General features: G+C 41.9%; 2 protein-coding genes and 1 pseudogene across 10 annotated transcripts; 2 read left to right on the top strand and 1 right to left on the bottom strand.

Annotated features, from left to right (window-relative positions):
• The first annotated feature begins 90209 nt into the window (after window positions 1–90209).
• Window positions 90210–99359, top strand: LOC114181812 (elongation factor P (EF-P) family protein). Of its 7 annotated transcripts, XM_085672604.1 has the most exons (13): window positions 90212–90934; window positions 91105–91410; window positions 91544–91822; window positions 91908–91938; window positions 92048–92061; window positions 92156–92206; window positions 93978–94047; window positions 94610–94679; window positions 94798–94865; window positions 95831–95936; window positions 97639–97678; window positions 98673–98740; window positions 99052–99359. In XM_085672604.1, the coding sequence occupies exons 3-13, from the start codon at window positions 91619–91621 to the stop codon at window positions 99062–99064; spliced, it is 735 nt and encodes a 244-aa protein (XP_085528730.1). In that variant the 5' UTR covers window positions 90212–90934; window positions 91105–91410; window positions 91544–91618; the 3' UTR covers window positions 99065–99359. The 7 variants fall into 7 exon arrangements, with proteins under 7 accessions (XP_027924183.1, XP_085528733.1, XP_027924185.1 ...); XM_028068382.2 differs by having other exon boundaries at window positions 90210–91410; XM_085672607.1 differs by lacking the exon at window positions 91105–91410 and having other exon boundaries at window positions 90211–90642.
• A 1466-nt stretch (window positions 99360–100825) lies between these two features.
• On the bottom strand, window positions 100826–140882 carry LOC114181358 (uncharacterized). Of its 3 annotated transcripts, XM_028067783.2 has the most exons (25): window positions 140714–140882; window positions 139840–139963; window positions 139681–139743; window positions 138689–138790; window positions 138439–138604; window positions 137133–137231; window positions 130821–130970; window positions 124587–124626; window positions 124324–124381; window positions 123744–123826; window positions 122554–122652; window positions 122322–122437; window positions 122114–122232; window positions 117773–117843; window positions 117280–117385; window positions 113198–113337; window positions 112920–113078; window positions 112739–112842; window positions 112393–112568; window positions 103487–103676; window positions 102827–102926; window positions 102194–102362; window positions 101846–101928; window positions 101683–101759; window positions 100826–101295 (listed from the first exon to the last, which is right to left on the bottom strand). In XM_028067783.2, the coding sequence occupies exons 1-25, from the start codon at window positions 140747–140749 to the stop codon at window positions 101124–101126; spliced, it is 2802 nt and encodes a 933-aa protein (XP_027923584.2). In that variant the 5' UTR covers window positions 140750–140882; the 3' UTR covers window positions 100826–101123. The 3 variants fall into 3 exon arrangements, with proteins under 3 accessions (XP_027923584.2, XP_027923585.2, XP_085528835.1); XM_028067784.2 differs by lacking the exon at window positions 140714–140882 and having other exon boundaries at window positions 138459–138604; window positions 139840–139950; XM_085672709.1 differs by lacking the exons at window positions 100826–101295; window positions 101683–101759; window positions 101846–101928 and adding an exon at window positions 102684–102726.
• LOC146887370 (uncharacterized) lies at window positions 105127–106463 on the top strand (annotated as a pseudogene).
• Window positions 140883–144179: the final 3297 nt, after the last annotated feature.

Raw genomic sequence — 144179 nt, 5'->3', positions numbered from 1 at the left:
ACCCGAAACTCGAAACTCCAAACCCGAAACCCAAAACCCGAAACAAGAGACTCGTAACCCAAAACCCGAAACACAAACCCAGAAACGCGAAACATTTAACCCGAAACCCTAAATCGAAAAGCCGTAACCCGAAACCCGTAACCCAAAACCCTAAACCTGAAACCCCAAACTGGAAACCCGAAACTCGAAACTCGAAACCCAAAACCTAAAACCCGAAACAAGAGACTCGTAACCCGAAACCCGAAACCTTAAATACAAATCCAGAAACGCGAACCATTTAACCCGAAACCCTAAACCGGAAAGCCGTAACCTGAAACCCGTAACCCAAAACCCTAAACCCGAAACCCCAAACATCAAACCTGAAACCCGAAACTCGAAACCCTAAACTGGAAACCTGTAACCCGAAACCCGAAACCCGTAACCGGAAACCCGTAACCCGAAACCCGTAACCCGAAATTTGAAACCATAAACCAGAAATCTGAAACCCGAAACCTGTAACCCGAAACCCGTCACCCGTAACCCAAAACCCGTAACCCGTAACTTGAAACCCGTAACCCAAAATCCGAAACCCCAAACCCTACACCCGAAACCCCAAACTGGAAACCCGATACTCCAAACTCCAAACCCGAAACCCAAAACCCGAAACAAGAGACTCGTAACCCAAAACCCGAAACACAAATCCAGAAACGCGAAACATTTAACCCGAAACCCTAAATCGAAAAGCCGTAACCCGAAACCCGTAACACAAAACCCTAAACCCGAAACCCCAAACATCAAACCTGAAACCCGAAACTCGAAACCCTAAATTGGAAACCTGTAACCCGAAACCCGAAACCCGTAACCGGAAACCCGTAACCCGAAACCCATAACCCGAAATTTGAAACCCTAAACCAGAAATCTGAAACCCGAAACCTGTAACCCGAAACCCGTCACCCGTAACCCGAAACCCGTAACCCGTAACTTGAAACCCGTAACCCAAAATCCGAAACCCCAAACCCTAAACCCGAAACCCCAAACTGGAAACCCGAAACTCGAAACTCCAAACCCGAAACCCAAAACCCGAAACAAGAGACTCGTAACCCAAAACCCGAAACACAAATCCAGAAACGCGAAACATTTAACCCGAAACCCTAAATCGAAAAGCCGTAACCCGAAACCCGTAACCCAAAACCCTAAACCTGAAACCCCAAACTGGAAACCCGAAACTCGAAACTCGAAACCCAAAACCTAAAACCCAAAACAAGAGACTCGTAACCCGAAACCCGAAACCTTAAACACAAATCCAGAAACGCGAACCATTTAACCCGAAACCCTAAACCGGAAAGCCGTAACCTGAAACCCGTAACCCAAAACCGTAAACCCGAAACCCCAATCATCAAACCTGAAACCCGAAACTCGAAACCCTAAACTGGAAACCTGTTACCCGAAACCCGAAACTCGTAACCCGAAACCCGTAACCCGAAATTTGAAACCCTAAACCAGAAATCTGTAACCCGAAACCTGTAACCCGAAACCCGTCACCTGTAACCGAAAACACGTAACCCGTAACTTGAAACCCGTAACCCAAAATCTGAAACCCCAAACCCTAAACCCGAAACCCCAAACTGGAAACTCGAAACTCGAAACTCCAGACCCGAAACCCAAAACCCGAAACAAGAGACTCGTAACCCAAAACCCGAAACACAAATCCAGAAACGCGAAACATTTAACCCGAAACCCTAAATCGAAAAGCCGTAACCCGAAACCCATAACCCTAAACCCTAAACCCTAAACCCGAAACCCCAAACATCAAACCTGAAACCCGAAACTCGAAACCCCAAACTGGAAACCTGTAACCCGAAACCCGAAACCCGTAACCGGAAACCCGTAACCCGAAAATTTTTATTTCGAAACCCTAAACCAGAAACCTGTAACTCGAAACACGAAATCCGAAACCCGTTATCCGTAATCCGTAACACGAAACTTGTAACCCAGAACCTGTAACCTGAAATCTGAAACCCCAAACCCTATACCCTAAACTCCAAACTCGAAACCCCAAACTCGTAACCCGAAACCCGAAACCCAAAACCAGAAACCGGAGACTCGTAACCCGAAACCCGAAACCCGAAACACGAAACAAAGAAACTGAAAACCCGAAACATTTAACCTGAAACCCTAAACCGGAAACCCATAACCCAAAACCCGTTGCCCGAAACCAGAAACCCCAAACACGAAACTCGAAACTCGAAACCCCAAAATCGATACCCCAAACATCGAACCCCAAATATGATACCCGAAATTCCATACCCTAAACCCGATACCCGTAACCTGAAACCCGAAACTCCAAACCCCAAACCCAAAACACGAATCCCAAAACCGAAAACTTGTATTTTGAAATCCCACACCGGATACCCGTAACCCGAAATCCAAAACTCCAAATCCTAAACCCAAAACCCCAAACTGGAAACCCGAAACCCTAAACCCGAAGCCCGAAACCCCAAACATCAAACCCGAAACGTGAAACTCGAAATCCTAAATCGGAAACCTGTAACCCGAAACCTGACACCCGTCACCCGAAACCCAAAACCCACAATCCGAAACTTCAAACCCATAACCCGAAACTTCAAACCCCAAAACCGAAATTCAAAACCCTAAACCGGAAATCTGTAACCTGAAACCCGTAACCCGAAACCCGTAACCCGTAACCCGAAACCCGTAATCCGTAACCTGAAACCCGTAACCCGAAACCCTTAACCCAAAATCCAAAACCCGAAACCCTGAACCTGAAACCCCAAACTGGAAACCCGAAACTCGAAACTCCAAACCCGAAACCCAAAACCCGAAACATTAAACACAAATCCAGAAACACGAACCATTTAAAACGAAACCCTAAACCGGAAAGACGTAACCCGAAACCCGTAACCCAAAACCCTAAACCTGAAACCCCAAACTGGAAACCCGAAACTCGAAACTCCAAACCCAAAACCTAAAACCCGAAACAAGAGACTCGTAACCCGAAACCCGAAACCTTAAACACAAATCCAGAAACGCGAACCATTTAACCCAAAACCCTAAACCGGAAAGCCGTAACCTGAAACCCGTAACCCAAAACCCTAAACCCGAAACCCCAAACATCAAACCTAAAACCCGAAACTCGAAACCCTAAACTGGAAACCTGTAACCCGAAACCCGAAACCCGTAACCCGAAACCCGTAACCCAAAATTTGAAACCCTAAACCATAAATCTGAAACCCTAAACCTGTAACCCGTAACCCGAAACACGTCACACGTAACCCAAAACCCGTAACCCGTAACCCGAAATAAGAGACTCGTAACCCAAAACCCGAAACACAAATCCAGAAACGCGAAACATTTAACCCGAAACCCTAAATCGAAAAGCCGTAACCCGGAACCCGTAACCCAAAACCCTAAACCCGAAACCCCAAACATCAAACCTGAAACCCGAAACTCGAAACCCTAAACTGGAAACCTGTAACCCGAAACCCGAAACCCGAAACCCGTAACCGGAAACCCGTAACCCGAAACTCGTAACCCGAAATTTGAAACATTAAACCAGAAATCTGAAACCCGAAACCTGTAACCCGAAACTCGTCACCCGTAACCCGAAACCCGTAACCCGTAACTTGAAACCCGTAACCCAAAATCCGAAACCCCAAACCCTAAACCCGAAACCCCAAACTGGAAACCCGAAACTCGAAACTCCAAACCCGAAACCCAAAACCCGAAACAAGAGACTCGTAACCCAAAACCCGAAACACAAACCCAGAAACGCGAAACATTTAACCCGAAACCCTAAATCGAAAAGCCGTAACCCGAAACCCGTAACCCAAAACCCTAAACCTGAAACCCCAAACTGGAAACCCGAAACTCGAAACTCGAAACCCAAAACCTAAAACCCGAAACAAGAGACTCGTAACCCGAAACCCGAAACCTTAAACACAAATCCAGAAACGCGAACCATTTAACCCGAAACCCTAAACTGGAAAGCCGTAACCTGAAACCCGTAACCCAAAACCCTAAACCCGAAACCCCAAACATCAAACCTGAAACCCGAAACTCGAAACCCTAAACTGGAAACCTGTAACCCGAAACCCGAAACCCGTAACCGGAAACCCGTAACCCGAAACCCGTAACCCGAAATTTGAAACCCTAAACCAGAAATCTGAAACCCGAAACCTGTAACCCGAAACCCGTCACCCGTAACCCAAAACCCGTAACCCGTAACTTGAAACCCGTAACCCAAATTCCGAAACCCCAAACCCTAAACCCGAAACCCCAAACTGGAAACCCGAAACTCGAAACTCCAAACCCGAAACCCAAAACCCGAAACAAGAGACTCGTAACCCAAAACCCGAAACACAAATCCAGAAACGCGAAACATTTAACCCGAAACCCTAAATCGAAAAGCCGTAACCCGAAACCCGTAACCCAAAACCCTAAACCCGAAACCCCAAACATCAAACCTGAAACCCGAAACTCGAAACCCTAAACTGGAAACCTGTAACCCGAAACCCGAAACCCGTAACCGGAAACCCGTAACCCGAAACCCGTAACCCGAAATTTGAAACCCTAAACCAGAAATCTGAAACCCGAAACCTGTAACCCGAAACCCGTCACCCGTAACCCAAAACCCGTAACCCGTAACTTGAAACCCGTAACCCAAAATCCGAAACCCCAAACCCTAAACCCGAAACCCCAAACTGGAAACCCGAAACTCCAAACTCCAAACCCGAAACCCAAAACCCGAAACAAGAGACTCGTAACCCAAAACCCGAAACACAAATCCAGAAACGCGAAACATTTAACCCGAAACCCTAAATCGAAAAGCCGTAACCCGAAACCCGTAACCCAAAACCCTAAACCTAAAACCCCAAACTCGAAACCCAAAACCTAAAACCCGAAACAAGAGACTCGTAACCCGAAACCCGAAACCTTAAACATAAATCCAGAAACGCGAACCATTTAACCCGAAACCCTAAACCGGAAAGCCGTAACCTGAAACCCGTAACCCAAAACCGTAAACCCGAAACCCCAATCATCAAACCTGAAACCCGAAACTCGAAACCCTAAACTGGAAACCTGTTACCCGAAACCCGAAACCCGTAACCGGAACTCCGTAACCCGAAACCCGTAACCCGAAATTTGAAACCCTAATCCAGAAATCTGAAACCCGAAACCTGTAACCCGAAACCCGTCACCCGTAACCCAAAACCCGTAACCCGTAACTTGAAACCCGTAACCCAAAACTTCAAACCCCAAAACCGAAATTCAAAACCCTAAACCGGAAATCTGTAACCTGAAACCCGTAAACCGAAACCCGTAACCCGTAACCCGAAACCCGTAATTCGTAACCTGAAACCCGTAACCCGAAACCCTTAACCCAAAATCCAAAACCCGAAACCCTGAACCTGAAACCCCAAACTGGAAACCCGAAACTCGAAACTCCAAACCCGAAACCCAAAACCCGAAACATTAAACACAAATCCAGAAACGCGAACCATTTAAACCGAAACCCTAAACCGGAAAGACGTAACCCGAAACCCGTAACCCAAAACCCTAAACCTGAAACCCCAAACTGGAAACCCGAAACTCGAAACTCCAAACCCAAAACCTAAAACCCGAAACAAGAGACTCGTAACCCGAAACCCGAAACCTTAAACACAAATCCAGAAACGCGAACCATTTAACCCAAAACCCTAAACCGGAAAGCCGTAACCTGAAACCCGTAACCCAAAACCCTAAACCCGAAACCCCAAACATCAAACCTAAAACCCGAAACTCGAAACCCTAAACTGGAAACCTGTAACCCGAAACCCGAAACCCGTAACCCGAAACCCGTAACCCAAAATTTGAAACCCTAAACCATAAATCTGAAACCCTAAACCTGTAACCCGTAACCCGAAACACGTCACACGTAACCCAAAACCCGTAACCCGTAACCCGAAATAAGAGACTCGTAACCCAAAACCCGAAACACAAATCCAGAAACGCGAAACATTTAACCCGAAACCCTAAATCGAAAAGCCGTAACCCGAAACCCGTAACCCAAAACCCTAAACCCGAAACCCCAAACATCAAACCTGAAACCCGAAACTCGAAACCCTAAACTGGAAACCTGTAACCCGAAACCCGAAACCCGAAACCCATAACCGGAAACCCGTAACCCGAAACTCGTAACCCGAAATTTGAAACACTAAACCAGAAATCTGAAACCCGAAACCTGTAACCCGAAACTCGTCACCCGTAACCCGAAACCCGTAACCCGTAACTTGAAACCCGTAACCCAAAATCCGAAACCCCAAACCCTAAACCCGAAACCCCAAACTGGAAACCCGAAACTCGAAACTCGAAACTCCAAACCCGAAACCCAAAACCCGAAACAAGAGACTCGTAACCCAAAACCCGAAACACAAACCCAGAAACGCGAAACATTTAACCCGAAACCCTAAATCGAAAAGCCGTAACCCGAAACCCGTAACCCAAAACCCTAAACCTGAAACCCCAAACTGGAAACCCGAAACTCGAAACTCGAAACCCAAAACCTAAAACCCGAAACAAGAGACTCGTAACCCGAAACCCGAAACCTTAAACACAAATCCAGAAACGCGAACCATTTAACCCGAAACCCTAAACTGGAAAGCCGTAACCTGAAACCCGTAACCCAAAACCCTAAACCCGAAACCCCAAACATCAAACCTGAAACCCGAAACTCGAAACCCTAAACTGGAAACCTGTAACCCGAAACCCGAAACCCGTAACCGGAAACCCGTAACCCGAAACCCGTAACCCGAAATTTGAAACCCTAAACCAGAAATCTGAAACCCGAAACCTGTAACCCGAAACCCGTCACCCGTAACCCAAAACCCGTAACCCGTAACTTGAAACCCGTAACCCAAATTCCGAAACCCCAAACCCTAAACCCGAAACCCCAAACTGGAAACCCGAAACTCGAAACTCCAAACCCGAAACCCAAAACCCGAAACAAGAGACTCGTAACCCAAAACCCGAAACACAAATCCAGAAACGCGAAACATTTAACCCGAAACCCTAAATCGAAAAGCCGTAACCCGAAACCCGTAACCCAAAACCCTAAACCCGAAACCCCAAACATCAAACCTGAAACCCGAAACTCGAAACCCTAAACTGGAAACCTGTAACCCGAAACCCGAAACCCGTAACCGGAAACCCGTAACCCGAAACCCGTAACCCGAAATTTGAAACCCTAAACCAGAAATCTGAAACCCGAAACCTGTAACCCGAAACCCGTCACCCGTAACCCAAAACCCGTAACCCGTAACTTGAAACCCGTAACCCAAAATCCGAAACCCCAAACCCTAAACCCGAAACCCCAAACTGGAAACCCGAAACTCCAAACTCCAAACCCGAAACCCAAAACCCGAAACAAGAGACTCGTAACCCAAAACCCGAAACACAAATCCAGAAACGCGAAACATTTAACCCGAAACCCTAAATCGAAAAGCCGTAACCCGAAACCCGTAACCCAAAACCCTAAACCTAAAACCCCAAACTCGAAACCCAAAACCTAAAACCCGAAACAAGAGACTCGTAACCCGAAACCCGAAACCTTAAACACAAATCAAGAAACGCGAACCATTTAACCCGAAACCCTAAACCGGAAAGCCGTAACCTGAAACCCGTAACCCAAAACCGTAAACCCGAAACCCCAATCATCAAACCTGAAACCCGAAACTCGAAACCCTAAACTGGAAACCTGTTACCCGAAACCCGAAACCCGTAACCGGAACTCCGTAACCCGAAACCCGTAACCCGAAATTTGAAACCCTAATCCAGAAATCTGAAACCCGAAACCTGTAACCCGAAACCCGTCACCCGTAACCCAAAACCCGTAACCCAAAACCCGTAACCCGTAACTTGAAACCCGTAACCCAAAATCCGAAACCCCAAACCGTCAACCCGAAACCCCAAACTGGAAACCCGAAACTCGAAACTCCAGACCCGAAACCCAAAACCCGAAACAAGAGACTCGTAACCCAAAACCCGAAACACAAATCCAGAAACGCGAAACATTTAACCCGAAACCCTAAATCGAAAAGCCGTAACCCGAAACCCGTAACCCAAAACCCTAAACCTGAAACCCCAAACTGGAAACCCGAAACTCGAAACTCCAAACCCAAAACCTAAAACCCGAAACAAGAGACTCGTAACCCGAAACCCGAAACCTGAAACACAAATCCAGAAACGCGAACCATTTAACCCGAAACCCTAAACCGGAAAGCCGTAACCTGAAACCCGTAACCCAAAACCGTAAACCCGAAACCCCAATCATCAAACCTGAAACCCGTAACCCAAAACCGTAAACCCGAAACCCCAATCATCAAACCTGAAACCCGAAACTCGAAACCCAAAACTGGAAACCTGTTACCCGAAACCCGAAACCCGTAACCGGAAACCCGTAACCCGAAATCCGTAACCCGAAATTTGAAACCCTAAACCAGAAATCTGTAACCCGAAACCTGTAACCCGAAACCCGTCACCCGTAACCCAAAACCCGTAACCAGTAACTTGAACCCGTAACCCAAAATCCGAAACCCCAAACCCTAAACCCGAAACCCCAAACTGGAAACCCGAAACTCGAAACTCCAGACCCGAAACCCAAAACCCGAAACAAGAGACTCGTAACCCAAAACCCGAAACACGAATCCAGAAACGCGAAACATTTAACCCGAAACCCTAAATCGAAAAGCCGTAACCCGAAACCCATAACCCTAAACCCTAAACCCTAAACCCGAAACCCCAAACATCAAACCTGAAACCCGAAACTCGAAACCCTAAACTGGAAACCTGTAACCCGAAACCCGAAACCCGTAACCGGAAACCCGTAACCCGAAACCGAAAATTTGTATTTCGAAACCCTAAACCAGAAACCTGTAACTCGAAACACGAAATCCGAAACCCGTTATCCGTAATCCGTAACACGAAACTTGTAACCCAGAACCCGTAACCTGAAATCTGAAACCCCAAACCCTATACCCTAAACTCCAAACTCGAAACCCCAAACTCGTAACCCGAAACCCGAAACCCAAAACCCGAAACCGGAGACTCGTAACCCGAAACTCGAAACCCGAAACACGAAACAAAGAAACTGAAAACCCGAAACATTTAACCTGAAACCCTAAACCGGAAACCCATAACCCAAAACCCGTTGCCCGAAACCAGAAACCCCAAACACGAAACTCGAAACTCGAAACCCCAAAATCGATACCCCAAACATCGAACCCCAAATATGATACCCGAAATTCCATACCCTAAACCCGATACCCGTAACCTGAAACCCGAAACTCCAAACCCCAAACCCAAAACACGAATCCCAAAACCGAAAACTTGTATTTTGAAACCCCACACCGGATACCCGTAACCCGAAATCCAAAACTCCAAATCCTAAACCCAAAACCCCAAACTGGAAACCCGAAACCCTAAACCCGAAGCCCGAAACCCCAAACATCAAACCCGAAACGTGAAACTCGAAATCTTAAATCGGAAACCTGTAACCCGAAACCCGAAACTCGAAACCCTAAACTGGAAACCTGTTACCCGAAACCCGAAACCCGTAACCGGAACTCCGTAACCCGAAACCCGTAACCCGAAATTTGAAACCCTAATCCAGAAATCTGAAACCCCAAACTGGAAACCCGAAACCCGAAACCTTAAACACAAATCCAGAAACGCGAACCATTTAACCCAAAACCCTAAACCGGAAAGCCGTAACCTGAAACCCGTAACCCAAAACCCTAAACCCGAAACCCCAAACATCAAACCTAAAACCCGAAACTCGAAACCCTAAACTGGAAACCTGTAACCCGAAACCCGTAACCCGTAACCCGAAATTTGAAACCCTAAACCAGAAATCTGAAACCCGAAACCTGTAACCCGAAACCCGTCACCCGTAACCATAAACCCGTAACCCGTAACTTGAAACCCGTAACCCAAAATCCGAAACCCCAAACCCTAAACCCAAAACCCCAAACTGGAAACCCGAAACTCGAAACTCCAAACCCGAAACCCAAAACCCGAAACAAGAGACTCGTAACCCAAAACCCGAAACACAAATCCAGAAACGCGAAACATTTAACCCGAAACCCTAAATCGAAAAGCCGTAACCCGAAACCCGTAACCCTAAACCCTAAACCCGAAACCCCAAACATCAAACCTGAAACCCGAAACTCGAAACCCTAAACTCGAAACCTGTAACCCGAAACCCGAAACCCGAAACTTCAAACCCTAAACCCGAAACCGAAAATTTGTATTTCGAAACCCTAAACCAGAAACCTGTAACTCGAAACACGAAATCCGAAACCCGTTATCCGTAATCCGTAACACGAAACTTGTAACCCAGAACCCGTAACCTGAAATCTGAAACCCCAAACCCTATACCCTAAACTCCAAACTCGAAACCCCAAACTCGTAACCCGAAACCCGAAACCCAAAACCCGAAACCGGAGACTCGTAACCCGAAACCCGAAACCCGAAACACGAAACAAAGAAACTGAAAACCCGAAACATTTAACCTGAAACCCTAAACCGGAAACCCATAACCCAAAACCCGTTGCCCGAAACTAGAAACCCCAAACACGAAACTCAAAACTCGAAACCCCAAACACGAAACTCGAAACTCGAAACCCCAAAATCGATACCCCAAACATCGAACCCCAAATATGATACCCGAAATTCCATACCCTAAACCCGATACCCGTAACCTGAAACCCGAAACTCCAAACCCCAAACCCAAAACACGAATCCCAAAACCGAAAACTTGTATTTTGAAACCCCACACCGGATACCCGTAACCCGAAATCCAAAACTCCAAATCCTAAACCCAAAACCCCAAACTGGAAACCCGAAACCCTAAACCCGAAGCCCGAAACCCCAAACATCAAACCCGAAACGTGAAACTCGAAATCCTAAATCGGAAACCTGTAACCCGAAACCTGACACCCGTCACCCGAAACCCAAAACCCACAATCCGAAACTTCAAACCCATAACCCGAAACTTCAAACCCCAAAACCGAAATTCAAAACCCTAAACCGGAAATCTGTAACCTGAAACCCGTAACCCGAAACCCGTAACCCGTAACCCGAAACCCGTAATCCGTAACCTGAAACCCGTAATCCGTAACCTGAAACCCGTAACCCGAAACCCTTAACAAAAAATCCAAAACCCGAAACCCTGAACCTGAAACCCCAAACTGGAAACCCGAAACTCGAAACTCCAAACCCGAAACCCAAAACCCGAAACATTAAACACAAATCCAGAAACGCGAACCATTTAAACCGAAACCCTAAACCGGAAAGACGTAACCCAAAACCCTAAACCTGAAACCCCAAACTGGAAACCCGAAACTCGAAACTCCAAACCCAAAACCTAAAACCCGAAACAAGAGACTCGTAACCCGAAACCCGAAACCTTAAACACAAATCCAGAAACGCGAACCATTTAACCCGAAACCCTAAACCGGAAAGCCGTAACCTGAAACCCGTAACCCAAAACCCTAAACCCGAAACCCCAAACATCAAACCTAAAACCCGAAACTCGAAACCCTAAACTGGAAACCTGTAACCCGAAACCTGAAACCCGTAACCCGAAACCCGTAACCCGAAATTTGCAACCCTAAACCATAAATCTGAAACCCTAAACCTGTAACCCGTAACCCGAAACCCGTCACCCGTAACCCAAAACCCGTAACCCGTAACCCAAAATCCGAAACCCCAAACCCTAAACCCGAAACCCCAAACTGGAAACCCGAAACTCGAAACTCCAAACCCGAAACCCAAAACCCGAAACAAGAGACTCGTAACCCAAAACCCGAAACACAAATCCAGAAACGCGAAACATTTAACCCGAAACCCTAAATCGAAAAGCCGTAACCCGAAACCCGTAACCCAAAACCCTAAACCTGAAACCCCAAACTGGAAACCCGAAACCCGAAACCTTAAACACAAATCCAGAAACGCGAACCATTTAACCCGAAACCCTAAACCGGAAAGCCGTAACCTGAAACCCGTAACCCAAAACCCTAAACCCGAAACCCCAAACATCAAACCTAAAACCCGAAACTCGAAACCCTAAATTGGAAACCTCTATCCCGAAACCCGAAACCCGTAACCCGAAACCCGTAACCCGAAATTTGAAACCCTAAACCATAAATCTGAAACCCTAAACCTGTAACCCGTAACCCAAAACCCGTCACCCGTAACCCAAAACCCGTAACCCGTAACTTCAAACCCATAACCCAAAATCCGAAACCCCAAACCCTAAACCCGAAACCCCAAACTGGAAACCCGAAACTCGAAACTCCAAACCCGAAACCCAAAACCCGAAACAAGAGACTCGTAACCCAAAACCCGAAACACAAATCCAGAAACGCGAAACATTTAACCCGAAACCCTAAATCGAAAAGCCGTAACCCGAAACCCGTAATCCAAAACCCTAAACCCGAAACCCCAAACATCAAACCTGAAACCCGAAACTCGAAACCCTAAACTGGAAACCTGTAACCCGAAACCCGAAACCCGTAACCCGAAACCCGTAACCCGAAACCCGTAACCCGAAATTTGAAACCCTAAACCAGAAATCTGAAACCCGAAACCTGTAACCCGAAGCCCGTCACCCGTAACCCGAAACCCGTAACCCGTAACTTGAAACCCGTAACCCAAAATCCGAAACCCCAAACCCTAAACCCGAAACCCCAAACTGGAAACCCGAAACTCGAAACTCCAAACCCGAAACCCAAAACCCGAAACAAGAGACTCGTAACCCAAAACCCGAAACACAAATCCAGAAACGCGAAACATTTAACCCGAAACCCTAAATCGAAAAGCCGTAACCCGAAACCCGTAATCCAAAACCCTAAACCCGAAACCCCAAACATCAAACCTGAAACCCGAAACTCGAAACCCTAAACTGGAAACCTGTAACCCGAAACCCGAAACCCGTAACCCGAAACCCGTAACCCGAAATTTGAAACCCTAAACCAGAAATCTGAAACCCGAAACCTGTAACCCGAAGCCCGTCACCCGTAACCCGAAACCCGTAACCCGTAACTTGAAACCCGTAACCCAAAATCCGAAACCCCAAACCCTAAACCCGAAACCCCAAACTGGAAACCCGAAACTCGAAACTCCAAACCCGAAAACCAAAACCCGAAACAAGAGACTCGTAACCCAAAACCCGAAACACAAATCTAGAAACGCGAAACATTTAACCCGAAACCCTAAATCGAAAAGCCGTAACCCGAAACCCGTAACCCAAAACCCTAAACCTAAAACCCCAAACTGGAAACCCGAAACTCGAAACTCGAAACCCAAAACCTAAAACCCGAAACAAGAGACTCGTAACCCGAAACCCGAAACCTTAAACACAAATCCAGAAACGCGAACCATTTAACCCGAAACCCTAAACCGGAAAGCCGTAACCTGAAACCCGTAACCCAAAACCCTAAACCCGAAACCCCAAACATCAAACCTGAAACCCGAAACTCGAAACCCTAAACTGGAAACCTGTAACCCGAAACCCGAAACCCGTAACCGGAAACCCGTAACCCGAAACCCGTAACCCGAAATTTGAAACCCTAAACCAGAAATCTGAAACCCGAAACCTGTAACCCGAAACCCGTCACCCGTAACCCAAAACCCGTAACCCGTAACTTGAAACCCGTAACCCAAAATCTGAAACCCCAAACCCTACACCCAAAACCCCAAACTGGAAACCCGAAACTCGAAACTCCAAACCCGAAACCCAAAACCCGAAACAAGAGACTCGTAACCCAAAACCCGAAACACAAATCCAGAAACGCGAAACATTTAACCCGAAACCCTAAATCGAAAAGCCGTAACCCGAAACCCGTAACCCTAAACCCTAAACCCGAAACCCCAAACATCAAACCTGAAACCCGAAACTCGAAACCCTAAACTCGAAACCTGTAACCCGAAACCCGAAACCCGAAACTTCAAACCCTAAACCCGAAACCGAAAATTTGTATTTCGAAACCCTAAACCAGAAACCTGTAACTCGAAACACGAAATCCGAAACCCGTTATCCGTAATCCGTAACACGAAACTTGTAACCCAGAACCCGTAACCTGAAATCTGAAACCCCAAACCCTATACCCTAAACTCCAAACTCGAAACCCCAAACTCGTAACCCGAAACCCGAAACCCAAAACCCGAAACCGGAGACTCGTAACCCGAAACCCGAAACCCGAAACACGAAACAAAGAAACTGAAAACCCGAAACATTTAACCTGAAACCCTAAACCGGAAACCCATAACCCAAAACCCGTTGCCCGAAACTAGAAACCCCAAACACGAAACTCAAAACTCGAAACCCCAAAATCGATACCCCAAACATCGAACCCCAAATATGATACCCGAAATTCCATACCCTAAACCCGATACCCGTAACCTGAAACCCGAAACTCCAAACCCCAAACCCAAAACACGAATCCCAAAACCGAAAACTTGTATTTTGAAACCCCACACCGGATACCCGTAACCCGAAATCCAAAACTCCAAATCCTAAACCCAAAACCCCAAACTGGAAACCCGAAACCCTAAACCCGAAGCCCGAAACCCCAAACATCAAACCCGAAACGTGAAACTCGAAATCCTAAATCGGAAACCTGTAACCCGAAACCTGACACCCGTCACCCGAAACCCAAAACCCATAACCCGAAACCCACAATCCGAAACTTCAAACCCATAACCCGAAACTTCAAACCCCAAAACCGAAATTCAATACCCTAAACCGGAAATCTGTAACCTGAAACCCGTAACCCGAAACCCGTAACCCGTAACCCGAAACCCGTAATCCGTAACCTGAAACCCGTAACCCGAAACCCTTAACCCAAAATCCAAAACCCGAAACCCTGAACCTGAAACCCCAAACTGGAAACCCGAAACTCGAAACTCCAAACCCGAAACCCAAAACCCGAAACATTAAACACAAATCCAGAAACGCGAACCATTTAAACCGAAACCCTAAACCGGAAAGACGTAACCCAAAACCCTAAACCTGAAACCCCAAACTGGAAACCCGAAACTCGAAACTCCAAACCCAAAACCTAAAACCCGAAACAAGAGACTCGTAACCCGAAACCCGAAACCTTAAACACAAATCCAGAAACGCGAACCATTTAACCCGAAACCCTAAACCGGAAAGCCGTAACCTGAAACCCGTAACCCAAAACCCTAAACCCGAAACCCCAAACATCAAACCTAAAACCCGAAACTCGAAACCCTAAACTGGAAACCCTGTAACCCGAAACCTGAAACCCGTAACCCGAAACCCGTAACCCGAAATTTGCAACCCTAAACCATAAATCTGAAACCCTAAACCTGTAACCCGTAACCCGAAACCCGTCACCCGTAACCCAAAACCCGTAACCCGTAACTTGAAACCCGTAACCCAAAATCCGAAACCCCAAACCCTAAACCCGAAACCCCAAACTAGAAACCCGAAACTCGAAACTCCAAACCCGAAACCCAAAACCCGAAACAAGAGACTCGTAACCCAAAACCCGAAACACAAATCCAGAAACGCGAAACATTTAACCCGAAACCCTAAATCGAAAAGCCGTAACCCGAAACCCGTAACCCAAAACCCTAAACCCGAAACCCCAAACATCAAACCTGAAACCCGAAACTCGAAACCCTAAACTGGAAACCTGTAACCCGAAACCCGAAACCCGTAACCGGAAACCCGTAACCCGAAACCCGTAACCCGAAATTTGAAACCCTAAACCAGAAATCTGAAACCCGAAACCTGTAACCCGAAACCCGTCACCCGTAACCCGAAACCCGTAACCCGTAACTTGAAAGCCGTAACCCAAAATCCGAAACCCCAAACCCTAAACCTGAAACCCCAAACTGGAAACCCGAAACCCGAAACCTTAAACACAAATCCAGAAACGCGAACCATTTAACCCGAAACCCTAAACCGGAAAGCCGTAACCTGAAACCCGTAACCCAAAACCCTAAACCCGAAACCCCAAACATCAAACCTAAAACCCGAAACTCGAAACCCTAAACTGGAAACCTCTATCCCGAAACCCGAAACCCGTAACCCGAAACCCGTAACCCGAAATTTGAAACCCTAAACCATAAATCTGAAACCCTAAACCTGTAACCCGTAACCCGAAACCCGTCACCCGTAACCCAAAACCCGTAACCCGTAACTTGAAACCCGTAACCCAAAATCTGAAACCCCAAACCCTAAACCCAAAACCCCAAACTGGAAACCCGAAACTCGAAACTCCAAACCCGAAACCCAAAACCCGAAACAAGAGACTCGTAACCCAAAACCCGAAACACAAATCCAGAAACGCGAAATATTTAACCCGAAACCCTAAATCGAAAAGCCGTAACCCGAAACCCGTAACCCTAAACCCTAAACCCGAAACCCCAAACATCAAACCTGAAACCCGAAACTCGAAACCCTAAACTCGAAACCTGTAACCCGAAACCCGAAACCCGAAACTTCAAACCCTAAACCCGAAACCGAAAATTTGTATTTCGAAACCCTAAACCAGAAACCTGTAACTCGAAACACGAAATCCGAAACCCGTTATCCGTAATCCGTAACACGAAACTTGTAACCCAGAACCCGTAACCTGAAATCTGAAACCCCAAACCCTATACCCTAAACTCCAAACTCGAAACCCCAAACTCGTAACCCGAAACCCGAAACCCAAAACCCGAAACCGGAGACTCGTAACCCGAAACCCGAAACCCGAAACACGAAACAAAGAAACTGAAAACCCGAAACATTTAACCTGAAACCCTAAACCGGAAACCCATAACCCAAAACCCGTTGCCCGAAACCAGAAACCCCAAACACGAAACTCGAAACTCGAAACCCCAAAATCGATACCCCAAACATCGAACCCCAAATATGATACCCGAAATTCCATACCCTAAACCCGATACCCGTAACCTGAAACCCGAAACTCCAAACCCCAAACCCAAAACACGAATCCCAAAACCGAAAACTTGTATTTTGAAACCCCACACCGGATACCCGTAACCCGAAATCCAAAACTCCAAATCCTAAACCCAAAACCCCAAACTGGAAACCCGAAACCCTAAACCCGAAGCCCGAAACCCCAAACATCAAACCCGAAACGTGAAACTCGAAATCCTAAATCGGAAACCTGTAACCCGAAACCTGACACCCGTCACCCGAAACCCAAAACCCATAACCCGAAACCCACAATCCGAAACTTCAAACCCATAACCCGAAACTTCAAACCCCAAAACCGAAATTCAATACCCTAAACCGGAAATCTGTAACCTGAAACCCGTAACCCGAAACCCGTAACCCGTAACCCGAAACCCGTAATCCGTAACCTGAAACCCGTAACCCGAAACCCTTAACCCAAAATCCAAAACCCGAAACCCTGAACCTGAAACCCCAAACTGGAAACCCGAAACTCGAAACTCCAAACCCGAAACCCAAAACCCGAAACATTAAACACAAATCCAGAAACGCGAACCATTTAAACCGAAACCCTAAACCGGAAAGACGTAACCCAAAACCCTAAACCTGAAACCCCAAACTGGAAACCCGAAACTCGAAACTCCAAACCCAAAACCTAAAACCCGAAACAAGAGACTCGTAACCCGAAACCCGAAACCTTAAACACAAATCCAGAAACGCGAACCATTTAACCCGAAACCCTAAACCGGAAAGCCGTAACCTGAAACCCGTAACCCAAAACCCTAAACCCGAAACCCCAAACATCAAACCTAAAACCCGAAACTCGAAACCCTAAACTGGAAACCTGTAACCCGAAACCTGAAACCCGTAACCCGAAACCCGTAACCCGAAATTTGCAACCCTAAACCATAAATCTGAAACCCTAAACCTGTAACCCGTAACCCGAAACCCGTCACCCGTAACCCAAAACCCGTAACCCGTAACTTGAAACCCGTAACCCAAAATCCGAAACCCCAAACCCTAAACCCGAAACCCCAAACTGGAAACCCGAAACTCGAAACTCCAAACCCGAAACCCAAAACCCGAAACAAGAGACTCGTAACCCAAAACCCGAAACACAAATCCAGAAACGCGAAACATTTAACCCGAAACCCTAAATCGAAAAGCCGTAACCCGAAACCCGTAACCCAAAACCCTAAACCCGAAACCCCAAACATCAAACCTGAAACCCGAAACTCGAAACCCTAAACTGGAAACCTGTAACCCGAAACCCGAAACCCGTAACCGGAAACCCGTAACCCGAAACCCGTAACCCGAAATTTGAAACCCTAAACCAGAAATATGAAACCCGAAACCTGTAACCCGAAACCCGTCACCCGTAACCCGAAACCCGTAACCCGTAACTTGAAAGCCGTAACCCAAAATCCGAAACCCCAAACCCTAAACCCGAAACCCCAAACTGGAAACCCGAAACTCGAAACTCGAAACCCAAAACCTAAAACCCGAAACAAGAGACTCGTAACCCGAAACCCGAAACCCGAAACCTTAAACACAAATCCAGAAACGCGAACCATTTAACCTGAAACCCTAAACCGGAAAGCTGTAACCTGAAACCCGTAACCCAAAACCCTAAACCCGAAACCCCAAACATCAAACCTGAAACCCGAAACTCGAAACCCTAAACTGGAAACCTGTAACCCGAAACCCGAAACCCGTAACCGGAAACCCGTAACCGGAAACCCGTAACCCGAAATTTGAAACCCTAAACCAGAAATCTGAAACCCGAAACCTGTAACCCGAAACCCGTCACCCGTAACCCGAAACCCTTAACCCGTAACTTGAAACCCGTAACCCAAAATCCGAAACCCCAAACCCTAAATCCGAAACCCCAAACTGGAAACCCGAAACTCGAAACTCCAAACCCGAAACCCAAAACCCGAAACAAGAGACTCGTAACCCAAAACCCGAAACACAAATCCAGAAACGCGAAACATTTAACCCGAAACCCTAAATCGAAAAGCCGTAACCCGAAACCCGTAACCCAAAACCCTAAACCTGAAACCCCAAACTGGAAACCCGAAACTCGAAACTCGAAACCCCAAACCTAAAACCCGAAACAGGAGACTCGTAACCCGAAACCCGAAACCTTAAACACAAATCCAGAAACGCGAACCATTTAACCCGAAACCCTAAACCGGAAAGCCGTAACCTGAAACCCGTACCCCAAAACCCTAAACCCGAAACCCCAAACATCAAACCTGAAACCCGAAACTCGAAACCCTAAACTGGAAACCTGTAACCCGAAACCCGTAACCGGAAACCCGTAACCCGAAACCCGTAACCCGAAATTTGAAACCCTAAACCAGAAATCTGAAACCCGAAACCTGTAACCCGAAACCCGTCACCCGTAACCCAAAACCCGTAACCCGTAACTTGAAACCTGTAATCCAAAATCCGAAACCCCAAACCCTAAACCCGAAACCCCAAACTGGAAACCCGAAACTCGAAACTCCAAACCCAAAACCTTAAACCCGAAACACAAATCCAGAAACGCGAAACAATTAACCCGAAACCCTAAATCGAAAAGTCGTAACCCGAAACCCGTAACCCAAAACCCTAAACCCGAAACCCCAAACATCAAACCTGAAACCCGAAACTCGAAACCCTAAACTCGAAACCTGTAACCCGAAACCCGAAACCCGTAACCCGAAACCCGTAACCCGAAATTCGAAACCCTAAACCGGAAATCTGTAACCCGAAACCTGTAACCCGTAACCCGAAACCCGTCACCCGTAACCCAAAACCCGTAACCCGTAACTTGAAACCCGTAACCCCAAATCCGAAACCCCAAACCCTAAACCCGAAACCCCAAACTGGAAACCCGAAACTCGAAACTCCAAACCCGAAACCCAAAACCCGAAACAAGAGACTCGTAACCCAAAACCCGAAACACAAATCCAGAAACGCGAAACATTTAACCCGAAACCCTAAATCGAAAAGCCGTAACCCGAAACCCGTAACCCAAAACCCTAAACCTGAAACCCCAAACTGGACACCCGAAACTCGAAACTCGAAACCCAAAACCTAAAACCCGAAACAGGAGACTCGTAACCCGAAACCCGAAACCTTAAACACAAATCCAGAAACGCGAACCATTTAACCCGAAACCCTAAACCGGAAAGTCGTAACCTGAAACCCGTACCCCAAAACCCTAAACCCGAAACCCCAAACATCAAACCTGAAACCCGAAACTCGAAACCCTAAACTGGAAACCTGTAACCCGAAACCCGTAACCGGAAACCCGTAACCCGAAACCCGTAACCCGAAATTTGAAACCCTAAACCAGAAATCTGAAACCCGAAACCTGTAACCCGAAACCCGTCACCCGTAACCCAAAACCCGTAACCCGTAACTTGAAACCTGTAATCCAAAATCCGAAACCCCAAACCCTAAACCCGAAACCCCAAACTGGAAACCCGAAACTCGAAACTCCAAACCCGAAACCCAAAACCCGAAACAAGAGACTCGTAACCCAAAACTCGAAACACAAATCCAGAAACGCGAAACAATTAACCCGAAACCCTAAATCGAAAAGTCGTAACCCGAAACCCGTAACCCAAAACCCTAAACCCGAAACCCCAAACATCAAACCTGAAACCCGAAACTCGAAACCCTAAACTCGAAACCTGTAACCCGAAACCCGAAACCCGTAACCGGAAACCCGTAACCCGAAACCCGTAACCCGAAATTCGAAACCCTAAACCGGAAATCTGTAACCCGAAACCTGTAACCCGTAACCCGAAACCCGTCACCCGTAACCCAAAACCCGTAACCCGTAACTTGAAACCCGTAACCCCAAATCCGAAACCCCAAACCCTAAACCCGAAACCCCAAACTGGAAACCCGAAACTCGAAACTCCAAACCCGAAATCCAAAACCCGAAACAAGAGACTCGTAACACAAAACCCGAAACACAAATCCAGAAACGCGAAACATTTAACCCGAAACCCTAAATCGAAAAGCCGTAACCCGAAACCCGTAACCCAAAACCCTAAACCCGAAACCCTAAACATCAAACCTGAAACCCGAAACTCGAAACCCTAAACTCGAAACCTGTAACCCGAAACCCGAAACCCGAAACTTCAAACCCTAAACCCGAAACCGAAAATTTGTATTTTGAAACCCTAAACCAGAAACCTGTAACTCGAAACACGAAATCCGAAACCCGTTATCCGTAATTCGTAACACGAAACTTGTAACCCAGAACCCGTAACCTGAAATCTGAAACCCCAAACCCTATACCCTAAACTCCAAACTCGAAACCCCAAACTCGTAACCCGAAACCCGAAACCCAAAACCCGAAACCGGAGACTCGTAACCCGAAACCCGAAACCCGAAACACGAAACAAAGAAACTGAAAACCCGAAACATTTAACCTGAAACCCTAAACCGGAAACCCATAACCCAAAACCCGTTGCCCGAAACCAGAAACCCCAAACACGAAACTCGAAACTCGAAACCCCAAAATCGATACCCCAAACATCGAACCCCAAATATGATACCCGAAATTCCATACCCTAAACCCGATACCCATAACCTGAAACCCGAAATCCAAAACTCCAAATCCTAAACCCAAAACCCCAAACTGGAAACCCGAAACCCTAAACCCGAAGCCCGAAACCCCAAACATCAAACCCGAAACGTGAAACTCGAAATCCTAAATTGGAAACCTGTAACCCGAAACCTGATACCCGTCACCCGAAACCCAAAACCCATAACCCGAAACCCACAATCCGAAACTTCAAACCCATAACCCGAAACTTCAAACCCCAAAACCGAAATTCAAAATCCTAAACCGGAAATCTATAACCTGAAACCCGTAACCCGAAACCCGTAACCCGTAACCCGAAACCCGTAATCCGTAACCTGAAACCCGTAACCCGAAACCCTTAACCCAAAATCCAAAACCCGAAACCCTGAACCTGAAACCCCAAACTGGAAACCCGAAACTCGAAACTCCAAACCCGAAACCCAAAACCCGAAACATTAAACACAAATCCAGAAACGCGAACCATTTAAACCGAAACCCTAAACCGGAAAGACGTAACCCGAAACCCGTAACCCAAAACCCTAAACCTGAAACCCCAAACTGGAAACCCGAAACTCGAAACTCCAAACCCAAAACCTAAAACCCGAAACAAGAGACTCGTAACCCGAAACCCGAAACCTTAAACACAAATCCAGAAACGCGAACCATTTAACCCGAAACCCTAAACCGGAAAGCCGTAACCTGAAACCCGTAACCCAAAACCCTAAACCCGAAACCCCAAACATCAAGCCTGAAACCCGAAACTCGAAACCCTAAACTGGAAACCTGTAACCCGAAACCCGAAACCCGTAACCGGAAACCCGTAACCCGAAACCCGTAACCCGAAATTTGAAACCCTAAACCAGAAATCTGAAACCCGAAACCTGTAACCCGAAACCCGTCACCCGTAACCCAAAACCCGTAACCCGTAACTTGAAACCCGTAACCCAAAATCTGAACCCCAAACCCTAAACCCGAAACCCCAAGCTGGAAACCCGAAACTCGAAACTCCAAACCCAAAACCTTAAACCCGAAACACAAATCCAGAAACGCGAAACAATTAACCCGAAACCCTAAATCGAAAAGTCGTAACCCGAAACCCGTAACCCAAAACCCTAAACCCGAAACCCCAAACATCAAACCTGAAACCCGAAACTCGAAACCCTAAACTCGAAACCTGTAACCCGAAACCCGAAACCCGTAACCCGAAACCCGTAACCCGAAATTCGAAACCCTAAACCGGAAATCTGTAACCCGAAACCTGTAACCCGTAACCCGAAACCCGTCACCCGTAACCCAAAACCCGTAACCCGTAACTTGAAACCCGTAACCCCAAATCCGAAACCCCAAACCCTAAACCCGAAACCCCAAACTGGAAACCCGAAACTCGAAACTCCAAACCCGAAACCCAAAACCCGAAACAAGAGACTCGTAACCCAAAACCCGAAACACAAATCCAGAAACGCGAAACATTTAACCCGAAACCCTAAATCGAAAAGCCGTAACCCGAAACCCGTAACCCAAAACCCTAAACCTGAAACCCCAAACTGGACACCCGAAACTCGAAACTCGAAACCCAAAACCTAAAACCCGAAACAGGAGACTCGTAACCCGAAACCCGAAACCTTAAACACAAATCCAGAAACGCGAACCATTTAACCCGAAACCCTAAACCGGAAAGTCGTAACCTGAAACCCGTACCCCAAAACCCTAAACTCGAAACCCCAAACATCAAACCTGAAACCCGAAACTCGAAACCCTAAACTGGAAACCTGTAACCCGAAACCCGTAACCGGAAACCCGTAACCCGAAACCCGTAACCCGAAATTTGAAACCCTAAACCAGAAATCTGAAACCCGAAACCTGTAACCCGAAACCCGTCACCCGTAACCCAAAACCCGTAACCCGTAACTTGAAACCTGTAATCCAAAATCCGAAACCCCAAACCCTAAACCCGAAACCCCAAACTGGAAACCCGAAACTCGAAACTCCAAACCCGAAACCCAAAACCCGAAACAAGAGACTCGTAACCCAAAACTCGAAACACAAATCCAGAAACGCGAAACAATTAACCCGAAACCCTAAATCGAAAAGTCGTAACCCGAAACCCGTAACCCAAAACCCTAAACCCGAAACCCCAAACATCAAACCTGAAACCCGAAACTCGAAACCCTAAACTCGAAACCTGTAACCCGAAACCCGAAACCCGTAACCGGAAACCCGTAACCCGAAACCCGTAACCCGAAATTCGAAACCCTAAACCGGAAATCTGTAACCCGAAACCTGTAACCCGTAACCCGAAACCCGTCACCCGTAACCCAAAACCCGTAACCCGTAACTTGAAACCCGTAACCCCAAATCCGAAACCCCAAACCCTAAACCCGAAACCCCAAACTGGAAACCCGAAACTCGAAACTCCAAACCCGAAATCCAAAACCCGAAACAAGAGACTCGTAACACAAAACCCGAAACACAAATCCAGAAACGCGAAACATTTAACCCGAAACCCTAAATCGAAAAGCCGTAACCCGAAACCCGTAACCCAAAACCCTAAACCCGAAACCCTAAACATCAAACCTGAAACCCGAAACTCGAAACCCTAAACTCGAAACCTGTAACCCGAAACCCGAAACCCGAAACTTCAAACCCTAAACCCGAAACCGAAAATTTGTATTTTGAAACCCTAAACCAGAAACCTGTAACTCGAAACACGAAATCCGAAACCCGTTATCCGTAATCCGTAACACGAAACTTGTAACCCAGAACCCGTAACCTGAAATCTGAAACCCCAAACCCTATACCCTAAACTCCAAACTCGAAACCCCAAACTCGTAACCCGAAACCCGAAACCCAAAACCCGAAACCGGAGACTCGTAACCCGAAACCCGAAACCCGAAACACGAAACAAAGAAACTGAAAACCCGAAACATTTAACCTGAAACCCTAAACCGGAAACCCATAACCCAAAACCCGTTGCCCGAAACCAGAAACCCCAAACACGAAACTCGAAACTCGAAACCCCAAAATCGATACCCCAAACATCGAACCCCAAATATGATACCCGAAATTCCATACCCTAAACCCGATACCCATAACCTGAAACCCGAAATCCAAAACTCCAAATCCTAAACCCAAAACCCCAAACTGGAAACCCGAAACCCTAAACCCGAAGCCCGAAACCCCAAACATCAAACCCGAAACGTGAAACTCGAAATCCTAAATTGGAAACCTGTAACCCGAAACCTGATACCCGTCACCCGAAACCCAAAACCCATAACCCGAAACCCACAATCCGAAACTTCAAACCCATAACCCGAAACTTCAAACCCCAAAACCGAAATTCAAAATCCTAAACCGGAAATCTATAACCTGAAACCCGTAACCCGAAACCCGTAACCCGTAACCCGAAACCCGTAATCCGTAACCTGAAACCCGTAACCCGAAACCCTTAACCCAAAATCCAAAACCCGAAACCCTGAACCTGAAACCCCAAACTGGAAACCCGAAACTCGAAACTCCAAACCCGAAACCCAAAACCCGAAACATTAAACACAAATCCAGAAACGCGAACCATTTAAACCGAAACCCTAAACCGGAAAGACGTAACCCGAAACCCGTAACCCAAAACCCTAAACCTGAAACCCCAAACTGGAAACCCGAAACTCGAAACTCCAAACCCAAAACCTAAAACCCGAAACAAGAGACTCGTAACCCGAAACCCGAAACCTTAAACACAAATCCAGAAACGCGAACCATTTAACCCGAAACCCTAAACCGGAAAGCCGTAACCTGAAACCCGTAACCCAAAACCCTAAACCCGAAACCCCAAACATCAAACCTAAAACCCGAAACTCGAAACCCTAAACTGGAAACCTGTAACCCGAAACCCGAAACGCGTAACCCGATACCCGTAACCCGAAATTTGAAACCCTAAACCATAAATCTGAAACCCTAAACCTGTAACCCGTAACCCGAAACCCGTCACCCATAACCCAAAACCCGTAACCCGTAACTTGAAACCTGTAACCCAAAATCCGAAACCCCAAACCCTAAACCCGAAACCCCAAACTGGAAACCCGAAACTCGAAACTCCAAACCCGAAACCCAAAACCCGAAACAAGAGACTCGTAACCCAAAACCCGAAACACAAATCCAGAAACGCGAATTCAGCAGCAGATTCAACTACTTCAAGTGCAGATTTTTTCTCACAAGATGAGATTACAAGGATTACTGATGATCCGGTTAACTATCCGAATGCACCTGATGATGCTCAAGTTGAGTTGAAGCCACACACTCCACACATCAAGTTTGTTGATGTGAATGATGCAAATAAGTTTTCAGTGGTTATCTTTGTTGACATGGCTGCAGAAAAAGAAGAAAGGTTGCTACAACAGGTAAAAAGCTTAGATTCAAATTCTTTTGAAATCATTGTTGATAGAAAAGTTAATTTGCATGCATGTTTGTTTTTTGTTTCTATTTTTAATTTTAAAAATATTAAAAAATTTTCAAAAATATGTGTTTTTGTTTTCTTTAATAAAATTGTACAAGCTGACTTGTACTTTATAAAATTAAAGAAAATAAATTTTGACATATGGCCAGATTGAGCCAATAGTCACAAATTTTTTCGTTTCCTCCCCAAAATAAGTCCATCAAGGACATTTTTTTTGAAATAAGTGTGGGGGAGACAAACTGTAGGTAGGATTTTTTTGTTTTGTTTTGTTTTTGTTTTCATTTAAAAAGAAAAAAAATTGTGATTTCTTTTTGAGAAAATTGTGAAAGTATTAACTTTTTACTAAGTGAAACTTTTAAACAATATGTCTCATAAGAAATCCACCAAAAATATTTCCCTGCTTTCAATAAAACATATTGACATTGGATTTTGGGATTTGATTCAATAATTTGGATGATCATAATTCTAGAAAAATAAAAGTCATGTTGGTATGAGTGGACTGTTTCTATGATTTGCTAATTAAGTTGATTTGAGAATTTCTTGATTAAATCTTTTGTGAAAGAATTTGACCTTGTGAGTCTTGAGCCTTAATGCAAAGGATGGACCACCATGTGCCATTCCTATATTTTTTCTTGAGTGACTTGCTCATGTTTGTTTATACTCAAATGTTTAGCTTGACTCTTTTGTTTTGCATCTTAGGTGAATATGCATGATTTGATATGACTGAGGCATTTTTTGTTTTAGCTACTTGGCCAAATAAGCCCACCTTGATATTAATCCATTCGTAGCCCCTTTGAGCTTTAAACCTCTTTTTCTTGTTTTAAGCCTATTGCATAACCTTGAAAAGAAAAAGACCATATTCTACCTTAGGAAGAAAGAAGGAGCTAATGGATTATGTTCAGGAATGGTTGAGGAATAAAGTGTGTGGGTGAGTACCTCACCCACAAATTAATAAAATTGGCAAAAGGAAAAATTGTTGATGAAAAAGTGTTGAAATAATTGCTTTCTAAAAGAAAGAGAGAGCAACAAAGCAATAAACGAAAAGGAGTTGTTTTTGAAATTATGCTCCATTATCTTTCTATATTTTAATTTCAAAATCCCAAAAATCTTAATTTTTTTCCTACCTTTGCCTTAGCCCCATTATAACCTGTGAAAAGTCCTCATGATCTTTGAATGCATATTTTCTGAAAGTTTGTGAATATTAGAGTCTTGTTAAGTATTATGAGAGTTTACTTACATGAGTATTTTGAGTGAAAACACAAGCCAAAACACTTGAGAGAATTTTGGTGAGAAAATACACATTTAACTTGAGTGCTTTCTTTCATAATTGATTGTCTTGTGAATTCAAAAGATTAACTCATGTGTGAAAAATAGAACCTTTCTATTTGTATATACATGATAATTTGATCTCTAGAGTATTGATTTGTCTCCAGTGATGTTCATTCCTTTGATCCAATGTTGATGTGAAATAAAATACCTCAGATTAAGTTTTGAAATTGTTTGATTTTGCCCAGGAGTGCAAAAGGATAAGTGTGGGTATGATGAGTACGTATTTTTGCCCTCATTTAATGTTTAATTCTGGGTATTTAATTGAATTTGTGTGCCTAAAGAGTGATTTAATTGATAATTTTGATAATTAGGTTGTTTGAGCTTGTGTGATAAAAATGTCTTAAAAAGTGATTTTTAGCTGCATAAATTATTTTTGGATATTTTAACGTTTGTTGATGCAGCTGAAGTTAAGTTTTAAGCTCATTTAGAGGTGTGGAAATAAATTGATTAAAGCTTCATGACACCTTAAAGATAAATCAAAGAATAAGAAATTATCAAAAGCACAAAAATTCAGGCCAAGCATTACATGAAGACGGCAAGAAAAGCTTGAAAAAGTGAAGAAGTTTGGCTAAACCAAGAAGAGAGGAAAGAAAAATTGGACCTTGCGGTTTTCTTTATCTTTATGATAGAAGATAATTTGGGAAAATATATCTTTAGATATTTTATTTGATATTTTTAAATAATTATCTTATTTAATTATATCATAAAATATTAAAAGATAATAACTACCAAATATTTTTAAATATGACAAGATCTTCTTGAATCTTTTTAGTTCCACAACAAACAAATATATCTTGAAGATATTGGATTATTTAGAAGATAATTTAAGGAGATTGCAAAGGGTTGATTTGGAAAATTAATACAAATATTAATTGGTGATAATTTATCATATATCTTTAAGTAATTAATTAATTTAATTATATTAGATATTGATATTATCAACCAATTATATTTGTCAAATAGTCTATATCTCTCCAAGTATTTTTAAATATTTATATTTATCTTTATTTCAAAAGATATTTGAGAGATTTTAGCAACAGAAAAGCCCAGTCCAATTCCTATATAAAGAGACCAAGGGAGAAGTAGAAAATAAGCTCGGGACTTCAGAATTTAGGAACCCTTAGGGGGACCTAATTTCTTTCTCTCTTTTCTTCTCTCTATTCTTCTTTTTATTTTGTATTCCATGGATTGCTAAACTTTGTGGGTTGATTCCATTGTAATTTCATTATGGATTCTGAGGTTAGAATGAATTAATTTCTTTGTTCTTTTTATTATTGTTGAAGTTTTAATTCATCTATGTCTTTTATCTTTGAATCACATAAAAAGTAATGATTTTAAATCTATATGCATGTTGATCATATGAGTTCAAGGGTTTTTAAATTTAATTGAGACTTTACTTTGATTTTATTTAGAAACTTTCATATGATTAAATGAGTTTTTACCAATAATTGAGACTTTACTTTGGTTAAAGGTATTTACTCTAATTACAATTAATTGAGACTTTACTTTGATTAATTAAGCTTTTTATTTGGTGAGGAGATAAAAGACTAGACATGATTAGGCATAGTAAATTTGATTGAGATTGTACTTTGGTTGAATTTACTATGGATAATCTAAAAGTTCTCACTTTTAATTGAGACTGTACATTGGTTAAAAGTGAGAACGCCAACAAATTAATTGAGACATTACATTGATTAATTTGTAAAACTATAACAATAATTAATTGAGCAATAATCTTTAGATAACCGATGATGAATCTATTTTGAAAAAGCAATGGAATCAATCTATTTTCTTTTCTATTGTTTTTATTTCTTTTTATCTTTTAAATTTTATTTCTATCTTTGTTTATCTGAATCCCCTATATTTTTTATTTTGTTTGACTAACCGCTTTGTATAGTTTTATAAGAACTAATTTGTTAAAAATCAATTCTGTGTTCGTTGGGAGACGACTTTGGGTTACTTTACCCTTACTATTTTGTTGACTACTTTCTTAACAATACTGAAGTTGTTATAGATAAGTAGTATTAATTTGAACGCGTCAACGACAGCGTTATCAGATACCCCAAACATCGAACCCCAAATATGATACCCGAAATTCCATACCCTAAACCCGATACCCAAAACCCGTAACCTAAAACCCGATACCCGTAACCTGAAACCCGAAACTCCAAACCCCAAACCCAAAACACGAATCCCAAAACCGAAAACTTGTATTTTGAAACCCCATACCGGATACCCGTAACCCGAAATCCAAAACTCCAAATCCTAAACCCAAAACCCCAAACTGGAAACCCGAAACCCTAAACCCGAAGCCCGAAACCCCAAACATCAAACCCGAAACGTGAAACTTGAAATCCTAAATCGGAAACCTGTAACCCGAAACCTGACACCCGTCACCCGAAACCCAAAACCCATAACCCGAAACCCACAATCCGAAACTTCAAACCCATAACCCGAAACTTCAAACCCCAAAACCGAAATTCAAAACCCTAAACCGGAAATCTGTAACCTGAAACCCGTAACCCGAAACCCGTAACCCGTAACCCGAAACCCGTAATCCGTAACCTGAAACCCGTAACCCGAAACCCTTAACCCAAAATCCAAAACCCCAAACCCTGAACCTGAAACCCCAAACTGGAAACCCGAAACTCGAAACTCCAAACCCGAAACCCAAAACCCGAAACATTAAACACAAATCCAGAAACGCGAAACATTTAACCCGAAACCCTAAATCGAAAAGCCGTAACCCGAAACCCGTAACCCGAAACCCTAAACCCGAAACCCCAAACATCAAACCTGAAACCCGAAACTCGAAACCCTAAACTCGAAACCTTTAACCCGAAACCCAAAACCCGTAACCGGAAACCCGTAACCGGAAACCCGTAACCCGAAATTTGAAACCCTAAACCAGAAATCTGAAACCCGAAACCTGTAACCCGAAACCCGTCACCCGTAACCCGTAACCCGTAACTTGAAACCCGTAACCCAAAATCCGAAACCCCAAACCCTAAACCCGAAACCCCAAACTGGAAACCCGAAACTCGAAACTCCAAACCCGAAACCCAAAACCCGAAACAAGAGACTCGTAACCCAAAACCCGAAACACAAATCCAGAAACGCGAAACATTTAACCCGAAACCCTAAATCGAAAAGCCGTAACCCGAAACCCGTAACCCAAAACCCTAAACCCGAAACCCCAAACATCAAACCTGAAACCCGAAACTCGAAACCCTAAGCTCGAAACCTGTAACCCGAAACCCGAAACCTGTAACCGGAAACCCGTAACCCGAAATTCGAAACCCTAAACCGGAAATCTGTAACCCGAAACCTGTAACCCGTAACCCGAAACCCGTCACCCGTAACCCGAAACTCGTAACCCGTAACTTGAAACCCGTAACCCGAAACCCGTAACCCAAAATCTGAAACCCCACACTCTAAACCCGAAACCCCAAACTGGAAACCCGAAACTCAAAACTTCAAACTCGAAACCCAAAACCCGAAACAAGAGACTCGTAACCCGAAACCCAAAACATAAATCCAGAAACGCGAAACGTTTAACCCGAAACCCTAAATCGAAAAGCCGTAACCCGAAACCCGTAACCCAAAACCCTAAACCTGAAACCCGAAACTGGAAACTCCAAACCCAAAACCTAAAATCCGAAACAAGAGACTCGTAACCCGAAACCCGAAACCTTAAACACAAATCCAGAAACGCTAACCATTTAACCCGAAACCCTAAACCGGAAAGCCGTAACCTGAAACCCGTAACCCAAAACCCTAAACCCGAAACCCCAAACATCAAACCTGAAACCCGAAACTCGAAACCCTAAACTCGAAACCTGTAACCCGAAACCCGAAACCCGTAACCGGAAACCCGTAACCCGAAACCCGTAACCCGAAATTTGAAACCCTAAACCAGAAATCTGAAACCCGAAACCTGTAACCCGAAACCCGTCACCCGTAACCCGAAACCCTTAACCCGTAACTTGAAACCCGTAACCCAAAATCGGAAACCCCAAACCCTAAACCCGAAACCCCAAACTGGAAACCCGAAACTCGAAACTCCAAACCCAAAACCCAAAACCCGAAACAAGAGACTCGTAACCCAAAACCCGAAACACAAATCCAGAAACGCGTAACATTTAACCCAAACCCAAAACCCATAAGCCGTAACTCGAAACCCATAACCCAAAACCCTAAACCCGAAACCCCAAACATCAAACATGAAACCCGAAACTCGAAACCCTAAACTCGAAACCTGTAACCCGAAACCCGAAACCCGTAACCGGAAACCCGTAACCCGAAACCCGTAACCCGAAATTCGAAACCCTAAACCGGAAATCTGTAACCCGAAACCTTTAACCCGTAACCCGAAACCCGTAACCCGTAACTTGAAACCCGTAACCCGAAACCCGTAACCCAAAATCCGAAACCCCAAACTCTAAACTCGAAACCCCAAACTGGAAACCCGAAAGTCCAAACTTCAAACTCGAAACCCAAAACCCGAAACAAGAGACTCGTAACCCGAAACCCGAAACATAAATCCAGAAACGCGAAACATTTAACCCGAAACCCTAAATTGAAAAGCCGTAACCCGAAACCCGTAACCCAAAACCCTAAACCCGAAACCCCAAACATTAAACATGAAACCCGAAACTCAAAACCCTAAACTGGAAACCTGTGACCCAAAACCCATAACCCGAAACCCGTAACCCAAAATCCGAAACCCCAAACCCTAAAACCGAAACCCCAAACTGGAAACCCGAAACTCGAAACTCCAAACCCGAAAACCAAAACCCGAAATAAGAGACTCGTAACCCAAAACCCGAAACCCGAAACACAAATCCAGAAACGCGAAACATTTAACCCGAAACCCTAAATCGGAAAGCCGTAACCCGAAACCCGTAACCCAAAACCCTAAACCCGTAACCCCAAATTTCAAACCTGGAACCCAAAACTTGAAACCCTAAACTGGAAACCTGTAACCCGAAACCCGAAACCCGAAACTTCAAACCCTAAACCCGAAACCGAAAATTTGTATTTTGAAACCCCAAACCAGAAACTTGTACCTCGAAACACGAAATCCGAAACCCGTTATCCGTAATCCGTAACACGAAACCTGTAACCCAGAACCCGTAACCTGAAATCTGAAACCCCAAACCCTAAACCCTAAACTCCAAACTCGAAGCCCCAAACTCGTAACCCGAAACCCGAAACCCAAAACCCGAAACCGGAGACTCGTAACCCGAAACCCGAAACCCGAAACACGAAACAAAGAAACTGAAAACCCGAAACATTTAACCTGAAACCCTAAACCGGAAACCCATAACCCAAAACCCGTTGCCCGAAACCAGAAACCCCAAACCCGAAACCCGAAACTCGAAACCCCAAAATCGATACCCCAAACATCGAACCCCAAATATGATACCCGAAATTCCATACCCTAAACCCGATACCCAAAACCCGTAACCTAAAACCCGATACCCGTAACCTGAAACCCGAAACTCCAAACCCCAAACCCAAAACACGAATCCCAAAACCGAAAACTTGTATTTTGAAACCCCATACCGGATACCCGTAACCCGAAATCCAAAACTCCAAATCCTAAACCCAAAACCCCAAACTGGAAACCCGAAACCCTAAACCCGAAGCCCGAAACCCCAAACATCAAACCCGAAACGTGAAACTCGAAATCCTAAATCGGAAACCTGTAACCCAAAACCTGACACCCGTCACCCGAAACCCAAAACCCGTAACCCGAAACCCACAATCCGAAACTTCAAACCCATAACCCGAAACTTCAAACCCCAAAACTGAAATTCAAAACCCTAAACCGGAAATCTGTAACCTGAAACCCGTAACCCGTAACCCGAAACCCGTAACCCGTAACCCGAAACCCGTAATCCGTAACCTGAAACCCGTAACCCGAAACCCTTAACCCAAAATCCAAAACCCCAAACCCTGAACCTAAAACCCCAAACTGGAAACCCGAAACTCGAAACTCCAAACCCGAAACCCAAAACCCGAAACATTAAACACAAATCCAGAAACGCGAACCATTTAACCCGAAACCCTAAACATGAAAGACGTAACCCGAAACCCGTAACCCAAAACCCTAAACCTGAAACCCCCAACTGGAAACCCGAAACTCGAAACTCCAAACCCAAAACCTAAAACCCGAAACAAGAGACTCGTAACCCGAAACCTTAAACACAAATACAGAAACGCGAACCATTTAACCCGAAACCCTAAACCGGAAAGCCGTAACCCGAAACCCGTAACCCAAAACCCTAAACCCGAACCCCAAACATCAAACCTAAAACCCGAAACTCGAAACCCTAAACTGGAAACCTGTAACCCGAAACCCGAAACCCGTAACCCGTAACCCGAAACCCGTAATCCGTAACCTGAAACCCGTAACCCGAAACCCTTAACCCAAAATCCAAAACCCCAAACCTTGAACCTGAAACCCCAAACTGGAAACCCGAAACTCGAAACTCCAAACCCGAAACCCAAAACCCGAAACATTAAACACAAATCCAGAAACGCGAAACATTTAACCCGAAACCCTAAATCGAAAAGCTGTAACCCGAAACCCGTAACCCAAAACCCTAAACCCGAAACCCCAAACATCAAACCTGAAACCCGAAACTCGAAACCCTAAACTCGAAACCTGTAACCCGAAACCCGAAACCCATAACCGGAAACCCGTAACCCGAAATTGGAAACCCTAAACCAGAAATCTGAAACCCGAAACCCGTCACCCGTAACCCGAAACCCGTAACCCGTAACTTGAAACCCGTAACCCAAAATCCGAAACCCCAAACCCTAAACCCGAAACTCGAAACTCCAAACCCGAAACCCAAAACCCGAAACAAGAGACTCGTAACCCAAAACCCGAAACACAAATCCAGAAACGCGAAACATTTAACCCGAAACCCTAAATCGAAAAGCCGTAACCCGAAACCCGTAACCCAAAACCCTAAACCCGAAACCCCAAACATCAAACCTGAAACCCGAAACTCGAAACCCTAAGCTCGAAACCTGTAACCCGAAACCCGAAACCCGTAACCGGAAACCCGTAACCCGAAATTCAAAACCCTAAACTGGAAATATGTAACCCGAAACCTGTAACCCGTAACCCGAAACCCGTCACCCGTAACCCGAAACCCGTAACCCGTAACTTGAAACCCATAACCCGAAACCCGTAACCCAAAATCTGAAACCCCAAACTCTAAACCCGTAACCCCAAATTGGAAACCCGAAACTCCAAACTTCAAACTCGAAACACAAAACCCGTAACAAGAGACTCGTAACCCGAAACCCGAAACATAAATCCAGAAACGCGAAACGTTTAACCCGAAACCCTAAATCGAAAAGCCGTAACCCGAAACCCGTAACCCAAAACCCTAAACCTGAAACCCCAAACTGGAAACCCGAAACTCGAAACTCCAAACCCAAAACCTAAAATCCGAAACAAGAGACTCGTAACCCGAAACCCGAAACCTTAAACACAAATCCAGAAACGCTAACCATTTAACCCGAAACTCTAAACCGGAAAGCCGTAACCTGAAACCCGTAACCCAAAACCCTAAACCCGAAACCCCAAACATCAAACCTGAAACCCGAAACTCGTAACCCGAAACCCGAAACCCGTAACCGGAAACCCGAAACCCGAAACCCGTAACCCGAAATTCGAAACCCTAAACCGGAAATCTGTAACCCAAAACCTGTAACCCGTAACCCGAAACCCGTAACCCGTAACTTGAAACCCGTAACTCGTAACTTGAAACCCGTAACCCGAAACCCGTAACCCAAAATCCGAAACCCCAAACTCTAAACCCGAAACCCCAAACTGGAAACCCGAAACTCCAAACTTCAAACTCGAAACCCAAAACCCGAAACAAGAGACTCGTAACCCGAAACCCGAAACATAAATCCAGAAACGCAAAACATTTAACCCGAAACCCTAAATCGAAAAGCCGTAACCCGAAACCCGTAACCCTAAACCCTAAACCCGAAACCCCAAACATTAAACCTGAAACCCGAAACTCAAAACCCTAAACTTGAAAACTGTGACCCAAAACCCGTAACCCGAAACCCGTAACCCAAAATCCGAAACCCCAAACCCTAAAACCGAAACCCCAAACTGGAAACCCGAAACTCGAAACTCCAAACCCGAAAACCAAAACCCGAAACAAGAGACTCGTAACCCAAAACCCGAAACCCGAAACACAAATCCAGAAACGCGAAACATTTAACCCGAAACCCTAAATCGGAAAGCCGTAACCCGAAACCCGTAACCCAAAACCCTAAACCCGTAACCCCAAATATCAAACCTGGAACCCGAAACTTGAAACCCTAAACTGGAAACCTGTAACCCGAAACCCGAAACTTCAAACCCTAAACCCGAAACCGAAAAGTTGTATTTTGAAACCCTAAACCAGAAACCTGTAACTCGAAACACGAAATCCGAAACCCGTTATCCGTAATCCGTAACACGAAACCTGTAACCCAGAACCCGTAACCTGAAATCTGAAACCCCAAACCCTAAACCCTAAACTCCAAACTCGAAACCCCAAACTCGTGACACGAAACCCGAAACCCAAAACCCGAAACCGGAGACTCGTAACCCGAAACCCGAAACCCGAAACACGAAACAAAGAAACTGAAAACCCGAAACATTTAACCTGAAACCCTAAACCGGAAACCCATAACCCAAAACCCGTTGCCCGAAACCAGAAACCCCAAACACGAAACCCGAAACTCGAAACCCCAAAATCGTACCCCAAACATCGAACCCCAAATATGATACCCGAAATTCCATACCCTAAACCCGATACCCAAAACACGTAACCTAAAACCCGATACCCGTAACCTGAAACCCGAAACTCCAAACCCCAAACCCAAACACGAATCCCAAAACCGAAAACTTGTATTTTGAAACCCCATACCGGATACCCGTAACCCGAAATCCAAAACTCTAAATCCTAAACCCAAAACCCCAAACTGGAAACTCGAAACCCTAAACCCGAAGCCCGAAACCCCAAACATCAAACCCGAAGCGTGAAACTCGAAATCCTAAATCGGAAACCTGTAACCCGAAACCTGACACCCGTCACCCGAAACCCAAAACCCGTAACCCGAAACCCACAATCCGAAACTTCAAACCCATAACCCGAAACTTCAAACCCCAAAACCGAAATTCAAAACCCTAAACTAGGAAATCTGTAACCTGAAACCCGTAACCCGAAACCCGTAACCCGTAACCCGAAACCCGTAATCCGTAACCTGAAACCCGTAACCCGAAACCCTTAACCCAAAATCCAAAACCCCAAATCCTGAACCTTAAACCCCAAACTGGAAACCCGAAACTCGAAACTCCAAACCCAAAACCCAAAACCAGAAACATTAAACACAAATCCAGAAACGCGAACCATTTAACCCGAAACCCTAAACCAGAAAGACGTAACCCGAAACCCGTAACCCAAAACCCTAAACCTGAAACCCCAAACTGGAAACCCAAAACTCGAAACTCCAAACCCAAAACCTAAAACCCGAAACAAGAGACTCGGAACCCGAAACCCGAAACCTTAAACGCAAATCCAGAAACGCGAACCATTTAACCCGAAACCCTAAACCGGAAAGCCGTAACCCGAAACCCGTAACCCAAAACCCTAAACCCGAACCCCAAACATCAAACCTAAAACCCGAAACTCGAAACCCTAAACTGGAAACCTGTAACCCAAAACCCTAAACCCGTAACCGGAAACCCGTAACCCGAAACCCGTAACCCGAAATTTGAAACCCTAAACCCTAAACCCTAAACCCTAAACCTGTAACCCGTAACCCGAAACCCGTCACCCGTAACCCGAAACCCGTAACCCGTAACTTGAAACCCGTAACCCAAAATCCGAAACCCCAAACCCTAAACCCGAAACCCCAAACTGGAAACCCGAAACTCGAAACTCCAAACCCGAAACCCAAAACCCGAAACAAGAGACTCGTAACCCAAAACCCGAAACACAAGACTCGTAACCCGAAACCCGAAACCCGAAACACGAAACAAAGAAACTGAAAACCCGAAACATTTAACCTGAAACCCTAAACCGGAAACCCATAACCCAAAACCCGTTGCCCGAAACCAAAAACCCCAAACACGAAACCGAAACTCGAAACCCCAAAATCGATACCCCAAACATCGAACCCCAAATATGATACCCGAAATTCCATACCCTAAACCCGATACCCAGAACCCGTAACCTAAAACCCGATACCCGTAACCTGAAACCCGAAACTCCAAACCCCAAACCCAAAACACGAACCCAAAACCGAAAACTTGTATTTTGAAACCCCATACCGGATACCTGTAACTCGAAACCCTAACTCGTAACCCGAAACCCGTAACACGTAACCTAAAACCCGTAACCCGAAATCCAAAACTCCAAATCCTAAACCAAAAACCCCAAACTGGAAACCCGAAACCCTAAACCCGAAGCCCGAAACCCCAAACATCAAACCCGAAACGTGAAACTCGAAATCTTAAATCGGAAACCTGTAACCCGAAACCTGACACTCGTCACCCGAAACCCAAAACCCGTAACCCGAAACCCACAATCCGAAACTTCAAACCCATAACCCGAAACTTCAAACCCCAAAACCGAAATTCAAAACCCTAAACCGGTAATCTGTAACCTGAACCCCGTAACCCGAAACCCGTAACCCGTAACCCGAAACCCGTAATCCGTAACCTGAAACCCGTAACCCGAAACCCTTAACCCAAAATCCAAAACCCCAAACCCTGAACCTGAAACCCCAAACTGGAAACCCGAAACTCGAAACTCCAAACCCGAAACCCAAAACCCGAAACAAGAGACTCGTAACCCGAAACATTAAACACAAATCCAGAAACGCGAACCATTTAACCCGAAACCCTAAACCGGAAAGACGTAACCCGAAACCCGTAACCCAAAACCCTAAACCTGAAACCCCAAACTGGAAACCCGAAACTCGAAACTCCAAATTTGAAACCTAAAACCCGAAACAAGAGACTCGTAACCCGAAACATTAAACACAAATCCAGAAACGCGAACCATTTAACACGAAACCCTAAACCGGAAAGCCGTAACCCGAAACCCGTAACCCAAAACCCTAAACCCGAAACCGCAAACATCAAACCTGAAACCTGAAACTCAAAACCCTAAACTGGAAACCTGTAACCCGAAACCCGTAACCGGAAACCTATAACCCGAAACCCGTAACCCGAAATTTGAAACCCTAAACAAGAAATCTGAAACCCGAAACCTGTAACCCGTAACCCGAAACCCGTCACCCGTAACCCGAAACCCGTAACCCGTAACTTGAAACCCGTAAGCCAAAATCCGAAACCCTAAACTCTAAACCCGAAACCCCAAACTGGAAACCCAAAACTCCAAACTTCAAACCCGAAACCCAAAACCCGAAACAAGAGACTTGTAACCCGAAACACAAATCTTGAAACGCGAAACATTTAACCCAAAACCCTAAATCGAAAAGCCGTAACCCGAAACCCGTAACCCAAAACCCTAAACCTGAAAACCAAAACATTAAACCTGAAACCCGAAACTCGAAACCCTAACCCCTAAACCCTAAACCCTAAACCCTAAACCATAACCTAAAACCCTAAACCCTAAACCCTAAACCCGAAACTCAAAACCCCAAAATCGATACCCCAAACATCGAACCCCAAATATGATACCCGAAATTCCATACCCTAAACCCGATACCCAAAACCCGTAACCTAAATCCCGATACCCATAACCTGAAACCCGAAACTCCAAACCCCAAACCCAACACACGAATCCCAAAACCGAAAACTTGTATTTTCAAACCCCATACCGGATACCTGTAACTCGAAACCCTAACTCGTAACCCGAAACCCGTAACACGTAACCTGAAACCCGTAACCCGAAATCCAAAACTCCAAATCCTAAACCCAAAACCCCCAACTGGAAACCCGAAACCCTAAACTTGAAGTCCGAAACCCCAAACATCAAACCCGAAACGTGAAACTCGAAATCCTAAATCGGAAACCTGTAACCCGAAACCTGACACCCGTCACCCGAAACCCAAAACCCGTAACCCGAAACCCACAATCCGAAACTTCAAACCCATAACCTGAAACTTCAAAGCCCAAAACCGAAATTCCAAACCCTAAACCGGAAATCTGTAACCTGAACCCCGTAACCCGAAACCCGTAACCCGTAACCCAAAACCCGTAATCCGTAACCTGAAACCCGTAACCCGAAACCCTTAACCCAAAATCCAAAACCCCAAACCCTGAACCTGAAACCCCAAACTGGAAACCCAAAACTCGAAACTCCAAACACGAAACCCAAAACCCGAAACAAGAGACTCGTAACCCGAAACATTAAACATAAATCCAGAAACGCGAACCATTTAACCCGAAACCCTAAACCGGAAAGACGTAACCTGAAACCCGTAACCCAAAACCCTAAAACTGAAACCCCAAACTGGAAACCCGAAACTCGAAACTCCAAATTTGAAACCTAAAACCCGAAATAAGAGACTCGTAACCCGAAACCCGAAACCTTAAACACAAATCCAGAAACGCGAACCATTTTACCCGAAACCCTAAACCGGAAAGCCGTAACCCAAAACCCGTAACCCAAAACCCTAAACCCGAAACCCCAAACATCAAACCTGAAACCTGAAACTCGAAACCCTAAACTGGAAACCTGTAACCCGAAACCCGAAACCCGTAACTAGAAAACCGTAACCAGAAATTTGAAACCCTAAACCAGAAATCTGAAACCCGAAACCTGTAACCTGTAACCCGAAACCCGTCACCCGTAACCCGAAACCCGTAACCCGTAACTTGAAACCCGTAACCCAAAATCCGAAACCCCAAACTCTAAACCCGAAACCCCAAACTGGAAACCCAAAACTCCAAACTTCAAACCCGAAACCCAAAACCCGAAACAAGAGACTTGTAACCCGAAACACAAATCTTGAAACGCGAAACATTTAACCCAAAACCCTAAATCGAAAAGCCGTAACCCGAAACCCGTAACCAAAAACCCTAAACCCGAAACCCCAAACATCAAACCTGAAACCCGAAACTCGAAACTCGAAACCCTAACCCCTAAACCCTAAACCCTAAACCCTAAACAGTAACCCGAAACCTGTAACCCAAAATCCTAAACCCGGAACACCAAACATTAAACCTGAAACCCGAAACTCGAAACCCTAAACTGGAAACCTGTCACCCAAAACCCGTAACCCGAAACCCGTAACCCAAAATCTGAAACCCCAAACCCTAAACCCGAAACCCCAAACTGGAAACCCGAAACTCGAAACTCCAAACCCGAAACCCAAAACCCGAAACAAGAGACTCGTAACCCAAAACCCGAAACCCGAAACACAAATCCAGAAACGCGAAACATTTAACCCGAAACCCTAAATCGGAAAGCCGTAACCCGAAACCCGTAACCCAAAACCCTAAACCTGTAACCCCAAATATCAAACCTGGAACCCGAAACTTGAAACCCTAAACTGGAAACCTGTAACCAGAAACCCGTAACCCGAAACTTCAAACCCTATACCCGAAACCGAAAATTTGTATTTCGAAACCCTAAACTAGAAACCTGTAACTCGAAACACGAAATCTGAAACCCGTTGCCCGTAATCCGTAACACGAAACGTGTAACCCAGAACCCGTAACCTGAAATCTGAAACCCCAAACCCTAAACCCTAAACTCCAAACTCGAAACCCCAAACTCGTAACCCGAAACCCGAAACCCAAAACCCGAAACCGGAGACTCGTAACCCGAAACCCGAAACCCGAAACACGAAACAAAGAAACTGAAAACCCGAAACATTTAACCTGAAACCCTAAACCGGAAACCCATAACCCAAAACCCGTTGCCCGAAACCAGAAACCCCAAACACGAAACCCGAAACTCGAAACCCCAAAATCGATACCCCAAACATCGAACCCCAAATATGATACCCGAAATTCCATACCCTAAACCCGATACCCAAAACCCGTAACCTAAAACCCGATACCCGTAACCTGAAACCCGAAACTCCAAACCCCAAACCCAAAACACGAATCCCAAAATCGAAAACTTGTATTTTGAAACCCCATACCGGATACCTGTAACTCGAAACCCTAACCCGTAACCCGAAACCCGTAACACGTAACCTGAAACCCGTAACCCAAAATCCAAAACTCCAAATCCTAAACCCAAAACCCCAAACTAGAAACCCGAAACCCTAAACCCGAAGTCCGAAACCCCAAACATCAAACCCGAAACGTGAAACTCGAAATCCTAAATCGGAAACCTGTAACTCGAAACCTGACACCCGTCACCCGAAACCCAAAACCCGTAACCCGAAACCCACAATCCGAAACTTCAAACCCATAACCCGAAACTTCAAACCCCAAAACCGAAATTCGAAACCCCAAACCGGAAATCTGTAACCTGAAACCCGTAACCTAAAACCCGTAACCCGAAACCCGTAACCCGTAACCCGAAACCCGTAATCTGTAACCTGAAACCCGTAACCCGAAACCCTTAACCCACAATCCAAAACCCCAAACCCTGAACCTGAAACCCCAAACTGGAAACCCGAAACTCGAAACTCCAAACCCAAAACCCAAAACCTGAAACAAGAGACTCGTAAGCCGAAACATTAAACACAAATCCAGAAACGCGAACCATTTAACCCGAAACCCTAAACCGGAAAGACGTAACCCGAAACCCGTAACCCAAAACCCTAAACCTGAAAGCCCAAACTGGAAACCCGAAACTCGAATCTCCAAACCCGAAACCTAAAACCCGAAACAAGAGACTCGTAACCCGAAACCCGAAACATTAAACACAAATCCAAAAACGCGAACCATTTAACCCGAAACCCTAAACCGGAAAGCCGTAACCCGAAACCCGTAACCCAAAACCCTAAACCCGAAACCCCAAACATCAAACCTGAAACCCGAAACTCGAAACCCTAAACTGGAAACCTGTAACCCGAAACCCGAAACCCGTAACCGGAAACCCGTAACCCGAAATTTGAAACCCTAAACCAGAAATTTGTAACCCGAAACTTGTAACCCGTAACTCGAAACCCGTCACCCGTAACCCGAAACCCGTAACCCGTAACTTGAAACCCGTAACCCAAAATCCGAAACCCCAAACTCTAAACCCGAAACCCCAAACTGGAAACCCAAAACTCCAAACTTCAAACCCGAAACCCAAAACCCGAAACAAGAGACTTGTAACCCGAAACACAAATCTAGAAACGCGAAACATTTAACCCCAAACCCTAAATCGAAAAGCCGTAACCCGAAACCCGTAACCCAAAACCCTAAACCCGAAACCCCAAACATTAAACCTGAAACCCGAAACTCGAAACCCTAACCCCTAAACCCTAAACCCTAAACCCTAAACCCTAAACTGTAACCCGAAACCCGTAACCCAAAATCCTAAACCCGAAACCCCAAACGTTAAACCTGAAACCCGAAACTCGAAACCCTAAACTGGAAACCTGTGACCCAAAACCCGTAACCCGAAACCCGTAACCCAAAATCCGAAACCCCAAACCCTAAACCCGAAACCCCACACTGGAAACCCGAAACTCGAAACTCCAAACCCGAAACCCAAAACCCGAAACAAGAGACTCGTAACCCAAAACCCAAAACCCGAAACACAAATCTAGAAACGGGAACCATTTAACCCGAAACCCTAAATCGGAAAGCTGTAACCCAAAATCCTAAACCCGTAACCCCAAATATCAAACCTGGAACCCGAAACTTGAAACCTTAAATTGGAAACCTGTAACCCGAAACCCGAAACTTCAAACCCTAAACCCGAAACCGAAAATGTGTATTTCGAAACCCTAAACCAGAAACCTGTAACTCGAAACACGACATCTGAAACCCGTTATCCGTAAACCGTAACACGAAACCTATAACCCAGAACCCGTAACCTGAAATCTGAAACCCCAAACCCTAAACCCTAAACTCCAAACTCGAAACCCCAAACTCGTAACCCGAAAACCAAAACCCGAAACCGGAGACTCGTAACCCGAAACCCGAAACCCGAAACACGAAACAAAGAAACCGAAAACCCGAAACATTTAACCTGAAACCCTAAACCGGAAACCCATAACCCAAAACTCGTTGCCCGAAACCAGAAACCCCAAACATGAAACCCGAAACTTGAAACCCCAAAATCGATACCCCAAACATCGAACCCCAAATATGATACCCGAAATTCCATACCCTAAACCAGATACCCAAAACCCGAAACCTGAAACCCGATACCCGTAACCTGAAACCCGAAACTCCAAATCCCAAACCCAAAACACGAATCCCAAAACTGAAAACTTGTATTTCGAAACCCCATACCGGATACCTGTAACTCGAAACCCTAACCCGTACCCCGAAACCCGTAAAACCCGAAACCGGAGACTCGTAACCCGAAACCCGAAACCTGAAACACGAAACAAAGAAACCGAAAACCCGAAACATTTAACCTGAAACCCTAAACCGGAAACCCATAACCCAAAACTCGTTGCCCGAAACCAGAAACCCCAAACATGAAACCCGAAACTTGAAACCCCAAAATCGATACCCCAAACATCGAACCCCAAATATGATACCCGAAATTCCATACCCTAAACCAGATACCCAAAACCCGAAACCTGAAACCCGATACCCGTAACCTGAAACCCGAAACTCCAAATCCCAAACCCAAAACACGAATCCCAAAACTGAAAACTTGTATTTCGAAACCCCATACCGGATACCTGTAACTCGAAACCCTAACCCGTACCCCGAAACCCGTAACACATAACTTGAAACCTGTAACCCGAAATCCAAAACTCCAAATCCTAAACCCAAAACCCCAAACTGGAAACCCGAAATCCTAAACCCGAAGTCCGAAACCCCAAACATCAAACCCGAAACGTGAAACTTGAAATCCTAAATCGGAAACCTGTAACCTGAAACCTGACACCCGACACCCGAAACCCAAAACCCGTAACCCGAAACCCACAATCCAAACCTTCAAACCCATAACCCGAAACTTCAAACCCCAAAACCGAAATTCGAAACCCTAAACCGGAAATCTGTAACCTGAAACTGGTAACCCGAAACCCGTAACCCGTAACCCGAAACCCGTAATCCGTAACCTGAAACCCGTAACCCGAAACCCTTAACCCAAAATCCAAAACCCCAAACCCTGAACCTGAAACCCCAAACTGGAAACCCGAAACTCGAAACTCCAAACCCGAAACCCAAAACCCGAAACAAGAGACTCGTAAGACGAAACATTAAACACAAATCCAGAAACGCGAACCATTTAACCCGAAACCCTAAACCGGAAAGACGTCACCCGAAACCTGTAGCCCAAAACCCTAAACCTGAAACCCCAAACTGGAAACCCGAAACTCGAAACTCCAAACCCGAAACCTAAAACCCGAAACAAGAGACTCGTAACTGGAAACCCGAAACCTTAAACACAAATCCAGAAACGCGAACCACTTAACCCGAAACCCTCAACCGGAAAGCCGTAACCCGAAACTCGTAACCCAAAACCCTAAACCCGAAACCCCAAACATCAAACCTGAAACCCTAAACTCGAAACCTGTATCCCGAAACCCGAAACCCGTAACCGGAAACCCGTAACCCGAAATTTGAAACCCTAAACCAGAAATCTATAACCCGAAACCTGTAACCCGTAACCCAAAACCCGTCACCCGTAACCCGAAACCCGTAACCCGTAACCCAAAATCCGAAACCCCAAATTCTAAACCCGAAACCCCAAACTGGAAACCCAAAACTCCAAACTTCAAACCCGAAACCCAAAACCCGAAACAAGAGACTTGTAACCCGAAACACAAATCTAGCAACGCGAAACATTTAACCCAAAACCCTAAATCGAAAAGCCGTAACCCGAAACCCGTAACCCAAAACCCGAAACCCCAAACATTAAACCTGAAACCCGAAACTCGAAACCCTAACCCCTAACCCCTAAACCCTAAACCCTAAACCCTAAACCCTAAACCCTAAACTGTAACCCGAAACCCGTAACCCAAAATCCTAAACCCGAAACCCCAAACATTAAACCTGAAACCCGAAACACGAAACCCTAAACTGGAAACCATTGACCCAAAACCCGTAACCCGAAACCCGTAACCCAAAATCCGAAACCCCAAACCCTAAACCCGAAACCCCAAACTGGAAACCCGAAACTCGAAACTCCAAACCCGAAACCCAAAACCCGAAACAAGAGACTCGTAACCCAAAACCCGAAACCCGAAACATAAATCCAGAAACGCGAAACATTTAACCCGAAACCCTAAATCGGAAAGCCGTAACCCGAAACCCGTAACCCAAAACCCTAAACCCGTAACCCCAAATATCAAACCTGGAACCCGAAACTTGAAACCCTAAACTGGAAACCTGTAACCAGAAACCCGTAACCCGAAACTTCGAACCCTAAACCCGAAACAGAAAATTTGTATTTCGAAACCCTAAACCAGAAACATGTAACTCGAAACACGAAATCTGAAACCCGTTACCCGTAATCCGTAACACGAAACCTGTAACCCAGAACCCGTAACCTGAAATCTGAAACCCCAAACCCTAAACCCTAAACTCCAAACTCGAAACCCCAAACTCGTAACCCGAAACCCAAAACCCAAAACCAGAGACTCGTAACCCGAAACCCGAAACCCGAAACACGAAACAAAGAAACCGAAAACCCGAAACATTTAACCTGAAACCCTAAACCGGAAACCCGTAACCCAAAACCCGTAACCTGAAATCCCAAATTCGAAACCCTAAACCCCAAACCCTAAACCCGATACCCGAAATTCCAAACCCTAAATCGAAAACCAAAAACATGTAACTGAAACCCGAAACCCCATACCCTAAACTGGAAAATCGTAACCCGAAACCCAAAACACAAATCCCAAAACCCGAAACTGGAAACATTTAACCTGAAACCCTAAACCGGAAAGTCGTATGCCGAACTTCATTGCCTGAAACCAGAAACCCCAAACATGAAACCCGAAACTCGAAACCCCAAAATCGATACCCCAAACATCGAACCCCAAACACGATACCCGAAATTCCATACCCTAAACCCAAAACCCGTAACCTGAAACCCGATACCCGTAACCCGAAACCCGAAACTCCAAACCCCAAACCCAAAACACGAATCCCAAAACCGAAAACTTGTATTTCAAAACCCCAAACCGGATACCTGTAACCCGAAACCTTAACCCGAAATCCGTAACACGTAAGTTGAAACCCGTAACCCTAAATCCAAAACTCCAAATCCTAAACCCAAAACCCTAAACTGGAAACCCGAAACCCTAAACCCGAAACCCGAAACCCCAAACATCAAACCCGAAACGTGAAACTCGAAATCCTAAATCGGAAACCTGTAACCCGAAACCTGACACCCGTCACCCGAAACCCAAAACCCGTAACCCGAAACCCACAACCCAAAACTTCAAACCCATAACCCGAAACTTCAAACCCCAAAACCGAAATTCGAAACCCTAAACCGGAAATCTGTAACCCGAAACCCGTAACCCGAAACCCGTAACCCGAAACCCTTAACCCAAAATCCAAAACCCCAAACCCTAAACCTGAAACCCCAAACTGGAAACCTGAAACTCGAAACTACAAACCCGAAACCCAAAACCCGAAACAAGAGACTCGTAACCCGAAACATTAAACACAAATCCAGAAACGCGAACCATTTAACCCGAAACCCTAAACCGGAAAGACGTAACCCGAAACCCGTAACCCAAAACCCTAAACCTGAAACCCCAAACATCAAACCTGAAACCCGAAACTCGAAACCCTAACTGGAAACCTGTAACCCGAAATCCGAAACCCGTAACCGGAAACCCGTAACCCGAAACCCGTAACCCGAAATTCGAAACCCTAAACCGGAAATCTGTAACCCGAAACCTGTAACCCGTAACCCGAAATACGTAACCCATAACCCGAAACCCGTAACCCGAAACTCGTAACCCGTAACCCAAAACCCGTAACCCAAAATCCGAAACCCCAAACCCTAAACCCGAAACCCCAAACTGGAAACCCGAAACTCCAAACTTCAAACCCAAAACAAGAGACTCGTAACCCGAAATCCCAAACCCGAAACATTAATCCAGAAACACGAAACATTTAACCCGAAACCCTAAATCAGAAAGTCGTAACCTGAAACCCGTAATCCAAAACCCGTAACCCGTAACCCCAAATATCAAACCTAGAACCCGAAACTCGAAACCCTAAACTGGAAACCTGTAACCCTAAACCCGTAACCCGAAACCCGTAACCCGAAACTTCAAACCCCAAACACGAAACACGAATCCTGAAACTGAAAACCTGTAACACGAAACCTATAACCTGTAACCCGAAACCCGAAACTCGAAACCCAAAACCCGAAACCCGAAACGCCAAACATCAAACCCGAAACCCCAAATTTGAAACCTAAAACCCAAAACTCGAAACTCGAAACCCTAAAGTTGTAACCCAAAACCCATAACATGAAACCCAAAACCCGAAACCCGAAACTCCAAACCCCAAACCCGAAACACAAATCCCGAAACCGGAAATTTGTATTTCAAAACCCTAAACCCGAAACCTGTAATCGGAAACCCGAAACCCGAAACCCGAAACCTGAAACCCGTAACCCGTAATCCGCAATCCGTAACCCAAAATCCAAAACCCCAAACCCTAAACCCGAAACCCCAAACTGGAAACCCGGAACTCGAAACTCCAAACCTGAAACAAGAGACTCGTAACCCAAAACCCGAAACCCGAAACATAAATCCAGAAACGCGAAACATTTAACCCGAAACCCTAAATCGGAAAGCCGTAACCCGAAACCCGTAACCCAAAACCCTAAACCCGTAACCCCAAATATCAAACCTGGAACCCGAAACTTGAAACCCTAAACTGGAAACCTGTAACCAGAAACCCGTAACCCGAAACTTCAAACCCTAAACCCGAAACAGAAAATTTGTATTTTGAAACACTAAACCAGAAACCTGTAACTCGAAACACGAAATCTGAAACCCGTTACCCGTAATCCGTAACACGAAACTTGTAACCCAGAACCCGTAACCTGAAATCTGAAACCCCAAACCCTAAACCCTAAACTCCAAACTCGAAACCCCAAACTCGTAACCCGAAACCCAAAACCCAAAACCGGAGACTCGTAACCCGAAACCCAAAACCCGAAACACGAAACAAAGAAACCGAAAACCCGAAACATTTAACCTGAAACCCTAAACCGGAAACCCGTAACCCAAAACCCGTAACCTGAAACCCCAAATTCGAAACCCTAAACCCCAAACCCTAAACCTGATACCCGAAATTCCAAACCCTAAATCGAAAACCAAAAACATGTAACTGAAACCTGAAACCCTATACCCTTAACTGGAAAACCGTAACCCGAAACCCAAAACACAAATCCCAAAACCCGAAACTGGAAACATTTAACCTGAAACCCTAAACCGGAAAGTCGTATCCCGAACTTCGTTGCCTGAAACCAGAAACCCCAAACATGAAACCCGAAACTCGAAACCCCAAAATTGATACCCCAAACATCGAACCCCAAACACGATACCCGAAATTCCATACCCTAAACCCAAAACCCGTAACCTAAAACCCGATACCCGTAACCCGAAACACGAAACTCCAAACCCCAAACCCAAAACACGAATCCCAAAACCGAAAACTTGTATTTCGAAACCCCAAACCGGATACCTGTAACCCGAAACCTTAACCCGAAATCCGTAACACGTAACCTAAAACCCGTAACCCGAAATCCAAAACTCCAAATCCTAATCCCAAAACCCTAAACTGGAAACCCAAAACCCTAAACCCGAAACTCGAAACCCCAAACATCAAACCCGAAACGTGAAACTCGAAATCCTAAATCCGAAACATTAATCCAGAAACGCGAAACATTTAACCCGAAACCCTAAATCAGAAAGTCGTAACCTGAAACCCGTAATCCAAAACCCTAAACCCGTAACCCCAAATATCAAACCTAGAACCCGAAACTCGAAACCCTAAACTGGAAACCTGTAACCCTAAACCCGTAACCCGAAACCCGTAACCCGAAACTTCAAACCCCAAACACGAAACACGAATCCTGAAACTGAAAACCTGTAACACGAAACCTATAACCTGTAACCCGAAACCCGAAACTCGAAACCCGAAACCCGAAACCCGAAACGCCAAACATCAAACCCGAAACCCCAAATTTGAAACCTAAAACCCAAAACTCGAAACTCGAAACCCTAAAGTTGTAACCCAAAACCCATAACATGAAACCCAAAACCCGAAACCCGAAACTCCAAACCCCAAACCCGAAACACAAATCCCGAAACCGGAAATTTGTATTTCAAAACCCTAAACCCGAAACCTGTAATCGGAAACCCGAAACCCGAAACCCGAAACCGGAAACCTGAAACCCGTAACCCGTAATCCGCAATCCGTAACCCAAAATCCAAAACCCCAAACCCTAAACCCGAAACCCCAAACTGGAAACCCGGAACTCGAAACTCCAAACCCGAAACCCAAAACCCGAAACAAGAGACTCGTAACCCAAAACCCGAAACCCGAAACATAAATCCAGAAACGCGAAACATTTAACCCGAAACCCTAAATCGGAAAGCCGTAACCCGAAACCCGTAACCCAAAACCCTAAACCCGTAACCCCAAATATCAAACCTGGAACCCGAAACTTGAAACCCTAAACTGGAAACCTGTAACCAGAAACCCGTAACCCGAAACTTCAAACCCTAAACCCGAAACAGAAAATTTGTATTTTGAAACACTAAACCAGAAACCTGTAACTCGAAACACGAAATCTGAAACCCGTTACCCGTAATCCGTAACACGAAACTTGTAACCCAGAACCCGTAACCTGAAATCTGAAACCCCAAACCCTAAACCCTAAACTCCAAACTCGAAACCCCAAACTCGTAACCCGAAACCCAAAACCCAAAACCGGAGACTCGTAACCCGAAACCCGAAACCCGAAACACGAAACAAAGAAACCGAAAACCCGAAACATTTAACCTGAAACCCTAAACCGGAAACCCGTAACCCAAAACCCGTAACCTGAAATCCCAAATTCGAAACCCTAAACCCCAAACCCTAAACCTGATACCCGAAATTCCAAACCCTAAATCGAAAACCAAAAACATGTAACTGAAACCTGAAACCCGTAATCCAAAACCCTAAACCCGTAACCCCAAATATCAAACCTAGAACCCGAAACTCGAAACCCTAAACTGGAAACCTGTAACCCTAAACCCGTAACCCGAAACCCGTAACCCGAAACTTCAAACCCCAAACCCGAAACACGAATCCTGAAACTGAAAACCTGTAACACGAAACCTATAACCTGTAACCCGAAACCCGAAACCCGAAACTCGAAACCCGAAACCCGAAACCCGAAACGCCAAACATCAAACCCGAAACCCCAAATTTGAAACCTAAAACCCAAAACTCGAAACTCGAAACCCTAAAGTTGTAACCCAAAACCCATAACATGAAACCCAAAACCCGAAACCCGAAACTCCAAACCCCAAACCCGAAACACAAATCCCGAAACCGGAAATTTGTATTTCAAAACCCTAAACCCGAAACCTGTAATCGGAAACCCGAAACCCGAAACCCGAAACCTGAAACCCGTAACCCGTAATCCGCAATCCGTAACCCAAAATCCAAAACCCCAAACCCTAAACCCGAAACCCCAAACTGGAAACCCGGAACTCGAAACTCCAAACCCGAAACCCAAAACCCGAAACAAGAGACTCGTAACCCAAAACCCGAAACCCGAAACATAAATCCAGAAACGCGAAACATTTAACCCGAAACCCTAAATCGGAAAGCCGTAACCCGAAACCCGTAACCCAAAACCCTAAACCCGTAACCCCAAATATCAAACCTGGAACCCGAAACTTGAAACCCTAAACTGGAAACCTGTAACCAGAAACCCGTAACCCGAAACTTCAAACCCTAAACCCGAAACAGAAAATTTGTATTTCGAAACCCTAAACCAGAAACCTGTAACTCGAAACACGAAATCCGAAACCCGTTACCCGTAATCCGTAACACGAAACCTGTAACCCAGAACACGTAACCTGAAATCTGAAACCCCAAACCCTAAACCCTAAACACCAAACTCGAAACCCCAAACTCGTAACCCGAAACCCAAAACCCAAAACCAGAGACTCGTAACCCGAAACCCGAAACCCGAAACACGAAACAACGAAACCGAAAACCCGAAACATTTAACCTAAAACCCTAAACCGGAAACCCGTAACCCAAAACCCGTAACCTGAAACCCCAAATTCGAAACCCTAAACCCCAAACCCTAAACCCGATACCCGAAATTCCAAACCCTAAATCGAAAACCAAAAACATGTAACTGAAACCCGAAACCCCATACCCTAAACTGGAAAATCGTAACCCGAAACCCAAAACACAAATCCCAAAACCCGAAACTGGAAACATTTAACCTGAAACCCTAAACCGGAAAGTCGTATGCCGAACTTCTTTGCCTGAAACCAGAAACCCCAAACATGAAACCCGAAACTCGAAACCCCAAAATCGATACCCCAAACATCGAACCCCAAACACGATACCCGAAATTCCATACCCTAAACCCAAAACCCGTAACCTGAAACCCGATACCCGTAACCCGAAACCCGAAACTCCAAACCCCAAACCCAAAACACGAATCCCAAAACCGAAAACTTGTATTTCAAAACCCCAAACCGGATACCTGTAACCCGAAACCTTAACCCGAAATCCGTAACACGTAAGTTGAAACCCGTAACCCTAAATCCAAAACTCCAAATCCTAAACCCAAAACCCTAAACTGGAAACCCGAAACCCTAAACCCGAAACTCGAAACCCCAAACATCAAACCCGAAACGTGAAACTCGAAATCCTAAATCGGAAACCTGTAACCCGAAACCTGACACCCGTCACCCGAAACCCAAAACCCGTAACCCGAAACCCACAACCCAAAACTTCAAACCCATAACCCGAAACTTCAAACCCCAAAACCGAAATTCGAAACCCTAAACCAGAAATCTGTAACCCGAAACACGTAACCCGAAACCCGTAACCCGTAACCTGAAACCCGTAACCCGAAACCCTTAACCCAAAATCCAAAACCCCAAACCCTAAACCTGAAACCCCAAACTGGAAACCTGAAACTCGAAACTACAAACCCGAAACCCAAAACCCGAAACAAGAGACTCGTAACCCGAAACATTAAACACAAATCCAGAAACGCGAACCATTTAACCCGAAACCCTAAACCGGAAAGACGTAACCCGAAACCCGTAACCCAAAACCCTAAACCTGAAACCCCAAACATCAAACCTGAAACCCGAAACTCGAAACCCTAAACTGGAAACCTGTAACCCGAAATCCGAAACCCGTAACCAGAAACCCGTAACCCGAAACCCGTAACCCGAAATTCGAAACCCTAAACCGGAAATCTGTAACCCGAAACCTGTAACCCGTAACCCGAAATACGTAACCCATAACCCGAAACCCGTAACCCGAAACTCGTAACCCGTAACCCAAAACCCGTAACCCAAAATCCGAAACCCCAAACCCTAAACCCGAAACCCCAAACTGGAAACCCGAAACTCCAAACTTCAAACCCAAAACAAGAGACTCGTAACCCGAAATCCCAAACCCGAAACATTAATCCAGAAACACGAAACATTTAACCCGAAACCCTAAATCAGAAAGTCGTAACCTGAAACCCGTAATCCAAAACCCGTAACCCGTAACCCCAAATATCAAACCTAGAACCCGAAACTCGAAACCCTAAACTGGAAACCTGTAACCCTAAACCCGTAACCCGAAACCCGTAACCCGAAACTTCAAACCCCAAACACGAAACACGAATCCTGAAACTGAAAACCTGTAACACGAAACCTATAACCTGTAACCCGAAACCCGAAACTCGAAACCCGAAACCCGAAACCCGAAACGCCAAACATCAAACCCGAAACCCCAAATTTGAAACCTAAAACCCAAAACTCGAAACTCGAAACCCTAAAGTTGTAACCCAAAACCCATAACATGAAACCCAAAACCCGAAACCCGAAACTCCAAACCCCAAACCCGAAACACAAATCCCGAAACCGGAAATTTGTATTTCAAAACCCTAAACCCGAAACCTGTAATCGGAAACCCGAAACCCGAAACCCGAAACCTGAAACCCGTAACCCGTAATCCGCAATCCGTAACCCAAAATCCAAAACCCCAAACCCTAAACCCGAAACCCCAAACTGGAAACCCGGAACTCGAAACTCCAAACCTGAAACAAGAGACTCGTAACCCAAAACCCGAAACCCGAAACATAAATCCAGAAACGCGAAACATTTAACCCGAAACCCTAAATCGGAAAGCCGTAACCCGAAACCCGTAACCCAAAACCCTAAACCCGTAACCCCAAATATCAAACCTGGAACCCGAAACTTGAAACCCTAAACTGGAAACCTGTAACCAGAAACCCGTAACCCGAAACTTCAAACCCTAAACCCGAAACAGAAAATTTGTATTTTGAAACACTAAACCAGAAACCTGTAACTCGAAACACGAAATCTGAAACCCGTTACCCGTAATCCGTAACACGAAACTTGTAACCCAGAACCCGTAACCTGAAATCTGAAACCCCAAACCCTAAACCCTAAACTCCAAACTCGAAACCCCAAACTCGTAACCCGAAACCCAAAACCCAAAACCGGAGACTCGTAACCCGAAACCCAAAACCCGAAACACGAAACAAAGAAACCGAAAACCCGAAACATTTAACCTGAAACCCTAAACCGGAAACCCGTAACCCAAAACCCGTAACCTGAAACCCCAAATTCGAAACCCTAAACCCCAAACCCTAAACCTGATACCCGAAATTCCAAACCCTAAATCGAAAACCAAAAACATGTAACTGAAACCTGAAACCCTATACCCTTAACTGGAAAACCGTAACCCGAAACCCAAAACACAAATCCCAAAACCCGAAACTGGAAACATTTAACCTGAAACCCTAAACCGGAAAGTCGTATCCCGAACTTCGTTGCCTGAAACCAGAAACCCCAAACATGAAACCCGAAACTCGAAACCCCAAAATTGATACCCCAAACATCGAACCCCAAACACGATACCCGAAATTCCATACCCTAAACCCAAAACCCGTAACCTAAAACCCGATACCCGTAACCCGAAACACGAAACTCCAAACCCCAAACCCAAAACACGAATCCCAAAACCGAAAACTTGTATTTCGAAACCCCAAACCGGATACCTGTAACCCGAAACCTTAACCCGAAATCCGTAACACGTAACCTAAAACCCGTAACCCGAAATCCAAAACTCCAAATCCTAATCCCAAAACCCTAAACTGGAAACCCAAAACCCTAAACCCGAAACTCGAAACCCCAAACATCAAACCCGAAACGTGAAACTCGAAATCCTAAATCGGAAACCTGTAACCCGAAACCTGACACCCGTCACCCGAAACCCAAAACCCGTAACCCGAAACCCACAACCCAAAACTTCAAACCCATAACCCGAAACTTCAAACCCCAAAACCGAAATTCGAAACCCTAAACCGGAAATCTGTAACCCGAAACCCGTAACCCGAAACCCGTAACCAGTACCCTGAAACCCGTAACCCGAAACCCTTAACCCAAAATCCAAAACCCCAAACCCTAAACCTGAAACCCCAAACTGGAAACCTGAAACTCGAAACTACAAACCCGAAACCCAAAACCCGAAACAAGAGACTCGTAACCCGAAACATTAAACACAAATCCAGAAACGCGAACCATTTAACCCGAAACCCTAAACCGGAAAGACGTAACCCGAAACCCGTAACCCAAAACCCTAAACCTGAAACCCCAAACATCAAACCTGAAACCCGAAACTCAAAACCCTAAACTGGAAACCTGTAACCCGAAATCCGAAACCCGTAACCGGAAACCCGTAACCTGAAACCCGTAACCCGAAATTCGAAACCCTAAACCGGAAATCTGTAACCCGAAACCTGTAACCCGTAACCCGAAATACGTAACCCATAACCCGAAACCCGTAACCCGAAACTCGTAACCCGTAACCCGAAACCCGTAACCCAAAATCCGAAACCCCAAACCCTAAACCCGAAACCCCAAACTGGAAACCCGAAACTCCAAACTTCAAACCCGAAACAAGAGACTCGTAACCCGAAATCCCAAACCCGAAACACAAATCCAGAAACGCGAAACATTTAACCCGAAACCCTAAATCAGAAAGTCGTAACCTGAAACCCGTAATCCAAAACCCTAAACCCGTAACACCAAATATCAAACCTAGAACCCGAAACTCGAAACCCTAAACTAGAAACCTGTAACCCTAAACCCGTAACCCGAAACCCGTAACCCGAAACTTCAAACCCCAAACCCGAAACACGAATCCTGAAACTGAAAACCTGTAACACGAAACCTATAACCTGTAACCCGAAACCCGAAACTCGAAACCCGAAACCCGAAACCCGAAACGCCAAACATCAAACCCGAAACCCCAAATTCGAAACCTAAAACCCAAAACTCGAAACTCGAAACCCTAAAGTTGTAACCCAAAACCCATAACATGAAACCCGAAACCCGAAACCCGAAACCCGAAACTCCAAACCCCAAACCCGAAACACAAATCCCGAAACCGGAAATTTGTATTTCAAAACCATAAACCCGAAACCTGTAATCGGAAACCCAAAACCCGAAACTCGAAACCCGAAACCCGTAACCCGTAATCCGCAATCCGTAACCCAAAATCTAAAACCCCAAACCCTAAACCCGAAACCCGTAACCCGTAACCCGAAACCCGTAACCCAAAATCCGAAACCCCAAACCGTAAACACGAAACCCCATACCCCAAACCCAAAACCTGTAACCCGAAACCCGAAACTCGAAACCCCAAACTTGAAAACCGAAACCCAAAATCGTACACTCGTAACCCGAAACCCAAAACCCCAAACACAAATCCCAAAACCCGAAACCGAAAACATTTAACCCGAAACCCTAAACCAGAAAGCCGTAACCCGAAAACCATTGTCCGAAACCCGAAACCCGAAACGCCAAACATCAAACATGAAACCCCAAATTCGAACCCCAAACCCCAACCCCAAACCCGATACTCGAAATTCCAAACCCAAAACCCGTAACCTGAAACCTGAAACCCCAAACCCGAAACTCCAAACCCCGAACCCGAAACACGAATCCCGAAACCAAAAATTTGTGTTTTGAAACCCTAAACTAGAAACCTGTAACACGAAACCCGTCACCCGAAACCCGTAACCCGTAATTCGTAACCCGAAACCTGTAACCTATAACCCGAAATATGAAACCCCAAACCTTAAACCCGAAACTCGAAACCCGAAACTCGAAACCCGAAACCCGAAACTGGAGACTCGTAACCCGGTTTAGGGTTTCGGGTTACGGGTTTCGGGTTTCAGGTTGTAGGATTTCGGTTTCGGGATTTGTGTTTAGGGTTTGGGGTTTGAAGTTTCGGGTTACGGGTTTCGAGTTACAGGTTTTGGGTTACGAGTGTCGGGTTTTGGGTTACAGGTTTCCGATTTAGGGTTTCGAGTTTCACGTTTCGGGTTTGATGTTTGGGGTTTCGGGTTTAGGGTTTCGGGTTTAGGGTTACGGATTTCGGGTTACGAGTTTCGGGTTTCGGGTTTCGGGTTATGGGTTTCGGGGTTACAAGTTTTCGGTTTCGGGATTCGTGTTTCGGGTTTCGGGTTTGGGGTTTGAAGTTTCGGGTTACGGGTTTTGGGTTACAGGTTTCGGGTTACGGGTGTCGGGTTTCGAGTTACAAGTTTTCAATTTAGGATTTCGAGTTTCACATTTCGGGTTTGATGTTTGGGGTTTCGGGTTTAGGGTTTCGGGTTTTGGGTTTCGAGTTTAGGGTTTAGGGTTTCGGGTTTCAAGTTTCGGGTGTGTGTGTATGGGTGGGTGGGTGGGTGGACGTGTGTGCGTGTGTGTGTGTGTGTGCGTGTGTGTGTGTGTGCGTGTGTGTGTGTGTGTTTGTGTGTGTGTGTGTGTAAATGTGTGTGTGTGTGTGTGAGTGAGTGTTTGCATGCGTGTGTGTGTGTGAGAGTGTGTGTGTGTGTGTGTGTGTGTGTGGTGTCGGTGTGGGTGTGGGTGTGGGTGTGGGTGTGTGTGTGTGTGTGTATGTGTTTATGTGTGTGTGTGGGTATGTGTGTGCGTGGGTGAGTGTGTGGGTGGGTGGGTGTGTGTGTGTGGTTGGATGGGTGTATGTGTGTGTGGGTGGGTGTTTGTGTGAGGGATGGGTGGGTGTGGGTATGGGTGGGTGGATAGGTAGGTCGACGTGTGTGGGTGTGCGTGCGTGCGTGTGTGCGTGCGTGTTTGGGTGTTTGTGTATGTTTGTGTGTGTGTGTGTGTGTGTGTGGTGTGTGTGTGTGTATGTGTGTGTGTGTGTATGTGTGTGTGTGTGTATGTGTGTGTCTGTGCGTGCGTGTGTGTGTGTGAGTGTGTGTGTGTGTGTGTGTGTGTATGTGTGTGTGTGGTGTGGGTGTCGGTGATTGTGGTTATGTGTGTGTGGGATGGGTGGGTGGATGGGGGTGTGCGTGTGTGGGTTTATGTGTGTGTGGGTGGGAGGATGGATGGACGTGCGTGCGTGTGTGACTGTCTGTGTGTGTGTGACTGAATATGTCTGTGTGTATGTGACTGAATATGTCTGTGTGTGTGTGTGTGTGCGTGTGTGTGTTTGTTTGTGTGTATGTGGTTGTGTGTGTGTGGGATGGGTGAGTAGGTGAAGGTGTGCGTGTGTGGGGGTGTGTGTGTGTGTATGTCGGTGGATGGGTAGATGAACGTGTGTGCGTGTGTGTGTGTGTGTGTGTGAATGTGTGTGTGTGTGTGTGCGTGTGTGCGTGTGTGTGTGTGTTGGTGCGTGTGTGAGTGTGTGCATGTGCGCGTATGTGTGTGTGTGTGTTTGTGTGCGTGTATGTGTGTGCGTGTGTGTGTGTGTGTGTGGGTGTGTGTGTGGGTGTGCGTGTGTGTGTGCTTTTGTGTGTGTGGGTGTGTGGGTGCGTGTGTGTATGTGCGTGTGCATGTGTGTGCGCGTGCGTGTGTGTGTGTGTGTGTGCGTGCGTATGTGTGTGCGTGTGTGTGTGTGCGTGCTTGTGTGCGCGCGTGTGTGTGTGCGTGTGTGCTTGTGTGTGTGTTTGTGTGTGTCGTGTGCATGTGTGTGTGGGGTGGGTGGTTGTGTGTGTGGGGGGTGGATGGGTGGGTGGGTGTGTGTGTGTGTGGATGCGTGCCTGTGTGTGTGTGTCTGTGTGTGTTTGTGTGTGTTCATGTGTGCGTGTGTGTGTGAGAGTGTGTGTGTGTGGGGCGGGTTGGGTGTGTGGGTGCGCGTGCGTGCGTGTGTGGGTGCATGTGTGTGTCTTTGTGTGTGTGTGTGGTTGTGTGTGTGTGTGTGTTTGTGTCTGTGTGTGTATGTGTGTGTGGGCTGGGTGGGTGGGAGTGCGTGCGTGCGTGTTTGTGTGTGTGTGTGGGGGGGGGGGGGGGGGGCGGGTTGGGTGTGTGGGTGCGCGTGCGTGCGTGTGTGCGTGCATGTGTGTGTGTCTTTGTGTGTGTGTGTTTGTGTGTCTGTGTGTATGTGTGTGTGGGCTGGGTGGGTGGGAGTGCGTGTGTGCGTGTTTGTGTGTCTGCGTGTGTGTGTGTGTGTGTGTGTGTATGTGGGTGGGTATGTGTGTGTGTGTGTGTGTGTGTGTGGGTGTGTGTGTGTGGGCTGGGTGGGTGGGTGTGCATGCGTTCATGTGTGTGTGCGTGTGTGTGTGTCTTTGTGTATATGTGTGTGTGTGTGCATGTGTGTGTGTGCGTGCGTGTGTGTATGTGTGGGTGCGTGTGTGCGTGTGTGCGTGTGTGTGTGTATGGGTCTGTGTGTGGGTGCATGTGTGTGTGTGTGGGTGTGTGTGTGTGCGTGTGTGCGTGTGTGTGTGTGTGTGTGGAAGGGGGGCTGGGTGGGTGGATGTGGTTGCGTGCGTGCGTACGTGTGTGCGTGCATGTGTGCGTCTGTGTTTGTCTTTGGGTATGTGTGTGGGGGGGTGTGTGTGCGTGCATGTGTGTGTGGAGGGGTGTGTGCGTGTGTGTGTGTGTGTGTGTGCGCGTGTGTGCGTGTATGCGTGTGTGTGTGTGTGGGCCCTAAGCCATAAGCCCTAAGCTATAAGCCCTAAGCCGAAAGCCATATGTCGTAAGCCCTTAGTCATAAGGCCTAAGCCGTACGCCCTAGGCCGTAAGCCCTAAATCGTAAGTCCTAAGCCGTAAGCGCTAAGTCGTAACCCCTAAGCCAAAAGCTCTAAGCCATAAGCCATAAGCTGTAAGCCTAGAGTTGTAAGTCCTAAGCCGTGAGCCCTAAGCCCTAAGCCGTCTGCCCTAAGCCCTAAGCCGTCAGCCCTACGCCGTAAGCCCTAAGTCGTAAGCCTTAAGTTGTAAGCCGTAAGCCCTAAGTCGTAAGCCTTAAGTTGTGAACTCTAAGCCCTAAGACCTAAGCCCTAAGCTGTATGCCATAAGCCCTAAGCCGTAAGCCGTAAGTCGTAAGCTCTAAGCCGTAAGTGCTAAGCCCTAATCTTTAAGTCGTAAGCCCTAAGTCGTAAGCCCTAAACCGTAAGCCCTAAGCCGTAAGCCCTAAGCATAAAGCCCAAAGTCGTAAGCCCCAAGTCGTAACCCCAAGTCGTAAGGCCCAAGCCGTAAGCCCAAAAGCCGTAAGTCTGAAGCCGTAAGTCCTAAGCCCTATGTCGAAAGCCCTAAGCCGTTAGTCGTAAGCCATAAGCTCTGAGCCCTAAGCCCTAAGCCATAGGCTCTGAGCCTTAAGCCCTAAATCGTAAGCCTTAAGTCGTAAGCCTTAAGCCTTATGCCCTAAGCCTTAAGCCCTAAGTCGTAAGCCCTAGGCCAGAGGCCCTAAGCCGTAAGGCCTAAGCCGAAAGCTCTAAGCCATAAGCCCTGAGCCGTAATGCCTAATCTATACGCCCTAAGTCGTAAGCCATAAGTCGTAGGACCTAAGTCGTAAGCCCTAAGCCGTGAGCCTTAAGCTCTAAGTCCTAAGCCGTAAGCCCTAAGCCGTAAGCCCTATGTCGTAAGCCTTGAGACGTAAGGCCTAAGCCGTACGCCCTTAGCCGTAAGCCCTAAGCCGTAAGCGCTAAGTCGTAAGCCCTAAGCCAAAAGCTCTAAGCCATAAGCCTTAAGCCGTAAGCCCTAAGCATAAAGCCCAAAGTCGTAAGCCCCAAGCCGTAACCCTAAGCCGTAAGCTCTAAGCCGTAAGCCTTAAGTCGTAAGCCTTATGCCCTAAGCCTTAAGCCATAGGCCATAAGCCCTAAGCTATAAGCCCTAAGTCGAAAGCCCTAAGTCGTAAGCCCTGAGTCATAAGCCCTAAGTCGTAAGTCGTAAGCCTTAAGCCCTAAGCCATAAGCCCTAAGTCGTCAGCTGTAAGCCGTAAGCTCTAAGCTGGTAGTCGTAAGCCCTAAGTCGTAAGGCCTAAGCCGTAAGCCCGAAGCCGCAAGCCGTAAGCCTTAAGTCGTAGGCCCTAAGCCGTAAGCCGTAAGCCGTAAGTTCTAAGCCGTAAGCCCGAAGCCGTAAGCCCTAACTCATAAGCCCTGAGCCGTGAGCCCTAAGCCGTAAGCGCTAAGTCGTAAGCCCTAAGCCAAAAGCTCTAAGCCATAAGCCATAAGCCGTAAGCCCAGAGTTGTAAGCCCTAAGCCGTGAGCCCTAAGCCTTAAGCCCTAAGCCGTATGCCCTAAGCCCTAAGCCGTAAGCCATACGCTGTAAGCCCTAAGCCGTAAGCCCTAAGCCATAAGCCTTAAGTTGTAAGCCGTAAGCCCTAAGCTGTCAGCCCTAACCTGTGAACTCTAAGCCCTAAGACCTAAGCCCTAAGCCGTAAGCCGTAAGCCGTAAGCCGTAAGCCATACGCTGTAAGCTCTAAGCCGTAAGCCCTAAGCCATAAGCCTTAAGCTGTAAGCCATAAGCCCTAAGCCGTAAGCCCTAAGCTGTGAACAATAAGCCCTAAGACCTAAGCCCTAAGTTGTATGCCATAAGGCCTAAGCCGTAAGCCGTAAGTCGTAAGTCGTAAGCTCTAAGCCGTAAGTTCTAAGCCCTAATCCTTAAGTCGTAAGCCCTAAACCGTAAGCCCTAAGCCGTAAGCCGTAAGCCGTAAGCATAAAGCCCAAAGTCGTAAGCCCCAAGCCGTAACCCCAAGTCGTAACCCCAAGACGTAAGCCCAAAAGCTGTAAGCCCCAAGCCGTAAGTCCTAAGCTCTAAGTCGAAAGCCCTAAGCCGTTAGTCCTAAGCCATAAGCTCTAAGCCCTAAGCCCTGAGCCGTAGGCCCTTAGCCTTAAGCCCTAAGCCCTAAGCCTTAAGCCCTAAGCCGTAAGCCCTAGGCCAGAGGCCCTAAGCCGTAATCTTTAAGCCGAAAGCTCTAAGCCGTAAGCCTTGAGCCGTAATGCCTAAGCCGTACGCCGTAAGTCGTAAGCCATCAGCTATAAGCCCTAAGCCGTAAGCCCTAAGCCATAAGACCTAAGTCGTATGCCCAAAGCCATAGGCCCTAAGTCGTAAACCCTAAGCCGTGAGCCCTAAACCCTAAGCCGTAAGCCCTAAGCCGTAAGCTCTAAGCCGTAAGCCTTAAGTCGTAAGCCTTATGCCCTAAGCCTTAAGCCCTAGGCCATCAGCCCTAAGCTATAAGCCCTAAGTCGAAAGCCCTAAGTCAAAAGCCCTAAGCCGTAAGCCCTAAGTCGTAAGGCCTAAGCCATACGCCCTAAGCCCTAAGCCGTAAGCCCTAAGCCGTAAGCCTTGAGTCGTAAGCCCTAAGTCGTAAGTCGTAAGCCCTAAGCCCTAAGCCCTAGGCCATAAGCCCTAAGTCGTAAGCTATAAGCCGTAAGCTCTAAGCTGTTAGTTGTAAGCCCTAAGCCGTAAGGCCTAAGCCGTAAACCATAAGCCGCAAGCTGTAAGCCTTAAGTCGTAGGCCCTAAGCCGTAAGCCGTAAGCCGTAAGTTCTAAGCCGTAAGCCCTAAGCCGTAAGCCCTAACTCATAAGCCCTGAGCCGTGAGCCCTAAGCCCTAAGCCCTAAGACCTAAGCCGTAAGCCGTAAGCTCTAAGCTGTATGCCCTAAGCCCTAAGCCCTAAGCCCTAAGCCGCAAGCCGTAAGCCTTATGCTGTATGCCCTAAGCCGTAAGCCGTAAGCCGTAAGCCGTAAGCCCTGACTCATAAGCCCTAAGCCATGAGCCCTAAGCCCTAAGCCCTAAGACCTAAGCCTTAAGTCGTCAGCCATATGCCGTATGCCCTAAGCCATAAGACGTAAGCACTAGCCCGCAACCTGTAAGCCTTATACTGTAGGCCCTAAGCCGTAAGTCGTAAGTTCTACGCCGTAAGCTGTAACCCCAAGCCGTAAGCCCAAAAGCCGTAAGTCCGAAGCCGTAAGTCCTAAGCCGTATGTCGAAAGCCCTAAGCCGTTAGTCCTAAGCCATAAGCTCTGAGCCCTAAGCCCTAAGCCATAGGCTCTGAGCCTTAAGCCCTAAATCATAAGCCTTAAGTCGTAAGCCTTAAGCCCTATGCCCTAAGCCTTAAGCCCTAAGTCGTAAGCCCTAGGCCAGAGGCCCTAAGCCGTAAGGCCTAAGCCGAAAGCTCTAAGCCATAAGCCCTAAGCCGTAATGCCTAATCCGTACGCCCTAAGCCGTAAGCCATAAGTCGTAGGCCCCAAGTCGTAAGCCCTAAGTCGTGAGCCTTAAGCTCTAAGTCCTAAGCCGTAACCCCTAAGTCGTAAGCCCTATGTCGTAAGCCTTGAGACGTAAGGCCTAAGTCGTATGCCCTTAGCCGTAAGCCCTAAGCCGTAAGCGCTAAGTCGTAAGCCCTAAGCCAAAAGCTCTAAGCCATAAGCCTTAAGCCGTAAGCCCTAAGCATAAAGCCCAAAGTCGTAAGCCCCAAGCCGTAACCCTAAGCCGTAAGCTCTAAGCCGTAAGCCTTAAGTTGTAAGCCTTATGCCCTAAGCCTTAAGCCATAGGCCATAAGCCCTAAGCTGTAAGCCCTAAGTCGTAAGCCCTGAGTCATAAGCCCTAAGTCGTAAGTCGTAAGCCCTAAGCCCTAAGCCATAAGCCATAAGCCCTAAGTCGTCAGCTGTAAGCCGTAAGCTCTAAGCTGGTAGTCGTAAGCCCTAAGCCGTAAGGCCTAAGCCGTAAGCCCGAAACCGCAAGCCGTAAGCCTTAAGTCGTAGGCCCTAAGCCGTAAGCCGTAAGCCGTAAGTTCTAAGCCGTAAGCCCTAAGCCGTAAGCCCTAACTCATAAGCCCTGAGCCGTGAGCCCTAAGCCGTAAGCGCTAAGTCATAAGCCCTAAGCCAAAAGCTCTAAGCCATAAGCCATAAGCCGTAAGCCCAGAGTTGTAAGCCCTAAGCCGTGAGCCCTAAGCCCTAAGCCGTAAGCCGTATGCCCTAAGCCCTAAGCCGTAAGCCATACGCTGTAAGCCCTAAGCCGTAAGCCCTAAGCCATAAGCCTTAAGCTGTAAGCCGTAAGCCCTAAGCCGTAAGCCCTAACCTGTGAACTCTAAGCCCTAAGACCTAAGCCCTAAGCCGTAAGCCGTAAGCCGTTAGCCATACGCCTTAAGCTCTAAGCCGTAAGCCCTAAGCCATAAGCCTTAAGCTGTAAGCCATAAGCCCTAAGCCGTAAGCCCTAAGCTGTGAACTCTAAGCCCTAAGACCTAAGCCCTAAGTTGTATGCCATAAGGCCTAAGCCGTAAGCCGTAAGCCGTAAGTCGTAAGCTCTAAGCCGTAAGTTCTAAGCCCTAATCCTTAAGTCGTAAGCCCTAAACCGTAAGCCCTAAGCCGTAAGCCGTAAGCCGTAAGCATAAAGCCCAAAGCCGTAAGCCCCAAGCCGTAACCCCAAGCCGTAACCCCAAGACGTAAGCCCAACAGCCGTAAGCCCAAAGCCGTAAGTCCTAAGCTCTAAGTCGAAAGCCCTAAGTCGTTAGTCCTAAGCCATAAGCTCTAAGCCCTAAGCCGTAGGCCCTTAGCCTTAAGCCCTAAGCCTTAAGCCCTAAGCCGTAAGCCCTAGGCCAGAGGCCCTAAGCCGTAATCTTTAAGCCGAAAGCTCTAAGCCATAAGCCTTGAGCCGTAACGCCTAAGCCGTAAGCCATCAGCTATAAGCCCTAAGCCGTAAGACCTAAGCCGTATGCCCAAAGCCGTAGGCCCTAAGTCGTAAACCCTAAGTCGTGAGCCCTAAACCCTAAGCCGTAAGCCCTAAGCCGTAAGCTCTAAGCCGTAAGCCTTAAGTCGTAAGCCTTATGCCCTAAGCCTTAAGCCCTAGGCCATCAGCCCTAAGCTGTAAGCCCTAAGTCGAAAGCCCTAAGTCGAAAGCCCTAAGCCGAAAGCCCTAAGCTGTAATCCCTAAGTCGTAAAGCCTAGGCCACACGCCCTAAGCCCTAAGCCGTAAGCCTTAAGCCGTAAGCCCTAAGTCGTAAGCCCTAAGTCGTAAGTCGTAAGCCCTAAGCCCTAAGCCCTAGGCCATAAGCCCTAAGTCGTAAGCTGTAAGCCGTAAGCTCTAAGTTGTTAGTTGTAAGCCTTAAGCCGTAAGGCCTAAGCCGTAAACCCTAAGCCGCAAGCCGTAAGCCTTAAGTCGTAGGCCCTAAGCCGTAAGCCATAAGCCGTAAGTTCTAAGCCGTACGCCCTAAGCCGTAAGCCCTAAGCCGTTAGCCCTAACTCATAACCCCTGAGCCGTGAGCCCTAAGCCCTAAGCCCTAAGACCTAGGCCGTAAGCCGTAAGCTCTAAGCTGTATGCCTTAAGCCCTAAGCCCTAAGCCGCAAGCCCTAAGCCTTATGCTGTATGCCCTAAGCCGTAAGCCGTAAGCCGTAAGCCGTAAGCCGTAAGCCGTAAGATGTAAGCCGTAAGCCGTAAGCCGTAAACCCTGACTCATAAGCCCTAAACCGTGAGCCCTAAGCCCTAAGCCCTAAGACCTAAGCCCTAAGTCGTAAGCCATAAGCCGTATGCCCTAAGCCATAAGACGTAAGCCCTAGCCCGCAACCTATAAGCCTTATACTGTAGGCCCTAAGCCGTAAGCCGTAAGCCGTAAGCCGTAAGTTCTACGCCGTAAGCTGTAACCCCAAGTCGTAAGCCCAAAAGCCGTAAGTCCGAAGCCGTAAGTCCTAAGCCCTATGTCGAAAGCCCTAAACCGTTAGTCCTAAGCCATAAGCTCTGAGCCTTAAGCCCTAAGCCATAGGCCCTGAGCCTTAAGCCCTAAACCGTAAGCCTTAAGTCGTAAGCCTTAAGCCCTATGCCTTAAGCCATAAGCCCTAAGTCGTAAGCCGTAGGCCAGAGGCCCTAAGCCGTAAGCCCTAAGCCGAAAGCTCTAAGCCATAAGCCCTGAGCCGTAAGGCCTAATCCGTACGCCCTAAGTCGTAAGCCATAAGCCGTAGGCCCTAAGTCGTAATCCCTAAGCCATGAGCCTTAAGCCCTAAGTCCTAAGCCGTAAGCCCTAAGCCGTAAGCCCTAAGCCATAAGCCCTATGTCATAAGCCCTAAGACGTAAGGCCTAAGCCGTACGCCCTGAGCCCTAAGCCCTAAGCCGTAAGCACTAAGTCGTAAGCCCTAAGCAAAAAGCTCTAAGCCATAAGCCATAAGCCGTAAGCCCAGAGTTGTAAGCCCTAAGCCGTGAGCCCTAAGCCCTAAGCCCTAAGCCGTATGCCCTAAGCCTTAAGTCGTAAGCCATACGCTGTAAGCCCTAAGCCGTAAGCCCTAAGCCATAAGCCTTAAGCTGTAAGCCGTAAGCCCTAAGCTGTGAACTCTAAGCCCTAAGACCTAAGCCCTAAGTTGTATACCATAAGCCGTAAGCCGTAAGCCGTAAGCCATAAGTCGTAAGCTCTAAGCCATAAGTTCTAAGCCCTAATCCTTAAGTCGTAAGCCCTATGTCGTAAGCCTTGAGACGTAAGGCCTAAGTCGTATGCCCTTAGCCGTAAGCCCTAAGCCGTAAGCGCTAAGTCGTAAGCCCTAAGCTAAAAGCTCTAAGTCATAAGCCTTAAGCCGTAAGCCCTAAGCATAAAGCCCAAAGTCGTAAGCCCCAAGCCGTAACCCTAAGCCGTAAGCTCTAAGCCGTAAGCCTTAAGTCGTAAGCCTTATGCCCTAAGCCTTAAGCCATAGGCCATAAGCCCTAAGCTGTAAGCCCTAAGTCGTAAGCCCTGAGTCATAAGCCCTAAGTCGTAAGTCGTAAGCCCTAAGCCCTAAGCCATAAGCCATAAGCCCTAAGTCGTCAGCTGTAAGCCGTAAGCTCTAAGCTGGTAGTCGTAAGCCCTAAGCCGTAAGGCCTAAGCCGTAAGCCCGAAGCCGCAAGCCGTAAGCCTTAAGTCGTAGGCCCTAAGCCGTAAGCCGTAAGCCGTAAGTTCTAAGCCGTAAGCCCTAAGCCGTAAGCCCTAACTCATAAGCCCTGAGCCGTGAGCCCTAAGCCGTAAGCGCTAAGTCATAAGCCCTAAGCCAAAAGCTCTAAGCCATAAGCCATAAGCCGTAAGCCCAGAGTTGTAAGCCCTAAGCCGTGAGCCCTAAGCCCTAAGCCCTAAGCCGTATGCCCTAAGCCCTAAGCCCTAAGCCCTAAGCCATACGCTGTAAGCCCTAAGCCGTAAGCCCTAAGCCATAAGCCTTAAGCTGTAAGCCGTAAGCCCTAAGCCGTAAGCCCTAACCTGTGAACTCTAAGCCCTAAGACCTAAGCCCTAAGCCTTAAGCCGTAAGCCGTTAGCCATACGCCTTAAGCTCTAAGCCGTAAGCCCTAAGCCATAAGCCTTAAGCTGTAAGCCATAAGCCCTAAGCCGCAAGCCCTAAGCTGTGAACTCTAAGCCCTAAGACCTAAGCCCTAAGCTGTATGCCATAAGGCCTAAGCCGTAAGCCGTAAGCCGTAAGTCGTAAGCTCTAAGCCGTAAGTTCTAAGCCCTAATCCTTAAGTCGTAAGCCCTAAACCGTAAGCCCTAAGCCGTAAGCCCTAAGCCGTAAGCATAAAGCCCAAAGCCGTAAGCCCCAAGCCGTAAGCCCCAAGCCGTAACCCCAAGCCGTAACCCCAAGACGTAAGCCCAACAGCCGTAAGCCCAAAGCCGTAAGTCCTAAGCTCTAAGTCGAAAGCCCTAAGTCGTTAGTCCTAAGCCATAAGCTCTAAGCCCTAAGCCGTAGGCCCTTAGCCTTAAGCCCTAAGCCTTAAGCCCTAAGCCGTAAGCCCTAGGCCAGAGGCCCTAAGCCGTAATCTTTAAGCCGAAAGCTCTAAGCCATAAGCCTTGAGCCGTAACGCCTAAGCCGTAAGCCATCAGCTATAAGCCCTAAGCCGTAAGACCTAAGCCGTATGCCCAAAGTCGTAGGCCCTAAGTCGTAAACCCTAAGTCGTGAGCCCTAAACCCTAAGCCGTAAGCCCTAAGCCGTAAGCTCTAAGCCGTAAGCCTTAAGTCGTAAGCCTTATGCCCTAAGCCTTAAGCCCTAGGCCATCAGCCCTAAGCTGTAAGCCCTAAGTCGAAAGCCCTAAGCCGAAAGCCCTAAGCTGTAATCCCTAAGTCGTAAAGCCTAAGCCACACGCCCTAAGCCCTAAGCCGTAAGCCTTAAGCCGTAAGCCCTGAGTCGTAAGCCCTAAGTCGTAAGTCGTAAGCCCTAAGCCCTAAGCCCTAGGCCATAAGCCCTAAGTCGTAAGCTGTAAGCCGTAAGCTCTAAGTTGTTAGTTGTAAGCCTTAAGCCGTAAGGCCTAAGCCGTAAACCCTAAGCCGCAAGCCGTAAGCCTTAAGTCGTAGGCCCTAAGCCGTAAGCCATAAGCCGTAAGTTCTAAGCCGTACGCCCTAAGCCGTAAGCCCTAAGCCGTAAGCCCTAACTCATAACCCCTGAGCCGTGAACCCTAAGCCCTAAGACCTAGGCCGTAAGCTGTAAGCTCTAAGCTGTATGCCTTAAGCCCTAAGCCCTAAGCCGCAAGCCCTATGCCTTATGCTGTATGCCCTAAGCCGTAAGCCGTAAGCCGTAAGCCGTAAGCCGTAAGCCGTAAGCCGTAAGCCGTAAGCCCTGACTCATAAGCCCTAAACCGTGAGCCCTAAGCCCTAAGCCCTAAGACCTAAGCCCTAAGTCGTAAGCCATAAGCCGTATGCCCTAAGCCATAAGAAGTAAGCCCTAGCCCGCAACCTATAAGCCTTATACTGTAGGCCCTAAGCCGTAAGCCGTAAGCCGTAAGCCGTAAGTTCTACACCGTAAGCTGTAACCCCAAGTCGTAAGCCCAAAAGCCGTAAGTCCGAAGCCGTAAGTCCTAAGCCCTATGTCGAAAGCCCTAAGCCGTTAGTCCTAAGCCATAAGCTCTGAGCCCTAAGCCCTAAGCCATAGGCCCTGAGCCTTAAGCCCTAAACCGTAAGCCTTAAGTCGTAAGCCTTAAGCCCTATGCCTTAAGCCATAAGCCCTAAGTCGTAAGCCGTAGGCCAGAGGCCCTAAGCCGTAAGCCCTAAGCCGAAAGCTCTAAGCCATAAGCCCTGAGCCGTAAGGCCTAATCCGTACGCCCTAAGTCGTAAGCCATAAGCCGTAGGCCCTAAGTCGTAATCCCTAAGCCATGAGCCTTAAGCCCTAAGTCCTAAGCCGTAAGCCCTAAGCCGTAAGCCCTAAGCCATAAGCCCTATGTCATAAGCCCTAAGACGTAAGGCCTAAGCCGTACGCCCTGAGCCCTAAGCCCTAAGCCGTAAGCACTAAGTCGTAAGCCCTAAGCAAAAAGCTCTAAGCCATAAGCCATAAGCCGTAAGCCCAGAGTTGTAAGCCCTAAGCCGTGAGCCCTAAGCCCTAAGCCCTAAGCCGTATGCCCTAAGCCTTAAGTCGTAAGCCATACGCTGTAAGCCCTAAGCCGTAAGCCCTAAGCCATAAGCCTTAAGCTGTAAGCCGTAAGCCCTAAGCTGTGAACTCTAAGCCCTAAGACCTAAGCCCTAAGCTGTATACCATAAGCCGTAAGCCGTAAGCCGTAAGCCATAAGTCGTAAGCTCTAAGCCGTAAGTTCTAAGCCCTAATCCTTAAGTCGTAAGCCCTATGTCGTAAGCCTTGAGACGTAAGGCCTAAGTCGTATGCCCTTAGCCGTAAGCCCTAAGCCGTAAGCGCTAAGTCGTAAGCCCTAAGCTAAAAGCTCTAAGCCATAAGCCTTAAGCCGTAAGCCCTAAGCATAAAGCCCAAAGTCGTAAGCCCCAAGCCGTAACCCTAAGCCGTAAGCTCTAAGCCGTAAGCCTTAAGTCGTAAGCCTTATGCCCTAAGCCTTAAGCCATAGGCCATAAGCCCTAAGCTGTAAGCCCTAAGTCGTAAGCCCTGAGTCATAAGCCCTAAGTCGTAAGTCGTAAGCCCTAAGCCCTAAGCCATAAGCCATAAGCCCTAAGTCGTCAGCTGTAAGCCGTAAGCTCTAAGCTGGTAGTCGTAAGCCCTAAGCCGTAAGGCCTAAGCCGTAAGCCCGAAGCCGCAAGCCGTAAGCCTTAAGTCGTAGGCCCTAAGCCGTAAGCCGTAAGCCGTAAGTTCTAAGCCGTAAGCCCTAAGCCGTAAGCCCTAACTCATAAGCCCTGAGCCGTGAGCCCTAAGCCGTAAGCGCTAAGTCATAAGCCCTAAGCCAAAAGCTCTAAGCCATAAGCCATAAGCCGTAAGCCCAGAGTTGTAAGCCCTAAGCCGTGAGCCCTAAGCCCTAAGCCCTAAGCCGTATGCCCTAAGCCCTAAGCCCTAAGCCCTAAGCCATACGCTGTAAGCCCTAAGCCGTAAGCCCTAAGCCATAAGCCTTAAGCTGTAAGCCGTAAGCCCTAAGCCGTAAGCCCTAACCTGTGAACTCTAAGCCCTAAGACCTAAGCCCTAAGCCTTAAGCCGTAAGCCGTTAGCCATACGCCTTAAGCTCTAAGCCGTAAGCCCTAAGCCATAAGCCTTAAGCTGTAAGCCATAAGCCCTAAGCCGCAAGCCCTAAGCTGTGAACTCTAAGCCCTAAGACCTAAGCCCTAAGCTGTATGCCATAAGGCCTAAGCCGTAAGCCGTAAGCCGTAAGTCGTAAGCTCTAAGCCGTAAGTTCTAAGCCCTAATCCTTAAGTCGTAAGCCCTAAACCGTAAGCCCTAAGCCGTAAGCCCTAAGCCGTAAGCATAAAGCCCAAAGCCGTAAGCCCCAAGCCGTAAGCCCCAAGCCGTAACCCCAAGCCGTAACCCCAAGACGTAAGCCCAACAGCCGTAAGCCCAAAGCCGTAAGTCCTAAGCTCTAAGTCGAAAGCCCTAAGTCGTTAGTCCTAAGCCATAAGCTCTAAGCCCTAAGCCGTAGGCCCTTAGCCTTAAGCCCTAAGCCTTAAGCCCTAAGCCGTAAGCCCTAGGCCAGAGGCCCTAAGCCGTAATCTTTAAGCCGAAAGCTCTAAGCCATAAGCCTTGAGCCGTAACGCCTAAGCCGTAAGCCATCAGCTATAAGCCCTAAGCCGTAAGACCTAAGCCGTATGCCCAAAGTCGTAGGCCCTAAGTCGTAAACCCTAAGTCGTGAGCCCTAAACCCTAAGCCGTAAGCCCTAAGCCGTAAGCTCTAAGCCGTAAGCCTTAAGTCGTAAGCCTTATGCCCTAAGCCTTAAGCCCTAGGCCATCAGCCCTAAGCTGTAAGCCCTAAGTCGAAAGCCCTAAGCCGAAAGCCCTAAGCTGTAATCCCTAAGTCGTAAAGCCTAAGCCACACGCCCTAAGCCCTAAGCCGTAAGCCTTAAGCCGTAAGCCCTGAGTCGTAAGCCCTAAGTCGTAAGTCGTAAGCCCTAAGCCCTAAGCCCTAGGCCATAAGCCCTAAGTCGTAAGCTGTAAGCCGTAAGCTCTAAGTTGTTAGTTGTAAGCCTTAAGCCGTAAGGCCTAAGCCGTAAACCCTAAGCCGCAAGCCGTAAGCCTTAAGTCGTAGGCCCTAAGCCGTAAGCCATAAGCCGTAAGTTCTAAGCCGTACGCCCTAAGCCGTAAGCCCTAAGCCGTAAGCCCTAACTCATAACCCCTGAGCCGTGAACCCTAAGCCCTAAGACCTAGGCCGTAAGCTGTAAGCTCTAAGCTGTATGCCTTAAGCCCTAAGCCCTAAGCCGCAAGCCCTATGCCTTATGCTGTATGCCCTAAGCCGTAAGCCGTAAGCCGTAAGCCGTAAGCCGTAAGCCGTAAGCCGTAAGCCGTAAGCCCTGACTCATAAGCCCTAAACCGTGAGCCCTAAGCCCTAAGCCCTAAGACCTAAGCCCTAAGTCGTAAGCCATAAGCCGTATGCCCTAAGCCATAAGAAGTAAGCCCTAGCCCGCAACCTATAAGCCTTATACTGTAGGCCCTAAGCCGTAAGCCGTAAGCCGTAAGCCGTAAGTTCTACACCGTAAGCTGTAACCCCAAGTCGTAAGCCCAAAAGCCGTAAGTCCGAAGCCGTAAGTCCTAAGCCCTATGTCGAAAGCCCTAAGCCGTTAGTCCTAAGCCATAAGCTCTGAGCCCTAAGCCCTAAGCCATAGGCCCTGAGCCTTAAGCCCTAAACCGTAAGCCTTAAGTCGTAAGCCTTAAGCCCTATGCCTTAAGCCATAAGCCCTAAGTCGTAAGCCGTAGGCCAGAGGCCCTAAGCCGTAAGCCCTAAGCCGAAAGCTCTAAGCCATAAGCCCTGAGCCGTAAGGCCTAATCCGTACGCCCTAAGTCGTAAGCCATAAGCCGTAGGCCCTAAGTCGTAATCCCTAAGCCATGAGCCTTAAGCCCTAAGTCCTAAGCCGTAAGCCCTAAGCCGTAAGCCCTAAGCCATAAGCCCTATGTCATAAGCCCTAAGACGTAAGGCCTAAGCCGTACGCCCTGAGCCCTAAGCCCTAAGCCGTAAGCACTAAGTCGTAAGCCCTAAGCAAAAAGCTCTAAGCCATAAGCCATAAGCCGTAAGCCCAGAGTTGTAAGCCCTAAGCCGTGAGCCCTAAGCCCTAAGCCCTAAGCCGTATGCCCTAAGCCTTAAGTCGTAAGCCATACGCTGTAAGCCCTAAGCCGTAAGCCCTAAGCCATAAGCCTTAAGCTGTAAGCCGTAAGCCCTAAGCTGTGAACTCTAAGCCCTAAGACCTAAGCCCTAAGCTGTATACCATAAGCCGTAAGCCGTAAGCCGTAAGCCATAAGTCGTAAGCTCTAAGCCGTAAGTTCTAAGCCCTAATCCTTAAGTCGTAAGCCCTATGTCGTAAGCCTTGAGACGTAAGGCCTAAGTCGTATGCCCTTAGCCGTAAGCCCTAAGCCGTAAGCGCTAAGTCGTAAGCCCTAAGCTAAAAGCTCTAAGCCATAAGCCTTAAGCCGTAAGCCCTAAGCATAAAGCCCAAAGTCGTAAGCCCCAAGCCGTAACCCTAAGCCGTAAGCTCTAAGCCGTAAGCCTTAAGTCGTAAGCCTTATGCCCTAAGCCTTAAGCCATAGGCCATAAGCCCTAAGCTGTAAGCCCTAAGTCGTAAGCCCTGAGTCATAAGCCCTAAGTCGTAAGTCGTAAGCCCTAAGCCCTAAGCCATAAGCCATAAGCCCTAAGTCGTCAGCTGTAAGCCGTAAGCTCTAAGCTGGTAGTCGTAAGCCCTAAGCCGTAAGGCCTAAGCCGTAAGCCCGAAGCCGCAAGCCGTAAGCCTTAAGTCGTAGGCCCTAAGCCGTAAGCCGTAAGCCGTAAGTTCTAAGCCGTAAGCCCTAAGCCGTAAGCCCTAACTCATAAGCCCTGAGCCGTGAGCCCTAAGCCGTAAGCGCTAAGTCATAAGCCCTAAGCCAAAAGCTCTAAGCCATAAGCCATAAGCCGTAAGCCCAGAGTTGTAAGCCCTAAGCCGTGAGCCCTAAGCCCTAAGCCCTAAGCCGTATGCCCTAAGCCTTAAGTCGTAAGCCATACGCTGTAAGCCCTAAGCCGTAAGCCCTAAGCCATAAGCCTTAAGCTGTAAGCCGTAAGCCCTAAGCCGTAAGCCCTAAGCTGTGAACTCTAAGCCCTAAGACCTAAGCCCTAAGCTGTATGCCATAAGGCCTAAGCCGTAAGCCGTAAGTCGTAAGCTCTAAGCCGTAAGTTCTAAGCCCTAATCCTTAAGTCGTAAGCCCTAAACCGTAAGCCCTAAGCCGTAAGCCGTAAGCCGTAAGCATAAAGCCCAAAGCCGTAAGCCCCAAGCCGTAACCCCAAGCCGTAACCCCAAGACGTAAGCCCAACAGCCGTAAGCCCAAAGCCGTAAGTCCTAAGCTCTAAGTCGAAAGCCCTAAGTCGTTAGTCCTAAGCCATAAGCTCTAAGCCCTAAGCCGTAGGCCCTTAGCCTTAAGCCCTAAGCCTTAAGCCCTAAGCCGTAAGCCCTAGGCCAGAGGCCCTAAGCCGTAATCTTTAAGCCGAAAGCTCTAAGCCATAAGCCTTGAGCCGTAACGCCTAAGCCGTAAGCCATCAGCTATAAGCCCTAAGCCGTAAGACCTAAGCCGTATGCCCAAAGCCGTAGGCCCTAAGTCGTAAACCCTAAGTCGTGAGCCCTAAACCCTAAGCCGTAAGCCCTAAGCCGTAAGCTCTAAGCCGTAAGCCTTAAGTCGTAAGCCTTATGCCCTAAGCCTTAAGCCCTAGGCCATCAGCCCTAAGCTGTAAGCCCTAAGTCGAAAGCCCTAAGCCGAAAGCCCTAAGCTGTAATCCCTAAGTCGTAAAGCCTAAGCCACACGCCCTAAGCCCTAAGCCGTAAGCCTTAAGCCGTAAGCCCTAAGTCGTAAGCCCTAAGTCGTAAGTCGTAAGCCCTAAGCCCTAAGCCCTAGGCCATAAGCCCTAAGTCGTAAGCTGTAAGCCGTAAGCTCTAAGTTGTTAGTTGTAAGCCTTAAGCCGTAAGGCCTAAGCCGTAAACCCTAAGCCGCAAGCCGTAAGCCTTAAGTCGTAGGCCCTAAGCCGTAAGCCATAAGCCGTAAGTTCTAAGCCGTACGCCCTAAGCCGTAAGCCCTAAGCCGTAAGCCCTAACTCATAACCCCTGAGCCGTGAGCCCTAAGCCCTAAGCCCTAAGACCTAGGCCGTAAGCCGTAAGCTCTAAGCTGTATGCCTTAAGCCCTAAGCCCTAAGCCGCAAGCCCTAAGCCTTATGCTGTATGCCCTAAGCCGTAAGCCGTAAGCCGTAAGCCGTAAGCCGTAAGCCGTAAGCTGTAAGCTGTAAGCCGTAAGCCGTAAGCCCTGACTCATAAGCCCTAAACCGTGAGCCCTAAGCCCTAAGCCCTAAGACCTAAGCCCTAAGTCGTAAGCCATAAGCCGTATGCCCTAAGCCATAAGACGTAAGCCCTAGCCCGCAACCTATAAGCCTTATACTGTAGGCCCTAAGCCGTAAGCCGTAAGCCGTAAGCCGTAAGTTCTACGCCGTAAGCTGTAACCCCAAGTCGTAAGCCCAAAAGCCGTAAGTCCGAAGCCGTAAGTCCTAAGCCCTATGTCGAAAGCCCTAAGCCGTTAGTCCTAAGCCATAAGCTCTGAGCCCTAAGCCCTAAGCCATAGGCCCTGAGCCTTAAGCCCTAAACCGTAAGCCTTAAGTCGTAAGCCTTAAGCCCTATGCCTTAAGCCATAAGCCCTAAGTCGTAAGCCGTAGGCCAGAGGCCCTAAGCCGTAAGCCCTAAGCCGAAAGCTCTAAGCCATAAGCCCTGAGCCGTAAGGCCTAATCCGTACGCCCTAAGTCGTAAGCCATAAGCCGTAGGCCCTAAGTCGTAATCCCTAAGCCATGAGCCTTAAGCCCTAAGTCCTAAGCCGTAAGCCCTAAGCCGTAAGCCCTAAGCCATAAGCCCTATGTCATAAGCCCTAAGACGTAAGGCCTAAGCCGTACGCCCTGAGCCCTAAGCCCTAAGCCGTAAGCACTAAGTCGTAAGCCCTAAGCAAAAAGCTCTAAGCCATAAGCCATAAGCCGTAAGCCCAGAGTTGTAAGCCCTAAGCCGTGAGCCCTAAGCCCTAAGCCCTAAGCCGTATGCCCTAAGCCTTAAGTCGTAAGCCATACGCTGTAAGCCCTAAGCCGTAAGCCCTAAGCCATAAGCCTTAAGCTGTAAGCCGTAAGCCCTAAGCTGTATGCCCTAAGCTGTGAACTCTAAGCCCTAAGACCTAAGCCCTAAGCTGTATACCATAAGCCGTAAGCCGTAAGCCGTAAGCCATAAGTCGTAAGCTCTAAGCCGTAAGTTCTAAGCCCTAATCCTTAAGTCGTAAGCCCTAAACTGTAAGCCCTAAGCCGTAAGCCGTAAGCATAAAGCCAAAAGTCGTAAGCCCCAAGCCGTAACCCCAAGCCGTAAGTCCTAAGCCATAAGCTCTAAGCCCTAAGCCCTAAGCCGTAGGCCTTGAGCCTTAAGCCCTAGGCCGTAAGCCTTAAGTCGTAAGCCTTAAGCCCTAAGCCCTAAGCCTTAATCCCTAAGCCGTAAGCCCTAGGCCAGAGGCCCTAAGCCGTAACCCCTAAGCCGAAAGCTTTAAGCCATAAGCCTTGAGTCGTAACGCCTAAGTCGTACGCCGTAAGCCGTAAGGCATCAGCTATAAGCCCTAACCCGTAAGCCCTAAGCCGTAAGCCCTAAGCCGTAAGACCTAAGCTGTATGCCCAAAGCCGTAGGCCCTAAGCCGTAAACCCTAAGCCGTGAGCCCTAAACCCTAAGCCCTAAGTGTAAGACCCGTAGAATTTAATTAATTAAATAATTAATTAATTAATAAATACGGGAGGGGTAATAATTATGGCATTAAATTATGATTGGTATGACGTGGAAAAAGTACTAGTTCATGTGGTTGAGAGTACTTGGATTGTGTGAGAGGACTTGGGTTTGAGTCCTATGCATGATACTTTTTGTGTTATTATTATTATTTCAATCTATGAAAGCATGTTCTGTTATGACATGATGCTTGAATTGTGATGGTTAGCATGAAACACGATTGGTTGAAATGGTTATGCACTTGAGTGGTAACAAAGGGGTCATGGGTTCAAACCTTGGAAATGCTAAATGGAAATTATGCTTGTTTTTATTTTGCTAATGGTGACTTTAGAGGGAAATGGGAAAGGTTAACAGAGGCCATGGGAAGCAGTACGGCCAAGGGGGGGCTGCATTCCCATTCATGATAAGAGATGGAGAGTTATTAAAAGGTAAATGAAATTAAATTCGTTTTAATATTTTAAGTAACCTAAAGTACTAGTTTAAAAGGAAAAAGTTGGAGTTTAGGCAAGGTTTTGGCAAGCTGGAATAGTAACCTAAATTAGAGCACGAAAATCTGAGAGAGTGTGAGAGGTTTTGGGTGAATTTACGTGGCTGAATAGGGAGGAAGCAAGGAAGGTGGGTGATCAAGGGGGATCCTACAAATTGTCAAGCTTAAGCGAAGGAAAACCAGGTTAGGGGAGCTTTCTACGTTAATTTTGATTGTTTGGTCTGAATTGTATGAAATACTATGTAATTTAAGCATGTGCTGTGACTGGATCATGATTTCGTTGAATTCTGGAAATTTTCCAGAAACCGCCTGGCGGGCTATACATAACCGCTAGGCGGCTCATCCATTTGTGTGCATTTCGCTGTGTTTTGAGTTGCAGCGCCTGGCGGTGAATCCCTGTGCCGCTAGGCGACTCATAGTCTGGGCCATTCTGGGTGTTTTGGGATGAACCGCCTGGCGGGATTGGTTATGATCGCCAGGCGGCGCGGGTGGAATACTCGTTTTAAGCTTTTCTTGAGTGTTTGGCGTGAATTGTTCGGAAGGAAATTAAGGGGTGAGTCTTATGAGTGGATCTGGTGTGGAAGTGTTTTGGTTTCGAGTGAAATTGACATGGAAAATTAATGGAACAGTGACCAAGCATTTAGGGTTGAACAATTGGGGTTTGATGTTGTGAGAGTGGTCAGTGATTGAAATGCTGGAATAATTTTAATAGGTGTGGGTGTAGGTTGCGAGGAACACGATATATAAGGGAGATGGCGCGAGATATGATGGAGATTAATCGGGAATGAAAAGTAAGGGAGAGTTAGACTGCGAAGGTGTGGGAATTCTGGAAATTTTACCAGAATTCTGATGCACCGCCTAGCGGCACGAGACTAGCCGCCAGGCGCCAGTACAGTGACGTGGACGCTTGTGGTTATTCTGGTCTAGGAGGGTATTTTTAGGATAATTGGTGTTTGGTCTCTTGGTAAATTGGAGTATAGAGATTTCATTACGGTAATGATAATTTCCCTCTTTCTATACAAGCGAACTTGAGAAGTGTATAAATTGGTTGAGATAGTGGTAATAGGAAGCTTGGGGAGTATGTTAGGTCACGGGATATTCTAGTACTGTTAGAGTTTTAATAGCCTGCGTGTCAGTATGGAATTGGGGAAAATAAGAATGACACCTAATTATGGGTGAGTTTCTTGGCCTGTAATTATTTTAAAGAGAGTTGTAGTAGAGCGGGAGAGTGGTACAGTTTCGTCTAAGTGAACAATAACATGCACTGAATTAGGAGTATAACGGATTAAGGATGGGTGTGAGGGCAAGATGCGAAGGGTAATTGACCAAAACCAGTACTGCATAAGTACTGATACGGTGCCTGGCGACAGAATTAGGTCCGCCAGGCGGTAGAGAGGCAACAGTGGGGTTCTGGTGCAGGAGGCGCCTGGCGGCAAGGGGGTTCCGCCAGGCGATGGCGAAGAAATTCGTGGTCTCTGGAACAGCGTCCGCCTGGCGGTGGAAACGGTTCCGCCAGGCGGTAGTTGCAGAATTTGTGATTTATGGGGCGCTTGGCGCCTGGCGGTACGTGTCCCCCGCCAGGCGGTCTGGAAGCTGTGGCGCCTAGCGGTACGTGTTCCCCGCTAGGCGATTTAGTTGCTGTAAGCCCTAGTTGTTGGACTTCGCAGGGTGTTCTACAAGGCTTCTGGTAGTGCTTTAGAGGTGAGGTTGCTGGAGTTCCTTGAGTTGTGGCTCGGAACGTATCCCTTGAGTTGTGGCTCGGGATAAGGGTTAAGCACGTGGTATTCCTTGAGTTGTGGCTCGGAATAGCATCTCTTGAGTTGTGGCTCGGGATGGCGGATGAACACGAGAAACCCTTGAGTTGTGGCTCGGGTTGGCGAGTGTTGTCAGTATGAGTGTGCTGGTTGTGGCCAGTACGGATGGGTCCAGATAGATTGCCCTCCTTAGTTGTTGGCTGACGAGTTTGGTAGTCTTAGGACGATACGGGCTTTGTTCGTATATGGGAACTCTACCTGGCGTTGCGGTGTATGATCCGTAGCATGTTTTCCCGCACGTGCTCTATCGGTTGTGGCCGATAGGTATGGCAGCAAGTCACCTTGAAGTAATCAGCAGTCGAAGTAGAACACGAATAAACGTATTGGAGATCGAATTGAGGGAATAAAAATATAGGGCAATGTGGAAAGTTAATTTAAGTGATGTTATGTGTATGTATACTGATTTATATATATATATATATATATATATATATATATATATATATATATATATATATATATATATATATATATATATATATATATATATATATATGTTTATAGCTTTGTATATATATGTGTTTTATCTGCTAAGCTCACCCTATCTGCGTGTGTGTGGCGATGATCGTGTACGCGGTACACGGGAGCAGATGTTGGTGATGCAGGTGGCTCTGGTGCAGCTTAGTCGTGGAGAGGGGATTGATTTGGGGAAACTTTTACTTGCATTACTTTGTTTTAGAACCATTTGTAAACCCGGATGGGTGACTTAATAATATTGTGGTTTTAATTATGTAATGGACGTTCTAAATTTTTATCCGCTCAATTAATAAAGCTTTAAATTTTCCCGCGTTTTGGGAAAATGAGGTATTATTAAACGTGTTGTCTTATTTATTCCATTTATTTATTATAAATTAGTAATATCCTGACGGGATGTTACACTAAGCCCTAAGCCGTAAGATCTAAGCCGTAAGCCTTAAGTCGTAAGCCTTATGCCCTAAGCCTTAAGCCATAGGCCATAAGCCCTAAGCTGTAAGCCCTAAGTCGAAAGCCCTAAGTCGTAAGCCCTGAGTCGTAAGGCCTAAGCCATACGCCCTAAGCTGTAAGCCCTAAGCCGTAAGCCCTGAGTCGTAAGCCCTGAGTCGTAAGCCCTAAGTTGTAAGTCGTAAGCCCTAAGCCTTAAGCCCTAAGCCATAAGCCCTAAGTCGTAAGCTGTAAGCCGTAAGCTCTAAGCTGTTAATCGTAAGCCCTAAGCCGTAAGCCCTAAGCCGTAAGCCCTAAGCCGTAAGCCCTAAGCCGTAAGCCTTAAGTCGTAGGCCCTAAGCCGTAAGCCGTAAGCCGTAAGTTCTAAGCCGTAAGCCCTAAGCCGTAAGCCCTAACTCATAAGCCCTGAGCCGTGAGCCCTAATCCCTAAGCCCTAAGCCGTAAGCCCTAAGCTGTATGCCCTAAGCCCTAAGTCGTAAGCCCTAAGCGCAAGCCGTAAGCCTTATGCTGTAGGCCCTAAGCCGTAAGCCGTAAGCCGTAAGCCGTAAGCCCTAACTCATAAGCCCTAAGCCGTGAGCCCTAAGCTCTAAGCCCTAAGACCTAAGCCCTAAGTCGTAAGCCATAAGCCGTATGCCCTAAGCTATAAGCCGTAAGCCCTAGCCCGCAAGCTGTAAGCCTTATGCTGTAGGCCCAAAGCCATAAGCCGTAAGCCGTAAGTTCTACGCCGTAAGCTGTAAACCCTATGTCGTAATCCCTAAGCTGTGAGCCCTAAGCCCTAAGCCCTAAGACCTAAGCCCTAAGCCATAAGCCGTATACCCTAAACCGTAAGCCCCAAGCCATAAGCCCTAAGCCCTAAGCCGTAAGCCCTAATTCGTAAACCCTAAGTCGTAAGCCCTCAGACGTTAGTCGTAAGCCATAAGCCCTAAGGCGTATACCCTAAGCCCTAAGCCCAAAACCGTAAGCCTTAAGTTGTAAGTCTTAAGCCTTAAGCCCTAAGCCGTAAGCCCTAGGTCGTAGGCCCTAAGCCGTAAGCCCTAAGCCGAAAGCCCTAAGCCGTAAGCCTGAAGCAATAAGGCCTTAGCCGTAAGCCCTAACCCGTAAGTCGTAAGCCCTAAGCCCTAAGCCGCAAGCTCTAAGCCGTAAGCCTTAAGCCGTAAGCTTTAAGCCGTAAACCCTAAGCCCTTAAGCCTTAGGCCCTAAGCCGTAAACCGTAAGCCGTAAGCCTTAAGCCCTAATCCTTAAGCCCTTACCCTTAAGCCTTAAGCTGTAAGCTCTAAGCCGTAACGCCTAAGCCGCAAGCCCTAAGCTGCAAGCCCTAAGCCATAAGCTCTTAGCCGTAGCCCTAAGCCGTAAGCCTTAAGCCGAAAGCCCTAAGCCCTAAGCCCTAAGCCGTAAGCCTTAATCCGTAACCCCAAGCCGTAACCCCAAGCCGTAAGCCCAAAAGCCGTAAGTCCGAAGCCGTAAGTCCTAAGCCCTATGTCGAAAGCCCTAAGCCGTTAGTCCTAAGCCATAAGCTCTGAGCCCTAAGCCCTAAGCCATAGGTCCTGAGCCTTAAGCCCTAAATTGTAAGCCTTAAGTCGTAAGCCTTAAGCCCTATGCCCTAAGCCTTAAGCCCTAAGTCGAAACCCCTAGGCCAGAGGCCCTAAGTCGTAAGCCCTAAGCCGAAAGCTCTAAGCCATAAGCCCTGAGCCATAAGGCCTAATCCGTACGCCCTATACCGTAAGCCATAACCCGCACGCCCTAAGTCATAAGCCCTAAGCCGTGAGCCTTAAGCCCTAAGTCCTAAGTCGTAAGGCCTAAGCCGTAAGCCCTAAGCCGTAAGCTCTAAGCCGTAAGCCCTAAGCCGTAAGCACTAAGTCGTAAGCCCTAAGCCAAAAGGTCTAAGCCATAAGCCGTAAGCCGTAAGCCGTAAGCCGTAAGTCGTAAGCTCTAAGCCTTAAGTTCTAAGCCCTAATCCTTAAGTCGTAAGCCCTAAACCGTAAGCCCTAAGTCGTAAGCCGTAAGCATAAAGCCCAAAGTCGTAAGCCCCAAGCTGTAACCCCAAGACGTAAGCCCTAAGTCCTAAGCCCTAAGTCGAAAGCCCTAAGCCGTTAGTCCTAAGCCAGAAGCTCTAAGCCCTAAGCCCTAAGCCGTAGGCCCTAAGCCTTAAGCCCTAGGTTGTAAGCCTGAAGTCGTAAGCCTTAAGCCCTAAGCCGTAAGCCCTAGGCCAGAGGCCCTAAGCCATAATCCCTAAGCCGAAAGCTCTAAGCCATAAACCTTGTGGCGTAACGCTTAAGCCGTACGCCGTAAGCCATCAGCTATAAGCCCTAAGCCGTAAACCCTAAGCCGTAAGACCTAAGCCGTATGCCCAAAACCGTAGGCCCTAAGCCGTAAACCCTAAGCCGTGAGCCCTAAGCCCTAAGCCCTAAGCCCTAAGCCCTAAGCTCTAAGCCGCAAGCCTTAAGTCGTAAGCCTTATGCCCTAGGCCTTAAGCCCTAGGCCATAAGCCCTAAGCTGTAAGCCCTAAGTCGAAAGCCTTAAGCTGTAAGCCCTAAGTCGTAAGGCCTAAGCCATACGCCCTAAGCCGTAAACCCTAAGCCGTAAGCCCTAAGCCGTAAGCCCTGAGTCGTAAGCCCTAAGTCGTAAGTCGTAAGCCCTAAGCCCTAAGCCATAAGCCCTAAGTCGTAAGTTGTAAGCCGTAAGCTCTAAGCTGTTAGTCGTAAGCCCTAAGCCGTAAGGCCTAAGCCGTAAGCCTTAAGCCGCAAGCCGTAAGCCTTAAGTCGTAGGCCCTAAGCCGTAAGCCCTAAGCCGTAAGTTCTAAGCCGTAAGCCCTAAGCCGTAAGCCCTAACTCATAAGCCCTAAGCTGTGAGCCCTAAGCCCTAAGCCCTAACACCTAAGCCCTAAGCTGTAAGCCCTAAGCCGTAAGCCGTAAGCCCTAAGCCGCAAGCCGTAAGCCTTATGTTGTAGTTCCTAAGCTGTAAGCCGTAAGCCGTAAGCCCTAACTCATAAGCCTTAAGCCGTGAGCCCTAAGCCCTAAGCCCTAAGCCTTAAGCCCTAAGTCGAAAGCCCTAGGACAGAGGCCCTAAGTCGTAAGCCCTAAGCCGAAAGCTCTAAGCCATAAGCCCTGAGCCATAAGGCCTAATCCGTACGCCCTATGCCGTAAGCCATAACCCGTACGCCCTAAGTCGTAAGCCCTAAGCCGTGAGCCTTAAGCCCTAAGTCCTAAGCTGTAAGCCCTAAGCCGTAAGCCCTATGTCATAAGTCCTGAGTCGTAAGGCCTAAGCCGTAAGCCCTAAGCCGTAAGCTCTAAGCCGTAAGCCCTAAGCCGTAAGCGCTAAGTCCTAAGCCCTAAGCCAAAAGCTCTAAGCCGTAAGCCGTAAGCCGTAAGCCGTAAGTCGTAAGCTCTAAGCCTTAAGTTCTAAGCCCTAATCCTTAAGTCGTAAGCCCTAAACCGTAAGCCCTAAGCCGTAAGCCGTAAGCATAAAGCCCAAAGTCGTAAGCCCCAAGCCGTAACCCCAAGCCGTAACCCCAAGACGTAAGCCCTAAGTCCTAAGCCCTAAGTCGAAAGCCCTAAGCCGTTAGTCCTAAGCCAAAACCTCTAAGCCCTAAGCCTTAAGCTGTAGGCCCTAAGCCTTAAGCCCTAGGTTGTAAGCCTTAAGTCGTAAGCCTTAAGCCCTAAGCCCTAAGCCTTAAGCCCTAAGCCCTAGGCCAGAGGCCCTAAGCCATAATCCCTAAGCCGAAAGCTCTAAGCCATAAGCCTTGAGCCGTAACGCTTAAGCCGTACGCCGTAAGCCGTAAGCCATCAGCTATAAGCCCTAAGCCATAAACCCTAAGCCGTAAGACCTAAGCCGTATGCCCAAAACCGTAGGCCCTAAGTCGTAAACCCTAAGCCGTGAGCCCTAAGCCCTAAGCCCTAAGCCCTAAGCCCTAAGCCCTAAGCCGCAAGCCTTAAGTCGTAAGCCTTATGCCCTAGGCCTTAAGCCCTAGGCCATAAGCCCTAAGCTGTAAGCCCTAAGTCGAAAGCCCTAAGCCGTAAGCCCTAAGTCGTAAGGCCTAAGCCATACGCCCTAAGCCGTAAGCCCTAAGCCGTAAGCCCTAAGCCGTAAGCCCTGAGTCGTAAGCCCTAAGTCGTAAGTCGTAAGCCCTAAGCCCTAAGCCCTAAGCCATAAGCCCTAAGTCGTAAGTTGTAAGCCGTAAGCTCTAAGCTGTTAGTCTTAAGCCCTAAGCCGTAAGGCCTAAGCCGTAAGGCCTAAGCCGTAAGGCCTAAGCCGCAAGCTGTAAGCCTTAAGTCGTAGGCCCTAAGCCGTAAGCCCTAAGCCGTAAGTTCTAAGCCCTAAGCCCTAAGCCGTAAGCCCTAACTCATAAGCCCTAAGCTGTGAGCCCTAAGCCCTAAGCCCTAACACCTAAGCCCTAAGCCGTAAGCCCTAAGTCGTATGCCCTAAGCCGTAAGCCGTAAGCCCTAAGCCGCAAGCCGTAAGCCTTATGTTGTAGGTCCTAAGCCGTAAGCCGTAAGCCGTAAGCCGTAAGCCGTAAGCCCTAACTCACAAGCCCTAAGCCGTGAGCCCTAAGCCCTAAGCCCTAAGACCTAAGCCTTAAGTCGTAAGCCCTAAGCCGTATGCCCTAAGCCATAAGCCGTAAGCCCTAGCTCGCAAGCTGTAAGCCTTATGCTGTAGGCTCTAAGCCGTAAGCCGTAAGTTCTACGCTGTAAGCCGTAAGCCTTAAGTCATAATCCCTAAGATGTAAGCCGTAAGCCCTAGGCCGTAGGTCCTAAGCCGAAAGCCCTAAGCCGAAAGCCCTAAGCCGTAAGCCTGGAGCAATAAGGCCTTAGCCGTAAGCGCTAAGCCATAAGCCCTAAGCTGTAAGCCTTAAGCCGCAAACTCTAAGTCGTAAGCCTTAAGTCGTAAGCTTTAAGCCGTAAGCCGTAAGCCCTTAAGCCCTAGGCCCTAAGCCGTAAGCCTTAAGCCCTAATCCTTAAGCCCTTAGCCTTAAGCCTTAAGCTGTAAGCTCTAAGCCGTAAGGCCTAAGCCGTAAGCCCTATGCCGCAAGCCCTAAGCCATAAGCTCTTAGCCGTAGCCCTAAGCCGTAAGCCTTAAGCCGAAAGCCCTAAGCTGTAAGCCCTAAGCCGTAAGCCCTAATCCGTAAGTCCTAAGCCGTAAGCCCTAACCCGTAGGCTCTAAGTTGTAAGCCCTAAGCCGTCAACCCTAAGTCGTAAGCCGTAAGTCCTAAGCCAAAAGCTCTAAGCCATAAGCCCTAAGTCGTAAGGTCTAAGATAAAAGCTCTAAGACATAAGCCGTAAGTCCTAAGTCGTCAGCCACAATCCCTAAGTCGTCAGCCACAATCCCTAAGCCGTAAGCCCTAAGCTTTAAGCCCTAAGTCGTAAGCCCTAAGCTGTAAGCCCTAAGCCGTAAGCTGTAAGCCATAAGCCGTAAGCCGTAAGCCCTAATCCGTAAGCCCTAAGCCCTAAGCCTTAAGCCGCAAACCCTAAGCCGTAAGCCTTAAGTCGTAAGCCGTAAGCCATAAGCTCTAAGCCGTAAGCCCTAAGTCGTAAGCCCTAAGCCATAAGTTGTAATTCGTAAGGCGTAAGCCCTAAGCCGTAAGGCTTAGGACAAAAGCCGTAAGACGTAAGCCCTAAGACCTAAATCGTAAGCCCTAACTCCTAAGCCCTAAGCCCTAAGCCCTAAGCCCTAAGCCGTAAGCCCTAAGTCCTTAGCCCTAAGTCCTTAGCCCTAAGCCGTAAGCCCTAAGCCCTAAGCCTTAATCCCTAAGCCTTAAGCCCTAAGCCGTAAATCCTAAGCTGTAAGTCCTAAGATGTACACCGTAAGTCGTAAGCTCTAAGCTGTAAGCCGTAAGCCCTAAGCCGTAGGGCCTAAGCCGTAAGCCCTAAGCCATAATCCCTAAGCCGCAAGCCGTAAGCCTTAAGCCGTAAGCCCTAAGCCCTAAGCCGTAATCAGTAAGCCGTAAGCCCTAAGCAGTAAGCCTTAAGCCGTAAGCCCTAAGCCTTAAGCCGTAAGCCGTAAGCCCTAAGCCGTAAGCCTTAAACCGTAAGCTGTAAGCCGTAGGCCTTAAGCCGAAAACCCTAAGTCGTAAGCCCTAAGCCATAAGGCTTAAGCCGTAAGCCCTAAGCCATAAGTTGTAAGACCCAAAAAATTAAATAATTAAATAATTAATTAATAAATGCAGGTAGTGGGAGCCTTTAAGGCATTAATTATTTATTTATATGACATGGAAAAGTACTAGCTCAATTGGTTGAGAGTACTTAGTATGTGAGAGGACTTGGGTTTAAGTCTTATGTATGTTAATTGTGTGTTATTTAATTTATTATTATTTTTAATAATAATATACTTGATCATGTTCAGTGATAATATAATCATAGAATTATATTAAATATCACAAAACATGAATTGGTTGAATGGTTGTGCATTGAATTGACATTGGCATGGTTATGGGTTCGAACCATGGTAATTCTAAATTAAACTTAAGAAAAAATAATGATTAGTAAGTGAATTAGAGGAGCTAAATTGAGGTGGTGCTAAAGAGACCATTGGTGATCAAAGGGGGAGCTCTAGCATTTGCGTTTTAAGCAAGAGGATGGCTCGAGCTTGGTGCAGTGTTGGTGGCAACGAGAGGCATCGGAGAAGATGGTGGTTGTTGTCCCGGCGAGTGTAGTCAAGACGTATGCAAGCACGAGCATAGTGGTACAGGCAGCGGGCTGAACGGAGAAGATGGAGCGCGAAGACGACGCGATGGTTCTCTGCGTTGGCCGCTGCAGGTCTCGCGAGCATTCTCGATGTAGATGGGCGACGGAAAAAGGGTTGTGTCGGCGAGTGCAAGTGCAGGTATGGTCGTTTCGAGTGGCGGCAATGTCGAGCATGGTGGTTTGTGTGGGAAGTTGGTTACTGGTGCGGACGAGTTGTCGGGAGTTCGTGTGCTAGTGAGGTCATACAAGGAGATGGTGGTTGGTGCGGGGAAGGCAGGTGGACGGAGGTGTGGTGACGGCCGGCGTAGGGGTGACGACTGCGGTGGCTGTGGCATGGAGATGGTGGGAGAGAAGGAGATTAGGGTTAGGGTTTTGGTTGTGTGAAGGAGAGAGAATGATGAGGTGGCATGTTTTGATTGGTGATTTGAGATCTTCAAAATTATTATTTTGAGACTTATTTTATGACTTAAAAATTCACTTAAAAGTATTAGCTTAAGTGATTGAGAGTACTTTGACTGTGTGAGAGGACTTGGGTTTGAGTCCTAATAAAAATTTTTTACCACCATAATATTCTTACACTCATTTGACACCTAATATTTTTTAACACCCATTTGATAATTATAATTTTTTTACACCTATTTGACAACTATAATATTTTTACTCCCCTTTGACACCTAAAATATTTTTACATCTATTTGACACCTAAAATATTTTTACCACTATTTGACGACTAAAATCTTTTTACACCCATTTGACAACTATATTTTTTTTACACTCATTTGACTCCTAATATTTTTTAACACCCATTTGACAATTATAACTTTTTTACACCCATTTGACAACTATAATATTTTTACTCCAATTTGATACCTAAAATATTTTTACACCCATTTGACACCTAAAATATTTTTACACCCATTTGACACCTATATTCTTTCTACACCTATCTGACACCTAAAATTATTTTACATCTATTTGATACCTAAAATCTTTTTACACCCATTTGACAACTATATTTTTTTTACAATCCTTTGACACCTAATATTTCTTAAACACCCATTTGACAATTATAATTTTTTAACACCCATTTGACAAATGTAATATTTTTACTCCCTTTTGACACCTAAAATATTTTTACACCCATTTGACACCTAAAATATTTTTACCACTATTTGACGACTAAAATATTTTTATTCCATTTGACACCTAAAATATTTTTACACGCATTTGGCAGATAAATTTTTTTTACAACCATTTGAGACCTAAAATATTCTTACACTCATTTGACACCTAAAAAAATTTTACTCATTTGACATCTAAATTATTTTTACACCTATCTGACACCTATAATCATTTTACACCCACTTGAAAACTATATTTTTTTATAGTCATTTGACACCTAATATTTTTTAACACCCATTTCACAATTATAATTTTTTTTAAATTCATTCGACAGTTATAATATTTTTACTTCCATTTGACACCTAAAATATTTTTAGACTCATTTGATACCTAAAATATTTTAACCCGAGTTTGACACCTTAAATATTTTTACTCTCATTTGACACCTAAAATATTTTTAAGCTCATTTGACCACCAAAATATTTTTACACACATTCGACACCTAAAATTATTTTACACCCATTTGCAACTAAAATTAATTTACACTCATTTGACACCTAAAATCTTTTTACACTCATTTGAAAACTAAAATTATTTTACACCCATCTGACATCTAAAATTTGTTTACACCAATTTGACCACTATACTTTTTTAACACTCATTTGACACCGTAAATATTTTAATGCCATTTGACACATGTACTAATTTTACACCCATTTGACACCTAAATTATTTTTACCACTCTTTGACGCCTAAAATATATTTACTCCCATTTGATACCTAAAATATTTTTACATCCATTTGATAGATAAAATTTGTTTACAACCATTTGAGACCTAAAATATTCTTACACTCATTTGACACCTAAAAAATTTTTACACTCATTTGTACCTAAATTATTTTTAAACCTATCTGACACCTATAATTATTTTACAACCATTTAACACCTAAAATCATTTTACACCCATTTAACAACTATATTTTTTTACTGTCATTTGACACCTAACATTTTTTAACAATTATAATTTTTTTACACCCGTTTGACAACTATAATATTTTTACTCTCCTTTGACACCTAATTTTTTTACACCTATTTGACACCTAAAATATTTTTACACCCATTTGACAACTATATTTTTTTACACTCATTTGACACCTAATATTTTTTAACACCCATTTGACAATTATAATTTTTTATACCCATTTGACAACTATAATATTTTTACTTCTATTTGACACCTGAAATATTTTTACACACATTTGACACCAAAAATATTTTTACCCCCATTTGACACCTATATTATTTTTACACCTATCTGACACCTAAAATTATTTTATATCTATTTGACACCTAAATCTTTTTACACCCATTTGACAACTATATTTTTTTTACAATCATTTGACACCTAATATTTTTTAACACCCATTTGACAATTATAATTTTTTTACACCCGTTTGACAACTATAATATTTTTACTCCCATTTGACACCTAAATTTTTTTACACCAATTTAACACCTTAAATCTTTTTACACCCATTTAATAACCATATTTTTTTACACTCATTTGACATGTAACATCCTGGTAGGATATTACTTAAAATAAATAATTAAACAAGGTAGAAATAAAGATTATAGGGTACTAAAAGATGAATCAGGGGTGGGACGTGATTGTGACGATTGTGTTTGGGGCAGATTAATAGAGGAAGAACCAAAAAGTAGAAGAAGTCCAGAAAATCCTAGAAGAAAGAGCAGGTTCCGAAGAAGCAGCAGCGTTCGACCAGTCTGAGTTCACACATATGATGAGAGACCTTCTCTAATTTAATAAAGTCCTTGCTAAAAAACCTCTCAGCTAAGGTTGACTTACGTTTCAAAACCTATATAGAGACCTTCTCTATAGAGTTCAATAAAGTCCCTACTAAGAAACCTCTTAACTAAGGTTGACTTACGTTTCAAGACCTTTGTAGAGACCTTCTCTACAAAGTTTAAGAAAGTCCCTGTTATGAAACCTCTTAGTTAAGGTTGACTTACATTTCAAGACCTCTGTAGAGACCTTCTCTATATAGATGAATAAAGTCTCTATTAAGTTACCTCTTAGCTAAGGTTGACTTACGTTTCAAGATCTCAACAGAGACCTTCTCTACAAAGATTAAGAAAGTCCTTGCTAAGAAACTTCTTAGCTAAGGTTGACTCATGTTCCAAGACCCCTGTAAAGACTTTCTCTACAAAGTTTAGCAAGTCCTTGCTAAAATACCTCTTAGCTAGGATGAACTCATGTTTAAAGAACTCTATAGAGATATTCTCTACATAATTTAGTAAGTCCTTCCTAAGAAACCTCTTAGTTAGGATGAACTCACGTTCAAAGAACTCTGTAGAGACCTTCTCTACAAAATTTAGTAAGTCCTTGCTAAGAAACCTCTTAGCCAAGGTGAACTTATGTTCCAAGACCTCTTTAGAGGTTAGAAAGTCCTTACTAAGAAACCTCTTAGCTAGAATGAACTCACGTTCAAAGAACTCTATGGAGATTTTCTCTATAGAATTTAGTAAGTCCTTGTTAAGACCGGTCTTGGTCGAAGGACGAGACGAGCCGACCCGAGTGGAAGGTCGTGACAAACCGATCTAAGTTGATAGCCAAGACGAACTGGTCCGAGCCAAAATTTGAGATGAGCCAACCTGAGCAAAGGTCGAGATTGGTTGGCTTGGGTTGAAGGCTGAGACAAATTGATTCGATCTGAAGGTTGAAACTAGGAATGACAAGAGGGCGAGGACGAGTTTTGCTATCCCATACACATCTCAGAAAAAAAAATTCATTCTCATCCCCGTATCCAAACCCAACGAATGTTAATTTTGTCTCATCTCCATTCCCACCAGGTAATGGATATATATTCGTACCCATGCCCGTACCTGTACCTAGGGATGACAAAAATACTTGTACTTGTGGATATCGACGGATAAAATCCATTGTAGATAGTTGGTATGCACGAATAATAGGTACTCGCAAGTAGCAGGTAGCAGGTAATTTAATATCCGTTCATTAACGGGTCGGGGTCAGGTATCATATTACCTGTACATGCGTGTATTTGCGACCTATTAAGAAAATGAAATTACATTTTTATCCTTAAGTTTTACGTTATTAAGTTACTCATGTCTTCCCTACTGGAATTTTTTTTCTTCTCGCTCTTTATTGTCGTCAAATGCTAGAGAAGTATTTCTCCTTTCTGACTGAGGAAAATCAAAACGTTGGCCTTGGCGTTCTGACTCTCAGCAAGTTTGAGTTCGAAGTTGAGGTGTTGGAGTTTGAAGTTCGAAGTCGAAGTTGATGGTGGACTTGCGATGGTTTTTTCCTTGAGGTTTAAAACATGACGTAAAGGGGCGATAAGGCTTTTGTTTCACTCGTGAGTCATAAGAAATGACGAAAAAGATGGATTGAGACAAAGGTCGGGGACATCGGCGGTGGTGCTCGAGACTGGTGTAGGCAGAGGCACATTACAATGATAGGTTGTGTTGTTTGGTTCTCGCGGCAACTCCTATGATGGTGACAGTGTTTACAACAACGTCTCTTGTTGTCATGGGGCGTGTGGCGGCGGAACCTACTACTAGATTCATGGTAACTCACAGACATGAAGGTGAAAGGGAAACCCTAATTGACTTTGTGTGGGAGAAAAGGATAAGGTTGGGTCTGGTCAAGTTTTTACTTGTCACACCCGTCATTTAATGTTTGCACCAGTTTTCATTATATGTTCAGTTGTTTAAATTTTTTCTACACCTCTATTTATATTTTTGTCTCTCGTTGTCGTGGAGAGTGTGGAAGCGAAACCTACTGCTAGATTCATGGTAACTCACAAACATAAAGGTGAAAGGGAAACCCTAATTGATTTTGTGTGGGAGAAGAAGATAAGGTTAGGTCTGGTCAAACTTTTACTTGTCACACCCGTCATTTAATGTTTGCACCAGTTTTCATTATATGTTCAGTTGTTTAAGTTTTTTTTACACCTCTATTTATTTTTTTAGTTGTAATTTAATTTGGATCTAATAAAAATTTATTTAAAAAATTACACCTCATTATAAGGGAGGGATACAGCTTTTTCATGCCATTCGGTAGCAAGTAGACACTATTCTCATGCCATTCGGTAGCAAGTAGACACTGTTCGTAATCAACCCGGTATCATTCCTCCTCGTATCCACTTTCTTAAGCTCTAGTCACCTCCACAGCCAGAGTCGCCGATTTGGGAATTTCTGCTACTGTACTAGTCCGGCGAGATCCGAAATTCCACTCCTCTGTTTGCCGCTGCCAAAGCCGTTTTCTCAAACCAATTTATCTGTGCAGAAATCACTTTGCTGCGTGCTATTCACCCTTTATTCCTTTACTGGAATGGTTATTTTCTATATATACCCTTGGTGATTTTTGTGTTGCTCTGTTCTTTACTTTTGCTATGTGTGTGTGGAACATTTGGGAATGAAAAACTGACATGTATTAATGTTTTGGTTAAATGTATTTGTGAATCCAGGTATATCTAGCTTTTAAGTAACCCAAAAAGCTTCAGGTTGTTCCGAAATAAAATTGACCCAACAACAGTTAGAGAATGCAAACTATGCGGCTGAGGCTTTCCAATTCCGACACCAGATCTCTTATCAGGCTCTCATCTTATTTGTATTCTTATTTTCGTACACCATTGGATTTTATCTCACTATCGACATCGTCTCGTGCTTCCTCCACCGCAACCAACTTGTTCACATCTCCGTGGTCTTCCTCTCAACGTCGGGGAATCAAAGTATCTGGTTCTGATGTATGCGTCTTTTAACTTTGACTATTTTATTGGGCTTTTGGTCAAGTTTTTTATAGCTGCTTCTTCACTGTCTTTTGCGGTGCAGATTAGAGTGGGAAATATCATTGGAAAACAAGGTTCCTATGCTCTTGGGTTATTGAATTTTACTGTGGTTTCAATTCAACATGTATGCTTTCTAACAGATTCATTTTGCATTCTTATTGTGTTGGTCGTGCTTGCTTCCAGGGCGCATTTACGAGGTACATACTATTACTACTCAATCAATTTATTGCCAAATAGGATCCATTCAATCTTGTTATCCCACACTTTCTTTCGTGATGCAAACCTCATCAGGTTCTTAAAGTCGATCACTCTCATGAAGGAAGAGGAAAAGCCACAATCAAGGTTTGTCCTAAGATTTCCTTTTTTTTTTGTCATACTGACCCTCCCTAAATGCACACTTGTTCCATAATTTTATAAGTGAGCATGCTTATCTTTATTTATTTTTGGACGAACTTTTACATAAGCTAAAATGCATAAGCTAATTTGTAGAAGCTCTTTCTAGCTTCTTTTAATTATTATTTTTGACTTGTACATGAGCTAATTTTAGCTTATGGAGAACTTAATTTCATTTTTTTTCTTCTTATTTTTCTCTCCTGGGAGGACATATGGTGAAACTTGTTCAAATAGATCCTTGGAATGGAATAGTGTACTATATTGAAAATGATTAAATTAGGAAAAGAGTATTGGTGTAGTGAATGCCATCATGTAATTTGTCTTTTGAAGGAATTACTATTATATATATTTCTAAAGTAACTAATTGTAAGTCGTTTGGCCATTGTGTCCAGGAAACCTGCTTTGCTCATTTTCTGCACTCTCTTTAAGATTTTTCTTGACACTCTAAATCAACTCCTTGGTGCACAAAATAGTATGCCTTAATTTTATACTGCACATCCTATTTGGTAGAGGAAATTTTTCATCAGTAATTTTGACAATTTTCTTATTTATCTTCACAAATTAGAAAAGTGGTGAACAAAGTGAATAGAAAACTAGTTGTGTGGACGGTAACAATTAGCTTATTTAGTCATAGTTAAATAACTTGTTTTATGAGTTAAAATTTCTGGCCTCTAACAAGTTATTATTATTATTATCCATAATGAAAGCATATGTGTTCGATATGTAAATGCATATAAGACAATATTTTAGTTAGTCAGCTACTTTAGTTCACAGCTATTTGGTAGCTGTCAGTAAATAAGCTAGACTGTTGTGTTCTAGACAACTGAATCTAGACTGAATGTAGATAAATTGAAAAGATAGTCAAGTGCACAGCAAAGTTTCCTTTACCTCTGTTTCTCTCCTCTTGTCTCTATCCTCTATATAGTGTTCTTCCCTTTTCTCCTCTTGTTGTCTTCCTGTTTCTTTCATCTTTCGTACCTAAATTCTATATTATGACTCATCTTGATTTATCTGTGTAAATTTACCAGCTTGAACCCACATGTTAAAATGCATGTGTATATGACACTGTTTGCTATGTACAAACTCACTTGGATTGTATTGAAAAGCCAACAATGTGGTAATGGGCAAACAGTTTTCTTTGGAAGCAAGCTTACTCCGATACACTGTTAAATGATAAACTAATATTTTTTTCATGACCTTACTATAGATGTTATACAAAATCCCAAATATTCTTATTATTTGATTTGGTTGCAAGGTGAGAAAATCAGGGAAAATAAAATAAAGTGAAAGAGAGTGATCAAGGAGTAAAAACAAAGTTTGATATGAGAATCTAAATATTCTGCTATTTTCTCTATAATTTGAGCTATACAATTTATAGAAACTGATGAGACATTGGCAGGCAGTCGTTTCAAATGATAATGCAACCATTTCTCCACTAATTTGCTACAAACAAATTTACTGAACTTCCTACAACAACTAACAGTATGCAAAAGCACGAATGACATGTACCTAGTAATAGATTTTATCGAGTAATGTTTTCTTTAGAGGGTGTACATTTTCCAGAAACTTGTTACATAAAAATTAAAAATGGAGAAGCCCTTGTTTTATATTTAGATGATATGACCTTGTTTTAATGCTCTTGTTATCAGGTAAAGTTGTATGTTGTTACTCTGGTCTCTCTCAACTACATTCCTAACAAATACTAGTTTGTTTAAAATAGGTGGAGCTTCGTGACATTGGCCAGGGAAACAAGATCACACAAAGAATGGGTACTGATGACGATATTGAAAGTATGTACTTGTATATGTAACATGTCAAATGCAAATCTCTGAGTAATATAATCATTGTGCAAAGATTGTTGATTTAGTTGTTAATATTGATACCATTATTAGTAACTTCTTGCTGTCTGGTACCATTGTTCATAACCTTTTCTTATGGCCAAGATTGCCTAATATTTATGTTGCAAAGCAATTTAATCCTACAAATCCAACTCATAAGGTAAGGTTATACTCACTTGTGTACTATAATTTGACTATATCTCTAGTTGATATAGAATCTCCAACGATAACACGGAAGCTAAGTTAAGGACTAATTACCAAAGTAACCAAATCAGAAATAAAGCTCTACATAATCAGAATAAATCTAGATTTTGTTGAGGTCCAACAGTGTGTGTTTGTTCTCTGATCCAATAACCTATCTGAAGGTTGTGTACATTTTCCATTATTGTAATTTAAATGGAAAGATGTTGAGCAATATCGGCCTTTTCCAATCAGTGTCTGCTAGGGTACTTCAAGCCTTGTGATAATGGACTTGTAATCCTTTCCAGCGCTTACAAATCATTAATTGTTTCAGGGGTCTACGTTCAGGAAAAGACTTTCATGTTTATGTGCATGGATCATGATGGAACTGTAGTTTTGATGGAGTGAGTTTTTACAGCTTTCGTTCTAATTTGCTGTTAGTATATCATTGTAAGCTTTCGAGGGCTATAAATTCTTGGTAAGCATAATTATTAATTTGTTTCTCTTTGTAATTGTGGTCAGCCCTGACTCACTGGATCAAATGGAAGTTTCAAAGGACTTGTTCAACAAGGACTGTTTGTATCTACGAGGTGGATAAAAGCTAACACTCCTCAACCCTTCATATCTGCTCTTTTTTGATCAATTAATATGGAACATTTTTAACTTGTCAATTGTGCTTAGTGCTCATATCATACTCTAAAGGATGCTAAGATAGCATCATTGTTTCAATAACCTACAAATGTGTCAACAAATAGTTTTTGATTTTATCATTTTTATGAATTATTGGGAATTACACTTTTTTGTTTTTTTTTTCTAATCAAATTCATTGTTCAATTGCTATGTAATGAATTTGATTGATGATTGTCTCTCAAGTGTTTCCCCAAAACTTGTGCTACCAATTGTCAACTTCCTCTTTAACTTAGAGTCTTAGATAATCACTTATTGATGTTCGTGTTCAATGTGAACTTTCTATAGCTTTGTAACAACTAAGTATCTTCGTTATGGTGTTTGAAATCTCAATGCCACCATGATGCATGGTTTGTTCCGGTACTTCAATCACATGCTAGATCACTATCATTAGTTTTATTCTTGTTTCATCGCTTGTTCACTGCTGTATTTATATGAAAAATGTATAGATAATCACCTACTTGCAGCAAAAGTTCCCCAATTCATCAAAAAAGCTACTAAACTAACAGTACTTTTAGAATATGCACTACCGTTCTGACCGCTCTCCTTTAAGTCTACTCTTCTCAATCAATTGTTGAATCACTCTTCTTTACTCCTTGCATACATCCTGCCCTTTCTGTTTCCCCCCACTCTCTCCTCTACCTGACTCCTTTTATCATACAGTTTTTGTCTCAGGCCTTCATTTCCAAGTCCAACACCTTAACCCTCTTGGCCTGAGTCAATGCCTTTCCCTTTTGTTCTTCTGCTATACACTTCTGTTAAATGCCTATTAGTGGCTCTGCATTTATTGACAAGTATGTTCTCTACTCTTGTAGTCAATCTAGCTCTCTATTACTAGTTAATTATCACTTTGTTGCTTGGTTAGCAGATGAAATGAAAGTTAGGGTACAATTTTATGATGACAAACCTTTATCTGCATCCGTTCCAAAACGTGTCACATGCATTGTCAAGGAAGTCATTTCAGCCACTACAAGGTATGTGTCATTATTCATTGTTGTGCTTAATGAATCTTCTTTATTCCTGTTTGCAATTTTCTCCAATTTTATATGCCAATTTTTTTTTTTCAATTTGTCTTACTATCCATACTTCTTTCTTGATCACTTTTTCCTTCTTGTTAGATATTGTTTAGATATTGTTTAGATATTGTTTGATATTGTTAAGATATTGTTAGATATTGTTAATCACAATATCAAACAATATCTTCTATTTGCTCTATTTATTTTTAGTTACTCTTTTTAGTTGTACCTTTCTCTATTATAAATAGATTACCCAATGTGTGATTTATACACAAGGGAGATTAATCTCAAACCCTGTTTTCTCTATATTCAACACTTCTCACTTGAATTTGTTGTTTAAATTTCTAATCTTTGAGGTGCTATTTGTGTGCTCTAAATTTTATTTTTAGAATTTCGAACTATATCCTAGTCACAATCTCTTGTTTGTGCCAGGCAGTCATAATACCCTAGTCCCTATCAGTTTTACCCATTTTAACTCTTAGGTTTTATTGTACTTCAATTCCCAACTGCAAATTTCTTTTGACGGACATGAAATTGTGATAAGTGAAGGGAAATACCTAAAATAGGGAACAAGAGAAGGAAAGTATTGAGGGTTGGAAAGTGGAAATTGTAATAAGGTGTACTCTAAAGTTTATAGTTTTGTAAAAGCAAAGGAAAACACAATTTGTGAATATTGAGAATGATACCTCCCTTGAAGCATCCATGGTCAGAAATCCAAAGAAATATAACATAATCGCTATCCTATCCCAAATCGAAAGCAAGTTTAAGGGCAAGAAGTTGCCTGTAAAGGTTAATTTGAAGGAAATTTTAGGAGCTTTGTAAAGTAAGAAGTTTCCCATTATTATAGAGTTTCAGTTGTGTGAGAACTTCCACTTGCTTTGGCTTGTGAAGTAATTTTTCCTAATAGTAGTCGTGCCCTTGGAGGGAGTTCTAGGCATCCAAAAGTTTGTCTTGGAATAGTCCCTAAATTGTTTGCTTTCTTGCTCCATCTGAATGACAATAAGTATAACTTTACACTTGCTGTCATACACTAGTAATATTTCTTGCAATTAGTTCCCCATTTATGGGAGGGTGCTGATTATAGTTGTTTAATTTGTTTCTGATTTTTTTGTTTACTATATCAGCCAATATTTGCATACTGCTAATATTTAGGGTTAAATATGTTTTCCCTCAAGTTTCAGTGAAATTTGAAATTAGTCTTTTTTCAAAACTTTTGACCAATTTAGTCTTTTATTTTTAAAAATGCGGAAATATTATCCTTTTAACCAAATTTTATTAAGTTTATCTGACGTTTCAAACACATTTCATGATAATATTTGAATTATTTACACCGTTTGACACATTTTTGCTTCAGTGTTAACTCAAATATTATCATAAAATGTGTTTAAAATGTCAAATAAACTTAACAAAATTTGGTGAGAAGGACTAAATGCACGTATTTCTAAAGATGAAGGACTAAATTGGTATAAAGTTTCGAAAAGAGGCTAATTCCAAAATTCACTGAAACTTGAGAGGGACTAAAAATATATTTATCCCTATGAATTATTATACATATCAATGATGAAAATCAACCTCTTAGGTGGAACATTGTAATTTAAATTCTTTGGCCTATAAATTTGAAAGTCTTGTACTAATTTCTTCTTATTTTTCTTAATTTAAGGAATAAAAAGGTCGTACTGGACAATGGCCTTGCAGTTGAAGTAAGTCACATTATTATTTATTTTCTGTATTACACTTATTTAATGGTGTAAATAATTGGTAAAATGTTTATCACCATTTGCTTCTATCTTTGAAAGTTTAATCATTATCTAATATAGTAGTTACAAGCAATATTTTTCTGGAATTTTTTTTTAAGGTCAACCTGAATTTTTGAGGAAATTTCTTTTATGTTAGTTATTGTACTTGAGTTTAGTTTGGTGTCCCTTTAACTGTAGAAAATTGAGAAATGAGTTTTGTATGATTCCTTGCCTCTCGGTTTACCTATAGTCCACCAATGTCAAAAATGTTTTTTTTTTCTGGAAATTGTGTTTCTTGATGACTTTTGGCATCCTCTCACGGCACGGGACAATTGATGTCACCTTTTAAAAAGTCCTTGGATTTGTTGCAGTCCATTCTGCCCCTAACTTGCCCTTGGGAGTAATAGAATTTGATGAAATGAGAAATAAGAAATCTGAACTTAAGGAAAGTGTTTCATTAATTGAGTGAAAAACAACAAGAAAAAGAAAAACCACATGAGTCTATATAACAGACTCTGATCAACACTAAGTCTTTACGGAGACATAGAATTGATTATATTTGTAACAAACTTGACACATACGATTTGTATACTCTTATTTGAGGGGGAGTGTTAGATATTGTTTGATATTGTTAAGATATTGTTAGATATTGTTAATCACAATATCAAACAATATCTTCTATTTACTCTATTTATTTTTAGTTACTCTTTTTAGTTGTATATTTCTTTATTATAAATAGATTATCCTATGTGTGATTTATACACAAGGGGAATTAATTTCAAACCATATTTTCTATATATTCAACACCATCAAATCAGTATGTAGCTAACGATTATACTTAATTGTGCTAAAATTTCCTTCCTTTCGAAATACCTTTCATGAAAATGGTAGAAGAGTGGAATTAAATCATTATTTAGGTAATACTAAATGTTTGTTTTGTCTGATCAACGACCTCCAGGTACCGCCTCACATTGTAGCTGGTGATGCCATAGTTGTTAATACGGAGGATGACTCCTACATAGAAAGGTTAGTTGGTGTAATCTGATTCAAAGAAAGTGATATTAAAATTAATGATACATTTTTTCATTCAAAGAGAGCCGTGTGATCAACTCTCTTGGTATTGTATTGATGTCTTGCACTTTTCATCCCTTTCCTAGTACTTCATCCTTCTGTATTTGTCAAGTAAAATCATAGTAGGGTATAATGAATGACATTCTTTAGGTACTAGATTCTTTTTTAACCGCTATTATACTTGGAACCATTACTATCATTTTTGTGTAAACTTGGATCATAATGATTTGTATTATTAATAATAAATATTATCTCTTAATTTTCAGGGCCAAATCATAGTGCGACTTCAGCCAGGATTTGAAAAGATATCCAATATTGTCATGGCTTCTGAAGCAGAATGGCCTTTTATTCAGCCTCCTAGCCCTACCTTCCCCTCTTTCACTTCATAATAGCTTCTTTTTTTTTCTGCATCTCCTAGCAACTGAGTTTGAATGTTTGTGTTTGCAGGACTATTGCTTTAGTTTGTGCATAACGAAAGCAAGACAACATAATTTTGATTGTTGAAATTTTAGATGATAAAAACTCATTTGGACGGTTTGTATTTATATTTAAGTAGCAGGAATTTCTTTCTCCAGCCCCATAAGTTTCAAATTGCTTACTTTACCCTTTATAAATTGTATTATCTGGAAACTTAATGAAATGTGCAATTCGGAAATTGGACTCTTTTCTTGATATAGCTTGATACAATCACCACTAGATATTCTTACAAGACTTCAATCATTTCTTGGACGTAAATTATATCCAAAGTGAATTGGTGTAAATAATGCTAAATTATATCCAAATTGAAATGGTGGAAGTAATGCTCAAAACATGTCTAGGAATCATTTTTTACCCACCTCAACATTCCTGAAATGTAAATCTAAACCCACAAACAAAAGTACACCATAGAAAACTAAATGTTTTGACTATTGAATAAAAATAGAGGGAAGTAAATACAGAAGTGCAAGGGGAAGCATCCTATCTAACACAGAGGATGTCATATCATACCCAGTATAACTCATTGATTTTCATTTACGATTAAGCCATTGCAAACAAAATATCAAGGAAAAGTAACAATTATCAAAATCATAAAAATTATTCTTTAGGAACGGGTGTAAATTACTATACAAATATATATTAGTGTGTTTGATGAAAAAAAAATAATTAATTATTATTTTTATAGTAATTACATAATGTGGCATTTTGTTAATTAAAAATTAAAAGTAATTATTTGAAAAATATAAAAAATGAGAAGTGGATAGAACAAAAATATTTACTAAGAACTTAATTATATATATATATATATATATATATATTTAAAAATACCTTTTGTATTACCATTTCTTTATAATTATTTATTATTCAAAATATTTGTATTTATATTTAGTTAAATATATAAAAAACTATAAATTTTTCTTTTCTAGATTTTATCTTCTTTTTCCTTCCACACTCGAACACGTAAAACAGTTTTTTATCCAAATTTAAGATTTGAATTGACTAAGGGCGGACTTCTCTATTGGCAATTTCTTTTCCCACCTTTTTTTTTCTTTTAATGCTTGTTTAGGGAAACCCGTTGACAACATATTCTACATTGTATAATTCTATAACAATTCAAAATTAAAAAAATTTCAAATTACAAAATCTAAAATGTATTTTAAATTATACCGTCCAAAATATGTTTTCAAATTACATAATTAAAAATTAATATTTTAAAATGTTTAATTTAAAATACACTCAATTTAAAATACATTTCCATATTATATAATCTAGAAATACACTCAATTATAAAGTTTAGAATACATTTTCACATTATATATTATCTAAAAATGCATTCATGATCGATTAATCCAAAATATTCTTTTAAATTTCGACATATATTCTAGACATAGTTTGAAATGTAATTTTGAATCCAAAAATATAATTTAGATCGTATAATCGAGATCATATTTCCGTACTTTACAATCTAAAAATCTAAAATATGATCACTTTAAAGTTTTCCAATACCTCACAAAGGTGCATGAATTAATCGTCACATCAATCAAATTAAAGGATGCACTAATATTGATCAAACTTAATTTCCTTTAATTGCTTTGGTTAACACTGAATTCGTTCTCTACATTAACACAAGACATGAATGTCCTTTAATTCGTTGTCTTGCATATAGGAAAAATTTGACGCATTAACAACTAAGTTTAAACTAAATGTGCTGAGGTACTATTCATTGCCAACAAAGCCTTAAAACCCGACAAAATTATATCATAAAAGTGATTGTAAATCCTTACCACCAAGCTTCAACTTCCCAACATGGAAAACCCTTGTAAAACCCTTCAATTAAAATTCAAAATGCTAGCTAGAAGCCTCAGTTAATCTTTGGTTTTGGTCGCCTTGGTCTCAATACCATATAAAGGCACCCTAGAACAATCAAGAAAGCTGGTATAGTTGTCATATCAAACACCATATGTATTTTTCTCTCTCTTGTGCAGTTAATTGGATGAAGAAGGGAAAGGGTCGCATTGACTTGACCAACAAACCTGCGTGAGAGATTGTCAGACAAAAACTAACAAATTTCAGAAAAATAAAATTTAAGAGCTTTTCAAGTCCAACTTAAAGAAAAGATAAAGTAGGTCTACATGAAAACACTAGCTACTAACCAATGAAGAGCAACAGAAAAGTAAAAATAGTTGAGCTTCACCATATTTTCATCCTTAGATAAATTTTGCAAGTATATTGGAATGAGGGAAAAGAAGAGGAACGAAAAGCAAATGTGAACAAATTCATGTAATAAAGACTAGGGCTGTCAAAACCGACAAGAAAGTCCAACCCGACCCAACAGGCCATGTTTAAAAAATTTGACAGCTGAGCCTGGCCTATATTTTAAAGCAGGCCATTAAAATGCTTATTGCAGAATAGTGCCTAACCTGTTGGATGCATCCTCCAACGTGTTTAATAGCCTCAATGCATCAATATAACGCAATTCTCCAGTGACAGTTGATACCTGAAGAATACAACATTCATAACACATTCAGGAACTTAAGAATATGATTGAAAATTGAATAGAAGCTACAAATAACTACCACTTACCCTTTTCCAAAGGCTAACAACATAATTGTACTTGTTTGCAAGCTCAAGCTCTTGGGACTGGAAGATCCTGAACGTTTTTTCAGCTTTACATTGTTAAGAATTCAAATTAACTCATTGTGTCTCAAGAAAAACAAAGGGCAGGTTTGGGTTCAGATGGTTTAATTTGATAATATATGCTTTAATATTTTTTTTTCTTACACAACGCAAATGCGATGATACATCGTGTTACTCGCTAAAGAAATTGCAGAAATAGATGATATGCGCATTTTAATAATGATCTCATTGATGCTTTTTGAAATAGTAATTTTTTTATCATTAAACGGCTGCAGTGCTACACGGTAAGGATACTAGTACGTTCCATTAGCAGAAGATGAATGGCAGAATTAACCAGTTGTATTGATTCTTCGAGGGACGTGATGACATAGCTTCGAGCAATTGAATCAGACTGGAACTGCGAAATGTGCCAACCTTGTGATGTAATGGAGAAAGGGTTGCATCCTACTGACCATAACCAGTCCTGTCATATGCAGAGATAAATCTTACATTATGGTAGTTCAAATACACTTAAAAACGAAGTTACATCTTAGTACATGGACATTGACTGTTCTAGGAACTCGGAATACAGTTCACACATGCTAATCTCTAAATGAGTATGTATATTGTTGAAAAAGGCATTAAGCATCTGCAACCAGGACAAATTGAAAAGGTGGTCTAGCTTGCTGCAGCCTCTTTTGCTACATAGATCACTTTATGTATTTTGGGAGATTTGGAGAGTTGCAAGGTGAGTACAGTAAAAATTAACTGATTTGTTGCCTTTTAAGGGATTAGGTAGGTATACCCAAAGAAGAGTAACATTGTCCCGTACAGTCAATGCACAAGAACTGAACCTCAACAAACGAAAGATATCTGGATTTAGTAGACGGAAAACACTAAATGCATCAAAGAAGTAGATTGGATTCAAATATTGGACATAAAATGTACCTCAATTGCGGTCTCATGGGCCTGACCATAGACAAGATGAAGGGGAAGCAAACCAGCAAGATGCTCAGCAGTGGCAGCAACTGCAGCTTTTATAGGCTGCCTTTATCGTCCATATAGAGGATGAAATCATTAAAACTGATGAGTAGATTTTTGTACCTATACTTACTATCTATCATATAAAAGAGATTCTCCCTTTTGGGTACACGTTTTTTTCAATTAACCATCCTTTTAAATTAAAATAATACCTTACCAACTTTACCTTCTAAATAATCATTCTTTTAAATTTAACTATTTTTCCGATTTGACCATTTTTTTAAATTTAACCAATTTAAAACAAAAATAACTATCTATAATAAAAAAAACTACCTACAAAATAAAAAAAATAAAAAAACTATTTATAATCAATATAAAAAATATTTATTTTTACTTTTATAATAATAATAATAATTTTTTGTCTTCATAAAAAAGAAAAGTGAACACGTGTAACGCAAGTGTTTCAATTAGTGATAAATAAAGGTACTATCACAATTGTTCAATATAACTTTTTATAGAAGTTCACCTCTTCCCCTACCCCTTCCCAAGTGAAATAAATAAAATACGATTGCAAGAAAGATGAATAAGCAATTTTAGAAAGTAGAAAGATAGGTTTCTGAATCTTACCTCAAGTCCAGTAGAAGTGAATGCCCATTACAATGTACATGGCTTTCCCACGAGGAGGACTCAGACTGAACGACAATAATCATGTCAGAGAGAGCTTTTGCCTGAAAATATTTGTCTAGTAAAAGTGGTTCACTGTAGATGAACCAAAAGATTGGAACCTCAAGCACAGACCTGGAATGTGCATGCCTACCTGCACATTCATAAATACTCATATTTATCAATAACAAGAATATCAAGAATAAAAGAGAACTTTATTTTAAACTTATATTTAGTGAAATGAACAAAATAAATCATAGAAACAAGAACAAGCAACCCCTACATGCTAGACATAGAAACTCCTTGTTAGTCCCTACTATTTTACACTTATACATATCCTATGTTTTTCCATTTTGACATCTAAGTTTTGATGATAACAAACAAGACAATTTTGGTGTTTCTGATATATTTATCTAGAGTGCAACAAGCTTAGTCATGATCAAGAGTAATTTTGTTTCAAGCTACAAGTCTGATTAAAGCACAAAAGACAAGTGAATGAGGCCATGTTAGATGACCTCACACAAAGAAGAAGACGGATGCTACTATAATAGAAGAAGCCTTACAAAAGTATTGGACAACACTACAAGTAGCAAGAAGCGCTAGACAATAATGTCACCTATGGATGACCATATTCCTCATGGCATGAGATATATGTCAACAAGAATGGAAGTTTAGACAGCTATGTTAGAAAAAACTTCCATCTTGAAGAATCAAAAGCATGCAAGATAGAGAAGCAAGAAGAAGATCAAGAGAAGTTGCTCAAAAGTATTCTTGGATTAATATAGCACTAAAAGAACTGCAGAGAACCAAGATTAGACGACCTTGATGGAGCACCTATCAAAAGATGTCTACTAAGCTATCAATTGTTAGATGACTCAAGTCAAATGGAATAAATGCAACCTAAAGAGTGCTTTGAACTAGACACATTTGTAGGATTTCATAAACCCTACACAGTTGACTCACAACATCTATCTCATAAAGATGAAGACCCAGGTACTAACTATAAATGCACAAAAGTCCTTTTGGTTTTGTCAGGGGAACAATGTTGTTGAGATGTAATATTTTATTTATCATGTATGGGATCCTTTCTTTAGGGTTAGGGTTAGGACTGGGCCTTGACTCTTTGTATTCTGCTTACTATCTTCTTATATAAACAGTAGTAAAACAGTAACAGTGTAGTTTTTCACTGTTTCATTTATCTGAAATCTCTTCAAGATGGTATCAAGAGCCAGAACATGAGTCTGGTTCATCTTCACTGTTTGTCACAGTGACTATCATCGTCCGCCGTCTTCCGCCACTGTCCGCCGCCGTCCGCCGCGCCGTCCGCCGTCGTCGCCGTCGCCACCGGCGTGTTTACTCCGGCGAAGTCAGGGTTAGGTGCGCCTCGAGGAGCGCAACCCATCCCCGCAAGTCACGTCCCCAGAAACCTCCGCACGCGCCGCCACGCTCCGCTTCTCTTCGGCGACCTTCAAGCGCGTGTACACCACGCGCCACCGTCGTTCGTCTCGCCGGAGCCTCCTGGTCTTATATCTGCTCTTGGTTCTCTGTTTCGGTGACCATATCTTGAACCTAGGGTTTCTTCTCAAAAGTTAGGTTTTTTTTTAATGGCTTCTACGGGTGGAATGTCTCCCTCTCTATCAGCTACTCCTATTATTACCTCTGCGAAACTGAACTGGAAAAATTACTCCTCTTGGTCAGCTTCGGTGGAGTTGTGGTTTCTTGGTCAAGGTTATCATGATCATCTTGAAAAAGAGGTCTCTAATATTTCAGAGGAAGAGAAACCTAAGTGGCAGAAATTGGATTTTCAGTTGTGTGCTGTTTTATGGCAATCAGTTGAGCAAGGGGTCTTAGACATTTTGAGACCTTACAAGACATGCTTCTCTTTTTGGAAAAGGGCACAAGATATTTTTGCTAACGACATTCAACGCCTCTTTGATGCAACTCAAAGAGTAGCCTCACTCAAACAAATCAATCATGATATGGTTTCTCATATCGGAAAGGCTAGGGCTGCAGTAGAAGAATTGAAGAGTTTTTTTGTGGCTGATTCATTAGAAGATATCAACAAAAAACTTGATAAGTTTTACATGGTCTTAATTCTGAGGAGCCTACACTCGACTTTTGATCATGTGCGTGATCAAGTTTTAGCCGGTGATCAAATCCCTTCGATGGACAACTTAGTTACTAGACTTCTTCGTGTACCTACATTGGTCAAAGATGAAAGTTCAACTGATGTTTTTGAAACATCAGCAATGGTAGCACCACGAGGAAGAGGAGGAGGTCGGAGCAACCGTGGAGGACGTGGTGGTCGAAGTGGGCGTCCTCAATGCTCATATTGTAATAGAATGGGCCATACCCAAGACAAGTGTTATTCCTTACATGGTTTTCCCGATAAAGCTGCTCATGTGTCCAAGTCTGATCATTCAGAATCTAGAATTTCTGATGAAGAGTACCAAGAATTCTTGAGGTACAAATCTGAGAAATCCAACAATCCTGACCCATCCTCTTCAATGTCAACTGCATGCATCTCTCAATCTGTGGAAGGTCTTAGTCCATGGATTCTTGACTCAGGTGCCTCAGATCATGTCTCTGGTAACATTTCCTCATTTTCCTCCATTTCCTCTCCCAAAAGTCCTCATTTTATTACTGTTGCAAGTGGATCCAAAGTGGCATCTCAAGGAATTGGCAAAGTTTCTTTATCACCTTCACTAAATTTAAACTCTGTTTTGTACATTCCTCATTGTCCTTATAATTTAATCTCTTTGAGTCAATTGACTCGTTCCTTAAATTGTTCTGTAACCTTTACTGCTAATTCCTTTGCTATACAGGAACATGGTACAGGTCGTCTGATTGGAGAAGGACATGAGTCACGGGGACTTTATTTCCTAAAACCAAGCTCCTCAGTATCTTGTTTTGCAACTTCATCCCCAAAACTTTTGCATGATCGTTTAGGTCACCCAAATTTGTCTAAGTTGAAGATGATGGTTCCGAGTCTCAAACACATTCAAGCCTTAGATTGTGAATCGTGTCAGTTAGGAAAGCATGTTAGATCTTCCTTCCCTAAAAAGTCTGAGACACGATGTAATTTTGTTTTTTCTACTGTTCATTCTGATGTTTGGGGACCAAGTCGTGTCACTTCTTTTGGTTTTAACTATTTTGTAACGTTCATTGATGAATTCTCTTGATGTACTTGGGTTTATCTAATGAAAGAAAGATCGGAACTTTTATCCATATTTGTGTCCTTCTTTAATGAAATTAAGAACCAATTTGGGAAGACAATTAAAATTCTCAGAAGTGATAATGCTAAGGAATATTTTTCTGCTGCGTTTTCCTCATTTTTATCTTCCCAAGGAATTTTACATCAGTCAACATGTCCTCATACTCCACAACAAAATGGCATAGCCGAAAGAAAGAATAGACACCTTATCGAAACTGCACGCTCTCTCATGTTGAATACCAATGTTCCTATTCATCATTGGGGAGATGCAGTCCTCACTGCTTGTTTTCTAATCAATAGGATGCCTTCTTCTTCTATTGAAAATAAAATTCCTCACTCGATAATTTTTCCAAATGATCCTTTGTATCGTGTTTCTCCACGTGTGTTTGGATGTACTTGTTTTGTTCATAATGTCTCTCCAGGTCTTGATAAACTTTCTGCAAAGGCTATTAAGTGTGTCTTTTTGGGATATTCTCGCCTCCAGAAAGGGTATAAATGTTATTCTCCCTCAACCAAAAGGTATTATATGTCTGCTGATGTTACATTCTTTGAGGACACACCTTTTTTCTTGTCCTCCATGGAGGAGAGTTCATCTATTCAACAAGTCCTTCCTTTACCATCCTGTGATCCCTTGGTTCTTCCTGAAACTCAACCTCAAAATGCCAATGACATTGTTCAACCACCTCTTCTCACATATCAGCGTCGCACTCCAGTGACTCCTTCCTTGCCTGAAGACCCCTGTGACTCAAATCCTTCTCCACCAGATTCTCGAATCATGGATCCTTCATCCTCTTCATCTTCTCTTGACTCCGATCACACTTGGCCTATTGCCCTTCGGAAAGGTACTCGCTCTACTCGTAATCCACATCCTATTTATAACTTTTTGAGTTATCATCGTTTGTCTCCTCCATATTTCTCTTTTGTTTCCTCCTTGTCTACCATTAAGGTTCCTAAGAATGTTGATGAGGCACTTGGTCATCCTGGATGGAGACAAGCCATGATTGATGAAATGCAAGCACTTGAACACAGTGGGACTTGGGAACTTGTCTCTCTTCCTCCTGGTAAGAAGTCTGTGGGCTGTAGATGGGTCTATGCTATTAAGGTTGGTCCGACTGGCGCTGTAGACCGACTCAAAGCCCGTCTCGTCGCTAAGGGGTATACTCAGGTTTACGGTCTTGACTATTGTGATACTTTTTCTCCTGTGGCTAAAATAAGTTCTGTTCGTCTTTTCCTTGCTATGGCTGCCATTCGCCAATGGCCTTTGTATCAGTTGGACATTAAAAATGCCTTTCTTCATGGTGATCTGGAAGAGGAGATATACATGGAGCAACCTCCTGGGTTTGTTGCTCAGGGGGAGTCTGGGTTAGTTTGTAAGTTGCATCGTTCTCTCTATGGCTTGAAGCAATCTCCTCGAGCTTGGTTTGGTAAATTTAGTCGTGTTGTGCAGAATTTTGGATTGAAACGTTGTGAAGCGGATCATTCAGTATTTTATGGTTATACTTCTCCTGACAAATGTGTTTATCTTATGGTTTATGTTGATGATATTGTTATCACAGGAAATGATATCACTAGAATTGCTCAATTGAAGAACCATTTGTTTAGCCACTTTCAGACCAAAGATTTGGGTCGTCTTAAATATTTTCTTGGTATTGAAGTGGCGCAATCAAAAGAAGGTGTCATCATTGCACAGAGAAAATATGCTATTGATATTTTGGAAGAAACAGGTCTGACAAATTGCAAGCCCATTGATAGCCCTATGGACTCAAATCAAAAATTAACAAGAGATCAAGGTGAACCTTTCTCAGATCCAGAGAGATATAGAAGGTTGGTTGGAAAACTCATCTACCTTACTATAACAAGACCTGATCTTTCTTATCCAGTGGGAGTTGTTAGTCAATTTATGCAAAATCCCCACATTGATCATTGGAATGCTGTGATTCGCATTCTCAGATATGTAAAAGGTAACCCAGGACAAGGATTGTTGTATGAGAACAAGGGAAGTACTCAAGTTGAAGCGTATTGTGATGCAGATTGGGCTGGTTGTCCAATTGATAGAAGATCTACCACAGGGTATTGTGTATTCCTTGGAGGGAACCTTGTATCTTGGAAAAGTAAGAAACAAAGTGTTGTTGCTCGATCTAGTGCAGAGGCGGAATATCGATCTATGGCTCTAGCTACATGTGAACTAGTATGGATTAAACAACTCCTTCAAGAGTTGAAATTTTGTGAAAATGAGCAGATGAAGTTATATTGTGACAACCAAGCAGCCCTTCACATTGCCTCCAATCCGGTGTTTCATGAGAGAACAAAGCATATAGAAATTGATTGTCATTTTGTTAGAGAGAAATTACTATCCAAGGATCTTGTTACAGAGTTTGTCGGCTCTAATGAACAACTTGCAGACATTCTGACTAAATCTTTAAGAGGGCCTAGAATTCAATTTATATGTTCCAAGCTTGGAGCATATGATCTATATGCTCCAGCTTGAGGGGGAGTGTTGAGATGTAATATTTTATTTATCATGTATGGGATCCTTTCTTTAGGGTTAGGGTTAGGACTGGGCCTTGACTCTTTGTATTCTGCTTACTATCTTCTTATATAAACAGTAGTAAAACAGTAACAGTGTAGTTTTTCACTGTTTCATTTATCTGAAATCTCTTCAAGAAATGTCAACTGTAAAGTAAAGGAGTGTGTTTCAATCACGTCAAAGTACTACAAGTCAAAGTATGTAAGAAGAGAGTCATCACTCTCTAAGAAAATATCTAACAAGCAATGACTCCAAAGGTACACATCCTTCAATGGTCCTTTTGGATACCTATACAAGGAACGCACCACCATGCAAGAAAGTTGATGGATATAATAAGAAAAGTCTTCAAAGTATCACCAACATTACACACACAAATGATAAAGTGCTGAAAAAGCCTAAAGTGCAACATCTAATTGAAATTACCTACCACTTGTTACTATTGTAGGATAGGAGTAGTTAGTTGATTGCCATGTTGTCCCTTAGTATATTTATATTGCATGAAGTTCTGGTTGTGGGTGAAACAAACTTTTGGAGACTTTATGATTGCTTCTACTGATTTAATTATTGATTTTCTCAAAAAACAATGTAGTCCTTTAAATAGGTTGATTCGTCATGCTGTTTTATTGGGATTGTCTGGATGATTTGGCGTATGGGAAACCTTGCTAGATTTCAGGAGAGCATTGATTTTTCAGGGTCTATTCGAATCATTATTGATGTTGTGAGAAGATCTGCTCAAAACTCTAAGCTTTCTATACAAAACACGGTTGTTGATTTGAGAGTTTTGAAAGTTTTTGGCATTACAACTAGGCCGGGCAAACCTATATAGTACAAACAGGTTATATGGCAATTGCCTCAGGTTTCCTGGATTAAAGTTAACATTGATGGAGCTGCTAAGGCAAGCCTAGGTCTATCTGCTTGTGGAGGTATTTTTAGGGGAAGTAGGGGAGAATACATTCGGAGTTTCTCTGCGTTTGTTGTAGTTCAAAATGCCCTTTTTGCTGAGTTCATGGGAGCCATGCATGCCATCGAGTATGCTAGAAGAGCCAGTTTTAGAAGGCTCTAATTGGAATGTGATTCAACCTTGGTCTATAAAGCTTTCTTTCATCAAGAGGTTGTACCGTGGTCTAATAGAGGTCGTTAAAGGAAATACCTTAAGTTTTAGAGATGTTGATTTTAAGGTCTCACATATTTTTCAAGAAGGAAAGCATTATGCGGATCAGTTGGCAAGTTTAGGCTTGTCTTCTACAAAAGTGTTTAAATGGTATATAGGTATGCCAGCTTCTATAAGTTTGGATTTTCATCACAATAGGTTTCTTTTTCCTATGTATAGAGGTTCTTAGCTTGTGTATAGCTTCTTAGCTTGCCTATTTTTGTTCATGGGTGTTGGTTGGGTCCCCCATGAGTTCCTTGTATCTTTCTTTTTGTTTTTAATGATATTTTCATGTGATGGCAAATGATAAATGTCCTTGGGATGTCAGCCTAGCTAAGATGCCAAGGATCATAGTGATGCCTAACATGAGCCTTTTATTAAAAAAAAAAAGAATAGGCTTAATTTCAGTATATTGCACAATTTGGTCCCTCTATTAATAAAAGATTCAACCAAATACCTCAAGTTTAAAAATGTAACAATGTAACTCTTCCGAGGTTAAATGAAGTCCTCCAATTTTTAAAATAGCAACAGTGTGACCCTTTTGTTCGTTGGTTTTATAAATTGTCATTATGCATTAGGTTTAAAATATTTGTTTGCCAATGATTTTACGGCTAATTGTATAGAAAGTGGTCACATTTATAAAAGTTGAGGGACTTGATTGGGACTTTTATTAATAGTGAGACCAAATTGAATAAAATAAATATATAGTCCGTAAGGACCTTTACACCATCTTATGATGCTTGAGTTTGACAACATAGGTCTTGACTAAGGCTCATTCCGTAGCAGTTGATATGAATCAAGCTTTGGAGTGTGTAAACTATTTTCTATTGAAACAGCATACACTTGACCTCACTATAACTTTTTCTGTTCAGACATGTAAAGAATAGTCAGTTAGGTACAGCTGGACAGACGTCATAGATTCACATCTTGTTAGAAGTGGGTTTTGAAGTCTAACTCAACCCACAAAACCGGCTTGTAAGATGAGGTTTGCACCTCACTTATATATTATGAAATTACCTTATCTCAAGTCGATGTGAGACATCCAACACAGCCCCTCACGCCGAAATATATTCATCTCGAGTGTGAAACTAGAAATTAGTGGGTGGTCCGTTAGCGATCCGATAACAGGTGGAACAGAATGTCCAAGAAATTTCGCTAGGATAGGCTCTAACTTAGCTCTAATATATTAAAGGATGGGATTTAAGTCTAACTCAAGCCCCACAAACCGGCTTGGAATGTGAGGTTTGCAACCACACACACACACATATATATATATATATATATATATATATATATTATGAAATTACCGTATCTCTAGTCGATGTGGGACTTCCAACACATCTCTCTACACACAATTTTCAGTTTTCAGAATCAATACAAAACTCAGTTATTATTTTCTCTTCAATCCTTAAACTCAACACTACAATATGTTGAGCATATAATTGTGCCCCAAATACTCCAATGCCCCCAGTTTATTCAACACTAGCTGCACAAACCCAATTCATTATACATAGTCCACGACTGACTTTTGGCAACTTAGTGAGGCAAACACTATGAGCTTAAAAGTCTGAGCTATAAACAGTTGAAGATACACGCAAACTAATGTAATATTTAGGATTGATGCTACTATCATCCCAAATCAGGTATGCCACACTTCCTATTCAGCAGTTGAGGTATAACGTCAAGCATCTTATAGAATGTGCGCAAAGGTTGTCTTATACTCATCTCTAATTCTGACTTAATTATTTATTTAATTGAATAAAGATTTCAAAATACAATTCCACCAAATTTGCTTTGAATAAAAATGTGCAATGGATGAAAATAGATTGAGCAACATATACACTAATCATCCGATGAAATAAATTTTCCTTTCAACCTTTTTTTATTCTCAACTTCAAGATGACTGCCCAACTTATTCTCATTTTTCAACGTACATACAAATGCCACTCTAAAACAGGACTTAAGGATACAGGAATGACCTTTAAGAGAACCATGTTTATTCAGCCTTTGCAATTGATATTGCAGGATAGAAGAATCAAGATATGTTCGAACTGTCTTTCGGTAGGTTCCATTGATAAGCAGTAAAGGTACAGCAGCTGCTCGCCGTGCAACTGCAAAGGCCATTGCTAAGGCAGGATCCTCCGACAGCGGCAACCTAAAGTCATAGTAATGTAAGTAGAAAACTAGGGAGACAATTTATAGCAACGTGATATATCAGACACACAGCGTTGTAAGGAAACATTTCACCAACCAAATGCCTAATTAAAGGTAGGGTAAATTAAAGGTAGGGTAAAGAAAGGTTAGAATTAAAAATTCATGACGTACATGTGCTGACTGAACATTGGTTTCTGAGAAGGAACTGTCAATGAGGAAAGGCTCTCCTTTATAGCATTCATATCCACAGGAAGTTGTTTTATGTGCTTAACTTTCTGAAAACAAAAGAATACAAGGGCAATGTCAATATTCAGCTCTTGCAAGCCTTTTCAAGTGATAAAACACATCTTACCTCCTGTGTCACGAAAAACAGCTGAAAGGATATCTTCTCATAATAATGGAAGGCACCATCAGCAACTGAAGGTGACACAATATGTCTCATAGATCCCCACAGCGTTGCACCTAGATGCGCAAGAAAAGAATCACGTGCAACTGTGTAATTGTGGAACTCCTGCAAAGGGGTAAATCCTTGAATGAAGAGGTCCAACCATAAATTTAAACTACCAAAAATTTGAGGGCATACAGTTCATTATACTAATTTACTAAATTAACAAATATCAACTGGCTGACCTCATGCGTATCACTGAATAAATTCCAGCTCTCCATCCGTTTCAAAGCTTCTATGGCCTTTTTCTTATGACTTTCATCATATTCTTCACCTTCAAATGACTGTAGCTCATTTCTCAAATCGTGCATCCTTTCATCAAGTTCTGAAATTATCTTATGTTACAAGCTGTACAAAAAGCTACAATAAAACCGTGTAGCTTCTAAACCTACAGAAACTGAGCACTGAAATCTACAATACTAGCGTGAAAAATAAAGCAAAACAGAACTGCATACAAATAAAAGCTTAATGAGAACATCTCACTACTACCAGAGAAGCACAGATACTTCAAATGATAACCATGCCCAAGAAATTGACTAGCACAATATTTGTTATTAATTGTTGACTACAGAATATTTATTATTATTGGAACAGATTTACTGGTCAACAATTTATGCATGATTGTACAGCTACATTTATGCAATTATCTTGATAATTAGTTAGCCCAGCTGTAAGGTCGCATGAATTGTACAATAGTCACTTTCAAGTCTTGAAGAATTCTCCAGAGCAGAAGACATTGTTGATATGCAATTTTCCGAAGTCTAATATGGTATAAGGCTAGGCTGTACTCCTATCTTAGTTCTGTCCAAAATTCCCAGCCTCTGGGTTCTGCAAGACTATCCTTGTTTATCTGTCTCTAGTACGATTTTTTCATGTTTTTTATTCCTCAACTTCATATATAGTGACAAGTATGATATGTTATTTATTCAACCTCGGTTTTTCAGTTCCATATATTGATAGAAGATAAGAACTTTTGAGGTTATGTTGACGGCACCAGTTCTGCTCCTAAAAGAAAATCAACAGGAGGGACACGTTCGGCCGGAAGATGAAGATGCTGAAGTAAAGACATGGATCTATCATAGTCTACGTTGATCCTAGTATTGTTCTCAATTTCCAACCATTCAATACTGCGGCCAAGATGTGGGCCTATCTAAGGATATACAGCCACAATAATATTGCTAAAAGGTTCCAATTAGAACATGAAGTCACCATATTACAGCAGGATAGTCTTTTAATTTTTGAATTCCTTTCTCATTCATGAATCTTTGGGCCAAAAACACTGACATTGTATATGAAGATTTATCAAATGATGGTGAAAGTATAGAGCAACATTTTCATGAAACTACTAAACAGATAAATTTCAAATGTAAGTGAGATCCGATTTTGAGGGTGTTTGGTCCAATTTTATCTCATGAATAGAGTTCCTACCCATCATTGGATGCATGCCTCAATGAGCTTCTAGAAGAATGTTTCCTAACTCAAACATCCATGAAAAGCAGAAATTTGTCTCTCTTCCATCAGCATATGCTGCACAAGGAAAGCCTAAACAATGATACCTAAGTGCTGTCCAATGTTTCTGTTGCGAAGAATTTGGACGTTGTGCTTCACATTGTCTTAAAAAGTTCTACAGTTACTGCTTAAAAGATGGTCAATTCAACAAAGAATGTTCCATAAGACCACCAAGAACTGCAACAGCCTTTACTGCTGCAACTGGTCCTTCTACTGCTACCAGTTCTGCAAATCAGAATGTTTCTACCCTTGTGAAACACTTTGACCCCCCAAAACAGTCCCACAAATGATAATTTAAGCACTTTTTGCTTTAGGATCTTCAGGTAAACTTTTTCCTCATGTACACGTAGGCATTAGTGCGTCCTATCTCTCAAATTTAGAAAGAATAATATATTTCTTCAATATTTCAATAATGAGGCCATTGGTCCTATTAATACATGAGCCTGTTGTTTATTTTAGGAAATATACAGAGCTAATTCTAAGGAAACAAATCCCAGTAAATATGGGATTGTTTTTTAAATACATAATCTAAGTTAATAGCAAGATACACCTGTATTAAAGAATAAAATTACAGCAAGGATAAAATAATACAACTTCTAAAATAAATAATGAGATGCACGGTTTTGACCGTCCCTCGCAAACTGGTAAATGTTCTCCAGTCCCAGCTTGGATATTATTGAATATAGTGAAATAGGTTTGAGATTAATCTCCCTCTTGTGTAAAAATACATATAGGTTAATGTATTTATAATAAAGGAGACATGGGCTAAGACCAATATACAAAATAAATAATAATAATAACAAAGAAACTAAAGATAGAAGATAAAGATAAGATATATAAAATATCTAACAATACATCTAATAGATGTAATTCTTTCAAAGTTAATGCAGATCAACCCTTTGGTGAGTATGTCTACAAGTTGATTTTGAGTGGACACACATAGGGTGATAATCAAACCCCTGTCTAGCTTTTCCGTGATAAAATGTCTGCCAATCTCAATATATTTAGTTCTATCATGCTGCACCATGTTGTAAGTTGTACTAATTGCAAATTATTATAACAATATAACCTCAGGTTCATCCCACTTTATCTTCAAGTCTTCCAATATAATCTTTGGCCATAGAAATTCACATATTCCTTGGGCCATTGCTTGAAATTCTGCTTTCGCACTTGATCTTGTTACTACATTATGTTTTTAGCTCCTCAAAGCAACTAGATTTCCACCAAGGAAGGTGCAGTATCAAGTAGTTGATATCATATCCACAACAGACCCTGCACAACCTGCATCCATATATTCTTCAAGACTTACACTTTTGTTCCATTTAAACAAAATCCCTCTTTCCGGTGTCCCTTTTAAGTATTGAACAATTCTAAGAACTTGTAAATAAACCTCCTTTTGTTGGTGTATAAATTGATTTACTAAACTCACAGCACAAGCAATATCCGACCTAGTATGAGATAAGTAAATAAGTTTGCCAACAAGTCTTTGATACATTTCTTTGTCCACTGCAATATCCCCCTCTGTACTTCCTAACTTTATGCTTAGATCAATCGGAGTACTAGCTAGTTTGCAGACTGTCTACCTTATTTCTTTAAGCAAGTCAACAACATACTTTTGTAGAGATATGAAGATTATCTTTTCTGGCATGAAGCACTTTAATTCCCGAAAAATACTTAAGTCTTTCTAATATCTTAATCTCAAATTTCATGGTAAGGCATTGACTCAACATTTGCTACTCCCTTTGGGGTCCTTCGCATGTTCCCTATTCTAATGGTTCTCTGTATTATATTTGTTTTGTGCATGCTTTTTCACGTTTCACTTGGTTATATACCCTTAAACACAAATTTGATACCTTTACTGTTTTTTCAGAATTTTAAAGGTGTGGCATAACTTAAATTCAATGCTAAAATTAAAAGCATTCAGACTAATTGGGGAGTGAGTTTCGGTCCTCTAGTTCCTTTCTTACTACTCATGGTATTCTTCATCGTGTTATTTGTCCACATACACATCACCAAAATGGTGTGGTTGAATGTAAACACGGGCACATAATTGAATATCTTGTGCAATATTATTTCAGCAATTGTTAGTACTGTACACCAACATCCACATACAAAGGAAGACACTTCCTTTCCCAAGGGTATTCCCTGTACACAACCAAAGACTCCATAAAAAGACCCCTAATTCCCCCCAAAAGGGTGCACTATATACGGACTTTCTGACAAAATCGATCCCCTGAAATTACTAACATCATAACTACATTTAATTTTAAATTTCCTTTTATAACATACATTCCACTCTCCCTCATTATTTCCCTATGAATCATTATACCAATGTAAGTGGGATAGTTTATAAATGGATAATGAATCTGGAAAAACATTCACATTGTCAAGATTGGCATTTGAATTGAAACCATTACGCATAATCACTTATATTTTAAAAACAAACTCAAATTTGCATTTTTGTTCATATTTTAAGATGATCTTTAACATTCGTGTTTATATTGGTTTGAAGAATATTAACTACATATACTATTTCCTAACTTTGTTCTGTTCTATAACTTTCAATGCTTGTTGCAACCTAGCTTAATGACATTGTTCATATCTTGTTTTGTATTTCTTATCTCCCAACGCGTCCAAAAAACAAGACTTTATGAAAAATTGAAGCAAACCATTTTTTACCCAAATACAAAAGGGAAATCAACAAACTTAAAGTTCAAATTAGAAATTTAAAGGCCATGAGCTACAGAAGGAGATTTACCTTCACAAAGAGCAAGCTTAACTTTCCTTCCTTTGCAATGCTTAAAAGCAAAAAGCTCATATATATCAATCTCAGCTAAAAGAATATCAATGGCCTGGTGTTCCTTCTGCAACATTAAAGTAACAATTGACTCACTTTTAGAGAAATGAGTACAGAAAGAAGGGACATTTACTACATATATTGGATGCCTACATTCCTCTCAACTCAACATCCTTATTCACATCCAATGATATCAAAGTCGACTAACAGTACATAAAATTCCTGTCAACTGGAGAGAAACTTAGAATAGAAGTGTTTATTTCTATCACAATTTGTTTCACATCCTCAATCATTTTGGTTGAACCACGCTTTACTTTTTTTATTTGTTTTCGGTATTGACAAAGAATGAGGTAGAGTCTATCAAGAGTATATACAATTAACTACAACTCTCTGAAGCTTCATTTCTTCGAAGAACATATGCAATATATTGTTAGATCAGACATATTTTACATACATCGCCAAATACAGCAAATTTCTCCTGAATAGCATCTTGCAATCGATCTTCTGCTTCTTCTTCCGAAATTTCTGCAATCAGCAAGAAAACAGATCAAAATAGCCATCAATATAACATGCCATCAAGAGTTAAGCCATGCACAATGAGAAGAATAAATAAGGTTTAACTTTACAAGTCAACATAATATGTCAGAGGTTTCCAGTAATTTTCTTTTTCTTCGTCACTACTAGGAAAACAACCCAAGGTTCATAAAGCAAAGGTACCCCTCATTGAACTACAACCAATATTAACTGCCCACCAAGCCCAACAGTAGGTGTGAGGGCGTTATTTGGAACAAACAGTAAGATTTCCAACAGTGGTATATTTGAACTACACAGTACAAATGGTATCAGCCTTTATATTTACAGGTAAGAGCAATAGTGTCAAATTCTACTTCAAATCACAAACACATTCACAAAAAGAGCTTTCCCAAAGATCCTTTCTACAGTTATAATCAATTGGAATCTGAAGTCCAAGGCTTAAGATGGTACTTGTAGTAGCTTCAGGTAAAGTCATGGATACTAGAGAAGCAGGTTTCAAATTTAGAAAGACTACTAACCTGCAGGTGATTATTTTAGGATTCTAGGTGACATATTGCATTCCAAGTGTTCATTCTAACTAAACTGCAGTTGTTTTGTTTTACATTTAACCAATGGTACATCTTTTATTTCTGGATCTCAAGATTATGCATATACTATAATCTGCCCCACCCAACAAACTCAATGGGACTTACATGAGAACTTGGAGCAGTGAGTCTGTCCCTAAAAAAGGTTAATGAGAATGTCAGCAAGTTGACCCTGTGAAGTTACATGAAGAACTAGAAGAGAGTTGTTGAGCACCTCTTCACAACCAAAGAATATGACAATTCTATGTGTTTAGTTTGGAATCACTTCAGAGAGAAATACGGAAAACATGCTTAAGATATTGTTTTAACACAATAGAGAGATCAACACAATTATAAATTAACCCACACTTCCCCACAGCAACAATCCCTAAAGCTTGCTCTATATAGACTTCCTCCTTCAGAACTCCATGAAAAACAACATTCTTGATATCCAACAGATATAGGGGCCAATGTTGAATAACAGCCATGAGAAAGAAGAGTTTATTGGTAAGTTTGAGCATAAGAGAAAATGTATCACCATAGTCAAGACAACATATTTGAGGATATCCTTTGGCAACCAATCTTGCTTTAAGGTGGTTAATTTGACCATTGTGCCCAATTTTAATAACATAAACCTAGTTGCATCCAATTTTCTTCATTCCAGGTGGAAAAGGATCAAGATCCCAGATAAGGTTCAGTGTTATTGATATCCTTTGGCAACCAATCTTGCTTTAAGGTGGTTAATTTGACCATTGTGCCCAATTTTAATAACATAAACCTAGTTGCATCCAATTTTCTTCATTCCAGGTGGAAAAGGATCAAGATCCCAGATAAGGTTCAGTGTTATTGATATCGGATAACGGATTATATCGGTGATCCCAAAAACCTTTATAGTTATAACGGGTTATGGCAGAAATAATGCGGTAAAGAAAATATAATACCCCACATATAATTTTAATACAAAAATAATGATATTGAAGTATTATGATCATTGACAATTATTTTTGTTGAAAAATTGGTATGTTTTTTTTTTGCAAAATAATTATAGTGAAAATAGAGAAGTAGAAAAACATATTGAAAAAAGAAAAAGAATTGGCAGTGGCCAGTGGCAGCAGTTGTTGGCGGTGTTTGGTGGTGGCAGCGGCTGGCAATGGGGACAGCAGCGGCTGACAATGGTGGCTGACAGTTACAAGAGTTAATACTTAGATGTTAGAAAGTAATGTTGAGAAGGAAAAGGTTAAAAGAAGATTTACTTCTGTAGTAAGTTTGGGTAAAAGAATATGTTTTAAGTTAAGAAAATTTTACTGTTGCAGTAACTCAGGGTAAAAAATTTAGGATAAAAAAGAAAAGAAGAGTGAAAAAGTAGGTAAGATTAATTAAATAAAGCTTTAATGGGCCTGGCCCATTTATTTAAAGCCTCAATGCAATTAGGGTTCAGTGTATCCTTCTTTCTCTCACTTTCTCCCACGCCCTCCTTTCTTCCACATTCTCCCTCGCCGCCGCTGCTGCACTTCCATCTACCATTTCTTCTCTTTCTATTCAAGTTCCTTGCTTTTTCCTTTTAAAAACCCGATTTTTACGCCATGACCGTTCCGCCACCACCACCCGCCATGTCTAAAGCGGCCGCCATGGACCGCCACGGGAAATCCAATTCGCCTCCGCCTTATTGTGGCGGCAGGCCGGGAAACCGCTACCAGTTTCCGCCATGGCGCCGCCATGGCCGAAATTCAATAACACTGATAAGGTTCAAGTCAAGAGATAGCATTTCAACAATCACGGTTTGTCACCATCTAGCATGATGAAGTGCTTCATGTACATTGATGGGGATACTAATAGAGGACATGAATATCATGAAGCAGAAAAAGAAAGTTGACAATAGGTGAAAGCTTAGAAAACTATAAATAAGATTAGGATTTTTTATAGAGCATGTGCCTTTTCGAAGAGCTAAGGCTTACTAGAATCATTAGGAGTTTATTACCTACAATTCCGATATGGGTAGATATGAAGGATTTGTAGAAGACTACTATGATACATTGGACCCACCTCTCTTAGGATTTCATATTTATAATCATTTTGGATACATCAGATATAATATGTTAGATATATTGCATTTTATGTTAATTAGGGAAACATAGCGTCTATTGTTTATTAGTGAAACATAGAAATTATTTGATATTAGTAGATATTGTTGACATTGTTTTTAACAATATCTTCTATTTATGATATTTATACATTGTTTTTAACAATATCTTCTATTTATGATATTTATATTTGGTTGCCATATATACTTGTATCACTCTTTATTATAAATATATTCACCCTATGTGTATTTTAGACACAAGGAAAATTAACCCTAAACCTAGTTTTCACTATATTCAATATGGTATCTAGAGCCAAGGTTCCTTGATAACCCCATATACATTTTTTTTTGCCGCCGCACAGCCGCTATCATTTGCACCGTCTTTGCCGCTATTTCCGGCATCTCTAAAATCGTTTCCGCCGTCAAAACCACTGTTCAGGTCGACGACCCCCCAATCAGATGGTCCGGATCAAGCAACCACCACGTCGTTGAGATCACCGCCATCGGATGAAGTTATATTGTGACAACCAAGCAGCCCTTCACATTGCCTCCAAACCGATGTTTCATGAGAGAACAAAGTATATAGAAATTTATTGTCATTTTGTTGGAGAGAACTTACTATCCAAGGATCTTATTACTAAGTTTGTCAACTCTAATGAACAACTTGCAGACATTTTAACTAAATCACTAAGGGCCTAGAATTCAATTTATAAGTTCCAAGCTTGGAGCATATGATCTATATGCTCTAGCTTGAGGGGAGTGTTGAAATGTAATGTTTTTTGTTTTTCTATTATTCATGTATGGGAACCCATCTTTAGGGTTAGGGTTGTGCCTTGACTCTCTGTATTATGCCTCTTTGTACTCTATAAAGAGTGGTAAAACTGTAACAGTGACTTAATAATTCACTGTTTTATTTCCCCAAATCTCTTCAAGTATACCAAAGAGGACAGCCTCTTGACGTGGCATTGCTTATTGCTTCAGAAATTCAGGAGTAGTTGTGACATGAGTGTAGCCCATGAATCAAAGTTCCAATTTTGGGACCATTGAGCTAGTAAAAAGGTAGTGTAATGGGCTCAAGGACTAGTGGCAAACTGATTGGGACCACAAGGTGAACTAACTACAGTACAGTAAGGTTGGGACAAGTAAAGTTGGACCCTACAAATTGAATGATTGTCCTAAGCATTTTTAGATTGACCATACTTAGCCTTGATGGTAACACCATACTTCAGGTATGACTGTAATCGTACAAACTTGACATTCAATGTTACATTGACCATCGTGACCTTTCTGACCACTAAAGTGTCCCTGGCAGCTATAGTTATCACCACCAAAGAAATTTTGACATTGAGAGTGATTATCATTATGAGTGAGTAGTGTATAGAATCAACACGATTATTCATTTGCTTACTAGCAACCCTCTTATCAAGGAGCATGCCCTCAATTTTCTGATTGAGCAGGTGATACAAACATTGAAATAGAAGGGCAAATTAAAAAGGCCCAAAAGGTGTACGAGAGGAGAAAATGAAAACCCATTACTTGACAGTTAACACTATATTCTAATACAAAAGTATGATTTAAAGCTGGATAAATTACACACCATCAAACATATCATTACTACCTGAAGCTGAACCAATTGTTTTTTCCACACTTGGTAAACTTGCTTCCGTACGCACACCTTCTCCACCCACAGCAGGTCCCCATGAAAAGGGACCTGCACTTAAATCAATAAATGCCCATCTGGTGCAAAACAATGACAAACGTAAACAAAAAGAAAGGGATGTGTATGAGTGAAAATTTAGCATTTTGTGAAGCAACAGAAATTGAACCTGTCTTTTCCAATCCATGTATCAGTTAGACATTCTGCTTGAAAACCACTGTAGTCTGCAGATTTTAATACTTTTTCTAGATGGAGCTTCAGGTTTTCATCCTTCCCTTTTAGTAACTAGAAATGCAGGGTAAAAAAAATGAAAACTTCAGAAAAAAATGTAGCACAAAAATTTTGGTAATTAAATCAGCTTTCCTATGTCAAGAGTTGAGACATATCTGATGAGTATAGACCTGTAAAGCTTTGACCTCAATGATATCAGCTATGTCTTTCCCTTGATACAACCTCCGAAAATTATCGAGTGCATTTAGCCAAATATTATGCCATTCCATCTGCATTTTATTGTTGTACCAAAACAGCAAACATTTAATAATGCTTACACCAAGAATTCCAGAAAAGAGACCAGAGACTCAAATCATTAATGAGCACTGAGCAGCACAGCTACAATAGAAATTCTCCTAGTTACTCTTTGACTTGAAGCAAACAAATATATAATTGGAGAGAATACGAGGATTATGATTTTGCGGTTTAAAAAACATATATATATGTTGTGAGAGGGTTTCTTTCTCCTTTATTACAATTTTTAACTCCTTGAAATGATCCATTCACGTCCATTCTCCCTATTACCCAATGAGTCAACGGTATTTTAGGTCTCCAAAAAATTCCAAATTTAGATTTTGTTCCCGACTTTCAAAACTTTGGTTTTAGTCCCTATATTTTTTTTTTTTAAATACACAAAATTTGAAACCAGAATAGAGGAAAAAACAGTTAGCTTTAAGGACTAAGTTCGCTTATTTTAAAAACTACAGGCATGAATGAAATGTTAGTTTTAGAAGGTGGAAAGAAAAAATAAAAATTCCAAAAAAAATTCAGGTACTCGAAACACTATTAAGCCTTATGTAATTGATCTCCACTAACTAAATGCTCTACCCATCACTTTTAATTCTGTATTAGCTCCTATAAGTTAACTTTTGCGTAACTGATAAAGAGGCCATGATAAATAGTAGTCATGGAGAGGAAGAGGGTAGAAATATCTTGGACATGGGGAAATGCATATTTGGAAGCCAAGTGAGACATTAGATGATCTTTTGGAAAGTCAAATTGATAATGTAGAAGGAAATTCTGGTGCAAGAAGTAGGGAAAAGAAAACTAAAATAGAAGGGTTTTTCGGAGGACTAGTAGCAAATTTTATATGCACAGGAGATCAATAAAGTAGAATTGCATGATGATTAGTAGTTAGTTTTGTAAGTAAATGGAGTTCAAAATAAGTAGAAAAAGAAACTAAAGCTTGTACCAATTGAATTTGGTATAAGACTATCATAAGGTCATCCAATCATGTATAAGATTTGAATATCACATATCATGCAAAATAAAAATTAACGAGCATATATACTTTCACCATACAAGGAAATGAAAAACTTACAACATCGGCATCCTCGGTTCTTGTCCAAGAAAATTTCATCATGGGATGCTTTACATACAACGGTCGCTGAATCTTAGTAAGAGCTGTAGAGCAATATCAAGTAGCTAATGAGGGATTCTGAGTAAAAGAAATAAGAAATGAAAAGGAACTGCAGACATCAACTGCAGAAGTATATCACAAATAATAAAAATTTGAATAAGCATATAGGAAAGACTTTGCGGTGTCAATTTTACTTGAATTTAGAGATTGCCCAAACCAGTCAGTTCATCTTAGCTGATATGTGTGCATACATATGTTTGTGTGTGTGTGTGTGTGTGTGTATAAAGATGACTACAACTATATCTCAAAGAGGAAGAGGGTAAAACCTATGTTCGTTTAACCTATGGCTAAGTACACCCGAAAACAGATTTTATAAAAGCTATACAATGAAATAATATAACCTGTTTAAACACTCCTCTCAAACTGAACCATATAAATTTTTATGCACCAAGCTTGGAACATAGAATGTCTGTAAGCAAGTCATCAGCTTTGATGAATCCTGTCCTATGTTCCTTAGACAAAAGGATAATCGATCACATACCAAGAAGATTTTCAGGAATATTTTCTGCCTGAAGAAGCTTCATTTGCAAACTCTTATTCTGCACAATATGGTGGTTGTTAGTGTTGGCATTGACGGCCTTGATTGAGTAGAGAAAAATATTTACCAATTACTTTTTGCTAATAAATAGTTCATAAAGTCTGCAGAATAAAGCCAAACATATTAAGATACATTTTACAAATGAAACAACCAAATCACAATAGCAGTGCACATTCTAAGGAGAAAAGCCAGAATATTTCATATACCTCCTTTAGCAAGTTTATTTCGGGCTCAGATAAACCTCTCCTGAAATATTTTGCAAGAGACACAAGATAAAAAAACATGCAGTTACAAAAGCATTGCCATAACATAGAATGTTGATAGATACGCATAAGCTAGACTTGAACTATGTAAGAAAATATAGAATTATTTTACTGATATCAATCACCATAATTACATTCTCATCATTTCTATTTATAATAACCAAAACTTTTAAGAAAAGAAATAAAAATATCTTGAAATAAAAATATCTTGAAATAAATAGGAAGATTATAAAAGTGTTTTTTCATCATTACTGTGGAGATATTAAGAATACTTTTTATCTTAATAATTAGTTATTTACAATGCTCCCTCTCAAGTTGTTAAATGAAAATAGATAATTCCCAACTTACCTACAAGATTCTAGAATTCCGGAGGAAGCTCTTTAGTGAAAATGTCTGCCATCTAAAATCCTATAGGGATATTAATTGTAACCGCTAGACCTCTGTCAAGAATATCTATGACTAAGTGTCTGTCAATTTCAATATGATTGGTTCTATCATGTTGGACTAAATTTGAGCAATGCTCATAGTTGACTTATTAGCACACTACAATTGCATAGGTATTTCAACCTATATTTTATGGTCATCAAGTATAATCTTCATCCACAATCCATTTCACACAACTCCAGCAAGGGCTCGAAAGCAAGCTTTTGCAATAGAACAAGATACTCTATCCGTTTTTTTTTTTTTTTGCTTCTCTAGGTCACTATACTTTCTACAAGAAATATATCATACCCACATATAGATTTTCTACCAGTAACAGAATTTGCATAGTCTCATAAGTATATATCAGGATCAAAGTATTTCCAGAAGAATAACCCCCTTCCCGGTCTTGATTGACTTCAAGTACTGAAGAATTATATCAACTACTTACGTGTGTATTTCTCGTAGATAATGCATAAACTGACTTACCACACTAATTGTATAAGCACTATCTAGTCATGTTTGATAAACAAATAAGTTTTCACATTTTGGTAATTGGTCTGAGCATTTTTCACTTCTAACTATACAATTTTGTTCAATACGAACTCATGAGAAGTCCTAGCTTACATGTTTCTTTAAAGAGATCAAGTACAAATTTTCTTTGGGAGATGAAAATCGCCTTTGTTGAGTAAGCAACCTCTATTCCAAGGAAATATTTTAGTTTTCCAAGGGCTTGGGCAGCCAATTTTTTCTTTAAAGTCAATTTCTATCTTTCACCCCATTCTACAATAATCATGTCATCCACATAGACAATAGTAGTGTAAGTCCTACCTATATCAGTAATAGAGAATCAACATAATCAGTCGTGTGACTGTTTAAACATTTGTACTGTATATTAATTGTATCATACATTATTCAGTTCTGCTGGTCATAACTTATAGAAAAACAAAGAGAACTTACATGGTAGTTATGAGCAATTACAAATGGTTACAAAACAGAGTAACCAAAACAATTGTAGCACCAAAACAATTGGTTACAAAAGCTTTATGACAAAACAATTTGCAGGTCGATTGTGAGCCCACCACGGAGATCAGGTTGGAACCCAAAACAATTGCAGCACCAAAGGTGGATTTGCAGTCACCAATATTGGAGGCCCAGTGAGAGGTGGATTTGCTTTATTGACATTATTTGTAATAGTGCTTAACATAGACAAAGGTGTGGAAGAATAGTCAAGAGACTTAGAGGATGACAACAGCTAAAAGAAATGACTATCAAGCTAAAGATTATTGAATGAATAAAGTCCATTAACACCAACAAATCCTTGAAGAAGAACCTTATTTCTCCTCTGAGATTTGACAAGACTTTTATCAAATTGAAAATTAAAGAAAATTGACTAACACTTAGTAGTTTTAGTAACAGAAGGGGCATGTAATGTAACAAATTGTTTAGCTTAAGAATAACATGTGAATCATAAGGTGACACAAAAAGAAGTTAACCACCACCATAAATACTTAAGTCGGCACCATTTCAAACAAAAGTTTCATCTAGACCATAAAAATGTTAAAGTTGTTTAATATTTTGTGGTTCTCCAATAACATGAAAGCTTGCACCAGGATTTGGTATCCAAGAGGCATTGCCATTTCCCTGACAATTAAACTTCATCAGTGTTAGAATAATTGTTAAATTTATGAATGTTAAAGTAATTATTAAGTCTAAAGTACGGAGTAGTGTGTTGGGAACTACTTTCAGATGCACCTAAAAGTCTAGTGCACTCTATGAGTTGTACCTAGGAATCTAGGGTAGTCTTTGGTCTTTCATCTTCCATTTTATCACTTTCTATCATTATAAATAGAAGATCACAAGAGGGGTCCCTTAAGCCCTCCAAGTTTATATTATCTTTTTATTCTCAACTTGGTATCAAAGCAGGTGGTCTGAGTTTCTCTCGGTATTGTCGTTGTTGCTGGCCGGCACCAAGTGGCTAACTCTCATCCATGTACCGCCACACGTTCAACATCTATCAGTCGCTGCTAGGCGCATAACGTGCACGCACTGCCTTCCGCTAACTGGAACTCCATCGCACTGCTATTGCCAATCTCTCCAGACCTTACTGCCTTCATTTTGACCCTCAAAGTTTTGTTCAACGTGGTTCAAAATCGCCCTAGGGCCACCATTGTTTTCACACATTCTCACTGGTTTCTTGCTGTTTTAATCAAATAATGGCCACTGAAAATCCTATTTCATTCTTTGTAAGCCCCTACATTAGTTATGAGCCAGACAAAGAATTTCACAACCAAAGTTATAGGTTGAAGGTTTCTCACGGCATGAGGGGGAGTCTATTTCAGGTCTATTCCAGTGATTTGGGAAATTTGTCAAGCCTGCAAGGAATAGCTTATTTGTCTCAATCATTTTTAGTGGTTCAATTCCAACCAGCTACTATTCATCTTCTGTTGGAATTTCACCTATCATGCCATTCCTCTTCCGCATGTAGTTTCTATCTTGTCCTATTATGTAAAAGTATCGTCTATTTGTCCTTGTCCACGTCATTCAAGAATGGCAATCTAGTCTGTCATAGTTTGTCGTTGTCAACCACTATTGGCCACCATCCAATGTTCATGGTAATCTTATTCGGCCTAAGTTTATCGTTGTTTGCCACTGTTGGCTGCTATATGTCGTTGATGGCAATCTTCTTGGACTGATTCATCCTAATTGAAGTTATGTGGTTGTGCACCACCATCTAATATTGTTCTCCATAGTTGTTGTTAGTTGTTCATCGACATCTATCTGTTGGTCGTTGTCATATGGCAGTGCAGTAACCTTCTTTGTCACTGGAACATCTCCAAATATTTTGTCAAATCTAGATGTCTACTTTGCAATTTGTGCTCAAATTGTCTCTACCAATGGAGTTATTTGGACTTAATTGTGCTACTGATTTTGATAGCACACTCTTGATGTCCATTATAATCAGTCATCCAATTCCTTTAGTTGTTGGTTGTGTCAAAGTGCATCTTGTTCTAAGTCAAGGTTCTAAAGAAAAGATGTTATTTAGAGTTTGTTGGATCAAATGACCAACTTACATGTGTTGACCAAGTTCTTAAGGAGCTCTCGGATTGAGTTTATCTATTCCAAACTCATACAATATGTATGCTCCAGCTTAAGGGAGAGTGTTAGAATAATTGTTAGAGTAACTATAAAGTCTAAAGTAGGGAGTCATGTGTTGGGAGCTACTTCCAGTTGTACCTATGTGTTTAGTTCACTCTATGAGTTGTACCTAGGAATCTAGGGTAGTCTTTTGGTCTTTCATCTTCCATTGAAACAGTTTCTATCATTATAAATAGAAGATCACAAGAAGAGTCTCTTTCCAAGTTTATATTATCTTTTTATTCTCAACTACCAGCACTACACTAGGTCGAACATTGTTGTTGGGCTTATTATTAGGATTTACCCAACTATTAGATGTTTAATATGAACAAGCCGAATAAGGAATGTAATGTTATGTAACAAGATCAATGAACTACAGTGATTCATGAGGCTGATAAGAAATTAAAGATATGAAATGCGAAACATTGGGCTGTTTCCAAACTTGAGACATATTTAACATTGAAAATTGGAAAATTTGTCACCACAACTTCTACCAGAATTTCCACCACGAGAAGAAACTCCAATACACGAGCCTCATTAAGTTTCACAATAATTGTCATTGGAAAGAAAGACGTTAGAAAGTGAAATTCAATGAATCAAAAGCAGAGAGAACAATTCACCATCTTCAAATAATAAACTAGAGAGAAAAATTGAAAATAATAAACCACGAAAACAGAGACAACAACGATGAAGATACTAGCTGAATCATGAAGAACACATTGAAAAAACTTTAGAGAAGAAGATGGATCGTCGAATAAAGTGCTCTATATACCATCTTAAATGAATTAAATTGAATAACGAAACAAAGAAATTGAATTGAAAATCAATTGAAATGTTATAATTTCATCACACACTGACAATTGTACTGACTTAACTCACTGATAAAACTAAAAAGTTGTACAAATTGACTTATATCTACTGTATAAACTATACAACACAAACTGACTTATTTCTACTAACATTGGAAAACACAAAAACAAAGAGATAATAAAGATTCGACCCTTATCGCTTTGATTCGTAACAAAAAGGACATGTTTGGCAACAAAACCAAATCATTAAAAATCTTTAAAAAACAACATAAAAATATGTTCAAATAAACAAGATATTATGGAGATATTTTTTCTTAATTACTATGGAGATATTCAAAATATTTTTATTCTAATAATATGCTATTACAACAAATAGTTATGATAGCAAATCATGTTGATCATCCTTTATAAGAAAATTGTGACCTTTGGGAAAAGGGCGGTGTAGATGGCTAAAATACGGCAAGTTCGGCCTTGTATCCAAGGGACAAATCACTTATTTTCTCTTTAAAGATATCAGGTTTCTACCATGTTTATACTTTGATTAGCATTTACAGTATATAACAAAATAGGACTCAAAAAATACATCGATAAAGAGGAAAAAAAAGAAAAACAACTATATTTTGGCAAAATTACAATTATAAAATTTCATACTTATTATAATGATATCCCAAATATTTTACAGAATCTAATTTAATATAAATGTCATTAACTGGACAAGTTGCTACCATAAAGTCACAATCAAAGGAATAGTAACTGCACTATGAGATAGCAATGCTCTATGGTAGTAATGTGCATACTGGTAACGTCATTGTAAAAGGTTGCAACGCCACATGATTCACATTGAGATGTTACATAGATTCCACTAAATCATAGATCACTTAAATGGTGTTTTCTTACTTCTTGACCTAGTGATTGGTGATTTCAGTGAACGTTGTTGGCATTGCATTTTTATTTCATCTCAATGTACATTGCCACAATGGACCTGAAGAAGACCCGATTTGTCAGTCATAAAGCAACTGAACCTAGCTTAATGATCAATGAATTGAGCCAATGTGCTCCTTCTACATATTATGTGACCTATGTAAAAGCTCCCTACCAAATCAATGGTATCCTATACCCTCAACTATAACTGTCAACTATAAAACAAAGTGAGATGTTTTGTCAAAGAGTTGCTTTAACGATGGTCACCCGTGGCGTACCTTAGTTGTGGTTTCTTTTAGGCTACCTTAATTGCAGTCTCAATCATTATAGTATTCTCACATCAACAAGAAATATGATTAAAATAGATATCATAAAGCTCACCTTACAAGCCAGTCTTTTGAACTGAGTTAGGCTTTTAATCTTACCAAGATACCATAATTTGAATTGAGATAGGCTTTTAATCTTACCAAGATACCATAGTCTACCTTAAATCCAAATTTAAGACACCTGGAATTGCCTTGGACATTAAGGAAAGTGTTGGAAAGTTGTCTTAATCCTATGTCAACTAGAGATATGTCTAAAAATAGAACCTTCGATAGGCCACACCTTACAAGGAATTTTGTGATCGAGTTAAACTCTAATTTTAAATTCTAGGAATTCCCATTTGAGCATTCCCTTTAAACAGATCAAATTCATTTTCTCTCTCCGAAATAATTTCCCTCCTTCACACAGTAAATAAAAACTACTTTGGTCTTTGATTTGGGCCTACAAACTCATTAGTTTGGGCTGTGTATAATTCCAAGATTCTCTACAAAAGAGGTAACATTGATGGATTTGATATATATAATATATAATAAATAAAAAATGACAACATTCTACAAATACGCACCGATACCCATATTTAGATTTCCGCTCATCACGCTTGGGATTTAAAATAAAAATATTGTATGCATTATCAAGCTGAAGGTATTCAACTAGGCTAGATAAAAGGCCATCCAACATGTCCACATCTACTTGCCAACTACCACCATTGTTGTCCCTGCAATAAAGAAATTAGAAGAATAAGAGAAAGCAAGAAATTCAAAAGACAAACCAAATGAAGCCACATTATGTTCCTAAAGTAATATTTGTCTTCACTTCTTTACAGCATCATAGCTACTTTGATGTTAAAATTAAAAGAGCTTTATATTTAAAGTCCTTGTGATCCCTTAAAGTGTTGTATTAATTTAGTCCCTAAGAGTACAAAAAGACGTATTGAGTCTTTGAATGTGTATTAAGTGTGACAATTATGTCTGGTTAAATTATGTGAGACTATTGTTATTAACTTGTAACATTTAAGGACAAATTTGACACTAGGGATCAATTTGTATTCATTTAGGGGCCAAATCAAATTTTTTTATCTTGTAAACACTAAATAGTCACTGGTTTATATATCAAAGGATAAAATTGTTCATTTATCATTCAATAATTCTATAGATCATTAAGCTTGAAACCTACTTTCAAGTTAAAAGTTCTTAGGTAGAGTATTCTTGAAAAAAATGGAGTAGATGCCTTTTGCCCTTAAAACTAGATTTGTAAAAGTTTTTGTTTCAAAGTTTCTATTTAAGAAAGGCTGAACTTTTAAAAGTTGTTTTTCTTAAATCACTACTTTGCCTAGATTTACTTGTCAAGAGAAAAGAAACTCAAATTAATTGGCTCCATGCCTACCTATGCATGGAGAGGGAAGAAACACAATTGTCATAATTATGAAAATAAGGAGCAAATCCTATCTAATTAGGAATATCTAAATTAAATATGAATTATTAGAAACATTTTTATTTTTCCCTTATCACATCTTTGCTATTAGAGGATATCAAATCGCCACTATTTATTAGATGATTCCTTATCGCAATATAAATAAAGCACGTGTTCTCAATATAAACATCAACCCAATGTCTCTATCTTCCTCTAGCTTAACATGGAATATAGAGCCTTTCTAAACATTGTGTTGGCCTAGTAAACCCAAGGTCTTTAGCGGATTTCTTCTGTAAATTTTTAACACAATTATTTTAATTTTACTTATTTTGTAACCTTCATTGATGAATTCTCTTGATGCAGTTGGGTTTATCTAAAGAAAGCCATATCTGAACTTCTAAACACATTTATTTCTTTCTTCAATGAAATTAAGAATCAATTTGGGAAGATAATCAAACTTCTTAGAAGTGACAATGCTGAGAACTATTTTCTGCTACATTTTCTTCGCTCCTATATTTAGACGGAATTTAACAACATCAATCAACATGTCCTCACACTCCACAACAAAACTGGTATAATAGAGAGGAAGACTATACATCTAATTGAAAGAGCCTCTCTCTCATGTTGAATACTTATGTTCATGTTCATCATTAGAGATATGCAATTCCCTTAGGATGTTTTCTTCTCTTGAAAACAAAGTTCCTCACTTTATAACTTTTCCAAATTACCCTCTATCTCATGTTTCTCCATGTGTGATTAGGTGTACTTGTTTTGTTCACAATGTCTCTTTGGATCTTCACAAGCTTTTGCAAAGGCTATTAAGTGTGTGTTTTTAGGCTATTATCACTTTAAAAAGTGTATAAAAGTCATTTTCTATCAACAAAAACGTATTATTTCGATTGATATTACCTTCTTTGAGGACACACCTTTTCTTGTCCTCAATCAAACATTCTTCATTTGTTCAACAGGTCCTTCCTATACCATCTTGTGATGTCCATTGATTATTCCTACTTCCTCTCAAAGTCCAACTCAAAGAGCAAATGACATTCTTTCACCACCTCTTCTCAAAGATCTTCCACCACCAAATTCTCATACCATTGATCCTTCGTCCTCCTTGTCTTCTCTTGACTATGATCATGTTTATCCTATTACACTATGAAAAGGTATTAGATCTACTCTAGTGTTATCGAAAGACAGGGGTGGCCATGCAAGCCGGCCCATAAGCCCGCAAACATCACCACGGAGCAGACTGAGATTTTGAGCCTACAAGCCGGTTGATCCCCTCACCACGTCTTCTTTCTCTACCGGCAACAAAGCACATCTTCTCCAAGAAGGTATCATCATCTTCTTTTCATCCTAACATCTTTTTTTAACTTAAAATTATTTTAGAGATATCAGCTATGTGTTTCTGAAGTACTGTGCGTTAAATTCAGTTACATTGAACTTAAAATTTGTCTCAAGATGCTTGTCTCTGGCCATTGCAATTTTTAATTTCTCTATATTGTCTAGTTTCATTGTTTGTTTTATTTATAAATATATTTTTAATTTGTAATCATGATCTTAATTTGGTATTTAGAATGGATGAGGGGGATATAAACGTACCCCTTTGTCAAAATGAAATTGAAAAACCAATCTGAAACAAACAAAAAAAAAATAGGAAAAATATGGCTACCACATATGATTGTTGGAGGTATTTTACAAAGATTGGGTGGGTAAGGATGGAAAAGAAAGAACAAAGTGCAATAGTTGCAACCAAATAATTGTGTGGTGGAAGAAAATATAGTACTTCTCATTTGAATTGGCATGCTATGAAATGCGATGAAAGCAAACCTGAAGATATTGGTCAAATGATATTAGATAAGCAGGGAAAGTTGAAGGGAAGAAAATAGATCAAGTAGTACATTGTGAATTGTTGTGTAATCTAATTGTTAGGCACAATTTGCCTTATAAATTTGTTAAGTATCCTGAACTTAGGAATTGGAGAAGCTACTTGTGTTTTAATGCAATTATAGTTTCTAGAAACACTATTAAGCCTGATATTAGGAGAATGTATATGAAAGAAAAGATACTTAAGAATCTGCTTGTATCCATTCCTAGTAGGATTTGCTTAACTTACAATTTATGGACATCTATTAACACTGAGGGTTTCATATCTTTGACTGCCCATTTTGTTGACTTGAATTGGAAATTACATAGAAAACTTCTCAACTTGCTTCACACAAATGTGTTATTTTAGGGTTTACAAGGTCACAAAAAGAATATAAGTGTTTCTCTCCTTCTTTTAACCGCTATTTTGTTTTTGCAGATATCACCTTCAATGAGTCTTCTTATTACTTTAAAAGTCATTCTCCTTCCACTAAGTCTCCATCTAATACATTCTATATTCCTAGTACTGCCAATATTCCTACAATTTGTGATCCTCCAAGTGTGTCTTGCTCGCTGTCAATTTCTTCTCCCCCACCACTTCAAGTTTAGAGTCGCTGGCATTGTTCTCATCAACCACCGAGTGACTCAACTCAAGTGTCAACTACTTTGTCTCCTCTGGCTCCGACAACTGAATCTATTCCGACACCTAAGTCTGACCTTCCACCCAGTGACCTTCCAAAAACGTATACATTCTACAAGTAATCCCTCTCCCCAATATATTGCTTTAAGTTATCATAGTCTTCACCTTTTTATACTTGTTTTTCCCGTTTATTTCTTTTGTGACCATTCCAAAATTTGTTCACAATGCCTTACCTCATCCTGGTTAGCGTCAAGTCATGCTAGATGTACTCTAGCATGGTAGTCAAAATCGAGATCCTACTCAAGATCAGAAAGGAAAATATAAATCGTAAATCGGAAGATCGTAACACGGATCATAAGTACCTACAAATTTTATTGTCACTCAATTCACAAGTAAATTTTATAAAATATTTTTTTAATTTTTAAGCAGCAGATTCTTTAATTTTTAATAAAATATTTTCTTAATTTTAAGGCGCAGATTTTTTAATCCTAATAAAATATTCTTTTAATCTTTAAAGAGCAGATTTTTTAATCCTGATACAACATTTTCTTAATTTTAAGGAGCAGATTTTTTAATTCTAATAAAATATTTTCTAAATCTTTTTGAAGAGTAGATTTTTTAATTTAATAAGAGGAGGGAAATAATGGAGTTATTATCCCGCTGTTTTATTTTTGTAACGTTAGATGTCACTACGTCATTATTTCTAATGTAAGAGATTTATTTTTGTAACGTTAGATGTCACTATTTCTAATGTAAGAGAGAGGGAGATAGTAACTTTTTTAAGAAATGTTACTTTTACCTGCATATGTGATTTTACGGTGCAAGTTTTTACTTTTCAGAAACACTGGGCTTTGAAAGTTTAAAAGATTAGGTTAGAAATTTAGGGTTTTTAGAAAACATATTTGTTTCATTGATGTTGCCGCTGTGAGATGCAAAGCTGGTGCTGCTGCATGATGCGAAACTGCTGCGACATGCAAAAGTCGTCGTCAATGTTGCCGTGAGACTCAATGTTGCTGATAGAGGCGCTGCCGCTACAGTTGTCACTGTCGCCACAAGGTCTGCTAATCCCTTCCAAACAATGAGGAAAAAATGAACAGACCTTGTGGCGGCAGTGACAATTGCAGCGGCAGCGCCCTCTATCTGCAGTGTCGAGTCTCACGGCAACATCGACGGCGACTTTCGCATCCCGGAGCAGCAGCTTCGCATCTCGCAACAACAGCACCAACTTCGCATCTCGCAACAACAACAGCACCAGCTTCGCATCTCGCAGAGACGGCAGCACTAGCTTCGCATCTCACAGCGACAGCATCAATGAAACATACATGTTTTCTAAAAGCCCTAAATTTCTAACCTAATCTTTTAAACTAATCTTTTAAACTTTCAAAGCGCAATTTTAAAAGACCAGTGTTTCTGAAAAGTAAAAACTTGCACCGTAAAACCACAACTACAAGTAAAAGTAACTTTTTTAAAAAAGTTACTATCTCCATCTCTCTTGCATTAGAGTGACATTTAACGTTACAAAAATAAAACAGCGGCATAATAACTCCATTATTTCCCTCCTCTTATTAAATTAAAAATTCTACTCTACAAAAAGATTTAGAAAATATTTTATTAAAATTAAAAAATATGTTCCTTAAAAATTAAGAAAATATTTTATCAGGATTAAAAACTCTACTCTTTAAAGATTAAAAAAATATTTTATTAGGATTAAAAAATTTGCTCCTTAAAAATTAAGAAAATATTTTATTAAAATTAAAAAATCTGCTCCTCAAAAATTAAAAAAATATTTTATTTCATATATTATAAAATTTACTTATGAATTTTGAGTGACAATAAAATTTGTAGGTACTTACGATCCGTGTTACGATCTTCCAATTTAAGATTTATATTTTCTTTCCGATCTTGAGAAGGATCTCGATTTTGACTACATGGTATTGAGGTGGCACAATCCAATGATGGTATTGTTATATCTAAAAAAAATATGCATTGGATATTTTGGAAGAAACTGGATTGATGAATTTGAAACTTGTTGACAGACCCATAGATCCTAGTACTAAACCTCTATCAAATCAGAGGGAGCCTATGTCAGATCCTGAACTATATAGAAGGTTAGATATATTAGATATCTTATCTTTATCTTCTATCTTCAGATTCTTTGTTATTTTTCTTTATTTTGTATATTGGGCTTAGCCCATGTCTCATTTATTATAAATACATTACCCAATATGTATTTTTACACAAGAGGGAGATTAATCTTAAACCTATTTTCACTATATTCAATAGTAACAATAAATCAGCTCAAGTCATAGGGTATTGTGATACAAATCGGGCTACTTGTCCCATGAACGAAGAGATCTACCATAGAATATTGTGTATTGCTTGGAGGGAATCTTATATCTTGAAAAAGTCAGAAGCAAAGTGTTGCTGGCTAATCTAGTGCAAAATTTGAATATAGACATACTGCCCTAGCTACATGTGAATTTGTGTTGATTAAACAACTCCTTCAAGAGTTGAAATTTTGTGAAAATGAGTAGATGAAGCTTTTTGTAACAATAAAGAAGCTCCTTACATTGCCTTCAATGCAATGTTTCATGAGAATTAAACATATAGAAATTGATTGTCATTTTGTTAGAGAGAAGATTTGTCCAAAGATCTTACAACTCAAGCACTCCTAAATCTATAAGAGGACCTAGGATTTAATTTATATGTTCCAAGCTTGGTGCATAGCATATGACCTATATGCTCCATATTCCGGTGGTGTGTTAAAATGTAATGTTACTTTATTATTTATGTACCCAACTTCAGGGTTAGCATTTTATGTAAGAGCCTTGCCTCATTTTGTAATTCATATATACATCAATAAAAAGACATCAATGTTGGTTGAATACGCTATTTTTCTCCATCTTATTTATCAAGTATATGTATCAATAGGAACATTAGACAAAATTAAATTAAATTTACCTGCTGCCAACTGGATCCTCCTTGCGGCCAAACACATTTATGGCATGCTCAATTATGGAAGTAACCTTCTCTCCCATTTCAATTGCATGAACAGAAAAGCTACACCATAATGTCCACAGTCAGAGACAAAAGATAGTACAAAATTTTCTCACTAAAGGAAATTCCAAGAACAAATAAGGAAAAACATTATCAGATTCACTGGCCATTTCAATCAAGAGGGCTCAAAGAAAAAGATATATAAGTATTATTATCAGGGATTAGAAAATATTCCAGAAGCAATATTCAAATTGTGTTTGATTAAGTTGATTCAGACAAAATTTTCATCCTTTTACCATGCACTTCTCTTCATTCTACGAAGTATATCCTTTTATTTAAAAGTAAATAAATAAAAATAAATTGCTAAATTAAGTGAACGATAAAAGAACAATCAAATTTATCAGATCAAAAGGTTTAGTTTTAAATGTATGACGTCAAAAAGACAATGAGTGCAGCCATTGTAAGCCTTGGTAGTTCTCTTCTGAGAAAGAAACTAACACCAGCTTTGGCTTTCAAAATTTGGTCTAGCAAATTTTCCACTCCATCCCTATGTTAACCTCAAGGGTTTTATGAAGTAAATCCTCTAAATGTGATGCCAAAGCAGTCTGCGTTTGTGTTTCTCCACAAACTATTACAAAATAACTACAGTTTTTTAATAATTATTGAAATTATATTCTGTATAATAGACTAAACAAAATAAATTAAAATATGGAAAAGTTACTCTAAGGTGGATTCTTGGTCTTTTGCTAGAATCCAATTCTTATTCCTTCTCGTTTGTGTTGAAATAGAAATGTTTGTAGAATATCAATAAAATAATTGTTTTATTTTAATCCCTTCCTATAAAATTCTATAACTTAGTTTCCATTTTTTCCAACATAGAATCTTTCTGCAAGATAATCTTTGATGCTATATAATATGTAGAGAACAAATATAAAAGAAGACTAAAATGGATTTAGTTTCTATTTTTTCCAACTTAGAATCTTTCTGCAAGATAATCTTTGATGCTATATAATACGTAGAAAACAAATACAAAAGAATAAAATGGATTGATTTTTTTGAAACATCAAAGGTCATTTATATGAAAAAAAAAAAAATATATATATATATATATATATTAGAATTATCAGTCAAAATCCCTACTGTATTGAAATTTAAAACTGGTATCCATTTCAGAAATGTAGAGTGCATAATTAATCATAAGAGCAAGATGATGTCAAGCACTAGTCAGTAAAGTCAAGGCCAGATGAAAAGAAAAAAATAAACAAGTTACTTGTAATTTATGTGACTGACAACGGGAAGGTGGTGCCATCGCATTTTATCCATGTTGCTTTTGTAAAATGGAGTAAGAACTTCTTCATGTCGAATCCGAGTGTGTTCAAAGATATGATCAATTTTGGTAAACCAACGCTCAATTTCTTCTGGGAGAAGTTTGAATTCTGAAAGACACAAAGAAAAACACTATAAAATCCACAGTCCAATAATAAAAGACAACCAAAAAAAGTTAGTTTTCAAGTATGTACCATGGCTGCCCTTCCCTTCAAATCCTATAAATATAAAATTCACAGGAACTGGGAGGTGGATGGAATCAACTTCCTGAAGCTTTAGATAATTAGCAATGTTACCTGAAATACAGTAAAATTATTTTTAAGACTAGGTGCTTAAATTTCAAAGTAAATTGCAGAAGGTTTAGCCGATCCTTGCTTAAAGTACAACTACTACCATTGTGGTGATCAAAATATAATAATATATGAAAACAAGATAAAAATGTAATTAAAGCAAGATAAGCTAGGACCATATAAAAGGTTTGGTGCTACCGAGATAACAATCGTCCTATATTATATTGGAGGTGGAACAAATAATAAGAGGATAGGATTTAGTCAATGAGACATGAGAGAAAGGGAGAACAGAGAACCCATAACCCACTAAAATACTCACAAAAATGAGAGGAAAACCACCTCATGAACTCAACAAAAAAAACAGCAAAGAAGAGAATATAAGGAATATTGGAGAAGAAGAAAATATGCACCAATGGTGGTTCTTTCAGCTTTAGACTAACAAAGAATAGAGGTGAAAATGGCCAAAGGTTTAGAATTAAAAAACCCGGGTATTTTAGGGTCACAAAATTAGTAATGGGTCATAAACTACGCTTTGTTTTTGGACTAAATGATCGGATCTACTGGGCTATTGGACATATTAAATTCCAAACAGATGAATAAGGAAGTAAACCACAAACATTTTTTCACAAGTATAATATAGCCTCCAATGGATGAGAAGGAAAACTCCACCTATTTAATCTTTGAAATGAATTTCTACACAAGAGAAAATAAACAACTAGCAGCCTGGGAGCTAAGAATTTGACAATCCAAATTCACTTCTATAGCAATAAAAATAGCATAAACTTATCTTGGATAAATATTCATTAAATAGAAGAATATAGGATTTACATTATCAAACAGCAGTAGTTCAAAGAAACAAATTAATTTACGAAGACCTTTAAAAAATGCATAAATACCTGCATTGGTATAATTAAATGAGCTTGATTTTCCATGGCTTGAAAACTTCAAATCATCAAAATCTGAAAAGCCAGCAAACTAACTAATGAGATTAAGAAATTCTCTTACTTGATAATGAAAAAAGAAGGTTAGACTCAATGAACAAGGTATCAACATACCATTGTGTATAACATCCTCACTCCAAAAGCGACTCCTTTCTTTGAGGTTAAACAGTGAGAATACAGATGAGCTGCCACTTTTGCGAGTTTCAATAGGAGATCCAAGTGAACTGACTATTAAGAACTGATAAAAATCACAATAAGCATTTACGTTATGAATGTCTTTATTTCCAGAAATAACAAACTTATCATAGGGATGTGAAGAGGCAACAAGCACTAGCTATTAAAAAGAAAATATAACGAAAAAATCAACAACAGAAAGACCTAAAAAGTCAAAATATATCTAGCTAAATATAGAAAACGGAACGGTTATGCTTTCTATCACATCTCTAGATTAATTCTATCATGGATCAAAAACTAGGTTGAAACTAAGAAGAATCACGGATTCATCTCCCACCCTGATTCGTGTTGTACTATTGCGATCTTTCCCTAGGATAGTGGACAAGATTGATGACTTGTTCATGATATAAAGTAAAAACGTATACCAAGGTCAGAGAAGTAAAGAAGGTAGAAGCCTCAGAAACAAAGCCAGAAACATGTGCTACACGGGAAATGTCATTTGAATAGAGAACAAGAGGGATACTGAACAAAGAAGAACGCAGAAATCATTGGTCTGGGTTATTAATATACAATTTTCATGAGGTGTCCTGAAGGAGAAGGTAAACTTCTTTGGACAACGAAAATCAAGAATCATGGCTATCAATCTTGGATTATTAATCTACAATTTTGTTTCAGATTCATATATTTGAATAGATACTGAGTACAAAAAAAAATGGGGAGGGTGGGTGAAGTTGATGCTGCGGAATCAAAGACCAAACAGAAAAAGAAGAAAAAAAAGAATGAAACACAGTGGATGGAGGACGACAGGACTAACCAAGATGGGTAAGGCCACTGCAGAAGAACGAATCATGGTAGGTGGTGCCACTGCACAAGGAAGAACCACGCTTTGTATTTGGGGACAAACCCGGCCAGGGCAACCACAGAGGGAGACACGCAAAGAGTGTGTAGTAGGGTTGCGAAGTTTCGGATGTAGTTTTACAAAATTTACATTTTAATATTTCAAAATCATCCCCTTTTAAGGTTTTTGTATTTTATTAATAGTTTTTCTTTAAATGTAAATCTAGAAAGATTAAAAATAGTTTGTATAAAAAAAACATCCAAATAACTAAATTTTTAATTAAAATCTATTATTTTTATTAATCCCAATATTTGATTTTCTAAATTCACATAAATGTAGTAAGGATGAGCACGCAGCGCTAGCCACTTGACCAAAAAGCTATAGCTATTAGTAAGGGTTCACACTTTGATACTTAATCCCTCGGTCCCACCACGATTCCCCCGCTCTTCAGGAATACCACACGCTGCCCCATTTCCGTCCTCGGCAGGAATCAAGCACGCGGCCTTGCTCTAATACCAAAGGATGAGCACGCAGCGCTAGCCACTAGAATCTGTTGGATATTATCAAAAGTGATTGTTTTAGATATTTTTATGGATGAAAAAGAGTCCATAGTGTCATCTGGACAGTAATCTATGAATTCTAAATCTTCTTTCATACAATCACAATTTTCTGAGGATTTAGTGTTTGTACATGAACATTCATCAAAGGATGGTTTTGTATAGCTGTCTCCACTAATTATGGGTGACATTTGTGGACTTTTAAATTATGCCAGGAATTTTATCCCAGATTTGGGAAAATACACTGCCCCTTTGTACAATAAAACTTCTTTAAAAGGAGAAAGAAAGTTTAATTCTGAAGATATAAAATTAGTTCAAAACATAAAACAAAAGGTAAATAAATTACCTACCCTACAATTACCATTAGATTCAGATTATTTAGTACTTGAATGTGATGGATGTGAATCAGGATGGGGAGCCATCTTAAAAAGAAAGAAAAATAAATACTTGTCAAAAGATAATGAACAAATATGCAGATATACTTCTGGAAAATATACTGTGAAACCACAAGTTTATCAGACCAGCACTGATTATGAGGTCAATGCAATTATACACGCCTTAGAAGCATTTAAATTATTTTTGATAAATAAACCAAAAATAACCATTAGAACTGATTGTGAAGCAATCGTTTCCTATGGGAAAAACCAAATAAATAATGACAAAAAACCTCACAGACGATGGTTACTTTTCAGAGACTACATAAATTCTGGAAAAATGATAAATTTCGAACATATCAAAGGAACTGACAATATGTTTGCTGATATCCTTTCCAGGTACATTATACAAAAGTAATACTATACAGTCATAATACATGAATTACTTGCATCACCAAATTCAAGATCCTGAAATCCCTCCTGGATTTCTGGTCAGAATACAAATACAGCCTATGTGGAGAACTCTGATTCATAGCCCCAATCCGGCTATTAGAATTACTAAACAAATAAAAATAATTAAAAGACTGATATCAAGCCATAGATTACAAAAAACAGAATTATGCCAACAAAGAAAGCTTATGTTGAAGGGTCAAATTGGAATTTCTCTAGAAAGGATAATACAGAATATATCCTTTTAAAAGAAACCACAAACACCAAAATATATTGGAAGAAGTTTATGGGAAACAAATTTCATCCATTCCCTATAGAAGCCAGTCCCATATTGGTTAAAAGATTTGAAAAAGAAAGAATATACAGAGAAATTTATGAAGAAACAGGAAGCCACGGACAAGGAACTCCTGGATCTTCTTTCCCTTCTGACAATGAAGACTCAGACCAAATACTTGAGGAAGACCCCGAAGACATGATTTCTACGGTAGTCTCCAAAAGAGGACAGTAAAATGTTCTTACCTGTGACACAGTAATTTTACTCATAACTGGGTAATAGACTGAAGGGTAAAAACACACAACGGTCAAATACAAACCACGTCACCAGATGACTTGGACTCTAGGTAATCAGTCACTTGAAAACCGGTTCAACAAGTTACAGGTTTCAAGATTTTTCTATAAAAGAGTCTTTAAGTCCCTTATGCTAGGCAAGAACTCTGAACCCCTCTCTCTCTAATAACTCTTTTCTCTCTACCTCTGCCTTCTCTCTACTTGTATCCCGCCTGTCTCTTCTCACCCTTCCTCTCCTGTATACTTGCAAACATAAATAAACGAGGAATTTCAGATCTCTCTCCCCTCCCTCTGGAATCGAAGTAAGTTTTTATGGAGTAGTTTCTTTCTAGGCATCTACGGATGCCTTGAGTAATATTTATTAAAAGATGCGATAATCATTTAAAGGCTTAAAAACATTTTATCTATTTATCTTTCATGTTCTTGGGATGAAAGTTTATGAGAGAATATCTAACCGGCTCTGCCAGATTTATATTCTCATAAATCTTACATCTTTTATGTTTTTGCTTTATCTTTCTGTTTATTCTCTCTCTACATCTCTCTTCTTTCATTTTATTCTTTCATGTTCTTGGGATGAAAGTTTATGAGAGAATATCTAACCGGCTCTGCCAGATTTATATTCTCATAAATCTTACATCTTTTATGTTTTTGCTTTATCTTTCTGTTTATTCTCTCTCTACATTTTATTCTCTTTCTACATTTTATTCTCTCTCTACACCTCTCTTCTTTCATGGTATCAGAGCGAGAGATCCTTGGATACCTTTTGAATATTTATGTGATTGAAGTGACTTGTATTCGCTAGGATACCCTTTGTAGATCGGGCAGGTTATGGCCAGAAGAGCCAACAGAGCCATAAGTCCCATCTGATCTGCCCCTGAGGGTTGAGGAATACTTTGCATATTGCGACACTCTTTACATACATATTTTCTTGTTAATATGTAAAAAAAAAAAAGAGTTTTTGAGCCTTATGATTATTTATATTCTTTTATAAGTATTACTCTACAGTGTATTCCGTAGATTCCTGCCTTTTATCTCCTACTACTGCTTTTCCGCTTTGCCTACTTTCTATTGTTTTCCTGCCACTACACTGTCTTATTGTTTATCTGTTTAAAATTTTCTTTAATGGATAACATACAACCATTCTTAGGCACTGACTACAAATCAGCCCTAACTACGGTTGAAAAAATCACAAACTCTCCTCCTGTAGGTTATAAAAAACCTACTTCAGAAGTAGACCCTGTACACACAATTATTATAGGACAAAATAATACTATAATAGCTCTTCTAGAAGAAGTTTCTAGAAAATTGAATCATCTAATTGATTCTACTAAAGGGACGAACTTGTCCAAAGACATAAACGGCCTTATAAAGCAAGTATCTAAACTATCTTTAGGAACATACACTAATACAAAAACAACTTTTAAAAATTCACAGAAATTTATTAAAGTCTGGGGGCATTCCGAGAATGTTATCCATTTTTCTTTGACCACAATA

Source organism: Vigna unguiculata, chromosome 4 (assembly GCF_037176805.1).
Source record: "Vigna unguiculata cultivar grain cowpea cultivar isolate G323 ecotype 2 chromosome 4, ASM3717680v1, whole genome shotgun sequence".
Classification (NCBI taxonomy): Eukaryota; Viridiplantae; Streptophyta; class Magnoliopsida; order Fabales; family Fabaceae; genus Vigna; species Vigna unguiculata.
The sequence above is the reverse complement of the archived record's forward strand: the minus strand, read 5'-3'. Positions and strand labels throughout refer to the sequence as shown.

Coding starts and splice junctions, on each gene's coding strand:
- LOC114181358 (XM_028067783.2), bottom strand. CDS start 140,749: ATGATTCGTTCTTCTGCAGTGGCCTTACCCATCTTG. Junction 137,232..138,438: donor GTCAGTCACATAAATTACAA/GTAACTTGTTTA, acceptor ATTATGGTGTAG/CTTTTCTGTTCATGCAATTG. Junction 102,927..103,486: donor TCACTTCTACTGGACTTGAG/GTAAGATTCAGA, acceptor TGGACGATAAAG/GCAGCCTATAAAAGCTGCAG.
- LOC114181812 (XM_028068382.2), top strand. CDS start 91,619: ATGCAAACTATGCGGCTGAGGCTTTCCAATTCCGACACCAGATCTCTT. Junction 94,866..95,830: donor GGACTGTTTGTATCTACGAG/GTGGATAAAAGC, acceptor CTTGGTTAGCAG/ATGAAATGAAAGTTAGGGTA. Junction 97,679..98,672: donor ACAATGGCCTTGCAGTTGAA/GTAAGTCACATT, acceptor AACGACCTCCAG/GTACCGCCTCACATTGTAGC.